General features: G+C 53.5%; 5 protein-coding genes across 8 annotated transcripts; 1 reads left to right on the top strand and 4 right to left on the bottom strand.

Annotated features, from left to right (window-relative positions):
* The first annotated feature begins 6,933 nt into the window (after window positions 1-6,933).
* Window positions 6,934-13,881, top strand: PLP1 (proteolipid protein 1). 2 transcript variants are annotated; one of them, XM_066333954.1, is made up of 7 exons: window positions 6,934-7,071; window positions 9,241-9,427; window positions 9,849-10,005; window positions 10,890-11,058; window positions 11,271-11,344; window positions 11,448-11,513; window positions 11,895-13,881. In XM_066333954.1, the coding sequence occupies exons 1-7, from the start codon at window positions 7,068-7,070 to the stop codon at window positions 11,964-11,966; spliced, it is 729 nt and encodes a 242-aa protein (XP_066190051.1). In that variant the 5' UTR covers window positions 6,934-7,067; the 3' UTR covers window positions 11,967-13,881. The 2 variants fall into 2 exon arrangements, with proteins under 2 accessions (XP_066190051.1, XP_066190050.1); XM_066333953.1 differs by having other exon boundaries at window positions 9,849-10,110.
* A 3,944-nt stretch (window positions 13,882-17,825) lies between these two features.
* On the bottom strand, window positions 17,826-31,342 carry RAB9B (RAB9B, member RAS oncogene family). Of its 2 annotated transcripts, XM_066333956.1 has the most exons (3): window positions 23,534-23,563; window positions 21,993-22,045; window positions 17,826-21,116 (listed from the first exon to the last, which is right to left on the bottom strand). In XM_066333956.1, exon 3 carries the CDS (start codon window positions 21,079-21,081, stop codon window positions 20,476-20,478), a length of 606 nt encoding a protein of 201 aa, XP_066190053.1. In that variant the 5' UTR covers window positions 21,082-21,116; window positions 21,993-22,045; window positions 23,534-23,563; the 3' UTR covers window positions 17,826-20,475. The 2 variants fall into 2 exon arrangements, with proteins under 2 accessions (XP_066190053.1, XP_066190054.1); XM_066333957.1 differs by lacking the exons at window positions 21,993-22,045; window positions 23,534-23,563 and adding an exon at window positions 30,684-31,342.
* A 2,002-nt stretch (window positions 31,343-33,344) lies between these two features.
* On the bottom strand, window positions 33,345-34,846 carry LOC136370510 (thymosin beta-15A homolog). Its single transcript, XM_066333952.1, has 3 exons — window positions 34,678-34,846; window positions 34,255-34,359; window positions 33,345-33,846 (listed from the first exon to the last, which is right to left on the bottom strand). Exons 2-3 carry the CDS (start codon window positions 34,352-34,354, stop codon window positions 33,809-33,811), a joined length of 138 nt encoding a protein of 45 aa, XP_066190049.1. The 5' UTR covers window positions 34,355-34,359; window positions 34,678-34,846; the 3' UTR covers window positions 33,345-33,808.
* Window positions 34,847-39,057: 4,211 nt separating this feature from the next.
* Window positions 39,058-50,632, bottom strand: PRPS1 (phosphoribosyl pyrophosphate synthetase 1). Of its 2 annotated transcripts, XR_010745195.1 has the most exons (8): window positions 50,343-50,632; window positions 47,977-48,160; window positions 47,524-47,622; window positions 45,809-45,933; window positions 43,941-44,114; window positions 43,050-43,209; window positions 41,936-42,050; window positions 39,058-41,157 (listed from the first exon to the last, which is right to left on the bottom strand). XR_010745195.1 is itself a non-coding variant. In XM_066333951.1 (7 exons), the coding sequence occupies exons 1-7, from the start codon at window positions 50,462-50,464 to the stop codon at window positions 41,065-41,067; spliced, it is 957 nt and encodes a 318-aa protein (XP_066190048.1). In that variant the 5' UTR covers window positions 50,465-50,632; the 3' UTR covers window positions 39,058-41,064. The 2 variants fall into 2 exon arrangements, 1 of the variants encoding a protein (XP_066190048.1); XM_066333951.1 differs by lacking the exon at window positions 41,936-42,050.
* Window positions 50,633-59,924: 9,292 nt separating this feature from the next.
* FRMPD3 (FERM and PDZ domain containing 3) lies at window positions 59,925-86,179 on the bottom strand. The gene is made up of 12 exons (XM_066333950.1): window positions 86,134-86,179; window positions 84,952-85,056; window positions 83,808-83,915; window positions 83,201-83,332; window positions 82,548-82,667; window positions 82,291-82,427; window positions 81,412-81,535; window positions 80,711-80,800; window positions 78,878-79,057; window positions 69,000-69,144; window positions 64,175-64,996; window positions 59,925-63,395 (listed from the first exon to the last, which is right to left on the bottom strand). The coding sequence occupies exons 3-12, from the start codon at window positions 83,910-83,912 to the stop codon at window positions 60,526-60,528; spliced, it is 4,725 nt and encodes a 1,574-aa protein (XP_066190047.1). The 5' UTR covers window positions 83,913-83,915; window positions 84,952-85,056; window positions 86,134-86,179; the 3' UTR covers window positions 59,925-60,525.
* Window positions 86,180-139,229: the final 53,050 nt, after the last annotated feature.

The following is a 139,229-nucleotide window of genomic DNA, read 5'->3' as shown; positions in this document are numbered from 1 at the left end:
TTCTCCTTTGTCTGTCCGTGGGCTGCAGACCCTGTGTCTCCTGCTCTGCTCTGGGTGGACTCTGCGGGTTGTGTTTGCAGATAGAACAAGCAAGGAGGGAACTGCAGACAGAGGGAAGGCTGGAGCAGTGGCACTGCCTGATCCTGTGACCTTGGCAAGCCAGCGGGATGAACAGGGAGATTTAATTTAGATAAGTGTCAAGCAAGGCTCTTGGGGACAGCAGCAAAGCCTGGCACACATTCCAAAACCCTCAGAGGACACCTCGCTTCCCCAGGGTGCTGGCCGGACCCCTGCTCTGGTTGTCTCCAGCATTTCCAATGGCTCTGGAGAAAATCTACTGGGCTTTGACACTGCAAGACCCCTCAGCCCTCACCCACTGCAGCTCTTTGCCCAGCCTGGGCATGGGAGGGGAGGAGCTGCTGTGCCAAAGCAATGCCTCAGCAAGTGCTGGGCTAAGGGGAGGCAGTGGGGAGTGAGGACAGGGTTAACGTGGTCCCCCAGTCTCCTCCTCACTTGGGGTACCCCGCTCTGTGCATCCTTGGCCGTGGTTGCCATGGTGATGCACACCTCTCCCTGCAGCAGGAGCACTGGGGTTTGGTGAGCTCTGTTCACTGTTCTGCCTTCCACAGCTCTCCTGCCCTCAGCCCCAGCGGTCTCCAAGCAGGAAGGCAGAAGAGATCAGCAGCAGCAGATCGTGGGATCAGGCTGGGTTAATTCCCTGTAGGCTGCCTGCCCCCACCTCATTGGATAGGACTGGGTTTATCTTGTCTTCAACTAGAGACCCCTGTGAGGAACAAGTTTGGAAAATGGAACATGACACATCAGATGGCAAGTGCAAGGAAGAAGGAATAAGAAATCAGCTCCTGTGCCTCCTGCCCTGTGCCTCTGCTGCTCCCCTCCACCTCAGCACGGCCTCTGTGTTGGAGGTGGAGGATTTATTCAGATGCAAATCCTCCCACTGCTGCCCAGATAAAATAGGAGCAGGTCAGGCAGCCGGTTCCAGGGGGAATATTGGCTGTGGGAGTCAGTGTGTGGAGCTGCCACGGTGGCACCTGCATCCCACACAGCTGGCACATGTCACTGTGCCAGAGAAGCCCTGGCTGGGAGGAGACGGTGTGCTGAGTGCCACTCAGGTGCTGTTGGTCATGTGGCTGCAGAGGATGGTGCCATGAGGAGCTGACTGTGATCCTGAGTTCATCCCCACCCCATCCTCTGCCTCCCACTGCTGTGGGCTCTGTGCTGTCTGTTCTGGGCTCCCTGCTGCAAGTGGCATCTTGGCAAAGCGTCTCCTCTGTCTCCATGTCACCACCTTGCCACCTCCAGGGGCTGATTCCCCCCGTGCAGTTGCTGGTGTGGGAGGGCTGCACGGGGACATCACCTCAGGAAAAGTAATGTCTGGAGCCACAAACCCACGGTCCCCAGAACCTGTGTGGTGTCCATGGGCTGCTCCATGGAGGAGGGTTTTATGGCTGCTGTCCCCAGTGCACTCTCTGAGAGCTGCCTGTGCCTGCAGCCCTGGGGAGAGGCAGTGGGTGCCAGGGGAGGAATGTCTGCACCTCTCACACCCACCTCCTGGGTGTGCTCTCCAGGAAACACCACAGCATGGTCTCTGTGGCTCAGGCACAAGGAGCTGTGACAGTAATGCCGCCCTGGGGGCTGTCACTGCTGTCCTTTTGCTGTCCAGCCCAGCCATCACCTCCCGGTGCCCACTTGCTCATCCTTCAGGAGAGCCCTGCTGCAGCTGGGCATCCTGCCAGCCTGAGGAGAGGGCTCAGAGTGGCTGGGTCAGACCCTGTCTCCTGGCGTGGGTGGGACAGACACATCTCCCTGGGCTCTAGAGGGAAGTACAGGGACAGCCTCTCTCTCTGTGCACGAATCCAAGACTGAACACTGCAGGCACAACCTCCACTGCTCAAGGGCTGTTCTGACTGACCCAGGACCTCCCTCAGCATCTCTGGCCTTCCTCTGGGCTCCAGGAAGGTGTGGGACAAGTTAACACCTCCTTGGTTGTTCGGAAGCACATGAATTCACCTGAGCCTTTTCCAATGGGTCCCCTGGGCAGCAAGAAATAAATGGGGACACCCCAGAACTGAGCCTGGTGCTGGCATTGCCTCCCTCTAGGGACCCCACTGCAGCTTCACAGAGCAATCCTGGGCTGTGTTTGCTGTTCTCATACACCATCCCCTCCAAGGAGCCAGGATGACATTTGTCTTTCCCTTCCAGGATTTTCTGAAAAGTAAATGAGAACAGTTCAAGAATATGACCCCACAAAGGGCAGAGTGAGAGAGTAATGAACAGCCTGGAAAACATCAGAGTGAGGCATCTGTTTACCCTCCAGTAGAAAGAAAATCAAGGAGAAAAGCAGTGGATGTGGAAGGCAAATCTGCTGGAAAAGGAGCCAGGGGAAAAGAAATCACCTTCTCCACAAACCTGGTGGACTCACTGAACTGAGTGAGAAGGTTTGTGGGAATTTCTTTTGAAATTAAAAACCAGAACTAAGAAAGCTGTACCGCTGTATCATCCCCAGTTTCTGCAGTAAATAACAGGGCTGTTTGGTGGGTAAGAGGAGCAGTGAGCAGCCAGGAAGGCTTCCAGCGTCCTCCCATCAGCTGGGCCCTGGATAAGGACAGTGCCTGTGTCATTGCTGGCACCTCTTGGGTGCACCCTGGGTTCTGCTGCCAGCAGCTGCCTGAGCCTTTGGTCCCCCAGGCACAAACACAGGCTGAACACCTGCACTCACCTGGGTGACACAGCCTGTGAAGGACGTGGGGACAGCAGTGAGGCTTCTGCATGTGTCACCTCTGGGATGGCAGGCCCCCTGCCCCGAGCACGGCTGGGGAGATGACAGTCCCTGCTGTCCCCCAGCAGTGACCCCAGGCACCGGCTGGACAAGATCTTCCAAATTAAAAACTTGATAGGTTTAAAAAAATCAGGCGTCTGCAGAGGGAAACATCAGCAAGAGACACCAAAACAGAAGGGCAGACATCTGCTCAGCTTCTCTGAAGGGTGACTGCGTGGGAGGTGAGCTCATCCCTGCTGGCCAGCATCTCCTGGCCGCCTCTGTGGTCCCAGACAAAGTCTGGACAAACAGGAGATGAGTGCTGGTGCCAGGTGGGAGGGCTCTGTCCCCGGGTTATCCAGCAGGGCTTTGCTGCACTGCCTGAAACCCTGTTTGCTGGGGAGGGTCCTGAGAGCCCCAGAGCATCCCTGGGGGGCTCAAGGTGCAGCGTCCCACAGTCGAGACTGGCACCCTTTGCCCAGCCCTTGCTGAGCCTCAGAAAGCTTTGAGCCTCTCCTCTCCTGAGCAGCCCCTGCCCTTCCTCTGTCATCCTGCAACACTGCCCTGTCTGTCTGTCCTTCAGCATGCCTCCCCTGTCCTCGAGAGCCTCTATCAGCTTCTTCTTTTTTTTTTTTTTTTTTTTTTTTTTTTTTTTTTTAATTTAATTTTTATTAGCACATTTTGCAGCCTTGCAGCAACCCGGGAATACAAATAGGACAGTGAGGACAGCCAGGCTCGGGGCTGGCTCCAGAGGGAGTCCTTGGCATCCCGAGAGGAGCAGCTGGACAGATGCTGCTGGAGCCACCAAAGCCTGCCCACAGTCACTGTCTCCTCTTGCTTTGGTTTCCCACCTGGGAAAACAGGAGATTTTGCACGGCAGGAAAATCCTTTGCCTGGCCGGGGCAGTTTCACCCTGCTGGTGGGTGAAGTGGGGCAGGGTGGGACGAGTGAAGAGGAGAGTGAAAATCAGCAGCAGATGACAAGAAATTCATCCTGACCGGAGAAGGGAGTGGCTAAAAATAGCAGCAAGGCTCTCAGCTGTGACAAGACACGCTGGGATTTCTCCTGCTGACAGATGTATAATGGATAAGGGCGCTGCATGTGCCACTGCTGGTGCCTCTGGGGTGTACCCAGGGCTGTGCCTGATTTTGGGGAGCAGAGTGATGGGGCTGGCTGTGTTTTGCAGGGTCAGCACACACTGATTTTGGCCACTGTGCAGCTTTGAAAACCCAGCCCCGCGCCCAGGGGAGTGAGGAAAATGAAGAGTGCAGCCCCTGTAAGGCTGTAAGCAAAGAAATCAATTAGCAGGGAATACAAATCCTCCCTGAAACTGCAGGAAAACCCCTTCTCCCAGCTGGCCTGGCTGCTGCCTCCTGCCTCACCCCAGGGAGGGCTGCCTGCATGCCCAGCGTGTGCTGGGAGTGTGTAGGACCAGCAGGAGTCTGTCCTGTGCCATCAGAGTGATGGGACAAGTGTGACAGCCTGTGCTGATGGTGGGTGAGGTGGCTGCACACAGGGACAGGGAGGACAGGGAGGACTCTGCTCCACATGCTCCTGCTCGCTTTTCCATCTCACTTCTAAAGTAGTGGAGTGGCATGAACCAGTGGTGCCTGTGTGGCTGTCCCTCTGCCACTGATGTCCTCCTGTGCTTGTCCTCCCAGCCCCAGTCTTGCATTCCCCATGGCCCAGGGGAAAGTCTGAGCTGCAGCTGTGAAGAGAAAACCCCACAAAAATTCCAGAGAGTGCTTTCCACGTGGGGAGCGTGTTTAGAGAGATGTGTGTGTGTGCCCATCCAAATACTTCATTTTGGTGCAGCCCTTTGCAACATCTCAGTGCAGACTGTGGGTGGTAGGGGAAGGAAAATCCCCTCCAAGCCTTGCTATGCTCCCCTTCCTATCAGCCCCTCACAAAGGGCAAAGGGTGGCTCTGTTAATGAAGGCTCGAGGCTAAACCCTTCATTTCCCCAGGGGGCAGGGGCAGTTTTGGATGTAATTTGTCACTTGCCCAAGGGTCAGAACAAATTGCAAGGTGATCCATATTGATTTATAAGCGTGTTTATTTTTACCAGCCTGGCGTGTTCCCCTCCTGGCTGGCAAGCAGGGATGAGTCCTCCCTTCCCCACCTGAGAGGCAGCAGTGTTTTCTCTGGCAGGGATGAGCCGACAAGAGAGCTTTGATGTGGGCTGGCAGGCTCCCTGCAGCTCCCCCGGGGCCTCATCCAGGCAGGGGCTGAGCTGCAGGGTTGCTCTGAGCATGCAGAAGTGTTGGGTTTGCAGCAAGAAGCTCTCACAAACTGAAATGCAAAAAGGAGAGGGATGCAATGAAGGTTTTTCAACATCCCCACAGCCACAGGTGCCCCGGGGTTTCTGCCCCCGTGGGCTGCCCACTCAGCTGCTTGGGGCAGGGTACCCTCCGTGCTGCCACAGGAAAGGCAACTCCAAACATTTTCCTGCATATTTTCGTCTCCTTCAAGCCTTAGAAATCCAAGATTCCTCCAAGGGGGGGATTTCTCCCTTTTGCCTGCCTTGCAGCCCTGCTCTGGAGCATCCTTGGAGCACTGCCAGAAGGTGGTGGGCTGGTCACTAATGACAGGGCCACAGGGGGTTTCCATCCCATCCACCTGCTGACAGAAAGTGCCCAACAGCCAAGAATTTTAAGCCACTTTGTGCAGAAATCCCAGTCCCTCTCAGTTGCTCACTTTGTGCCCAATGAGGTAAAACTCTCACTTCCCTTCAGGGTGCTCAGAAATGGTAGAGTCAGCAAGCCTGGAATTTCTGTGGGAACAAAAAAAGGGACCGATATGGTTTTGCCCCATGTCATACTTTATTCTTTTCCTGTTATGTTGCATTTTATGCGTTTTATTTATGGTGGAATTTTTATGTAATACTTTTTCCTCCCAGTGGCTGGGGGTCCCTCTGGGCTTCCCTGGGATGCAGGCAGGGCTCTGCTGGTTTCCAGTGGCTGGAGGGGATCTGGTTATTTCCAAAGGGTTGTTGCAAGTCTGTCACCTTCCCATGGTGATTTTGAGGAGATCGGGACCAGGTGACATCACTGCCAGGCCAACTGGGTGCCACCTTGGGAGGTAAGGGACACAGTGTTGTTGTCCCCTCCCATTCTACACCTGGCTGAGGTCACCAGGTGGCCCCTCTGCCTTCCTGCCAGTGGGAAACTGAGGCAGGGAGCAACGCTGTGGGGCCAAGAGCTGTGCCCCACTGATGTGGGGTGCAGTTGGTCCCCACAAAGCCCTGGCAGCATTTGCACAGATGCCAAGTGGTGTTCCCCCCCACCCCACCTGCGGGCAAGCCGAGGGGTGGATTTTGAGTTGGTGGGGAAGGAGGAGGGTCCCCACAGGGTGGCCCACCCTGGTCCTAGCCTGCCACAGCCCACAGAGTCCCCAGCTCAGCAGTGTCTCCAAGCCCAGGGACAGCCAGGCCCTGCCACCTCGCTGCCTGGCACAAAGTGGGGCATTGAGGGACACAGCGAGGCTTTGTCCACCCTGTGCCTGCCAGGAAAGGGGCCGGTTGCCCTCTGCAGGCTCCCTTGGCCCTGTGCTGCCTCCACAGCTGCAGGGGGCCTGGGACACCCATGGGATGTGGGGCACCCATGGGATATGGGGCACCCAAGGCACCAGGCTGCACCTGCTACAGCCCTGAGGCCGTGGGGACCCGCGAGTGTCCCCCCCAGAATGCAATGCCATCACCCCGTGGGGGTCATGGGGCTGGGGAGAGTGGCTGCAAGGTGCCCATCAAAAGGGGGAAAGCCTCCAGTTTGGAACCCCCAAAGCTGAAAGCAGGTCCCTGGGATGGGGAGCCCCTCTTCCCTGCTGCCAGATGCCAGAATCAGGGAGGTGACATGGGGACACCACTGCTGTCCCACAGGACCAAGACTCCCACCCTGCCTCAGCTTGGACCAGCCTGGTGGGGCTGGGGGATGTCCCCAGAGCCACCAATGAGGGGGGACAAGCCCTTCCCCTGCCCCTAGGCTGATGTCTCACTTGTGCAAAAGCCTTTTCCCCCAGGAGCACTGAGTGGGGCCATGGGGCAGTGCTGCCCAGGCCCTGACACCCAGGAGCTGGCAGCCAAGGGGTGCTGGGGGGGCCGGGGGAGGGCGGGCCCGCTCCCTTTAAGGGGGGTGGCTGTCACTCAGAGAGCCCTTTTCTTTGCTGGAGAGCCGGCCGGGCACCCAGAGGGGGAGATCCAGGGCGTGGGACCGCCTGGCAGGGGAGGGCTCCACACGCAGCACCGAAGCAGCAGAGCGGGCGCTCGGGGCGCTTGACCAAGTCCAGCACCATGGGTGAGTATGAGGGCAGGGTGGGGGCCACCTGTGGAGCTGTTGCTGGTCCTTGTCCCACCTGGGGATCTTATCCCAGAGCAGAGCCCGCTGAAACTTTCCCCTGGCACTGGTGAGGTCCTGGTGACCCCGGTGTGCCCATGCTGGCACATGGCGAGGGGGACGTTTTCCTTCCCAAGGCAGTTTTCTGTCCCCGTGTGCTGTCTGTGGGGGCAGATGGCATCCCCACAGCCTGTCCCAACCGAGCCCTCTCCACATGGACTGGAGAGATGAGAGCTCCTGGCAGCCCCAGGTCCAGGCAGGGCACTGAGCCTGTCACAGCTCATGCCTTGGGAAAACAGAGCCACACCTTGTGCCTCAGTTTCCCTACTGATAACAGCAGAACCGTATCAGTACACTCACCAGTGTACCCCTGGGGTACTGGGGCTGCTCTGTTCCTGGGGGTGCCTCGTGCTGCTGGCCCCCTGCCTCCTCCTCCTGTCTGCAGCACGTTGTTTGGTGCTGGCAGCAGCGGAGCCTGGGTACAAGGCTCAGGATTGTGTGGCACAAGGACTCTTTCTCCCCTCCTCTCCGCTCCCTAGGCTTCCCCTGCAGCTTCCCAAAGCAGAGGAGCTGTGGCAGGGAGCCTGTCAGGCCCTGCTGCATCCCAGGACTTGCAGTAATCCCCTGGGAATGGAGCTGTTCACTGCCCCAGAGCGGGCACATCTGTGCCATCTCCCAGGTGGCCAAAAATAAAGCCAGGAAAAGCAGGTTTGGTCCCCGTGGGTCCCGGCGAGGTTGGGAGCAGCGCTGGCCAGGATGAACCAGGCCCCCCCTGGATCTGCTGCGTCCAAGGCAAACAACAGGGAGGGGTCCCAGCACTCCCCTATAGCGCTGCCTTTGTTCCCTGTTTGCTCTTGGCATGGGGCAGCCACTGGGGTGGCAGTGCCAGGACAATTCCCCATTGTCCTCGGTGCCACTGCGCAACCTTGCTCCCAGCGGGGAGGGGAGAACTGGCCAGGACCCCATGGCTTTCTTGTCCTCTTGGGGAGGAGATAAAGCACTGTGGGATTTGTGGAGGGAGCGTGGGTTTGGTGTGGGTGCATTTTTGGCATTCAAGGCAGAAATTCTATGCCCAGATGGGATGTGCCCAGGCAGCCACTGTGCCCTGGGCAGTGGGGTGCCAGAACCCCTGTCTTGGGGGCAGGCAGCAGCTTCCCTGTGTGCAGGTGTCACACAGCCAGGGCAGCAGCTTGTCACAGCTGAGCTGGAGCCAAATGCTGGTGGGTGCAAACTCACCTGGCTGGCTGCCCCCAAAGCAGGCAGGAGAGCAGCTGGCTGGGCACCTCCAAAGCCAGGCCACTGGGAAACTGAGCCAACACTCCTGCATGTTAGAGCCCTGACGTGCAGAAGGAGCAGGTGCCCATGGCCTCACTGCTGAAAAAAATCCAGCATTTCGGCACTGCAAGCAACACTCTGCTGCGTGTCCTTGCTTTCCCTGCCCACACACAGGTCCTGGAGGACTAAACCTATTACACAAGTGCTGTCATTTGTGGAACTAACACGGCTCCTTCCTACAAGCACATCTGCCTACATAAAGGGGCGGCTGCTGCCTGAGCTGCCTGAGGGGTGCCAGGCAAGGCACGAATGCCCAGGGTGCCACCTGGAAGTCCAGAGTGCTGCCTTCTGCAGCGCTGGCCCAAGCAGGGCCACCTTGCTAGATCTTCTCTGGGGTTTGTCTCTGTGGAGGTGCTGGGTTCCCCTCCATCCCCGATGGCAAAATAAAACTGCAGGCAGCCGGCGTGGCTGCAGCTAGGCTGTGGTGGCAGTGGGGAGCCCATTAGCAGCTCGTTTGCCAGGTCCCACTGGCATTACGCTACATCACGCTCTATTTCCATCTGTTTGTCACGGGTCAGCACGGCTGGCTCACCTCAGCTCCTCACAGCCCCCGTGCCCCACACTGCCACCATCCCTGGGCACCCTTGGGTGGGCTTCTGAGCTGCTCAGAGAGCTCTCAGGGGAGCTGCTGGGTTTGGCTCTACAGCACTGCAATGGGTCATTTCTGGGGTTTTCCTTTATCCTGTTTCCCTCCTCCTGCCAGGAACTTTTCTCCTACTGCACTCCTGCTGCTGAGCTGCCCCAAGCAATCCTTGTGCTGGCAGTCCTGTCCCACCTCACCTCTTTTCTCCATAGGTTTACTCGAGTGCTGTGCCAGATGTCTCATTGGGGCACCCTTTGCTTCCTTGGTTGCCACTGGCCTGTGCTTCTTTGGGGTAGCGCTGTTTTGTGGCTGTGGGCACGAAGCCCTCACAGGCACCGAGCAGCTCATTGAGACCTACTTCTCCAAAAACTACCAGGACTATGAGTTTCTCATCGATGTGTAAGTACCCTGCTTGCACTGGGGCCCCTCGCAGCTTTGTCCTGCTCTGTGCTGAAGCGTCTGGCTGGGCTGGCCAGGGCCAGGCTCTCACCCAGGCACCAGGGACACCCCAAGGTGCCTTTGCCCATGGCTCTATGGCAGGTCCAAGCGGCCACTTGTTTTCATTTCACACCGGTTTTTATCTGACCCTTGCCAGGTGTCTTGGGTAGAGCTGGACCTCTGCACTGGGTAGGTATGGAGGATGTGGGGGAGTCAGGGCAGCCTTGCTCACCACGCCTTTGTCCCAGCTTGCTCTGGACGTGGATTCTCACTGTTTTGGTCCCCTCGGGGCAGTGTGGGGAGGAAAAGGGCACGCATGGGGCTGAGCTCTCCAGCACCGCCCCGGCACCTGAGCGCCCCTGCCCGCTCCTCTCCCCCACAGCATCCACGGCTTTCAGTACTTCATCTATGGCACAGCTGCCTTCTTCTTCCTCTATGGAGCCCTGCTGTTGGCCGAAGGCTTCTACACCACCGGCGCCGTCCGGCAAATCTTTGGGGACTACAGGACCACCATCTGCGGCAAGGGCCTCAGCGCAACGGTAACTGGGGGCCCGAAAGGGAGGGGAGCGCGAGGCCCCCAGCGAGCTCACTCGTGGCAGCGGGTGTGTCATTGTTTGGGAAAGTGGCTAGGACATCCTGACAAGGTGATCTTAACCGGGGTTTGGCAACCCCTTCGCGCGCCCCAGCGGGTTCACCACGCTCAGTTCGGCCAAAGGGCAGGAGGCTGCGGCCGTCCGGGTTTTGGGATTATTCCAAAGGGAAGCACAGCCCTGCTGTCCTCCCCCAGGCCCTGCTGGGGACCAAAGTAGCCCGAATGGTTTGATAAAATGCTTCATGTTTAAACATAGCCGGGGAGAATCAGAGCATCCCTGCGGTGCTGGCAGCCCAAAGCTCTATGGTACCCCTGGGGTCGTCCACTCCTCTGGGCTTGGGAACCACGACAAAGTGCTGGCAAAGGGATCCTGTGGCCTGGAGGAGCAGAGGGGCACGGCTGTGGTTCCCTCGGGGGCTGGCTGGGGTGGCACCATGGAGGGAGGGCAGGAGAGCCACGTTGATATTACAAGGCAGCTTTTCCAGCTGCCCTCCCACAGAGACCAAACCCTGCTTGGCCGTGGCCACGGTTACTCCCCTCCTAAACGTGGCAGCCATCCTGCTGCTGCTGGTCACCCCCATACACACACTGCCAGGCTGAATGTGGGACTGGCACTGGTCCTGTGAACTGCAGGAGCCCCCAGCTTGGGCTGCTGTCCTGTGCTGCCTGCCTGGGGACACACTGGGTCTGGCAGAGCTGGGTGCAGGCAGCGTCGCAGTCCCCCACCCTGCCCCACGCCCTCCCCTGCCTGGGGAACCTCGCGCTCCCCTGTCTGTGTCCTTGACCACTTGGTAACCACGGCCCTGCCCGGGTTTGTCCTGCCCCTTGCAGTTTGTGGGCATTACCTATGTCCTGACCATCATCTGGCTCCTGGTGTTCGCCTGCTCCGCCGTGCCTGTCTACATCTATTTTAACACTTGGACCACCTGCCAGTCCATTGGCAACCCCACGAAGACCTCAGCCAGCATTGGCACCCTGTGTGCAGATGCCAGGATGTACGGTGAGTGCTGGATTCACCCCCCAGGAGCCACAGCTCGGGTCAGTGGAGAGGGGATGGAGGGCAGGGCCCAGGCATGTTGGGTGGGATAAAGCAGGGCAGGTGCTGAAGGGTCCTGAGATGCTGGGGGTTGTGTGATGGGTGGCTGCAGGCAGCTGAGCAAGGAAGTCAGCTGTCAGCCATGCCTCGCTCACCTGGCTCCCACATCTCCGCAGGTGTCCTGCCCTGGAATGCTTTCCCTGGCAAAGTGTGTGGCTCCAACCTGCTCTCCATCTGCAAGACCAGTGAGGTGAGTAACTCCTGCCACCTCGTGTGTGCCCCTCAGTGGGACACCTTGGCCTCCCCAGACAGCACATGGGACCCCGTGAGCTCACTCTTCTTTTCCCTTACAGTTCCAGATGACTTTCCACCTCTTCATCGCAGCCTTCGTGGGGGCAGCTGCCACGCTGGTCTCACTGGTGAGTCAGTGCTCCCCCTGCCCGGCCGTTCTTCTCCGCCTGGCAAAGATGTGGGGGAAAAGGACAGCGAAGGTGGTGGGCATGGATGGGACAGAGCCTGTGCTCGTGTCATTTTCTGGCACGTAAGTGCAGATGGTGAATCCAGGCCGTAAGGTAGAGGTGGCTGCAGGAGGGGATCTGGAGAGGCTTTAGGAGACTGCCAGGGAGAGGTCCTGCTGCCAATACACTGAGTGTCCTGCCTTTCCCCAGTTCTCCTCTTGCTTTACACCAGCGATGTGACACTGCGGGGTCCCGACGGGGCCGTGGGGCTCTGCAGGGCACTGCTCTGTTGGGGTGTGGGGCTGGGGGCTGCCCCCTCACTCACTCTTTTCCTACCCACAGGTCACCTTCATCATTGCCGCCACCTACAACTTCGCAGTCCTCAGGCTGATGGGCCGAGGCACCAAGTTCTAGCCCCAGTGGCGGAGCCCAGCCAGACCAAACGCCCTTCTTTTGTCTAACCCCGAGGCTTTAACACTGCAGCCACCTGACACCAGGTCTCCTGCGTTAACTCTGCCTTCGCTGATGACTCCCCTCCTCTTCCTCCCTCGCATCCATTGTGCTGAGCGTGACCAGGAAGGAGAGCTTCCCACCAATGGACGCCTCTTCATGCACTTTTCTCTTGTTGCTCATCCGTAACCGGTTCGCTCTAGAGTCAAGCCCGTCAAAACCAGCCAGAGAAGAGGAGGGACTTATTCCAGTGTCCCAGTGTTGCCTAGGGATGAGCAAAGGCCTTCGAGCTCCTGGGAGGAAGAAATCCATGTAGGTTGCTCCATGAGTAGCAGAAGGCTGCCTAGAGAGAAAAGGAAGTTGGCACAGTCCTGGTACCATTGCTAGAGACTCTCCTGGAGCTGTCTGCTGTCACCACCCATGGATGGAGAATAAGAGAAGGATTTTTTTTCCCTTAGCAGAGAAAGATGAGTTTAACCTAAATCACCTGCTGCAGCCACGGCAAAGGGAGTTCAGTGCAAGGATCTTCCCAGTGTGGAGAAGAGAGTGCTGATCCCAATGCTGATAAAGCCCTAACCCAGCTGCCCTTATTAAAGCCTAAAGGAGTTTGGTGTCTCTGTATACAAGGGGAACTCTTGGCTTTACCCTCCAGGCAGCAGAGAGGCAGCAAATAGGGTCGGCTGAGGAGGGGACACCTCTGCAGCAAGCCCTGGGAGCGTAAAGCCAGAGCCATCCCTCCGTAGGCAGGGGATAACCCTCGGGACCGCGTGCCTTGCCTGCCCTGCCAGTGCCCTTCACAATGGTGCTCTTCTCTGGGGTGACGTCTGCTTCTCTAACCTCTGCTGTGCCAGAGAGCCCGGCTCGCTTCTCCCCCTTATCAAGTGTAACTGCCCCTCCTTCTGTCCCCCACGTCCACTCACTTTCTTTTTTCCTGCAAGTCAGGACAGCTGTCTTGTTCCTGTCAGGGTGGGAGGGACTGGCAGCATCTTGAAACCCATGGAGGAATTGGGGAGGGAAGGAAAGGTGGCAGTTTGGAGGTGGCAGGGTGCAAACACAGCCTGTCTCTGCAATTCAGATCCTTTCTGGTGCCAGTTTATTTCCCACGGAGAGGGGTAGGGGGGTGAGGGGTTGGGTGGAGACCTCTCCTCCATGACTGTTCTCCAGTTGGAGGAAAGCCCTCTGGCTGGGTAGCATGGGTCCAGCCAGACCTGAAGAAGTGCTGTTTCCAGTGCTCCCTGACAACTGGTGATTTGTTTTGCTCTCCCTGCCTCTCTCCTGAATGCTAATCTTTGTGTTTATTTATTGGAGAAACTACTTTCAGTGGCAGACTGTAGCTCCATCTTGCATGGATTTCTTTTTTCTTTTTCATGTCTGTATTATTGTTATATATATTTTTAAGTGCTGGTTTCAGCAGGGGCAAGGATAAGGAAGCAGATCTGCTGAGCAGCGCATTTGAAGGATCCTTGCCACGGGGAATGCTGAAATAGGTTGGCCAGGCTACCAACGCACACGGGATGGGGAGGGGGGAGATGCCAGGAGGGGTGGCAGGGTGGGGAGAAACCAGTCAAGATCTGGAAATTCACATCAATGCTATCTCTCTTGGGGGTTTGCTGGGGGTGTTTTTTAAATCCATTTAACAAAAAATAACCAGGTCCTCCTTCCCACCCTTGTCCCCAGACCCTACACACGCACACACATACACACACACACACAACCAAAAAGAGTTAATCAACTGAAAGTGTTTCCCTCGTTTCTGATCTAGAATTTCAACTTGTTAACCAGCAATAAAAAGGAGCAAGTTTTTAGAGACTTATCTTACAAGATGTATTTTATAAAAATTAAAGAAAATACATTAAAATTAAGAACATTCTGAACAAGATATACATCTGCCTGTCCATTTGTTGTGCTGGCTTTTCCACCTCCCACCCTCGACAAGAAAAAAAAAAAAAAAAAAAAAAAGGAGAGGCTCTCCAGGGAAAGGGAGGCTGCAGAGGAGAAGGTCTCAGAGGAGCAGCACTTGCTGACCCATGTGTGGGCCAGCAGCCCCTGCAGGGCTCTGCCCACTCCAGCCACGAGGTTCATAACTCTGACTTCAAAATCATTGTTCCCAGCTGGGGAGGGGCCTTAAAACCTCTTATTTCTCCTCCAGCCACCCTGAGGAAAGCTGGGGTCTTGTAGCAGCTGCTTGCTTGTGTTTGGTGGTTCTGCTGCCCTTTAACACTCGGCCCACGTGCTGACAGCCTCTGCTGTGTCTAGTCATGTAGCACAACAAAACCACAACAAAACCAACAGGACAGCTCAAGCCAAGATGGCTTGGCACTAAGGCAGCATTCGTGGGATGAACATGTCCAGAGCCATGCAAAGTGGGCGATTCTCTCACTTGCAGAGAGCCCTGTGTGGAACAGGATGATCTTGTTCAGGCACATGGGCACACTGGACTGTCACAGAGCCCTCCATGTCCTGTCTGTGGACCCGTGGTGCCATTTGCTGCAGGATAGTTAATGGTGTGCGTGGTGATGGTATGTGGGAAGGCATCAGCTGCTGCCTTTCTGCCCCAGAAACCCTGAGGTGCATCTTTCCCCAGCAGCTGCTCAAAAATTATTGATTCAAATGTTGTTTCTCTCAGGAATCTCCCCAGGAGCTGTGCTCAGGGGCCTCCAGGGAGTGAGGCCATAGAAAGATGCTCCCAGCCCCATAAATCTGTCCAAAAATGCAGATTTCAGGCACAGCCACATGCCCAGGAGCAGCAGGGTGGGACCTTCATTACTCCTCCTAAACGGGACTCTAGCCCAAATCCCACTTCCCCCTCTCTTCCCTGGCTCCCTCTGAACAGGCAGCAAAGCTGCCCATGCAGCCTGGCCAGGGGAGGTTTAGCTCCTGCACTGCTGCTGCCCCAGCTCAATGGCACAGCTCGGCCTTGCCCTGGCTGACAAACCCATGGGGCTGCAGCCAGCATCAATGGGGCCCTTTGTTCCTGCGTTCCCAGATGCCATCATCCTCCTCTCCCCATGCTGAAAGGGTCCTGTGTGTGCACAATCAGCCGCTGGGCAGGAGCGAGCTGGGGAACAAAACACCATCTCTTTCCCCTGGCAGAGACCGGTGCCCCCCCGGGCGGGGTGAGGGCTGGGGACAGCGAGTGCGAGGTGGTGTGTGAGAGCAGCCAGCAAGGCCAGGGTGCCGGGCAAGTCCGAGGGCCAAAGGACACGTGTAGCCTCATCAGGTGTGCCCTCGGCCATGCCCCGCTGTCACCCCACCTGGGGACATGGGACCGGCCCTCTCAGCTCCTTTCCTGGGCGCTCAGCGCCCTCCAGCAACTGGCTGAGAAAAGACAGGGAATAAGGTCTGCATCATCCCAAACTCCATCTCTGTAAACTGGCCCATCAGGAAAGCTCCAAGCAGCAACCCAGTGCAATCACCTGTTTTCCCTTATCTAGCGGCTAAAATGTGGCTTTACTTGGCTCCCAAAAAGGCTGGACCAGAGAAAGGGACCCTGGAGCAAGTCCCATGGGTTGGCTTGCTGGCAAGAAGACAAGGTGACTCCCATCCCTCCATCCTGTGCCCTGCCGCCCCGGGAGACGGCCCTGTGTGCTTTGGGGAGAGGAAAAGAGAGGGCAGGGGATGGTGGCACCCAGGGGGTATTGGTCATGGCCACGGGTCCCCAGCCTTGGGCTCAGGCAGCCCCAAGGGCGAAGGGCCGCCGGGCTGATGCTGCTCCCGGCCGCCGGCGCATCCCCGGTCCTCCGGGAGCGCATCCCCGGTCCTCCGGGAGCGCATCCCCGGTCCTCCGGGAGCGCATCCCCGGTCCTCCGGGAGCGCATCCCCGGTCCTCCGGGAGCGCATCCCCGGTCCTGCAGCTCCTCCCCGCGGCCGTCGGATGCAGCGCCGGCTCCTCGGGCAGCGAGGCAAGCGGAGGCAAGCGCAGAATCACAGATGGCCTGGGTTCAAAGGGACCTTAACAATCGTCCAGTTCTGACTGCCTGCCATGGGCAGGGATAACTTCGACTAGATCAGGTTGCTCAGAGCTCCATTCTGTCTGGACTTGAACATTTCCAGTGATGGGGCAGCCACAGATTCTCCAAGCAACCTGTTCCAGGAGTCCTGGTACCTTGTGTGACCATGAGCATCAGCCCCCAAAGGACCCCAGGAAGTCACGAGGAAAGAGCTGCTGCACCAGCCAAGCACAAGCACTAGGGCCAAGGGGTATCTCTGTCACTGCCCGATTGCTTTTGCATGAGAAATCACATCGGGAGGTAATCCACTGTTTCACAGATTAGCCCAATCTCCCTGCCGAGGGACTCTGACTCACCTGTGGCCTTCAGAGACCCACTGACAGAGCTGCCATCACCTCCCACCCGGGCAGTGCAGAGTGCTCCTTAGTCCAGAGAACACACCAGTGCCCCAGTGTCAGAGCTGTCCTCAAGCCCCTGTTTGAAACTGGAGCTTGGAGAAGGGTTCAGAGGCTCCTAAAGGGGCATTTCTAACTATTTATTCATTCTGCTTCATCTCAAATTCACACAAGAGTATGCTGCATCCAGAGATCCCATTAATCTTCTCACAGTTTATTGCCTTGAGGAGCAGCCCCAGAGCTGAGGAGGAGCCTGGGGAACACTCCTGGTCACCCAGAGAGCAGCCCCAGGGCACCTGCAGCCACTGGTGCTCCTCAGAGTGGTTCTTGAGGAGAATCCAGTTTGCTCAGCCCACCACCAAGCAGTTGCATGGCTTTACAGGGGCACTACCTGTCCCAGAGCAGCAGAATCCTCAGAGGGCCATGGGAGAGAAACATGAATGGAATAAGGATGCTCCTCACCCCTCCTCCTCTCCAAACACACTGGGATATGCTACAGCATCTGTTCCACACAGAAGCAGTTCATTGCTTCCCTTTGGAAAAAACATTCCCTGCCCTCCAGGGATCCATCTCTCCCCAACCCATGACAAAATCTACTGAGTCCTCTGCCACAGCTTACAGTGGGAAAGTGGGGAATGGCCTCACTACAGCTCCTGTCTCTGCCTGCATGCACTTCCATACAAACACCTCACACCAGGAGAGTCAGCAGTTTCTGGTGCTTTGAGACAGATCCTTCCTGATGTGAGGCAGCCTCACCCAAATCTTGCAATGCTTCCAGGCTGAAGCCACCTCCCACCAGCGTTGGGAGCCTGTGTTTTCAGCTGCCTTTTGAAATGGCTGAAGTAAGATGTTGGAGGACCCCAGATACTCCAGCCTACATTTAAAATGCACAGTTTCCAAGGACTTTGAACCCTACACTGCCTCCTGGAACCATGGATAGTGCAAGAAGACCTGGGAGGAAAAATAAACTAAAGGATTCTGCCAAAAGAAACAGCAGGCACAGGCTCTGCACACACAGAGAAAGTCTCCCAAAATAAGCACCCTCCTGGCAGGACAGCGAAAGAGAACAGTCCCCATATGCTGATTTCCTTCTCAGCATCCCATGGAAATCATGCCTGGTTAAAACCCCCTGAAGGCCAAGGAACCAGTTCCAAGATCACCGCAAGATGTCATAGGAAAGTACCGGACTTGCTGCTGAGAGCCCAGGCCCAGAATTTAAGATGTAGTGACAGAAGGAACTCATGTGGAATCTTTCTGTTCTGAAACTGTTTTCTGATTCTCTTGAAAAGGCAAAACTGGTCACTGGGTTCAGCTCTTGAGTTCTGATCCTTTAGCTCCTTGTCCAGGCAGGAACACGAAGGAATATCCCTCTGATCCCTTAGTGACTTCTTCTGCCAGGTGCTGTAACTAACCAGTCCTCAGAAGAACAAAAGGTGACTTGAACATTGATAAATCAAGAAGGCAGCCACTTCCCAAACTCACTTGAATACATCCATGTTTTATTTGCTTAAATAAAGGTAGAATCTTGGTTTTACAATTCCAGTTCTGTAGCAATAGCAACAACCGCAGCAGCACGAGTGAACACAGGGGAAGGGATGGCTGTTGGCACTGAACTTGCAACAGAATTCAAAATCTCGTTCCTTTGGGAATTGTGCGTTTCGTTTAAAATAAATTAAACAATTGAAATATATTATACTCTACCTTTAAAAAAAAACCACGTAAGCCTAATATAATAGGGGAGGTTTTAATATAAAACAAGTCAATGATCCAATGCCTGCTAGAAATAAAAGGTGCTGTGTAACACGTGCACAATGAGGCTCTTGAGCTTTAGCTACCAGCATTGACATGCACAGGGTGCTGCAAACAGCTGCACATGTGCCTCCTGCACTGGGGCATGCTGAATCTCTGCCCTCTTCCATAGGAGGTGCCAGTCCTCACACAGACCCCAGGAGATCCATGGGGCAGTGGCAGTTTCATGTGCAGGGAGCTCCCTCAGCAGCCCCCTGGCAGGGCCAGCCAGCACATGGGGGCTTGAGTCTGTTCTGACCCTGAGCCCCTCTGCAAACCAGCTCCAGGGAATGAGGCTGTTCAGGGATGGAAACTGCAACCACAGGTCACAGAGCTTGGGATCTTGAAGGAAATATCAAGCAGTGCTAATGAAGAAAAAGCTAGAGGCCTCAGGAGGTCAGACACAGTTAAATAAACAGTAACAATAACATCCTGTAAAAATCTCTTTCACCTACAGAGGCAGAACCTTCTCCTAAAGGGACATGTTTTTCCAGAGACTGCAAGAGCTGCCTCGGTAGCATTCACTTCCCATGAATACAATTGCTCAGGCCTGTTAGGAATTGGATCCCCCTAAAGCATTAATACTCCAGTCCCTTCCACACATGGTTGCCTTGCAGATTAGAGCAAGATCCCCCTGGGTTACCCATAGGAATAGGGGAATGCTCACACTCTGCATGCTCAGAGACTGTGCCATGATGGGGACAAGCTGCCAGCACAGGGCAGAGACTGCCCTGCTCTAAAGCACAGTTTAAGGGAGGGTTGCTTGATTTGAGCTACAAAATTTACCATCCAGCAGCTGATCACAGTGGGAATCACAGCCAGCAGCCAGAGGATACGTGCTCAGGGCAGGCTCCTACGTGCCTGTGGGCAGTCACAGCTTTGGCCAAATGCTTGCATGGGAGGTTACAGGGCACAAGGTTTGAAAGGCAAAGACAGCAGTCAGCAAGCTCATCTCTGCTACACGGCCAGCCTGGGACTAACACCTAGCAGAGGGCAGGAGATGGGAGCAAAGCCTGGCATCCCTTCCAGAAGGTTCCTTGGTCCCCTCATGCTCATTTTTCAGCCACCTTGAACAGATGAAGTGGTGCAGCTTTCTCCCCACTGGACTGAACACAGCAGTCAGTTAACCAAGCAGACACTTGACCAGTCTGTCATAGGAATTACAGATAAAACATCCTGGATTTCCCACGAGGGATCAAGGGCCAGGATGATGGTGTGAGCTAACTGTGCCCAGCAGCACTGTGCCTGACACAACAGGGGAATGGCCCCATGCTGCAGCATTCAGATGGGAACATCCATGCTACAGCAACTGAAGGCATGGATTGCCAGCCAGAGAGGCACAGTGGTCACTGGTGCCAGACAGTGAGTGGGTTTAACAGCTGACCATGCATGAGTCCCCCAGCCACCTGCACACCCAGGAGGCAGCCCACCTGCCATCTGGTCTGCTAGAGCACATCACCTGAACACAGTGATTACTTGTGACAGAAACCAGCTGAAGTGTCACACTCCAGATCTCCTGAGCAGCCCTTTGAGATGACCCAGCAAGCATCCACATCAGTGTTTTTCACCCAGGGCTTCAGGCTGAGCTTCCATAAGAGACAAGGAAACATGATTAAACAACAAGTAGACAGTCTCTCCAAAAAAAATAACACTCACACAAGACAAAGTAAGAGGTGAGGAAAAACAGCCAGAAATAGGCAGCTATGAAGTAACAATGTTGTCACATTCAAACACAAGCCCAACTCTCCTTCATATGTTGCTTCAGGTCAGAGCTCTAACAATCCTCATCACAATTCAGCCTCAGGACATAATGCACTTATCCCAAACAACAGACACACACCCCAGCCACTCCAGTATTTGGCTTTCTCACAGTTACATGGGCCAGAGTCTTTACGACAGGTTTTGTTCATTATGCTGAGCGGGATTTCCTTTGGCAGTATGGTCATGAGTGGGTCTAATATTTTTTTTTAGTTCAGGACTAAAATACTTCAGTGTCTAGGATGCTCTCAGCTTTGCTCTGCAGGCGGTTCTTGGTACAGAACAAATACCTGTTGTCTTTAGGGAATTTAAAGGACTTTACCTCAGCCCTTTAAACCTGCTAAAACAGGCAGAGATGGAAGCAAGACTACACTCACATGCTCTGTTAGCAGCTCCCTCCTGCAGATACATGCTCTGTGCCTGAAAACTCCAGGCAGGATTCAGATGGTGAGGCTGCAGCTCCCCAGTGAGCAAACCACCTCTTGTCCTTGTGACCACTCTCCTCAGAGTGCCACAGGGCTGCTCAGGTGTGTTCCAATCCAGCTGCTGGCTCCAGCACCGCTCCCAAAGCAGCAGCCACTCTCAACAACAGGAAGAGCCTGATTTGGAGCTGGAGTTCAGGTCAATGGTGTGGCCCAGCATGCAGTGCTCCAGCTGCTCCTCCACTGCCAGCACCTGTCGCACAGCTTCCTCAAAGGCCACCGTTACATTGGTGTCATCCTTGGCACTAGTCTCCAGGTACGGATAGTTACCATTTTCCATGCACCAGGCCCGGGCCTCCTCTGTGCTCACCTGTCTCTCCAGTTTGTCTATCTTGTTGCCCAGGACTACAAACGGGAAGTGTTCAGGGTCCTTCACATCAGCATAATAGATAAACTCCTTCTGCCAGTTACTGAGGTTCTCAAAGCTCTGCCGGTCATCCACGCTGAAGGTCAGCAGGCAGCAGTCTGCTCCCCGGTAAAAGGGCGTCCGCAGGCTCTTGAACCTCTCCTGTCCTGCAGTGTCCCAAATCTGGAGGGTCACAAAACGCCCGTCCACCTCCAGGTCCCGGTTCAGGAACTCCACCCCGATTGTGTGGAACGCCTGAGAGTCAAACTTGTTGGTGACGTACCGATTCATCAGGGAGCTCTTCCCAACTCCACCATCTCCGAGGAGAATGACCTTTAGGAGCAAGGACTTCCCACTCATTGCAGCAGGACCGAGGGGCAGGGTACCCAGGCAATCTGCGGGGTTCAGAAAGAGTACAAAACAGCCACATGACTTGTGGGCTCTGCATAAAGACACACAGAGAACAGAATATAGTATTTGCATCCCCATTTCGGAAGTTTGGTATAAAGGAGGTGATGTCTCTTTTTAGAGAGATCTTATTATCCTAATCTTTCTTATTAGAGAGCTTAGAGCTGGGAACTGGACAAACTTTCAGGCACTCAAGTCCTCCATCAGGTCCAAAATGAATGCAGCACATGACTCCTTTAAGTGTGAATCCTTTAAGTGAAAAGTAAAAACAACTGTTGTGACTTTAGCGTCAATTACACTACTTTTGCTGAAAACTCTGTATCAGAAAGCTTGTCCAGTGTTTCCAAACACATCATCACTACATAAAAAAAATCTCTCCGGGCCTGCATCCTGTGAGGCTGTCACAGAAACAGCAAAATCACCAGGGGTGGCCATCACCAGGCCGTCCTTTCCACATTACCATCACCAGCTAAACAATTTCTTCTCTCTGACTCGCTCTAGTGGAAGGATGTAATAGACATGCAGGTCCAACACCAGTACAAGTAATTTGTCAAGCCAGTTCTTAATCACCCTGAGGATGCTGACTCACCTTGCCAGCAGAGCTGCGCGTGATCTCCATGGCTGGGAAGGGGTTTCCCAGGCACAGGGAACCAGCTGCTGTTTGCTGGCAATGCCTGTCACAGCACAGGTTTGCTCGGGCTCAGCTGCAAGTTCACATTGCAACAACCCAGACACCACAGGTTCCTTAGTCAGCACCCTCAAGGCCAAGTGCCAATGCATCCCCTCCCCTGCCAGGGACACCCTGCAGGCTAAGGTAAAGGGCTGCCATGGAAAGAGAGGTTTGTTTGGCTGTTGTACTGTACCTGCTCCGTCTCCAGGGCTGTCCAGGGAACACCCTCCTCCAGTGTAACAGTCACTAAAAAACAAATATCAGTTATCAAGGTTATCAGAGCTGCCTTCGTTGTCTTTCAGTTTGTGATGCTGATCGAGGCTGGAAGGACAACGGCAGAGCTCAAGGAACTTGCACATGTTGTACTGATGGCTGGAGTAAAACAGCAAGAACAAAGCACTGAGGAGTTTCCCTTGCCCTGAGTGAAATGGAGCAGAGCCCATTTCTGGCCAGGGCAGAGCCAGTACAATGTGCATGTTCTTAGCTGAACCCCAGGTAAGAATACAATAAACTGAAGAAGCTCTGACATGAGAGCACAGGCTGTGCACCCTGTGTCTCCCCTCAATCCAGCGGATGATAACTGTGATCTGCTTGTCTTGCCTACTCACACACGCTGGAAGGTGATTTGAGGATTGCACCTGAATCTACTAACCAGGAAAGTGAGCCAGCTGGTAACTGCCTGGTATGAAAAGACATGGAGCTTGCTTACACCTGCTACCAACATTCCTGGGAAGGGTGGAGATGAGTAGTGCTGCTTAGCAATGACATCTCCAACCCATTGAAGCACAAGTGTGTGGTACTACTTAGATCAGCACTCCCACTCCTTCCAGGCCAAGCCCTGCTTTCTGCCTTAACCTCGGGGGGTCCTGTTCAACCTTGATTCTGCTCTTTTTTGCAGCCCTTTCAAACAGTGCTTACCACAAAGCCAAAAGCAGGAACTTCTGCTTTAAGTGAGTTTCTGCACTTTCTGCACAAAAGGCTCACAAATTTCACTTCCCTGCACAGAAGCACCTCAAACCAAGCACAGCTGTGCTAACCTGATGGGCTATTTGAGGAGCAGTGTGTGCAGTTCCAGTAGTTCTAAAGCAAAGACCAAAATGCAAATGTCAGAAGATACAAACAGGAACTGCAGCACAGGTCCCCACGACCCAAGGCTTTGGGGAAGTCCTGCCCCGTGAGCAGGTGCGCTGTTAAATACCCTTGTTCCTTTCCCAAACCCTCCTGAGGGATGTTTAAAACAGACACTGTCACCAAAGCCCCTCTTAGCACAGGCCATCAACCCCGAGCAGAGTTTCTGCCTTAGAAATGCTCTCTTAGCAAGTGACTCGTTTTAAAAATGGCTAATAGGTTATGTCGGGCTGCTCCAGAGCCTGCAGCCGTGACACAGCCTTGACATCGCTGGCCCCGTTGCGAGCTATTCTGGAGGCTGAACCCCACTGCAGCAGGGCCGACCCGCTCTCACAGGGCACCAGCACCTGTGTGGTGGTGCGGGGTGGGCGGTGCAGGGTGGGCACGCCGGGCCCGACTCCCCCCTGCTCCCCAGGCCCCAGCTCGGCGGAGGCGAGACCCTCCGGCGGGTCCCATCCCGCCCCACGGGAGGTGCCCGTAGCCGAGGAGCGGCACCCGCGAGGGGACCCGTGGCCATGACCAGGGGCCGGGGTGAAGGAGCGGCTCTCCAGCCCCCCCCTCCGCGGGTGCCCAGGCCGGGGGCGGCGGCGCCGGGCCCGCCCTTACCTCGCCCTCACCGCCCTCACCGCCCTCCGGCCGCCGCCGCCGCCGCCCGGCCCGCGGGGCGCAGGTGCCGCTCAGCCCCGCGCCTGCGCCGCGCACGCGCCTCCCGCCGGCAGCCGGGCCCCGCCCCCTGCCGGCAGGCCCCGCCCCCTGCCGGCAGGCCCCGCCCCCGGCAGGCAGCCCCCGCCCCCCGCAGACAGGCCCCGCCCCCTGCAGGCCCCGCCCCGCAGCCCCTCACGGTCGCAGCCCCTCACGGCCGCAGCCCCTCACGGTCATAGCTCTTCGCCGTCCCGCATGTCCGCCCTGTGCCTCCTCAGCCCCCTCATGGTCCCATCGCCTCTCCTCTCACCGTCCCGCATGTCCGCCCTGTGCGTCCTCAGTCTACCGCCAGTACCCTCACGGTCCCGCATGTGCCCCTTGTGCATGTTTAACCATCTCACGGTCCCCCCGCCTCTCCCTTCATGGTGCCCCCGCCTCTCCCCTCACGGTCCCGCATGTCCGCCCTGTGCCTCCTCAGCCCCCTCTCACTCTCCCCTCACAGCCCTATCTGTGCCCCCTTGCTGCCCGCCCTGTGACTCCTCGATATCCCGACCCCTCAGTGTCCCGCTGTGTCCCGAAGCCCTTCTCTGCTCGCCCTGGCACTCCCCAAACATGTCACACATGTCACCCCGCAGCCCCTCACAGTATCCCCCGGCACTCCCCTCACAGTCCCCTCTGTCACTCTACTCATGGTCCCTGTATGTCCCCTGCCTCCGCAGCCCCCTTAACGCCAGTCCCTGTCACTCCCCGATCTCCTGTCTCCTCATAGTCGCACATGTCGCACCGCAGCCCCTCACCGCCCTTCCCTGTCATTCCTCTCACTGTCCTCCCTGTGCCCCCTCACTGCCTGCCCCTGTCACTCCTCTCATAGTCTCCCTGTCCCCACTTTGTCACTTCAGTGACAGCTGCCCGAAGACGCCCCCACCCTCACAATCGCCCACGGGACCAGGAGCGAGAATGTCTTCTAGGAGGTTTCTGGGGAAAAGCAGCTAATATAAACATTACAGAGAGTTGAAGGGGAAAATTTTAGCAAGATCACGCCAGCCTTGCCCAGATGGTGAGAGCAGAGACCAGATGCCCCAAGTGGCTGCAGCGGGGTTTTGGGGAGCAACAGCCACTTGTGTGTTCCCTTGTGGTTGGCATCATCAACTATTCTTCCTACTAGTGCCTGGTGCTCGCCAGGATACACCTTTGAAACTTGGGGACACGTCTCACTGAGGCTGCAACATGCCTTGGACACCTTCTCCAAGGAGGGAAAAGCAGGGACCCCTGGTACGGATATCTGGGGCTTTGGCCATCTGGATCCTCCATCAGCTCCAGGGCTGAGCGGGTACCACAAAAGTGCATCAATTCCCTTCTCCCCCCGGGAAAGCATGAGATGGGAGGAGGATTTAAATTAAGCCTGGGATTATATTAATACTGGCCTCAGTGATCTGTCAGAAGAGATAGGGAACAAGGGAAGCCTAGTGGGCTGAGGAGGGGGTGGGCAGCACAAGAGCCCAAGGTCGAAGCTGTTGGCAGTAGGAGACCAGGGCAGCCCAGGGAAAATGTGGGAGCTCCAGGGTGCATTTGGGGCACCACTGTACACAGCAGCACCAGGGCAGAAGTGCAGGATGCTGCTTGTATCAGCAGCAGACGCAGCCTGCACCACCCACTGGGAGATCCATGTCCAGATTCCCATGCCAGCTCTGTCAGGACTATACATTGCTGGAGTGAACCTCTGAGCAGGGAATATTTGCCCCTGCCAAGTTCCCTTTGCCTGGCAGCCATTCAATCCTGTTATTTGCCAGTATTTATTGATGAGGGATCTGATTTAGCATGTAAGGGGTGAGCCCCGATCCTAAACAAGAAAGAGCCACCACGACAAATCCTGCCAAGGCACAGAGGCATGGTGCTCTGCTGCAGCACTGTGCTATCCTCTGCCTTCCTGCACCACCCCTGTCAGGCCTGGCAGACACCTAATCCTCAGGGGATGCTGCCTGCAGGGTTTAGGGAGGACAGCATGTCCCTGCAGCTCAGCCAAAGACGCCGCATAGCCAGTGACCCCAGCTGACCGTGCTGGTGCTCGAGGGGCCTCTGCGTACTCCAGGGTAATCCATGGGTGCTGGCAGCTGGTGGAGTCGCTTGCCCACCTGAGCAGGGATGTACCTGGTCTGGTTTGGTTCCCAGTGGCTGTACAGTCTGGTTGTCCTGCTGAGCTGGACAACCACCTATTTGACATCTGTGGTGGACACCAGTTACCCACCGAGCTGCTCTAGCACTCCCTTCCTCAGCAGAATAGGGCAAGGAGAAAGTAAGATGGAAAAGAACTTGTGGGTCAAGATAAAGGCAGATCAATAAAACCAAAGCAAAATCTGCATGCAGAAGCTAAGGAAAGCAAAGAATTTATTCTCTACTTCCCATCAGCAGGTGATGTCCAGCTGCTTTCTGGGAAGTAGGGTTTAAGCACTCATAGTGGTTGTTCTGAAAGATGGTTGCCTTCTTATGGCTCTACAGCAATTATATCAGCAGCCTCTTGGGATCTCCTCCTCTAAACAGCTCTCTTCCCTCTCATGTCTCATACATGGGCTTTCTGATTAAAGCTGGGTTCACCATCCCACTGCTTGTTTCCTCCCCTGTTCAGGCAAGAAGAAATAGAGTACACCACATGCATCTGGGGCTCACTCTCGCTCTGACCAGGGCAGGAGGGGACTAACTTATTGGGGTGCCCTTGACAGCCAAGACACTGGCTTATAGGGTGAGGGGGAACAGATATTTCATCAAAGTTCTGGAAGCCAAGAAGGTGGTTTTCTTCACAGCTGGTCTTTTCATATCTGGACAATACATTGCTGCCAAGCTGCCAGAATGACACTGGGACACTCTGGATCACCTTCCTCCACACAGCCTGTGTACAGAACACCCTCTGGATCGTTGGAGACACCACCATTGTCTAGATCACTGTAGATGACCTCCAGCACCACTTAATTCTCTCAGGTGCTGGATGCCTTTACCTGTGCTAGTCCACTTTCCTGAGTAGTTCAAGATACCCTGAACAGATATCTTGCCCTCACACTTGAGAGGAGCTGCCTGCAGAAACTGCAAATTGCTGTGACAAACCCCCAGTTATTAATTAGTAGTTTTAAACAGCCCATGTAAGGGTGAGCAGGGACCTCATGAGCCTGCCCAATAAAGCCACCCACATCCGTCCTGGGTAAGGAGAGGGAGATGTATTCCCTGATCTTCTCCACAAGGCAGCTCCCCCAGCAGTGCAAGGCCATCAGTACCAGGGCAAAGCACAGAGCCATGGTTTGTACTAACATGTTCCCAAAGCCCAGCAAAGTAAAGAGATAAGAAATGCAGTCAACAAACACTGTGACCCAACAGGAGCTGCCTACTTTAGTAACTACTATGGCTAAAGCACACTTAGCACAAGTTAAGGAATGGGCTTATCTGGGCATGACCTTGTGCTGCTGGGAACCCGCTGAGAGTAGCACTGCCCTGGCCCCATGAGCAGGGTGGGACCTTGCCTGTGGGTCCTGGCACCAGGGGGATTTGTCTGGAGATGGGGACGTGGCCCAGGAGCCATCTGCTGGGTGAGCAGTACCAGTGCTGTGGAGGCTGCACTGGGGCAGGGACTCTGCAGGGCACAGGGCTCCTTCAGTGTGAGAGGTTCTACTCCCCTGGCTCAGCTGCATCCCTGCCCAGAGAGGCTACATCACATGTGCAGCTGCTTGGCTCTCACTGCCAGCCCTGGGAGTTAGGGTGAACAACAGGAAGCTGGTGCCAAGGTGAGGACCTCTGATCCAGCTTCGACCCCCTGCCAGCCTGTGGTCACACAATGCTGCCAGCTCATGCCCCGATTAATTCATCACACGTCCCGTGCTGCAGCTGGGGCTTGGGCCTCTTCCTTTGTTCCAGCACCGGTGCATGGCTCTGCAGCTGCTTCTCCAAGGCATGTGCCCAGCAGCAGCTCCAGCCCGTGGCATCTGCTCTGAAACACTTTCCAGCACAGGAATCCTCTGAGCAGTCCTACCACCCCTAGCCTTGGCCACCCCAATTTGCCCTGAGCCTACATCTCTGAACAGGTTGCCAGGTACCCCATCATCTATTTCCTTCCCCAGGAAGGAGCTCCATAGGTGGAGCAAAGCTGGGGAAGACCCTGTGGTTCATCCCCCTCTACTCCACACAGCCCAACTTGCCCTAAAGAAGTGACCTGTGCTGTTTTTGTGAGCTGGTCTAAGGCAGCAGGGAGGGGGACATGCCTGGGCTGCAGAGCTGCCTCCCAGACACAACACTGCAGGCAGGGGCTTGTCCCAGCTTCAGTGCAACCACAGGCGTGGCAGTGACTGAGCCACACACCACTGCACTCACCTCCCTGCCCATCCCCAGCTCTTCCCCAGAACCCCTTGGCTGGGTTTAGGGACATAATAAATGACAAGGTGGCAGAGCAGGTAGCACCATAGGAGGCAGCACCAGACATTGTTCTACCCTGATGTAGGTGCACAGACAGGATGCGCCTTCGGGAGACAGCACAAAGCATCTGTTGCAACATGTTTGTCTGATGCCCATGGCTCCAGAGCTGGTTCCTGTAAAACCACAGGGGAATCAGGCACTGTCTCAGAGCCAGGCAGAAGGGAGTTCAGCCTGTGCTGCCATGGACTCTGCTGTGGGACCCACAGGAAAGGCACATGGCAGCAGGGGCAGAGGAAGAGGACAGGGGGCCACATGGTATCCTGGCTGTCACCTGGCAAAGAAAGTATCTGGACAGAGGGACGGAGAGAAGCTGCTCCTACTGTGGCTCTGGATGTGCCTCTGCCCTGCATGAAGGTAATTCTGGAGGGAGTGGCAAAGGATCATATTCCCAAGCTGACCCCCCAGTTTGTACCCTGCACTCCAGCCACTGCTCATACCCTGCACCATGCTGTGCCCAGCCTGGCTCCAAGTTCCCCGTGGGCAGCAGGAGATTCCCATACAGGTTCATCCAGGTAGGTTTGGGTCTGTGATGCCACAAGACGTCACCAGCACTGGCAGTGGGACACACAGGTTTGGGGACAGCAGTGTCCCAGGAGAGGACAGTGATCTCTGCCCTTTTCAGACGGAGTGAGGTGACGTTTTCTTACCCACCGTGGAAAGGCTTTGATTTTGATTTTCCACCCCTCACATCATGAAGGTGCATGAGCAATCTCAGGTACCCCTGGCAAACTCCTGACCGCTGTGCCATGACTTAGGCATTGGGTGCATCCCTGCTGCCAACACTGCCACGCGTTTGAGCCTCCACCTTATCTTCCCCTCCACTTCCTGGGATGTCATACCCCAGCTGTTGCCTGTGGAGAGGAATAAATCATGGAGAGGAGGCTCTGCATTGGGAACAGGGGAACAAAATGGCTTTTCATGCCATAATCCTTTGTAATAAAACACCAGAAGCAAGAAAGATGATAAACAATGTCTCCTGTGTGAGCCAGCTGCTTCCTAAAATAAAGCGCTCCTCTGCTCCGTCAGCTGCCCCGGCTCGGGTGCAAGTGCGGGCGCTCCGCAGACACCGGAGCCGCGTTCCCGCAAGGGGCATATGTGCCGCAGCTCCGGGCACGGCCCCTCAGGCCCGCGGGAATCTGCAGAATGCAGCCGGGGGTGCCAGAAGTGAGCGCTGAGTTCCGCTGTCAGCAGCGGGCTGGGAGCTCCCCGAGAGCTCGGCATCCCCGGCGGGGGCCAGCAGCGTGTGCCGCCCGGCCGAGGCACGCAGCCAGGCTGCTGCCACCCGCGCCTCGGGCCGGCCACAGCCCCGGCAAATGCAGGGGCGCTCCGTGCGTGCCTTCCCGGCTTTGTTTAGAGCCAGGTGCTGGCCGGAGCCTGGTCCCGAGCAGGAAGCTCTGCGTGCTCCCGGTTCATCGCTACTCATGCTGAGCACTCCTTGGCAAGGGATGAGTAAGCTCCTGCTGGTAAACCTGCCCTCCAGGGCATGATTTCAAGAGCAGGAATAATTTTTGCATTGCTGGAGAAAGTGTTGGGTTGTGCTGAGTGTGTGCAGCTCACAGGCCGGTTTCCCAGCACAGATGTCCAAGGGTTTATGTCTTTGTGGGTGCAAAGGGACAATAGCTTCCCTCCCCATGGCCATGGGTGTTCTTCAGCACAGTGCTCCTCCCCACCAGGAGGAGATGGGGATAGCTTGTCTGTCCATCCTTCCCATGTCACCAAGTGGCCCCATCACACACAACTCCCACACACCATGGTGGCCTACTATAAGCTCCCTTGCAAAAGGGCTGTGGTCATTAGCCCACACAACACTTTCATTTTCCCACTCTTGCTTCTTCTCTTCTGCCTTTCTCTTTTACAGCCACGTGCTTTGCTCTTTAACTATCCCCACGTACAGGTCCCCCCAAATACTCCCGGCAGAGGTTTCCCCTGGCAGCTCATGCTTGCTGCCCCTTGCTTCCCCTCTCAACCTGAGCCACCGTGGGTGGTTTGAGCTCTGTGCTTAGCAATGTGTCTGTGCAGGCAGCAGAGTCCTGGCAGGAAAAGGCCAACCCAAGTGACACAGAGGTGGTGACATGTTTTCCTCAGGGATGCAGGGAACAGGGAGGTGAGGATGGGCAGGATACACTCACTGGGGAGCTGCAGCATTCACCTGTCTGTGCAGCCTGGCTTCACCTTATTCTGTTTGCTCTGAGATTTGGCTCTCAGGTGCCAAATACACACCTGCAAAAGGCTTGCTTGCTTCATCCGCAGTTCAGGTTGAGGCTGGGAATTTCCTGGCATTCAGGAGCTGCCTTAGGCCTTGACCACTGACACCTCTTGGCTCTCACCACTTTCTGCTGCATTCCTGGGGCCTGGAGTGGCAAAGAGAAAACCCCGGCTTCCAGAGTGCAAAAGCCTCCCTTGCCCTGGGTGAGTTGTGCCACAAACCAGCGTGGTGCTGTGGGACATGAGGAAGGTGCCACAGACTGGCAAGGAGCCATGGGGCACAGGGGAGTCCAGTACAGGGCCATGCACAGGCTGACTCAGTCACCTCCTGCCAGAGATGGGGTTACGATCCTCCACATGTGTGTTGGGCCAAATCCTCTCCTGTGTGAGTCAGAGGGGATGGAGCAGTGGCAGGGGCAGACACACATCCCAGCCACAAGCCCTGATCTGAATTCACCTCATGCTGCTGATCACCAGGTATTTGCCCAAGTTCCTCCTGATGGTGACTCAGCCTTCTCCTCCCTCCTCTGCAGTGAGGCCACGGCTCACCATCTCATTGAGCATGGGAGGAAACCACCCAGAAGCAGCAGGACGGGCCCTGGATGGGAGAGGCATGGATTATATTCTCCTGGCATTGCCAAGAGGGGCTGACATGAGTAACTCACCTGCTGCCCAGTGAGAGAAGGGTCACAGAGCCCTGCCAGGAAGGCCCAGCTCCTGGGATGGCATCTTCTGTGCATGGCTGCCTGCTGGGGCAGTTCATGCTGCTCAAGCCACCACATTTCTAGGGGACATCAGTGTGGCAGGTGTCCTGGCCTCCCATACCCCTGGCAGCTGTGGGCCCATGTTTGCCAGAGTGAAAAGGTGAAGCTCTGGGATAGAGAGGGAAAGTGCTGACGTGAAAGGCTTTTTGGTAATGGTTCTCCCCTTACTGGCTCACACTCTGCTGGCAACAAGGACATTTTGGATACTGGTTAGTAAAATAGGTAACTCTTTACCCTCAGCCTTGAGGATAGGGCATTTATTTAGGTGTGCAGATAGAGCACTTAGACAATGTGTTCTGGTACTTCCTTTTGGCAGGGATGTGCTTGGGAAAAGTGCCTAGGCTGCCCTCATTTTAGGTGAACACAGGACACTGACCATAAGACACATGGAGATGTGTTTGCTGGGGAGCTGCTCCCAGCTCCAACTGATGTCCCTGGGTCTGGGCTGGGACTGCAAGCCCCTGGGGTAGTTTCCTTGGGGCACAGACCTGGCTGTGCTAGCACTTAACCCATGTCTAAATCTCTATTGCTACATGCCCAGATTGGCTGCAGTGAAAAAGCAACCCAAACCCAGATGCATCAACCCTTCTATGGCTCTGCAGAATGCATGGGGGTCCCTATGGGCTGCTTCCACAGGCTCTGGGTTAATGCTGGAGCATCGCCAGCTTCTGGCACCAGCCACCCTTCCTCATAGAGCAACCCACAGCCCTGGCCCTGGCTGGCAAACCAGCTGGCTTTATAGGACTGGGGTGCCCAGCCCATCCGGCGGACTCTGCTGCCTGTGTGCACAGCACAGGGTGAGGGGGAAGTTATTGTAAGCACAGCAGCACCAGGGAGGGGACACTCCTGCTGTGGCCTTGCAGATGTCCATGTGACTCAGGGAGAGATAAGTACCCCGGTGCTTTACCCTGGTGCTTTTCCAGGCCTGCAGAGGGGCCCGTTGCAGAATGTAGCAGAGAGAGGCAGCGGGGCGGTGTCAGGAGCAGCCAAGGTGCTCTGGGCAGCCACTGACACCTCCCTGCCCCCAAAAACAGCACTGAGGAGGGGAGATCAGCACTGCCGCTTTGTGTTTCCTTCCCAAAAGCTTCACTTGGTTCGACTCAGCCTCTGGCTCTCAGGATGAGGAAAGGGTTCAGGCTGGCTTTATCCACCTGTCCCTGCTCTATGAGAAAACCACTCCTGAGCAGGGACACATTGCCACCCTGACAAACCACCCTGGCTGTTGGCACTGGGAAAAGATTCCCACCTCCAGGATAGGGTTCTGTCCTGGGGACATCAGGGTGCTGAAGGAGCACAGCCACCCTGGCATGTGCTTCCCAGTGCTCAGCCCAACATAGCAGCAGCCCCAGCTGGGCCTCTGCATTGCTGCCCACTGCCATCACCCCATGGAAAACCCCATCCGCTGCCCTGACAGCGCACAAACACCAAACTCTTACCTGCAGCTTTTTCAGTTCTGCTTTTTAAGGGGTGGAGGCAGTGGCAACCACACAGGCAGTGTTATTTGCAGTCCTTGGCAGGCAGCGTGGGTGGAGGCACGAGGCAGATAGGCACCATGTCCAGACAGGAGCAACAGCCCCGTGTATGTCCCCAGATGACCAGGCTCCTTAGGAACACTGACCAAAACTTAGCTGGCCACTTTTGGTTAGTCTGCCTCCACCTCCTCTATAAGTGGCCTGGTGTGTCCAGTGACCCCACAGGCCAGGTGGAGGACCCGCACTGTGCAGGTGGCCAGCTGCAGGACCTGGGAATCTCCACTTCTGCAAGGCAGGGCTGGGATCAGCCCAGAGAGTACCAAGGGATTTACTGCATTTAAACCCATCCTTACAGGGCTGCAAAAACCACCTTCAGTGAAGGGTAGGGGTGGAGGTTGGCTCAAGGGGAACAAAAGGGCAGTGCCATGCAGCAATGGGAGAACTGCGCTCCAAGAACTGAGTGGGCAGAGCTGGCCTGGTCACACCAGCAGGACCCGGGCCAGCACCTCCAGCCAAGCTGACAAGGCAGCAGCCCAGCTGCACAAGGTTTTAGGCAGGGGACACCAAGTTTTCCAAGGCAGGAGGCTCAGCCTTCACATGGGCAGCAAGACTGAGGTTAGCTTCTGCTTTTAGATGCACCAAGAAACCACAGTGGTGGTGGAGCACAGTGGCCATGATCATGCCAGAAATGCTTCCAGTTCTCCCCCAGGAACTGATCCCCAAGTGAGCACACCAAGCTGGATTCACCCTGCAGGGAACCATCCCACATCACCCTCTCAGCAACCAGCACTGCTGCTGCACCAGGCAGAGACCTCCCCACCCTCCAGGGCAAGCCAAGCTACACCCAGAACCTTTATCAGGGAAGAAGCCACGAGCCATAGGTAGATCATTACAATTTTTTATTTTATAATAAACTTCTCATTTTTCCCCCAAGGAAGACAAAAAACTGTGAGTGAGGCTACAGAACACTGTCAGTGAAGAATATGCAAGACAGACCCAGGCTGGAGGTGAGGCCAGAAAGGTTCCCCACTCCCCCAGGCAGAAGGGGTCCATGCCCAGAAGCCACTGTGGCCCTTGCTCATCTCCCCACTGCATTAGAGCTAGATCAGTGCTGTCACAGGAGGCAGCTGAGCAGCAGAGACATGGCATCGAGTCAGGCTACTGATGGACTGAGAGGACCACGCTTTGTCCCCCCACCTGCCAAAGCTGCCAGCAAAGTGGGACAGTGTGTTAGGTGATACAGCTGTTTTCTATACATGTACGTGATGTAAATTTAAAAAAACCCACATGATTCATTTCAAAGCAAAATAATTAAGTAGTTGCTCTTCCTGCCAGGCGATCTCTCTCTAGGAAGATTTCACACATTCCTTCTCCTGCTCAATAGCTGCAAGAGAATAGAGGCTCATTAATCTCTAGTGATTTTTTTTTTTTTTTTTTTTTGTGGAAGCACAAACTGGAGTAGATTTCAGAGGATTCACTCAGGCCCTGGTGGCCAATTTCGTGGCTTTATCCCAAGCGGGGCGGTTTAACAGGCTAGAAGACGACATGCCACACGTGTGCACGGTAGCAAGTCGGACACCTGTCCGCAGGAAAGCGATGCCCTGAGGGACCAATTTGATTCAACAGCCCTCTCCGAGTGCCCATGCCCGCTGCCCCGGGCTCAACACACCTCTGCCCGTGGCTTTCCCCGGGCCAGAGCCCCGCCGCCTCAAACCGCCCCTCGGCCCCGGCGGTGAGACCGGCCCCCGAAGGCACTGCCTCCTGCCCCGACAGCCCCCGGCCCCGCACTCACTCTCCTTGGAGGGCAGCGTGTTCTTCTCCTCCGTGTTGGTTTTCTTCAGCTTCTTTTTGTCGAATTTCTCCACCTCCGAGAGGTCTGGTTTGTCGCACATTTTGCCTGCGAGACCCCGGCCGCAGTGAGCCGAGGGATGGGGACGGGGAGACAAAGGCGGCCCGGCCCCCCCCGGCCCCCGCCGCGGACAATAGCGCAGGGCGGGGCGCGCCGCCGCCCCGGGCACCGCGCCGCTCCCCGGGCCCGGGCAGCCGTGCGGAGCGGCGCCCCGGTGCCCGCACAGGCCGGGGGAACCCTCCCCGCAGCAGGCAGCCACGTCCCCCCGGGACCCGCCGCGCCCGCAGCCCCCGCCCCGGGGCGCCCCGGCGAGTCCCTCCTCGCTGCAGCGCTATCCGGGGCCCCCCTCGGCGGCGCAGCCCGTACCTGCGGCGCTGTACGGTGCGACGTGCGGTGGATGTGGCGTGCGGTTGCTGCCGGTACCGATAGCGATCCCGCTCCTTGCGCGTCCAGGTGAGTCTGGAGCGCGCGGCGCGCGGGGCGGAGCCTTTTATACCCCGGCCGCCGCCCAGCCCGCGCGCCCATTGGCTGCCCGCCCGCCGGGAAGCGCGCGGCCCGCCAGGGGGCGGCCGTTCCCGCCGTGCCGCGCGACGGGGGCGCGAGCGGGGCCGAGCCTGAGGGAGGGGGACGGGGGAGAGGGAGACGGCGAGTGAGGCGTCACCGGGACGGGGACACGGGCCACACACCGCCTCACAGCACACAGCACACAGCCCCTCACACACAGCTCATGCTGCCCCCACAGTACGGGCGTGGTTCTCGCTGCCACTCCGGTGCGCACACGCTGCTGGGTGCCCGGTGTGAGGGGCAGCAGGCTGGTCGCTATGAGACCAGATGGCTCCAAAGTCACTGTCCCGGCCTCAACCCACCAGAAGGAGGTGACCCACAGCAAGGAGGCAGCTTTGGTCTGTGTGTGCACCCAGGGATGCTCCCACTGCTGAAGCAGAACTTGAATAAAGCAAGCCTTGGGCTAAAGCCTGTACCCTCTTCTCACACCTGTGAGAGATGCTTGGCCACTGCTCAGCTCATCCATTGCCTTTGGCCACAGCACTTCCCGGAGAGATCCGCTAAAGAAGCAGCATGGGCGGACGAGAAGCTGACCACACTCACAGGCTCGTGCTTGGCTGCAGCAAGCCTGGGGAGCAGCCCCAACTGTGCAGATGGGCTGGTGTGCAAGTGGAATAAACACCTTTGGTAGGAAAAAGCCAAGGGGAAGTGCAGGCAGCCTGTCTGATCCCAGCAGGAAGGATAGTGGCAGTCTAAGGGAACACTTGCATGCTGGCCACCAGGATAGAGAGGGGCTAGAGGGCCAGGAGGGTCCTGTAGGTGCTGAAGGAAATGAGGGGAAGGAGAGGAGGCAAAAAGAAAAGCATCCTGACTGCAGCTGAGGCTTGCCAAAACCCTTCTGCAGAAATCTTGGTGCCATGGTGAACAGGAACCTGTTATAGAGCACCAAGGGGTAGCAGCTTGTGCTGCAACAGCTCTCACCTCCTCCTGGCCTGCCAGCCTCTGGGTTTTGCTCAGGGCTTACTGGAGATTTTGCAGAGAAAATCTCCAGCAATCCGGAGGGAACACTTGCTTTGTGTTCTTTAGCAAGACGACTGCCGTCTTGGCAGGAGGGACTGGTGCTATCCAGCGACAGCAGGTCACGGCCGGAGGTGGCCCTTTGCCACGAGCCCTGAGGCACCTTCTTGCTCCAGGCAGAATATGGACTCTGAATTCAAGAAACACCAAGAGTTGGCAAATGCTGAAAAGACAAAGGCCAAGATCTAAGGCCAGGCTGCTCCTCCGAGAGGAATCTGGATGGCAAACAGCCTCCCATTCCTGTGCCTGGGGGAGGAAGGGAGGGAGAGGCTGCAGGCAAAGCTCCAGGCCAGGCTGCTCCCAGAGCAGCTCTGATTTGGCCCCAGCAGGGCCATGTTTGGACAGTGCCACAGAGCCAGGAGCTGCAAAAGCCCAGGCACGGCTGCCTTCACGAGCATCCTTCAAACCCACCCAGCAGAGCCTGCATCACACAGCCCAGCCTCAGCGAGAAAAGGCTCGTCTTCCCTGCACAGCCAGGGAGAACTAAAACATCCATTCGGTTTCAAAATGAACACAGGAAATCCTTTTTGCCTTCATGCAAATAGCCAGACAAGTGTTTTACCATGTGTTTACTCTCTGGCTGTGCTCACCTTCCCCTCAGCTTCCCCCTTTGCTTGCCTGTTCTCCACATGCTTCTCCTTTGTGGATGCTGCAGTCTGACGTAGCTTTTGTCCCTGGCAGGCAGCGAGTGCGAAAGAACCTGATCCCCACCCTGCCTGTGCACATCTCCTCGCCAGCACCAGCTGCACCCAAAAACCTGCTCACCATCCTCCCAGCCCTTCAGCAGACCAGCTGCACCCGCCACTGGCAAGGCTCAGCCCCTGGGCAATGTGTTGCATCTCCTGATGCTGCAGCACTTTGTAACCCCCGGGTCTTTGTCTAGGCACAAAGCCACCACGGCGGCCACGCAGGCAGGGGAAAGGGAGCTCCCCCTTCCTCAAGCCACACAGGCACCACTACACTCGTACAAACCACGGCCAGAGCAGCTTTAAAGCCAACCCTGTGCACTGCCAGCAGGGGAGAGGTGGGGCTGCTGCTGGGGAGCTGCTAAAACCCATCTTGCACAAAGAACAAGAAAGGAGCTTATATCCCAGCAAGAGCTTTTCCCCCTGACAAATTAGCAAAGCCTCCCGTAACTGCTGCACAACCAGCTTCTTTTTTACGTCTTTTGGCATTTCTGCTTTCAATAATTTATAACCAAAGAAATGAGACATCAGTAGATAGGGAGAAAGCAAAAACAGCCCTGACCTGAAATAGCACAGACTGATTGCCAGCCATTTTAGATGGGTTTTAAATCTCACACAGAACAAGGCTGCCGAGGCTGATACAGCCTCCCCAATAGCCATTTCCAGGAATGCCTTATTCTCCTGTACAGGAAGGAGGCAGGAAGTTTTCTCTGATCAGAAGTCTTTCTCAGCCTCCTGATCCATCTGCCTGCAGGGCACCACCATGACAGCTGCCAGGCTGAGCCTCTCCACAGGGTGACAGCACTTTCTCCCGTTTTCACCCCAGCCTCCTGCCACAACCCTTTACATCCATCAGGCCAGGAGCAGAGAGCCCTGGGAAGGCAGCAGCATACTGGGGCTGTTGTCTTACAGGAGGGCTCATCCCTCCCCTGGATGTTGCTGCAGTTTACAGAAGGGCTTCGTAACACCATTTTCCCCTTGCCCAACAGCACAAGACAAGGTGCTGCTTTCTTTAGATCACAGAAACACCGACTCCAGGAGACCTCCTTACATCAGTAAGGCAGGAGGGAGGTGCCAGCAAATTACTTTGGGATGTGTCTCATGCTTTCGACAGCAGACACATCCTGCTACCTGCAAGGTTTACCTGGTAAACTCAGCTCCCACCCTGTGCATTAGTTTCAGGCACCCAGGCAGGTGAGTGGGGCTGATACAGGACTAGTGATTGATGTGTTCCTTGTTCCTGTGAATTAACAGCAGGCAGCAGACAGGCACGAGATGGCTGACCAGCACCAATACCAGCATCCTGCAGCCACACTCCAGCTGTGCCTGGGGCAGAGGGAGCTGCTGGAGCTCTATCCTGCTCCTCCAGACCTCCAATTGCAGGAGCACAGCAAATGACTCGGTTGATATTTTCTCCTGAGTAATAACTTTTTTTGTACAGTAGTAACTCAGGTAGCTGTGAGGAAAGCCTAAGACACCCCACAGCTCACCTTCAGACTTTGGTGAAGTCTCCATCCCTTCTGATCTGAAGGTTTCAAAGCAGAGTAACTGTACTTAGGTATGAGAACTGTCCCAAGGAGGTATCTCCCATCCTTTTTAAGACCTACAATGTCACACAGCATAAGTCTGTGCCCTCTCCCAACTCAAAACCCTGGTTTTATTAAAATAACTACAAAAACATTATATACTCACTAATAGTAATGGTCTCTTGTTTATAAATGGCTGTAAAGCTATTTTTTAAATCAAAGGAAGGTGAAATCTGCTACATAATCCTGACAAGACCCACAGCACGCATCCTGCTACTTTGGCAGATAAAAAACGACCCATTTTTTCACTTAGTCACTGGTCAGTACTGCAAGACATTTTAACAGATGGATGACAATTGTGATCCTCAGCAAATGTCTGCCTGAGGTTGTGGTCACGTTCAGTCTAGGCCTGGAAATCTGTCTATAATGTCAAGGACCTTTCTCTAGATCTGCCACCTCATCTTTTGATTTCATTTATACTTTCTCATCTGCAACACACAATGAGAAAGGATCAGGGTTTAGAACAAGTGCTCCTCAGGACATAATCCTGTCTCTGATCATCTGCTTTGTGTGAGACACTTACAAAGTTCTTCATTTGTACTTGTTAAAATATTCAAGCTTTCCCCACCCGAACATTATGCGAACAAATCTGCTCAGATATAATTGAACACTAGTAGAGAAGCTGCACTACCACCTCTAACAATTTAGTCCAGGAAATCAAACATGGACAAAAGCAATTGCTTAGTGCTTGGTCCCACGCTTTTCCTTCCATGCAATGTGAGCAAAGCCAAGCTGAACCTCACAGCTAGTCACTTGCACGAGGGTTAAACCAGATGACCTTCCAAAGTCCCTTCTAAATAAAAATTCCTCATGATCTGCCCTTAAAATGACCCAACTCAGAAGATTCATGTCACTTAAAGATATTTAGAAACACATACAGGCAGAGGCCATGGTTTTTAAATAAAAGTTTAATTCCTTCATCAGGTCTTAATTTTAAACACAAATGCTGCTGAAAATCCTCCCAGCACTGCTCTGATGTCCTGGCTTTTGGCTCTCAGAGCAGCAGCAGGATGGCAGCAGGGGCTCCCATACAGGAGGTGGGATCACAGACTCTCAGGAGAGCTCAGTGCAGGATGCAAAGCAAAGAAGCAAGAGATGCACAGTTTCCAGACAAACACCAATTCTTATACAAAAAGAAAAGTTCTACACTAATGGAAGTGTTAACGTTGCCACAGGACAGGAGTTCAGGAAGGGAGAGAAGTCTTCAGTAAAAGGCACAACTAAGTAAGTACTTCCCTAGATTTTAACCACATCTTTCAGTGAGTTCCACTTATACCCCAGCCCCCAGCCTCTCAAAGCCATGCTGGTTACTCCAGAAAGTAATTTCAAGTTCCTTCTTTTCCCTTTTTCCCTTCCTCCAGCTAAAACACAAATAAAAGAGGAGTGCTTATTAAAAAAAAAAAAAAAAAAACCAACCAAAAAACCAAAAACCAAAACAAAACCAGAATAAAACAGTTTGGTCTATAAACCGTAAGAGTTCAAGAGAGACTTAGCAGTTTACCTTACGATTGTCTGGTACATTTTCTGAGTATTCAAGTTTCAGATGGTACTTATTACATCCAAGAGCCTCAGCCAGCTCTAGTTTTGGTATTTTTCTTTCAGGCACTTTGTGGCCTGTCAGGTTGGTGTTCAATCTGTAGTTTTCCCAGTATTATTTATCACCAGTCTCTTCAACCCATTGCCATAAACACTCCTGAAAAGCATCAGACCCACTTCAAGGGTCCCTTCAAGTTTTGTTGTCCTGCAACCTGCAGTGCTCCTTGGCTTAAGGTGTTTTCCACAAGCAACGCTTTCAAGGAAAGGCAGACAATGAGCAGGACAATGTGTCAGTAACTTCCAGGATAACAGGACTGTAACAGGCAATGAATTAGAGGCTGAGCCAGCTGGACACAAAGCTGTTGTGTTTCAGGTCACCCCAGCGTCTGAGCAGGCACTTGCTAGATGCAACAACCCTCCTGCTGTTGAATAAAGAGGCTCTGTTTACTACTGTACTGGTAAAAAAAAGGGTCAGGGGGTTGCACAGCAGGTCAAGGTGCAGCTGCAGTGCATGACAGCAGTCCTCTAGTTAGCTAGCAAGGCTAACAGGAAGCTGTGAAATTGAAAAGCTGGTTTTAGCCTGCACTAGAAATCAAAGCACGCAACCACCACAAGTTCTCTGTGTCAGAGTTTTCCGAAAAGAACACTTGTCCAAGATGCACCTTCTCTACTAAGCTAACACAGCACTGCACAGACTCTGCTCTCACCCTCACTTTGCTGTGTAGCACACTGAAGGGCATTTAATTTCATCAACAATTAAGAGGAATTCAAGTTTGCAAGCTACACTGATCTCCTTTCCTGGGAGGAAGCTGCAGCAGAACCAAATCCTAGGTTGGTTCAGGGCTTCACCAAGGGTCAAGCTTGGCCAAGACACAAGCCTTCCCCATCACTCTCCAAGGGCTCTGTCAGGTACAGAGTGGTAAGACAGCCAGCAGTCTCTTGGGCTCTTGCTGTAGATGCAGATCAACATGTCCTAGGGAGCTCTACTTCCCAAACAATTTAGGGTGCACATGCCAGATCATCTAACCCTGCCCACAGACAAACCCTCTCCCTCCCCCCCTCAAAATAATTGTGGCAATTAGCCATGTGTCAGTCCTGCTCTCCACAGACCTGCAGAATTGGGTCAGTGCTACTGATCAGCTCCATGCACAGGAGTGCTGGTGGAGTTGGTTGTTACAGAGATGGGCTTTCCCCCTCCAGCCTCCCAGTGTCAGGAACAGAGCCAGTAAGCCTGACTTCAGCAGGAGCTGTGGAGAACTGCACTGGAACAAGCAGAGTCTTCTACTGAACTTTACAACAAGCTGAACAACTTTTGGTTTAAAAAAAAAAAAAAAAGCCATACAAGCAGCAGCTGACATCTGTTGTTATAAAGGGACATGGCTGAATAGGTAGGAAACAGATTCCCCATTATGAGTCCTCCTGATGGCCTCCGCAAGGATCATTGAGATGTCAATCACCTGGAAGGGAAAAAAGTTGCATCAGCACCACTGAAAAAAAGGCATCAAGCCTGAAAGAACGGCTGGAAAGTCAGGGAGAACCTAAAGAATAAACTCATCACCCACATTTATAACATGCCAGATGCAGACAAATTACTTCTACACAAGATTAGGATTAATTACATATAAGCCTGAAGAGACCCAACAAATAGCACTACAAATGTTCTAGTTGGTCTGTCAGTTAGTCTACTGTCACCTTGCTTTGCTCAGAGCCCCTAGGCTCAGTCTGTTCACCGCAGGACTCTCTTATTCACTTTGTGCAGAGAAGTTTGAGCAGTCTAAATCAAGATGAAATCACTTCCCCTGAGCCAAGAGGTTTTACCACTGCTGCCAGCAGTCTGAGAGATGAAGCTGCTGTGCTGCAGCTCAACTCCCAGGCGTTGTACTGGCTCCATCTGGTGGGGTCACACAGGTACCAGGAGGAAAAGTCGAGTCTCAACCAAATCTCAGCTCTGAATCCCCACAGCTAAAGCATTTCAATATGTGTAGTCTAGTAAGAATCACCATATTCATGGTGTGTTGAAGAAACCAAGTGAAAGCCATATTTAATATTTTTTATCTTCTAGATAGCTTAACTCTGAAGGAGAAAAAAAACCCCAACAAGCTGCAGAGTAAAGCCTGAGACTTGTGACAAATCCTTTAGCTCTGTTTTCCTCAGCATCAGACATCAGTGTGTAAATGTGAGGTATTAAGAGTCTCAAAAACTGCTCCACTGCAATCTTTGGCTACAGCTACTTACACAGAGGTTGCCAGTTTATCATTTTGCCTACACCAGCTGCAGTGTGGAGCCTGGAAACAAGGTGAAGCACCAGAAATGTTTTAGATGTTGCAGGAGTATCATCCAGAAGTTAGCGCTGAAAGAATTGCAACGCAACGTCAGCTTGCAATCAGCTTATAACATATTTGCAAAAGCAGCTTAAAACTGACTGCAGCTTCAGCCTTCAGCAGTTCAGTTTCCTTTTCATCAGCAGCACAGCAGTGGGGGAGCTTCTACTCACACCACAGTATTGGTTGAGTGTGAGTTGTGCCAGAACTTCTCCAAATGCCTGTGTCCTAGATACTGGTGTTGTGAAGCCATGGCCTGTCTGGAATTAAATCTGGAAAAGGACCTCAGGGACAAGAAGAATGTTTTCCTTTTGTTATTGATGTATTTGGAAAAACCTAAGAATAATGTGGGCCTGTTACTAAAGTGAAGGGGGACCCTGGTGACAGAGGATGCAGAGAAGGCAGTTAGTGAGCAACCTGATCACCTTCTATGAGGAAGCAACTACCTGGATGGGTGAGGGGAGAGCAGTGGATATTCTCAACTGCAGCAAGGCTTCTCATAAAATCCTCACAGGCAAACTCAAGAAGTGTACACTGGATGAGTGATTGAGAAGTGGCTGAACAGCAGATTCTGGGAATCATTATCAGCTTTTAGTTTTCATATGGATGGCAAAGGCTGGGCATGAAGTGACAACACAACAAAGCTGTCAGCACCAACATCAGAAGATCTTGTCTACCTCTGTTTCAGCACTGCACATCATCAGCACATCCCTCCTCCAAAGGGCACACATCCAACTACTTGCCTACATCGTGGCCCCATTAAATCAGACACCTGATCTAGGTAAAAAAAACCCTGAAGAAAAGATCTTTTAAGGAACTGTTTGAGATGAGCTGGGACAGAAGCTGCTTTCTATCACTTTAACACGTCTGTTACCCCACAATGATAGGGCCAAGAGAACTAGGCAACATTGATGTCAGTACCAACAGATCCACTGTCAGCACTACACAGTATTGTGGGGTTTTCACCCCCAACAGGTGGAACAGACAAGGCTACCACCCCCCAGGAGTAACAGAAAATAGATGCTCACCTGGATTTTAGGGCACTGCTTCATCTTGTCCTCCTGGGGTATTGTGTTTGTGACTACAACTGCCTCAAAACAGGCATTGTTGATCCGGGAAATTGCTGGCCCAGAAAAGATCCCATGAGTTAAGATGGCATAAACTTTGGTGGCTCCAGCTGACACAAGCCTGGAAGGGGGGAGTAAAGGAAAAGGCTGAGTAATTCTCAGCAAGTATTAAGCTGACATTAGTGCAGGGCACATGGTAATCATGACAGGAGACAGCACCATGTGCTTGGGAACAGGCTACCTTTGATTCCCCCTCTCTATTGACTTGGGGAAACAAATGTACAAGTACCATGGAATCCACCACAGGCAAAGCACACACTGAAAAAGCCCCTTTGTTTTTAGCTCTGGAATATTTGGAACAGATCATACAAATCACCTTCTGTAATTTTTGCTTACACAAGGTAGCACATATTTAATACTGCGTTAATACTTTAATACTCTATTTAACACAGCATGAAATACTGTACTAATATTTAATACTGTATTTAACAGTTAACCATCTTGCATATGTTGGTGTTTCTAGTGCAAAAGGCATGAATGATACCAAATTTGAAAAGCTTATTTCTAATACAAAATCAGCTGATGGACTAGACAACACTTAGCTCTACTTGGCATGGTGAGTGATAGTACATTTTTAATTCAGGGAAGAAAAAAAAGGACACTATGGTCATCTATCTATTTCCACTGTGAGAACTTAAACTGGGTTTTTTCCTTATTTTGTATAACGTGAATAACCAAGAAACTCCACGAGCCGTGTGAAACTCGTCATGCAAATAATCTGCTTAACCCATTACACAGCGCTCAGCCAGAGCAGGCTCCTGGGTTAGGGAGGCAGCAGGCAGCCCCACTCACTTGTCTGCAGCGTGGCAGATGGTGCCACAGGTGTCTGCCATGTCATCGACCAGGATGGCCACTCTGTCCTTGACGTCCCCCACCAGCACCATGCGGTCCACCTCGTTGGCCTTCTTGCGCTCCTTGTGGATGAGGGCAAAGTCTACGTTCAACCGGTCTGCAATGGAGGTCACTCTGAGGAGAGAGCAGGCCCCAAACAGCTCTTTACTCCCCACAGCAGCTCCAACCAAAGCTCTTTCGGTATCAAGCACGCTGCACTAAGAGGAGCTGTCACCACTTCTGCTACTGCTCCCAAGCAATTAATAGAGGGCACTCTTACTTTCCCTTCAAGCAGCTAAACTGCAACCTCTGATCTAGTCTCTCTCAGTGACAGCAAATAGATCTCATCTTTCATCATGACCACGGTAAACTAATTTGCATTTAAGCTGAAAACAAACCTCAACCAGCAAGGTCAGCAAACTTGAAGAGATCCAAACACTTGGAAAGTTGTCATCTTTGTAACACTACACTGGAAAGGCTTAAGTTGTGCTGTGACAGAGCTTTACTGTCACTCCTGTAAGTCCTCAATCATCATGCACACAAGCACTGGCACAGATTGTGGCAGGATTACACATGCAGGAAATTCGAATCCACCACCTCACACTTATTTCCATTAAAGTGACTGCAGAACAACCTTACTAGAGGGATCTTAACTTTATATACTGATGAAGAGTAAACAGTTTAAAAGCATTAAGTGTGGAAGGAGTAAAACACACATGCCCCCAAGACATTCTGCACTTGAGGTAGGTAGACTCAGCCCCACTAGATCTGACTTATCATCCTGGCTGTTCTACACAGGACTATTACACTAAACTGAAGTATTTGGCTTTGCATATCTCCATAAAATACTGCACCAACCAAGATCGACACATTTCAGTATAAGAGGCTTTTGAGCAGATTTTTTCATGAGTCAGATTATATCTGGCTGGTTTGGCACCTCATCTACCGTGTTATGCAACAAGCTACAGAAATAGCTGAATATATAGAAGGTCTTGCCCAATCCATGGACCACAGCAGAGCTACAGGAGACATCAGTGACCAGTGTCAGTGTCTCTTGGCTGTTTGTAACACCTCACTTAAAATATTCTGAGGCACAGGAATCAGATCAGTACATACCAACATTTTGGTGTGACAGCCCTGGATTAAAGAATACATCTGTGTCCCCCTTACTGCTCACATGTTGCCCTCAGACAGAAGCATCAAGGAACATCCTAGTTTCTCCTAAAAAGCACCTGAGAACATTCTGAGCTGCCCACAAACTGGCATGTTTGTCTGCAGGGAGATGGGAGATTGTCAGGCTATCAAAATAGAAATGTGCTATGGCATATGCTGCTGCTTTTTGGAAAGGAACCATCTATCTTCCTTGTTCTCAGGGAGAATGAAGAATGGCAGCAGACTAAAATCACAGCTAGATATTCAGATCCAGGGTAATAAAGTAAGAAAATGCCTCAACAGACTAAGTAATTCTGCAAAGAAAGCAGTCTGGATAAAAATGTATCATTAATCATCAGCAGTAAGGTTGCCTTGGCATAGGCATGTAAGCTACACTATTTCCTCTTTCAATTGGCATAAAAATTGCTTTAGTTCAAGGGATGTAGCTGTTCTGCAATTCCTACCTATGCAGCTGTGATTCTAGAAGCTATTTAATCCTCCATGTAGCCCATGAGACCTTCTAAACATTCCCCAGGAAGAATATCTGACCACTCTTCACCAGCTGTCTCAGACTGTCTGAGAGAAGGCAGACTGACAGAAGAAACATGTTTTAAAAACAGGGTCACACTGAAGTAAACACAGAAGCAATATCTCAAGCTACCTGTCTGACAGCTCACCTCTTGGCTCCACCAGCATCTGGTGAAACAATGGTGCAGTTCTTCCACTCTGGAATATTCTCTTTGATCCATTTCAGTACAGCAGGCTCGGCATATAAATTATCAACAGGGATATCAAAAAAACCCTGCAAGGAAGACAACAGGAACAGATGCAGCTCAAAGTCCCATTCCAGAAACAGCTGTAAGAAGCCTTCTATATCATCAGGCATGCAGTCATCACCTTTCCACAGCTTTCAGCTTTCTTTTTTACTCCCCTTCATGTAAGGGCAGTAGTCTTTGGGATACACAAAACAGTAATGTAAGAAGTCTTCAGAACTAGAAATAGTTCAGCAGCACAAATAACACTTTACATCTAACACCTCCACAAAATGAAACTAGTTCTGTCCTGAGGGCTGCAGAAAGCCTGCAGCAAATGCACTCATTTCCAGAGCAGCTGGCTGCCTGTTTACAGTCTTTAAAGCTCATTACCCAAACTGTTCACATCTACAAAACAGGGCTTGAGTAACATCTGTCTTTAATGCAGCTGCTTCTGTAACTTTACAGTGACCCTGCAGACTTCTCCAAATCTCACAGGTCACTAAAAGGCAGAAGTCAACCCTGGAGTAACAGGCAGGAGAGTGAGGGGCAGGTACTCCTGAGGAATGCTTCAAGGCCCAGGGTAACAGACCCTTCTCACCATCATTCCTTCTGCTCTCAGCAACACAGCGGCTACAAGAACCAGCCAGATGCTGAAAGCACAGATGCACAAATTGTCCCATTAAATCTCATCACTGCTGCTGGTGAAAGGTTAGTCCTATGGCACACACAAATTCCAAGCCCTTAAGGAAGAGAGGGACCCCCTTGGGCTCAGTTATTTCATGCTCTTTCTGAGACCCTTCTCAGCTGTGCCTCCACAGATTTTTTGCATCTGAGACAGTATTTCTGGGTGTGTGAATGACTGCACTTAAAACTATTGAAACAGCCATCCCATTTCTTCACCAGGCAGTAGCTACCTTACCCTTTGCAGCCATACAAAGACATCCTTCCCTCTGCCACACCCCTCTCACTGAGTTAGTTTTTTGGTCTTGAGTACTTGCCCAAGGTGGAGAGAAACAAAATCAAATTGAGCTTGCAGCCCCACCTCCCCCTGGCAAATTTTCTTACACAGCCCAGGTCGAGACTTTAGCTGCCCTATGAGGTATTTTGTTCATAAGCCAACAAGGCCTATGAATGATTTTCAATTCACAACCAGCTTGGGAGAGAACCAAGGCCAGCTTGTGTGGGAGGGTGGCACTGAATGGATACAAGTGAGACTGCCCATCTTCCCAGAGGCAAGCTATGAGATCACTGTCCTGGTCAACTTAACCCACAAATGCAGCTGTGCCAGGACACCTGAGGGCAGAACTAACTGCTCACTTCTCCAAGACAACACACTAAGCATCAGAAAGCTCTGCCCAGAATTTAAGGACACTCCATTCCACATATTCCTCCAAGGTCTAGTGAAGAATAAACAGTGTTGTTGTGTGGCAACAAACCTGTAGTGATCATTTACTAGATCATTTACAAAAGACCCAGTATACTCAGTCTGATGAAAAACAACTATACTTTCATTTACAAGTTAATTTGTTACCCACCTCCCCATCCAGTCCGAAATTTCCAAGTCTTGATCACTGCAGTATCTCAAAAAAGCAGATGACTGCAAAGCAGACTGGAACTTTTCTGATTTTTGCTCCTACCTGAATCTGAGATGCATGCAGGTCCATGGTGATTATATGATCTGCACCTGCCACAGACAGCATGTTTGCAACCAACTTGGCAGAGATTGGAGCTCGACTCTGGCATAGGAAAAAAAAAAGACAGTATAAGACAAGTTCAACTCCCTCCCCAAGATGTCAGCCTTCTGCTTCCAGGCAGTGATTCACAAGCAGTTACTAAAAGGAGCACTCATTAACATTGCATCTTTTCATCAGCTAGTGATTAGACTTTAGAATATTTTCAAGCAGAACTAGATCTTTATAAAAAGATCATTTTGCAGTCCAATGTCTTGAAGTTTAACAAAATGAAGAGACGTTGGATATTCAGAGGAGGCGACAAAACTTCATTTAAATCCTCTCCAGGATTTAAGGAAAATCAGGACTTTCAAGGTGTGCATTCAACTTCCCTGCAGAAACCTTTACCACGTCCCTTACCTTGTCCTTTTTATCCTGCCGGGCATAAGGGAAGCAGGGGATGACAGCTGTGACTCTGCTGGCTGAGGCAATTTTGCAGGCATTTATCATGATGAGGAGTTCCATCAGATTGTCATTGATTTCCCCACAGCCACTCTGCACAATGTAGACGTCCTCCCCACGAACACTCTCGCCTATTTCCACGCTGGAAACGGATGAGAAGAGAGTTGTAGCCAAACACAAATTAAAGCACAGCCATTACCTGTGCCTGCAGAGCAACCACAGCACTGCATTGCCAAGTGTCCGTGGGTGACAATGCCATATCACCAAGGCTGTTGAGCAGGAACACTGCTGTTTATTTGCTCAGTGGCTATTTTACAGCGTTCACTGATCAGATTTAATGGTCCAGCCAGTAAGGCTAAAAGCACTCAGCTTGCACTCTTCATCTCAACACAAGCTGAGCATGTAAACACCCCAGAGCAAGCCTTGCTCCCCTGGAATCACAAGCACAGCCACCTCTAAAAGCAGCAGTGTACAAAGGAGCAAGGACCATGGCCCAGCAGACAGAGTGGGGTCAAACTGCTACCAAAGCAACACCACAGCCAGTTACCAGACTGAGAGTCATAACAGTGGCTCCTGCAGAGAAGCACTCCAGCGTTTCCCTCTGGAAAGGCTTTTGGGGTTAATTTCCTCCTGGATGCAGTGCATGCTAATCCCTGCTGATGAAGGGCCTGAATACAAGCCAAAGGTCCTGTTTGCCAGCAGCAAAATGCCAGCTCCACTGCATTGATGGAGTCACCTGCACCAGAACGAGTGGGAAAGAAACCACTTCACTTACAGAGCCCCTCAGGGTAGAGTCCTAATTCTAATATTTCCTTCCCTGACCTTTCTGATATCTTCTTCAAACTTTTTCTGCTGACTGTTATCTATTTATAGCCTTACTGCTCAATATCCATCAGCGAGCTGCTGTCATCTTTACTGCCTACTGACTTAGAGGATGCATCCATCTCCCGAGGAGAGTTTCAGTCAGTGAGAACTCTCTGCTGGGGAAGTGTCTAATTATCAGCAGTAAGCACACGGGTGTCATCTCCACTATTAGGGTGATTTAAGATATTTATGGCACAAAAAAAGCCTATGAATTATTCTGTTGAAACAGTCTTACTCTTTTGGGGAAGCACCTGCTGTCAGTTTATTGGGGTAAATCAGATGTCTTTTTTTAAGTCTTCAAGTCCCATTGCCTGCTGCCATAGGAACCTGCTGGCCAGCCAACTAGATGGGCAAGAGCAGTTAATAATGAACAATGAGAACAGTGCAAGAGCTGTAAATCAAACAGAACTTTTTTTAACTCCTCCACAACTCTTTGTACTACCCTCTGACGTTTTACAATCAATATCCATGGCAAGAGAAACATAATATTGTACGTCACATGTACATCCTGGATTGCCGTGGGAAAAAAAATACTGTTTCCAGAAGGAGTGGGTTGGAGCAATTAAGTTTCTTCGTATTATACTCTGCGGTGTATACATGGTTAGTGTATTCTCTAAAGCAAGCTTAAGGAGCTCTGAACAACTTTAAACCTCCCTTTTAGCTTTATGTAGGATGGCAGCAAGATTTTTAAAGCACAGATACAGAAAACAAGGCGAATGTTAGGTTTCAAAGCTTGAGGGAAACAGACTGCACAACTGCAAGCGCACCGTGGGATGTACGGAGGTGTGAGCCTCTTTTCTTTCCTTAAGAATTCTATCAATACTTTCTAAGACTCTGAAGCTCCTCAGAGAAGTTTAAAGGTACCAGCTACATGCTAAATACATAATTATCATGCCTCAAGTCATCAGAGTTTAGATTTAAGCATGAAAGAGCCTAATCAGCGTAGGCGTAACTCCGAGACTTGCCGTCCCATCAACTCGCGGATTTGGGGTGGAGGGGGCAAGGTACGGGGGGCGAATTCCACCGCTTCAACACTCGCCACAGCGGCCAGGTCACACAAATCCTCCAAGCTGAAGAGCTCCACGCGGCCCTGGGCTCGAAGCCCCCAGTGCGGCGGTGGAAGCCCGTGTGGGGCCGGCGCCGTGAGGCGGGGGCCGCTGCAGGCACGGCCCGGGCCGCACATGGCTCCCGGGGCGCACCGCGGCCGGCCTCACCCCGCACCGAGACCCTGCTCTGCGCGGGGGGACGAGCGCGATGCACCCGAGGGCTTCGGGGCAGCAGGGGCTGGGCGGGAGCGCTCCGAGGATGTCCCCGAGTACGACTTGGCAGCCCGGGCCCGACCGCGCGGCCCCCGAACTACAACCCCCATCACCCCCCAGGCGGAGGCCGCGCGACGCCCAGCGCCGCAGCGCCGAGAGGCCTGCCGGGAGCTGTAGTGCGGCCGCCCCGCCCCGCCTCACCATGTCTCCTGGTTGCTGAACTTCTTGGTGACCACCTTGCCCAGCTCCAGGCCCAGGCGGTCGGCGATCTTCTGGGACAGGTCCTGGTGCGAGCTCCCGCTGAAGATCTTGATGTTGGGCATGGCGGCGGCTGCGGCGGCGGCGCCCTTTTTATCCTCCTCGTCGTCGCTCCGCCACGCAGCGGCCGCGGCTGCCACGCGGGGACCCGCCCGCCTCCTGCGAGGACGCGGCACGTTGGGTGCAGGTCACACCAGTCGCCTCTACGCCGCCATCTTACCCCTTCCCGCCTGCCGAGCCAAGACTTTATAACCTCTCCGCGCCGAGAACACGCCTCCCCTCGTTTCCTATTGGCTATGAGCCTCAGGGGGCGGGATCCTGCGCGCCCGTGCTGCCTTAATAGGCGCGGCATGGGGCGTTTCCTTCCCCTCGAGGGCACGGAGATATGAGCGCGGCCCCCTGTGAGGGGCGGGGCGGAAGGCAGGAGGCGGTCTGCGATTGGTCGCTGTGTGGCGGCCTGGGCTGCGATAGGCCAGAGCGGCGGCGGCCGGAGCGCGCGGCCGGCCCTGCCCCACGTGGCCGCGGCGGTGCAGCCGCCCCCCGGCGGCCATGATGGCGGCCCCCGCGCTGTGAGGGAACGGGGGTGGGCGATGGCCCCGGGGCCGCCTCACGGCGCCGCGCCCGCGCCCCCCGCCCGCCTCCCACCGCCGCACCCACCGCCCGCGGGGCCCCGCGGTCCGCGCTGTCCTTACCGCAGCATGCCGGCGTGCCCGCGCCCCTGCGTCCGTCCCCCGCCGCCTGCGCGGCGCTGCGCTGAGCTGGCGTCACCCCGCGGCCCGCGCGTGAGGCGGTACCGGGTGACAGCGGGTGACAGCGGGTGGCAGCGGGCCCCTGCGGCACCGCCGAGAGTGCCCGCATTGCCCAAAGGGCTGCTTTGGTTTCCGATCAGGGCTGGAAGCCGCGGCGGCGATCTTTGAACAGGATGGTTAATTCCTGAGGGGGGTTTTACGTTTGTAGCCGGGATTTTGTACCTAATTCCATATCAAATTATGTACTGGTACATATATATATATATATATATAAATATATATGTGTGTATTATCTGTCTTACATAAATTATATATGTAACCTAACTAATAGACTAATACCAAATCAGTCTTCTGTGAATTACCAGTTTGTCTGTGACTGCATTATGCACATTAATTCATCTTTAGCGAAATTAAACATTGTGCTTAAGAGTTTTTAACCTTTAAAGCTGGATTGTTAAACTTTAAACCTGGATAGCATTGAATCATAGAATATCCTGGGTTGGGAGAGAACCACAAAGTCCCTGCACAGGAATCCCAGCGAGGTGATTTTTATAGTGCTTTATTCTCGTTGTAAATTCGTGATCCAGAAGTTGTTACTAGGGCAATATAGTCCTGTCCTCTTTCTAAGACTTAATTATTTCCAATTACCATTCACTACTTCGAAGGAAATGACACTCAAGTTTTAGCTTGTATATATTATTTATAGACCCCTCCAAAATAAAAGGTCCTATGGTTCATCGCAGAAATTTGATAATTCCTCATATTTCTGTGTTTCTGTCGGACACACAACAACCAGCAAGTCCAGGGTAATGATGACACCAAAGCAGTGACTCTTCACTCCCTGGCTGTGCTTGTTATTTTGTTATTTTCCCCACAAAGTGAAGGAGGAAGATTGACACACATATATAAATATATCTAAAAAAACCCCCCACAGACAGCTTCTTCAGAATTTTCATGCAATTGTGTAATTCCTGCTCATGTTACCTGAATTTCTGAGAGACAATAAACTTCTGCAGTGAATTTGACATTGATTCGCTTCAAGTCCTTGAGAATTCAACTAGAAGAAATCATCCACAGTCAAGGGGGGGGCTGGCCACGTTTTCTTTATTTTCTTAAAACTCTCTTGGCCCCAAATGTGCTGCCGTTATCCCCAAAGACCCAAAAATTAATGACTACAGAACTGTATTTTGAGGAGGTTTTCTGTAACACTTTGTATAGTGTCATTAAATCTGGAATTCATCTGCATTAAAATAGATATCGATTCCCATGCTTTGCATTGATGGAACTGGAATATTAATATTGGTAATTTTGATTATTTTCTGGTGTAGCTGTAGCAATTTTGAGATGCTGTAACAGACAACAAATCCAGAGAATGGGAAAGGAAGACTACAGCCCTTTGCTTCTAATTTGTTGCTAATCACTTCTCATCTTAACGATCATCTTAAACAAAATTAATCTTAGCAGGGAAGAAAATTTCACTGGTGAGTAGCTACTTGATGGTTCAAGTGATGGGATTTGTGGATACTGCCCAAATTTCCAGCAGACACATTCTTGTCCCAAACCCACATCACTGCAGCCATTCACTGCTGACTCCTGGCCTTTGGTCTGGGGCACAACTTGGTTTTGAATTATTTGCTTCATCTTGTTTTAAATTCTATTTTTTTTCTCCCCTGTTCTTGAATACAGAATGAGAGTTTTCTGTGCCCCGACATCCCAGGCTCCTCCCAGTTTATTTGTCAACTAGGCGCTGGGAACCTGAGGCTAAAGGCAGCAGAGGGTGTAATTAAACATGCAAATTATGTCTCTCATTGATGAGCCCTGCCTGAGCTTCCTTCCACAGGACTTTGGAAGTAGCTTTCTTATCAGGTTCCTCCTGGCATCACAGAGATGCGATTTGGAGGAGAGAAAAAAAAAAATCACTAATCCTGAAACCAGGAACTGGTAATAACCTGTTATGTGTAAAATCAAAGATATTTTTTCTCTCTTTCTGAGCTGGCGGCCAGGTGTGTTTTCACACCCACCTTCTTCCCTCAGTATTTCCCTCCACCGAGCCTTTGTAGATTCGCCAGCGCTTTGTTCCCGAGGACAAAAGTCCACCTCCACTAACGACTCACAAAGCTCTTGGAACAGGATAACCTCGGGGATTTGCTTAAGGAGAAGCTCTTAATGCACCAAAGTCTAAGTTAAACAAAGCCAAATACTCGCTCAGGAGGTTCCTCAGCCACAGCTTGTCTCCATTTTGCTTTGCCATGCAAGGACGAGGAGAAGCAGCTTTGAAGAGTGAGAGGTTTATCTGGTTCTTGGGATGAAAGGAGAGACCGTGTGGTTGCATCCTTTGAAAAACAAACTCGCACTGGCTTGGGAGTCAGGTTTTCTGTCAGAGGATGCTCAGGGAAGTGATCACAGTGTGTGAAAGTGCATTGGAGTGTCTCAGTTCTTGTGTGGATGCCCTTATTCAGAATTAAAGCCCCTCACTGCAGCTGGCTTCATTCTGAAAGCAAAATATAATAAATTGAATTATTTACTTTCAGTCTAAAGGATTTTATTTAATTTTCCTGTGGTTTACAGTATGGACAAGCACAAGCAGAAAGGACAAGCTCGTAGCCTGAGGTGCTGTGTTCCATCAAGTTCTGTAATTGTGAATTAAATTACCGTCCAACTAAAGAACCTCAAAACATACAAACAGCCAAAAAATCCTTTTTACGTACCTGATTTTCAAGGAGGTGCAATTAATCAGAAAAATACCTTTGTGTGTCACAAGCTGAGAATGAATTTTCCAGGAAGTTTTAAGCAGCACATTAACAGCATCAAATTTCACGGCGATGTCAATCAAGACAAGTATCTCTCGTCCCCCTCTTGGCACTTTCCTACATACAATTGCCACTCAATTACCACCAGCCACTAATCAAGAGCACATTTTCATGCAAAAAGCCTGTAGCTGAGGATTGTTATTTCCTTCTGTTGCCTTGTGACTTCACTGCCTCACAGCCGGTTCTGTTAATGAATGGCACTTGATGGAAATAACACCAGGCTCTGCCCTTTTGCCTTGGTGGCTGAAAGCAGAAAAAAAAAAAAAAAAAAAAAAAACAAAACTGGAGGTCAAAAAAAGGAAAGGTAGAGTCAGGGTGGGAGCATGGATAGGAAAGTAGAGGCTGAGAAAAAAAAATAATGCCAAAAAGGTTAGAAGGCTGAAAAGTAGAGGCCAAAAAGGGGAGGGAGGCTGAAAGCTGATGCCAAAAAGGGGTGAGAGATTGATATGAGGGCAGAAGGAGCCGAGAGGGGGAAGTTTAGGAATGGTGCTCACCTTTAGAACTGTAATTATTACCAGAGTTACACAGGACATCGCTGGACCACACCACCAGGGAAAAGCACACCATTTGTCAGGAAAAGGCAAATTTCTGGGAAATAAATGATATTGCCTAGTCTCTACTGGAGCCAATACAGACTTAGATTTTTTTTTTCTGTTCTTTTTAAATCCTGACTGGTTCCCTTCGTGTTCCTGATGCTTCCACTCAGCGTCTTTACTGTGCCTTTCTAAGGAGCCCAGGTAAAAGTATGAGGAATGAGTTGTCTTGCCTTAGGAAGAGGTGAATATTCATAAGATTTAGGGCTATTTCCAAGGTGCTTTTCGAAAGTGGGATTTAGTAAAGCATTTTAAAGTGTCCTGACCTAAAAGTGTATGTTCCCAGCCCTTTCATCTTCTCACCAGCCCTTGCCATGAGCAACGAACCTCAGAGGGGCAGCACTGGAATTTCTGCCACTTTGGGCACGGTGTGTTTGCTTTTTAATAACTTCAATAGTCCAGCTGCAGAAAACCCTCTCCATTTATTCTGTATGTGGGGGACAGGAGCAAGGGGCACCATCTCAGCTGGCCTAGGACGTTGTGCAGCAGCTGCAGTGGGATGAGGTGTCTGCTCATGCCCTGACATGGAATTACAATAAAAAAACCCAAAAAACTTTTGAAAATTTTCCTATCGAGTCTACAGATTGTTTTTGTGTGTGTTATGTTTGGGTGGTGTAAATAGGCTGAGATTGCTGTGTGCCCTGGTAGACTTCTCCCATGTCCACAGAAAGCCATGGGGTGTTCTGCCCATCCCCACTGTCACTGCCCACGTGAGGAATTTGGTCGGATATTTCACACAGGAACCCAGACACTGTGCTTTAAATGAGGATAACATTTAGACATTACTCACTTCTATTTGCCTGTCAGCCCCCTTGGGCATGACGAAAGCAGCAGTGGGTCCCAGCTATTCAGCTCGCTCTGCTGTTGTATCTGGGGCTCCTGCAAGTCCTGTGTAGTGTTGCCAAGACCTTGGAGAGGATGGAAATCCCGACAGGAGAATTCGACTGCCCTGTCATGGGGATTAGAGTTCAAAGTGCTCTCCACCACGGCGCCCAGTTGTTGTCTCCAGTTGACAATGACCAGCAAAGTCCACGGAGACACAAAACCTGTCTTGGGACTGCTGCTTGAAGCCTGCTGATTTTCCAGCCCCTGCCTTTGACACTTTAACCCCTGAGAGCCAGGTAGTGAGGTGTAACCTCTCAGACTGTTCACACAACTGAACAGATAAAGCAAAAGCTGCACAAGCAAGCAAAGCTAAACAGGGAAATTATCCACTGCCCCCCATGGCAGGCAGATGTTCCAGGAAGGCAAGGCTCCATCACATGTAACAATGACTTGGAAACACAAATTCAAATGTCTTCCTTTCCTCCTTCTCCCCCAGCTTTGTGTGCTGAGGGTGATGCCACATGGTCTGGGATATCCCTGTGGTCAGCTGGGATCAGCTGTCCTGGCTGTGTGTCCTTGTGCCCCTCAATACAGGAAAATTGGTTAATCACACAGTATTTTACCTTGCTTTGACTTCCTGGGGTACAGTGGCTTTGAGGTGAAGAACTGTTGGTGCTAAATGAGAATCGGGCAGTCTGCAGGGAGATAAACTAAATAGGCAGTGAAATGGGAACTAAATTTCAGGGAAAAGCCCACTTTTAATTCTCTGTGCTGTGTTACTGAGATGCATTTTTTTTTTTTTAAGTAGCTGTGATTCAGAACCATTAACAAGAACGTTTTATCTGGATAATTTCCTCTGAGAGTATTTACAAGTCCCCAGCAAGTGCAGGGACCTCACCTAAAGAGACGAGTACAGCAACATCACCCTCTGGGGTATGAACCAGTCCAGCTGCTCTGCTCACACAGGGACATTTGGCTGCTCCTGGATAATATCCCTGTACATAACAACATTCTGATGGTGTGCTTCTTGCCCTCTAGATGGTACTAAGCACCGAGTCTGAAATCATGGATTAAAACCTGCCTGCTGTCACTAACATTTTCAGGCTCTGGGGGTTGTTAGAAAACCTCTTGGCTTTTCCGTGGTTTTGATCCATATCCAGCTTTATAAATAGGTGGGTTTTGTCCCATTCAGTGTCATCGTTAGTTCAGCAGGGGAAATGGTGTGATGCAGATTAAAATAACGAGCCTGGAGGCACAGAGAACGTGTGTGAGTCTCAAGTGCTGCTGCCTTTGCTTTAGACAACACATTCAACCCCCGTACAGAGAATGACCCAGTTCCTATAGGGTTTGTTTTTGTGTTGGATCCTTATTAGACTTGGCTTTTATAATTCCTGGAGGCTTTGGGGTGTATAGAGGGAACACACATCAACGCCTTCCTCCCTGATAAACGGAGAGCAGTTCATGGTGCCAGGCAAAAATGTGTACATCAAAACGTGTACGGCTACCATCTGCAGCTAGGAAATTGTTTGCCTGGCTTAGAATCCTCCCCAGGTCCGGCATCCTGCTTTGCAGGGCTTTGCCCTGCAGACACACCAGAGCAGTCCCACAGGGCAGCAGAGCCATCAGGCCACTGATGGCAGGTCCACACTGTCACCTCTTCCCAGGCAGGGGAAAGGCTTGGGTGAAAACACAGGCAGGAGCTGGTCTGGGGGTGCTCACCTTGGCTCACCTGAAAGGGATCAGGCAGGGGTTTGTTAAACCACCCCTTTCTCCCCAGGTTTAGGGCAGGAGGGTGTCCCAGCACAGCCACAGTGCCCAGTGCCAGCGCTGAAGGGGTGACTGCTGCTGTCTTCCCCTTCTGGGGGAGAATTAAACCAAAGCAGCCATTAAAAAACCAAACGTGACCTTGGCAAGCCAAACAATTTCAAACCTGTCTGTGAACCTTGCATTTCTACAGCAACAAAAATAAGTTTTGCTTACAAACACTGTCTTGTACATCTAAGAATAGCCACATTTCTACAAAGTTCTTAAAAAAAGACACAAATGCTGGTTTGGATATTAAGATTAATATATTTAATCTTTCTTGTTTGTAAAACAAGACATAAATTTGTGTATAGATATAACTTATATATTTTTTTATTTATATATACTATATACAGACAATAAAAAAATTTTCCTCTGTATTAGACTGAGAGATTTATGGAGGAATGATATAGGCATAACGGGGAGCTTTGAAGAAACTCAGAGTTTCATATTAGGTAATTCCCAGGGAAAAGGAAAACACGTCTCCCTGTCAGCCTTCAGCGCTGTAACAGGCCTTGCCCACCATGGACTGAAGTCCAAATTGGCTCTTCCACTGGATATTTGCTACATGGTTCTTGAAATCAGGAGGCTGTCCCCACAGCAGGATCCTCTGTGCCTTGCTGACAGCCACTGCCCCAGTCTGGGACAGCCCTGGGCCAGGGGGAGGTTATTGCACTCCAAGGATGCTCAGGTTAAAAGCACATTTGTGCATTTCCATAGCTCCTATGGAAGAACAAGACATTTCAAATGTGCATATTTATCAAAAATAATCGAGTTGGGAAGCGACTGCTCGCTGCACAGAGATCCCTGATCGTCCCCAGGGGCTGGGGCGAGCTGGCTGGGTTGGACAAGTGCCCTCAGTCCTGTGAGGCCAATGCTGTGACCTCCTGCCCAGCCAAAGGGGTGTGACAGGGACAGGACATGGACTGCACTGGGTGGCACGGTGAGGGCAATGCATGTGCGACCTTGCATTCCTCTCCTTGCTCTGTTTTGGAGGGTAGGTGGCTGCAGGGAAACACCAGTTAAGGCTGTCTCACTGATTATTTCTATTACTAGACTGGGAGGAGGAGGAGGGGAACCTTGGGGTGGGAAGGAACACAGCTAGGAATCATTTTACCATTCACCTAGAAGTGAAAACAAAAACTCCCAGAACAATAAAAAACCAAAACAACCCAACTCCAAGTACATAACCACCTCACAGAAATAAATAATGTTTCTTGTGGCAGTCAGCCTGGTGAAGACAGAAAAAGAACCCCAACAGCTTGGCAAGGAGGACAGCCACTGCCTGGCTCCTCTCTGATGGTCACAGTGAAAAGAAATAGGAGAGGGTTTGGGCTGAGCCTTGAGGGCATAAACCTAACCCCTGGAGAATGGTGTGAAAGTGGTCTCCCCTCAGCTGCAAGGCCACCTTCTGGCTTGCAGTGGTCAAAGATCAATCAATCTGGGCTCCTTGCAGGGTCTCTAGCATGGATTCAGCCATCCAGAAGAGGAACACAGAATTGTTTTGGTTGGAAAAGACCACTAAGATTATTGAGTCAAACCATTCATCCAGCATTGCCAAGGGCACCACTAAACCATGTCCCCAAATGCCACAACTAAATGTCTTTTAAACAGCTCCAGGGATGGTGACTCCACCATTTCCCTAGGCAGCCTGTTCCAAAACCTGACTACCATCAGTGAGCAAATTTTTCTGACATCCAATCTAAATCTTCCCCAGCAAAACTTGGAGCCCTTTCTTCTCATCCTGTCATTTGCTACGTGGGGGAAGAGACCAATCCCCACCTGGCTGCTCCCTCCAAGGATTTGTGCAGAGCCAGAAGGTCCCCCCTGAGCCTCCTTTCCTCCTGAGCCCCCTTGGCTGCTCCTCATCTGACTTGTGCCCCAGACCCTTCCCCAGCTCCATTCCCTTTTCTGGATAAGCTCCAGCCCCTCAGTGTCCCTCTTGTCATGAGGGGCCCAGAGCTGGACACAGGATTTGGGGAGTGGCCTCCCAGTGCCCAGTCAGGGGGATGTCACTGTCCTGGTCCTGCTGGCCACCCCATGGCTGGGACAGGCCAGGTGCCCTTGGCCTCCTGCCCACCTGGGCACACCTGGCTCATGTTGAGCTGCTGTTGCCCAGCACCCCAAGGGCCTTTCCCACCAGGCACTTTCCAGCCCCTCTGCCCCAGCCTGGAGCTGCAGGGGGTTGTGACCCAAGGGCAGGATGTGGGTGACCCTCACACCATTGGCCTCAGCCCATGGACCCAGATCCCTGTGCAGAGCCTTCCTGCCCTCCAGCACAACACTCCCACCCAAACTGGTGCCATCTGAGGATCCCCTCGAAAGGTACTGAACAGGACAGGCCCCAGCACCGAGCCCTGGGGAACACCACTGGTGATGGCCCCAGCTGCATTTAACTCCATTCCCCACCCCTCTCTGGGGCCTCTCCATCCATCCAGTTTCTCCAGGAGAATGCTGAAGAACACAGTGTCAACGGCTTTACTAAAATCTAGGCAGACAACATCCACAGCCTTCCCTTCACCCAGAGTCACTTTGTCACAGAAGGAGACCAGGCTGCTCAAGCAGCACCTGCCTTTGCCCTGTGCTGGCTGGGCCTGATCCCCTTGTCCTGCATCTGCCATGTGATGGCACTCAGGATCATCTGCTCCATGACCTTCTTGGCACCGAGGTCGGGCTGGCAGGCCTGTAGTTCCCTGGATCCTCCCCATTTGTAGGCATTAAGCCTTTGCCTTTGGCACTGGGGCCTAAACCATGAGAGCAGAGCGCAGTAGGGTGCCCTAGCTCCGTCCCAGGATTATGGCAACCTGCCCATGCTAGGACTACTTCCCAAGCCCTAGCACAGCAGGAGGAACTTGCACCCCAGAGATCCCTTCTGCTGCTATTTATGTTGTGTTTGTGGGCCAGGAAGATCCTGGAGGCAGAAGAGTTGTTTACGTGGCAAGACACTGGTTTGGCTCCAGACTGCCCAAGTGAAGCCAGATCTCAGCTCAGCTCCTGAAAGCTCACTGGCTCACTACTAACTGTGACAAAGGTCTTTGCCAGGCCCAGAACCCCATGGAACCAAACTGGTGTGAAGATGGGGTGCCTGTACCTCCCAAATACTGTCACCAACAAGCCAGCGTGGCAGAACAAGCAGAGAAGCCGCTTGAGCCCCTGTACCAGCTGATTGCACAGGGCACAAATTCCCCCTGCAAACCCACCACCAACACAACCATCCATCCTGCAGAGATCAGAGTGTCTTGGCTATCGCAACCCCCGGGCCTGCAGACATGGCATCCTCACCAGACCTGTGAGATTTGAGTGCACGGCCTGGCTCACACTGGCTTGTTGGTCTTCACAGCTGGCTTTACTTATTGATCAACGTCTTCAGGGAGCGCGTGAGAGTGCTCATGACCGTGGCGACCGTGGCTGACTGGCGGGCGAGCTGCTCCACGGTCTGCTGGTGGCTCAGCATTCTGGCCGTGGACTCCTCAGCGGCCTTCAGGAGGAAGGTGTAGTTCCTCACCACCTCCTCCACCTTGCTCAGCAGCTCTTGGCGCTGGGACTCGGAGCGCACGACGTACACCAGCCTCACGAAAGTCTCGATGAGGCTGCTTAGCACCTGGAAGCTGCTCGTGATGGCGGAGAGCATGTGGCTGGGACTCTTGTCCACGGCGGCCACGCGGCGGCAGGACGCCCGGAACTCCTTGAACTTGAGAGCCAGCTCCTGCTTGTACTCAGCCAGCTGGGAGATGTAGGGTTTGCAGTCCCGGACCTCAGGGCTCAGCACGCACTGCCTCAGGATGGTCAGGAGCTCGTTGGTGTCCAGCTGCACCTGCAGAAAGCCATTGGGGAAGCTGTAGGCATGGCCTCGAAGGGTGTTGATTTTTGCCAAGCTGCCCTCAAAACTGGAGGTCCTTAAATCTATTTCCTGGGTCTGGCTCTCACTGGGACTGCTGCAGGCTGTTGCGTCTAGGACCTGAAGAGTCCTGCTCATGACTGGGACCATCTGATTGTCCAGCTTCATTCCCGGGAGGATCTGCATGGGGATGGAATAGGACAGCTCATCCTTCTCGCTCCCATCATCTGCAACATCGCATTTTCTGTAGTAGAAGCAGTACCGGATGGAGCAGCACTTCTCATCCTCCATGTCTTCATCCCGCAGCTCAGCAGGACTTGGATACATCTCCTCCTGGACAGAGAACACTGCTGAACCCTTCTGGTTCTTTTTGTCCTGTGCTATCTGGACGTAGGAGGGGTCAGCCACTCCAGAGGCTTCCTGAATTTTGCTCTTCAGAGCAGGACAGAGGATGCTGGGCTCAGGCTCTTTTTGGGGGCCTTTCTGCTTGGTTGTGTAGATGTTCTGGCAGACGTCAGAGGACAAGGATGTCCTATCAGTCTTATCTATTTCACTGACACTGTAGCGACGCAAGAGCTTCCTGTAATGGGGTGCACCCATGCACTCCCCTCGGGAGGTGCAGGTATTCAAGCAGGACATGCCGTTCTCTGGATCTGACCGGTTGTCTCTGGACTCTAAGCTTGTAGATCGTATCCGTTTGCCTTTGGAAGGGCTGCTCGTGCTTGTCAGCCTGATGGCTTCTACCTGCTTCTGGTCATCTGCAACTTTATCCCTGCCTCGCCTCTCAAGTTCTGGGACCACCAGCTGATTGGGGGGTGGCCTCATTCCCCTGCAAATCCGTTTGCAGTCGCAGCTACGTCTTTGCTCCCTGGACATCCCTGGGACTTTTTGCACAGGACTGCTCCTCAGCTGGCAGCTGCAGCGCCCAGGGGCAGGTGGGTGCAGATACTCGTGTGGTGGGAGGTCACCTTTGCTCTTTGGCTTGAGCAGCTCTTCAAGGAATTCCAGCTCATACTGCTTCACCTTCTGCAGCTGGGCCTGCCGCTCGTCCGTCTCCTTCTTCAGCCGGGTGGGAAACGTTGCAGAGAACAGGTTCCTAAGCCTGAAGGGAGCTTTTGGGGCTTTGGGTTTAGCTGGGACATCAGCATCTTGCTGGGTTACCTCCAAGACTTTTTCTACTTTTTTGGAAGGCACAGTGCTAACCTGCAGGCTCTCGGATCTGGGCATCAGCTGGATTGGCCCTTTGGCTTCCTCACTGGTGCTCCTAAAAGTGCTCCCAGGTGATGGAGAGTGCACATTGCTGCTCTCAGCTTTTAAGATTTTGGCCAAGCTTTCCTGTAGTGTTTTCTGTCCTTGGTTTGAAGGAGCTGTGTGTTTCTGCAAGACGAGGCTTGTGGCTTCCCCACCTGCCTTCTGACCTGTCTCTCCGCTTACAGCTTTTCCTGGAGCATCTCTACTCACTTTTTGCTGGTAGCTTTTAGAGGCAAAAGTCTTACTGGGCATCACTTCCTCGCCTGCTGAGGTGAGGTGGAAAGCTTCAGCCTGACTGCCAGGAGCTTCCTTAGGACTTGGAGAAACTTCACAGTGCTGCTGCGGAGAGAGTTGCTGCTGCTGCTGCTGCTGACAGTTGCATAATGTCTCTGCAGTTTGTGGACCTCCTTTAAGTGCCAAAGGCTTGCTGCTGGCTGGTGCACAGCTGCTGGTACCATTCATGTTCTGGTCTTCTTTTAAGGCTGATACCACTTGGGGAGCTGAGGCTTTTGCATTTGCCACCTGCTGCAGAGCAGCTGAAACGATGGCTGGAGTTACACTGCTTTTTTGGTCCAGGAGGAGCTTGGAGCTCGGCTGCACCTCTTTGGGCATCTTCTCTTGTAGATCCTGTGCCTGCTCCCTGCTCGGGGCTGCTGTGGCATGCAGAGATACCTCAAAGGCAGCTTTTGTGTGACCTGCACCTTTGCACTCAGAGCTTGGCACTGAAGCCCCCTTGCTCTGCTCACTCAGCTGCGGGCTCAGCCCTGGTTGGGCAACTGAGGTGCAGCTTCTCTCCCCGTGCTGCTGCTCCTGCTTGCTCTTGCAGTTGGTAAGGCTGGGATTTTGGGTAGAGAAGGCTGGCTTCAGTGAAGGGCTCGGGTCCTGGTGGCTCAGGGGGAAGGGTGAGGTGAGGACAGCCTGGGCAGCACAGCTCTGGATTCGGAAAGGCAAGTCCTTCCTGGCCAAGAGGTTTTCTTTGTTGATGTGTTGGGTGAGGAAGTAGGCTGCGTTCTGATGCTGCTTCATAGCAGAGACCATCTCCGAGACATCTGTCAGCTCTGAGGAGTTTGTTTCGTGGCCAGAGTCCAAGGATGACTCAGGAGTGATGGCAGCCAGGACAATAAGACCTGAGGAGGGACACAAAGAAAACCCCACAACAACCCTCACACCACAGTGCTGTGTGGAGGAGAGGGGAACTCCTTGTGGCAGGAGGGTCCCAGGAATGCAGGGCACATTGGAGAAACTTCTGTGACTTCTCACAACTAAGAGTTAAGGCTTGTAAGGGAGATCAATTGTCAGCATTGAGCTCGCTTGATAGCTCAATTCAGCAAGAGCTTCTGGCCCAGGAAAAGATCCTGTGAAACCTTCCATTGTTGGTGGTGCAGAGCTATAGGGATGTGTCTGGCACAAGAAGGAAAACTGGGCAACAGGTACTCTGCCATAGCGAGTAGGGCAACCAAGGTGGGAAGAGGGACAAAGGACTGTGCTGCCAGCAGGTTGGTCCCAGAGTCACCCACCTGGCAGCAGGTTTGCCTTGTGAAGGGCTCACACACTGCAAAACCTGGCTGGGAACCTGCAAAGGCCAAAGGTCTCAGCTGAGTGGGGTGACAGTGGGGAGGAACTCATGCTCACAGCACTGGTTTGTTAGAGACTCGGCCCACAGTGGCATGTGGCAGACATGGGATAACCAAGAGACTCCTTCAGCCAGAGTCAGGGAGAGGAGTCCCACCTCAGAAATCTTCTGAGCAGCAACTTGGCTGCTCCTGCTACAGCCTGCTGCCACAACTTAGTTTTTACTAGAAGCTGCTTCACAGTCACTTATAGGATGGGAGGAGACTAAAGGGAAGGACGTACAGTAGGAAAGAAAGGCTATAGGGAAGAAAGGGAGTCACAGCCACTAAAATACCTGCTGTCTGCTGTGGTGGGGGATGTGGACAATCCTCTGAAGCAGCCAGGGCTTCCAGTGCCTGCAGGGTGGACACCAGGGCATCGTCCAGCTCTTGGGCGTGGTCTCGGACCGTCCGTGGCTGCACGTTGTCAATCAGAGTGACCGGGATCTCGTCGTAGAGGATGCCACAGAGGTGCCTGCCCTGCTCCTGGCTCTGGGCAGCTGCCCGGCGCTTGGGATCATCCTCATCGGAACTGTTGTCTCGGAAACCAGGAGGGGGAGCAGCGATGGCAGGGAGCAGGGACGTTGTCTCGTCTTCTTCCTCGTCGTTCCCGGGAGGAGGGAGCGACATCAAGTCCACCATGTTGTCACGGGTGCTGCCAGGCTTGCCCCCCGTGCCCGGGGCCAGCCTGCCCTTGATCTTGGCTTGGCAGGACTCGCAGTACAGGTGGGAGGCGTCGCTGCGCAGGTGCGTGTCGATGGTGTGTGCCCTGGCCCTGCTCGCGTGCCTGTCCTGCTCAAGGCCATCCGGGTCATACTCCTTGGCTGCCCCGTTGTAGCCTTGGCCAGAGCTTTTGGAAGTAGGGTCAGATTTGGTCCTGGGACGAGTTTCCTCAAAAAAAATCAGGTTTTCATTGATATCCGTCCCGCTCTCTCTCTCTTTCCTCTGCTCTCGCATGTGCAGGTAGCAGAAGCGGACGAGCTCCGAGTCCGAAGCCCTGGTGGCAGAAGGCCCGGCTGCTCCGGTGACAGTGGCAGAGCCACCCACCAGCCCATTCTCTTTCTTTGCCACGTGCCCTGCCGTGGCAGGCCGGTGGAAGTTGTGTGCGTTGATGTAATCTAAACCAAAACCACAACAGGGACATTAGCAGCGGCGCCCGGATGAAGGGGAAACAGCGTGGGGAAGCTCCTGCTCACCCTGGAGAAGCATCTTGGTGCTCTCCACCCTCCTGCCCTCAGCACATTGCACTGCACGTGGGACACCCACCTCCCCTGCAGAGCAGTCAGGCCACCTGACTGGTCCTTTGGCAAACCTGTCTGCCAACAATGAGGGTAGAAGAAATGTCCTGCACCACAGAAGGAGCTGGAAAGGACATTTAAAGGACATCTGGCCCCCCTTCAACTAGATCAGGTTGCTCAGAGCCATGTCCAATATTCAAGGAAACGTTGAATGTTTCCAGGGGTGGGAACTTGTGCCTACACCTCACCACCCTCATCATAAAACCCTTCCTCCTTGTATGTAATCTGAATCTACCCTCTTTCAATTTAAAACCACTGCCCCTTGTCCTATAGCTACAAGCCTTATTAAAAAGCCTCCCTGAAGCCTAATCTTCTCAAGACTAAAACCTCCAACTCTCTCACCTAGGAGAGGTGCTCCAGCCCTCTGATTATCTTCATGGCCTCCTTTGGACTCGCTCCAACAGGTCCATAGGTTCATCCCCCATCCTGGATTGATACTGGAGGTTGCCCTGCCCCAGGTGCAGCACCTTGTACTTGGCCTTGTTGAAGCTCATGGGATTCCCACGGGCTACTGCCTGAGCTTGTCCAGATCCCTCTGGATGTCACTCTGTCCCTCAGGCATTTCAGCTGAAGATGATACAGCTTGGTATCATCTGCAAACTTGCTGAGGGTGCTCTCAATCCACTGTGTCCTTAATGAAGACATGAAACAGTCCTGGTCCCACTACAGGCCCCTGAACTTGATCCCTTTGCTGTGGGCAGAGCTGGACAGAGCCAGAGGAGGGCTGGCCAGCACAGCTGACACTGACACATGGATGTGGGTGCTGCATCCCAGATCCATCAGCAGTATCCAGAGCGCAGCAGGAGCAGCCTAGCTGCTCCAAGGACCTCCAGCCTCAGCCTGCTACAGCTCACACGTTATATGGCAAGAAAGAATTGTTGCCATTTTTGGGTAATGTTGGCCACACCAAGCAGTGTTTGTCAGGAGACTACTAAAAGTGGAGTAATATTGCCTTTTGGGGAGACATCCACTGTAGTTTGGCTGTGTCCAGTGACAGACACTGCCTCAGCCCCTTGTCCCTTGCTGCCCGTGTTATTTCTCTAATAACAGCTATTGGATCAGGCTGGCTACAACAGAGCCCGTTGCTCTTGCTGTTAAGCATCTCCCAGTGACAGCCTCCCCTTGTTCCCTTGTGCAGGGAAAGTGGCTGGAACACTGCTTGAATTTCTGGCCAGCGGTCCCTCCCTCAGGAGGGGCAGATGTCTGCATTGCAGGTTGGACTGTGCAGCTGTGCTGAGAGCGGCTGCCAGGGGATGCAGGTTCTGTCTTACCCAGGATAAATTCAATCAAATAAATCCTAATTAAATTCATTAGCTCAACAAATTGGACAATTTGTCTCCCCAAACACATGTTTGTATTATACTGTTCATCACCTGCAATGCTAAAATCCCAATAAAAACAAAATCTTTTTCATGCCTGGCCACGGCAGCACTCAGGAGTGGCAGCTGTGTGAGGGAGCACAAGGGGGACGTGTGGGCTGGAGCAGGGTGGCAAAGGCTGAGGCAGAGGCTTGCTGGCTGCCCACGCCAAGCCAAGGCCTGCTGCTGAATGGGGCCAAACCCCTAAAATCCAAAATTTGCCTGCTGCATGCTCAGGAAGGAGAAGACTTCCTGCCAAGGAGCTGAGAGAGCAACTAAGGGCACAGAGCTGCTTGGCTGATGATGGCTGATGGTGAGAGTGGGGACAAGAAGGGACAGGGAGGTGAATCACCTGTGTAGCTGCAGTGTGGCACAAGGGAGGGCAAGGCTGTGGCACATGGCTCCGCAGGGAAATGTGGAGAGCTGGATCCAACTGACAGCATCCAGACAGCGTGTGCATTTCTAAAAATGTCTGCTGTTCAGCAGGAGGCTCTAATGGGCCTCAGGGAAGATGGATGTGCTCCTCTTCTAGGTAAAAAACATGGGCCAAGGCTTGATTTTACATTTAAGATTCTGGCACAGTCTGCCTGCAGCCTGGGAAGTCTGGGCTAACTTAATTCATCCCAGTGGGGCTTTCTCCTGCAAGGATGTGCTAATGATCAGCACTCGATGCTCCCTGTGATCCGCCCAGCTCTGACAGCTCAGCCTGCAGCGCTGTGGAGACCAGAACTGTGAGCAGACTCTTTCCCCAATTCACTCTAAATTCACTCCTTCTGAAGGGTGCCTGAGTGACTGAGTGCACTGGTCTATAAGGAAACTGCTCCACTCCACTGGTCACAGAGGTTTTCACTGCACCCAGGAGGACAGGGCAGGCCATCCAGAGAGGGACTGGCACAGATCCATCACTGTCCTACCCACACTCTGACTCTCACACTCAGTCCCACCCCTGCAGACTCACACTGTTTTCTTAAGACTGTCCAGAACAGGGCAAAATCTACAACGCTTTTTGGCAGAGGTTTGGACCATGGCCCTGAAGCAAAATCTCAGGAAAAAATTCTGGCTATTGTCACAGTAGCTAGAGTGTGGAAAAACACCACTTGCACCCGCTGAGACATCCCCTGAGAGGCCAGGAACCGTGGGTGCTGCCAGCCCCCTTCCAAGCCCTTGGGTATGGGATGCTCTCCACTTCTCTGACTCCCCACAACCACGTGCCCCCTGTGTCCCTGTGTCCCATGTCAGGGTGGCATAAGCCAGGCAAGGACCACTCTGATGACAGTGAAACCAGTTCAGTTGCAGATGCCCTCTGCTCGCAGCAAAATGTGATTAAATACATTTCCACAGGGCAACCAGGGCAGAGCACAGTGACAGCTGTCAGTCAGAGGCACTGGGGATGAAAGGAGAGGAAAGTGCTTATACTTACACCAAAATCACCTGCCAGGCCTTTTCTGGATTCACTGAGGTTGCTGCAGATGCTTTCCTGATCCCTCTTGTGAGTGTGTCCTCCCACATGCGCCAAATCCACGTTCAGGTGCCTTCCTCAAAGGCACCAAGTGCTTTCCCAAGGACCCTGTGAGCTCTCTGCACTCCTCCCACCTCCCCAAGCCAGGCCCATCCTGAGAAGGGAGTTTTGACACTGGCAGCTAAACTGAGGATTTGTCACAGCTCTCTGGAGCTGCAGTGTCACTTGGGAGATCTGGGAGTGACTTTCCAGAGGCATCTGGGTTGGTATTTTGCCCATCTCAAGCCATATTTTATATTTCCCTGTACAAAACATACTGGATGTGAACACCTGCATGCATGGAACAGCAGCATGTATTTAATGGTTGGTTGTTTAAAATCACTCTTGAGAATCACTGCTCTTTTCAGAGGTGACTCACACCTGCAATCCATCCTCAAGGGACAGCATTGATGCCTGTTGGGACAGAAGCTCCTGCTGTGACCAGACCAGCCTTCTGCTCCCTGAAAAGCTGGGACAGGAAAGTTTCTTTCCTGATTTAGGAAATCAGCAGAGCAGCCACGCTCTGCCCGTGAGGCTCAGAGCCCCAGGCTGGAGGCAGCAGTGCCCAGAGGCAGCAGGAATGCCATCTCCTGAGCTCACACACTCAGCTGGGTCTCTGGAGCAGGGTGCCAGCCAGGGAATGTGTGCTGCACCCCTGCATGGACTGTTCTCTGAGGGCCCAGCTTGTGGCTGGCAGATTTACAGGAGCTCCTGGAGCTGCCACAACTCATGGTGAGTGTTTAGGGCCAGAGCTGATAGCACAGGTCATTTTGGCAGACCCCAAATGAGCGCCTGTCCCCCCTGCTCCGTGCTCTCTGGCTAAAGAGGAGTCTGCTGGTTCTCCAGGTGGATGGGAGCAGAGGGGAGGTGTCAGAGAAAGCCTTCACCTTTTGATGCTGCAGAGCACTGAGGGAAGGGAGGGAGGCTGGGGAAGGGGCTGGCACAGAAAGCAGAGGCTGAAACGTACCTGCCTTGATAATCTGAGGTGGGGGAGGCTGGCTGGGGGCCCTGGACAGGATCATCTTCTTGGAGTCCACCAGGAGACGGCAGTAGCCTGCGATGAGGCAGGCGAAGTTGGTGGCCTCAGGCCACTCCATCAGCAACACCAGCGGCTGGAAGGCAAGAGAGGCAAAGCACATGAGGGCCATGGGCTCAGCTGATAGGGACCAGAGCTCCACAGGGGCTATGCTGGGCCCTGCACTGGTGGAACTGGTGCTCCCAGCATGAAAAGCCAGCCAGGTGCACTGCCTTGCTCCAGCTCACCCAACAAATGGCTGGGCACAGTCTGCCTGCAGCTGTGGTTCCTGCTGGCTGACTCCCCCAAGGATGAGGGACCCACAACAACATCTTCTGATCCTTTGTCTCCATGTGCCCACCTGCAGGCACCTGTTCAAGCATCATTAACTTGGGAGGAGTGCAGGGAGTTTGTGGAGTCTCCAGCTGCAAGAAGCCCTCTTTGACTGCAGGCACTGTGTCTCCCTCCCATAAATTAAAACAGCTTCCAGCAAGATGCCAAAGGGCCCAAACCCCATTACAGGATCCCCCAGCTACCACTCTGAGACTGTGGATCTTATTTAAACCTAACCCTTTGGAAAATCAAATTTGTGCTTGGGAGCAGATGGCGCCTTCCCTTTTAGGAGAGCATTTATTTGCATGCTAAAATAGATCTTTGCTTTACAGAGAAATCAAGCTCAGACATGATCTCTGTGACACATATAACCTCACAGCACAATCTAGCAGCAGACAGTGCAACTCCCAGTTTCTAGACTGTCCCAAGGAGAAGATTAGCTGGCCCAGGGAAGCTGCTGGGGTGGGAATCACTCTTACCCACCCAGTGAGGTGCTGTGCACTGCTGGGGCCAGGCTGGGCAGAGCAGCCTGTGTCAGCACAGCTCCCTTGAGAGGTCTGTGCTCCCTCTGAGCCCCCAGCACTGCTCAAGACAGACCCGTGAGATGGAAAAATTTGACAAGTGCCTTCAATAGTTATGGCAAAGGCAGCTCCTGCCCTCACCTACCCCTTGCACAAAGCACCTCTACCCAAAGGACCTTTTTACCCAGGTACAGGGGATATCTGAGTCAACTGGGGGATGCTGAACTGCTGTCTCAGGCTGCCTGTCCTGCCATGCTCAGCCTCTTACACACTGAGAACCCTCCAGGACTCAGAAGAACTCAATTACCACATTCAGGGAACACCGAGGCTATTTTAAAAAACACTCAAGCCTACACAGTGTGAAAAGCATTAAAGCTATTTTGGTTTTCTGGTTTTATAACCACAAGAGGTTCCTGGTACCCACTGGCCAGTTTTGTGCTCTGCCTAATATTTGCTGCTGTAAGCCACCAAGCCAATTCTGGCAAGGGAAGGCCCACCTTAGGCCAGAGTGTCATGTTCTGGGCTATAAAGTGCAACAAACTTGAGTGTGAAGCCATCAGCCCTGGGCAGAGCTGCATGTGATCCCCAAGCCATGCCAGCCCCTGATTTCTCCCAGGATAAAGAAGGTCCTTCTTTGGCTGCTGTGCAGGGAGATAAAGGAAAAGAAATAACTTGATGTGGTAGAGAAGTAGCCTGACAAGTGAAGGTCTTCTGCTGAGAGGCTCTGCCCCTGCTTGACAAGGCTCTTCCTGAATCTTGGAAAATAAACCTGAGATAACACAGATCAAAAGGGAAGTATCAAACCAGAGGGAGAGGAGTGAGGAGATTCTCAACATAGCTCAAAGGAGGCAGGCATGCAGTGGTGAGGGGGTGACACCTCTCAGCCCAGCTCCAGTCTTGACATAAGTGATGCAAGGAAAACCATGTGCTCTGTTATGAAGCATCCTTAAAACAAGGGGCTTCTACACAGGGCTAAGCCCTCCTGGGTTTTTCAAGCCATCTGTTGAATGAGGACGTATTTGTGCATTTTCCCTGCTTTGTTCTGCAGGGTTTGGAGTGTCAGCAGCAAGGGAGGGAGCAAATCCCAGTGGGAGGGAGGCAATGGCTGAAAAACCTCCACTGCTGGGAGAGTGAGCCAAGAGGCCAAGCTGGGCTGAGAATCCCTTTTCCAAAGGAAAATCGGGATAGTTTCCACCATGTGTGAATCCCACCAAGGCAGAGTGACACAGGGTTGTGAACCTTCACTGCCTCCCTGTCAGTGCTCACCATGGGCACTGATCCCCCCAGGGCAGCCCTAGCTGGGAACCAGCATCTCCAAGACCCATTTCTGTCTCTGCTCAGCTACCTCTGCCTCAGGATGCTCCCACCCATCCAGAAATGGGACTGTAGGTTTTTGCTGGCAGGAGGCAGCCCCTGGATCAGTCCTCCTGAAGGGCAACAGGACTGAGACACAACAGCCTTGACTGATGTTTCTCAGCTGCAGATGAAACTCCAGGGTGCTGAGAGCTCCCTACCAGGTCTGTGAGCAAGTCCAGCCTCCAGAATGGCTTCCAGCAATAAATGCATGGCATGCTGGGGTTAACTGTGGCACTCTGAAAAGTAGGAATCTTAAACCTGATTAACATTACAGCTTAGAAAAGATTACTCTGATATACTGACAGGGAAGTTGTGTGAGAGTTCTTCAATTGCCAAGTGTTTAAATATTGTTATTAGGGATTAAATCACTTCAGGTGCAGCTTGGAGCCATCCAAAATTGGTATTTTCTTGTGAATGTGTGATCTCCCCATGGCCTGGGAGCCCACAGTGCCATGGGTCTGTGTCCTGCTCATGGATTATGAGCTTTTTACAAAGACACTGGCTGTGAGCAGAGCTGCTGCAGTCAGGCTGTGCATCTCCCTCAGCCTTGGTGGCTTCTCTGCTGCTCACTAACAGAGTTCTGGCAAAGGATCTGAGCCTTTCCCACATGGGGCTACAAGACTGAGTCTGTCTCTTCCACTCCACTGGGTAGTTTAGCTGAGATTGCAGCAGCTCAGCTGCCTTTGAGATGTCCACCCTGCTGCCACATCCGCCTGAAAGTGGCCAGCAGAACTGAAAGTGATTTATGGGGTCAAGAGGCAAAGAGACAACATGACTGCAGCAGCCCTCTTCCGTTGGGAAATGATCCCACAAAGAGGAGGGATGAATGGAGGTGTTATTTTTAGGCATTGGCAGCCTTGCTCACCGTGTTCTGTGTGGGCCAGGCTAACGAGGTGCTGAGGAGACAGCCAGGCACGGGAGAGCTGAGCAAATATTGACTTTGTGAGCAGGTGCAAGAAACATTTCCAACTCATGGTGCTGAGGGGTTTAGATGGCAAATTCAGGGCAGCTTTGCTGGGAGCTGCTCTAAATAAGAACAACCCTGAAGAACTGCGGTCTGTGTTTTGGGTTTCCTTGTGACGCCCATGGCTTCTGGCAAATGAGATTCACCTCCTTTCCCTCAGAAACATCCTGCAAGAGGCAGTCAGGGCTCAAACCTGAGGTGAGGACTGGCCTGGTGGCCACGGGGCTGGGGTTTATTTTATATCCCTTTGTTTTATCCCTGTATATCTCCCTTCGGTTTTTACAACTTGCTGCTCCATCTCAACCAAACCTGACAAAAAGGCAGCAGCCTGGAAGAGCATTGAATCTTTCTAAGTTTTCTAAACCCAGTGGTGCAGTGGGGCAGAGACTTCTGTGAGCAGGGCAGGGATGATGCAGCAGGGGCAAAAGCTGTGCTGTGCTGAGCCCTGCTCCCTGCCCTGGCAGAAGGTGCAGAACCCTCTTTCCCAGCAGCTAATCAGGAGATGATGTTGATCACTGATGGGGAACAAGTTATCAGCCTGGATAACCCCTGGCTGTCCTCCCACCACCAGCCTCTGGCCTGTCTCACACCCACCAGCCCCATCCTCTTCCTCATTCTTGCTGCTGCAGCTCCTCAGTGGCCCCCAGGGCTCTGCTTCCTTGAGAGGGCAAAGCAAAAATGCCTGTCTGTGTTTTGTCAGGACAGCAGCACCTTTGGAATGAAAACTCCAAGTTTTACAGGGATTTACAGAACTTACTGGGATAATCATACTGCTCTAAAAACTGGCCAAACATCAGATTCCCAGTGGGATGCCCAGGCAAAGGCACCTGTAATGTGCCAACGTGTAAAGAAGCAAATTTTCACAAAGATGCTCGTCCTACATCTAAATGTGTAATACCAGCCTGAGATTATTGATGGTTTGATCTTTCATGCATAATGGTTTCCTAGATTTTCTAGGCCTCATGAGAAAAAGACACTTTTTTATTCAAAATTTCCTGCTTGGCATCCAGTCTCTCTGTGAAGTAAAACAAAATACATTTATACCAGATAGAAGAAATTACTTTCGCATTAGCTTATTAATGATAAAGTGATTTTTCTATTATTCCTTGCTTTTAAGTAAGATCTCAGTGTCCTTCTGGTGGGTATTTTCTCACTCAGACAAAGGTCTGTAGGAAATTTTCTGGCCAGGGTTATGCTAGGTGATTTTAACAGTCCTCATACTGAAATTAATTTATGACCCCATCTATTCATACTATGACATCTAAGATTATATGCATTTCCTTTTACTCTCCCCCCTTTATCATGTACTTTGGGTCTTACCCTGCTTCCTTTAATGCAGTGCAGCAGAAAGACGGGAGATGAATTTACATAATTTACGTTCCTTGGTTTACTTGAGGTGCACTGCCAAGTTTTTATTTAATAATACAGGCACCTGGGCCTAACGAGGCAGCAGTCAATTTTTCACTTCTACACTGACCTTTCCTTCTCTCCCCTTAAGCATTATTAACTCAGCTCTATCAATACCAGGCTGCTTGTGACTAGGACCATTATTTCCTACTTCTTGATCAATAAGGGCGCTGCCTTGGTGAGACTGCAGGTGCCTCCTTCCTTACAGGGCTGCATTTTTCGGTTGGGTTGGGGGTGTGAGGGTTTTTTAATTTTTTTTTTTATTTTTTTTTTTTTTAATGAACAAATCAAATTTGGCTTTGCAGGCTTGGAAATTTATCCTCTCCTCATGTTGTCTGCCTCTCATGTTTCTGAGTGGCTCCTGTCCTGGGTGCCTGCAGGCAGTGCTCTGGAGCTGGGAAGTGCTTAGTTTTGCATCCCAGTGCTTTGCTTTACATCCCATTCCTTGACATCCTTTACATGGGATGCTTTACATCCCATTCCCTTGCTTCACACTCCACTGCAAGCAGGAATCTGTGTCTGCCCATCCCACCCAGGTACCAGCCAAAGGAAATCCGAGTCTCTCCCTCTCTCTCAGGAGATGAGGTTTTCAGAACGGTTCAATGCAACTAAAGGTTAACTCGGTGTCAGGAGCCAGAGCTGCGTGCCCATCATCACTCCAAAGCCTCGCTCTTCCTGCAGGAGAAATCTCAGGGGCTTCCATCAGAGCTGAGAGCAATGTCAGCCTCCCCTGCCCTGGTGACTTTGATGGGGCTCCCCACTGTTTTCAGGCTGGAATTTGGCAAACAGCCATGGGGCAGCAGCCTCAGCACCACAGCACAGCCCTGCCCCGATCAGCTCAGGGGGGCACATCCATCACCTGGGGGAGGAAGGGGCTCCTTCCATGGGGAAAGGAGAGTGCTGAACCCCAGCTGTGCATCCAGCTGTTATTTTTTTTTTTCCATGGCAGGCTGAGAGCACACCCTGGCACACCAGCAGCAGGACGCAGATTCCAGGCACAGCAGCAGCAGCAGCCAGGGACCTTTCTGAGTTATTTTCTCTTTTGTTTTCCTCTCTCAAGTGTTGATCTCGGCTTAAGCGCCGGCTAGCTGCAGGCCCTGCTGGGACACCCAAGTCAATTATCCTGATGCCTTTGATGGAATTGCACCCGGCCAGAGGCCAGCACCGAGGGCTCCTGTCCCCAGAGCCTGGCACGGGGACAGGGCACAGCCCGGGACAGCTCCTCTGCTCAGCTGCCCAGGCTTGTCCAGCCTCAGGTGATCCTGCTGTCCCCCAAGTGCTCTTCTCTCATTGGCATTCAGAGCACTTCAGCAGCTTTTGTCCCAATGTCAAGAGTGTTAATAACAGAAGGGCCAGCTGTGCCCAGCTGTGTGAGTCACGAAGGAGAAATGCTCCCTTGGAAAAGGCATTTCAGTAAGAACAAACCCTCAGAGCCTGGGGGGAGCAGTCACCTCCCTGTGCCCATCCAGGCTGCCGGGCTTGTCCAGGTGCCAGGCAGGAGATGCTGACATTGGCCTTCCTGGGACACTGGGAGGTAGAGGAGGACTTTGCAGGGCTGCCCCAGGGAGGAAGGGAGATGCATGACTGAAAGCTCGATCCTGAGCTGGCTCAGAAGCTTTGGTCACTCTTAAATGCTGCTCCCAGCAGCAGGGGGAAGCCCCTGGGAATTGCAGAGCCCCCTAACCTGGCAAGCTGCACTTAATGCATAAAGATCACCTTGTGCCACCTCCCTGTTCCCAGCAAATATACGAGCTGCAGAATCAGTGCAAACACAGAGCTCCAGAATCAGTCCCCAGACATGAGGAGGAAGAACAGAGAAGCAACAGCCCCAGCAGAAAGGAGGCTTTGTCAGGTGAGAATGAGCTCTGGGACCTACAAAATGACCACTGGCACCACTGCACTGCACTCGCAGTGCAGCTGGGGAGGTGTGGTCCTGCCCCCAGCCTCAGGCTGGCAACTTCCTCAGCATTCCCAAGCAAAACTCAGTCCCTCCATGACTGTTGAAACAAAACCTGCTCCTGTCCTCCCTGCAGCTCTCACAGACCTTGCAGGGAACAAATATCCTCACAACCAGTGGCAGAAGCCTGGAGGTTTTTGTTCTTCGGTCCTGAGGTTGTGCAGTTCCTCTCTGAGGGGTTCAGCATTTGCCCCTCTCTTGCCACAGTGGCAAAAAGCTAAAGAAGGCAAAGCAGAGGTACCAGCCCTGGGTTTGTATCCCAAATGGGCTGTTTTAATCAGAAATTGAAGGCCAGGATGGAAAAGCTCCAAAACAAACCAATTAACTACCTAGTGAATAATTCATAAGACGAACAGTATTTCTTTTCTGCTCGAAATAAATGCAAATGGTTTATGATGTCCTCAAGCTTGTTTGTTACCTGAAACTCTCCCCCAGCTCCTTCCTGGCAGATGAGCCTGGGCTGTGGTTGCAGGTCAGCAGCAGATAAGGATGTCTGGACTGTGCTGGCTGGTTTGGTCAGGGTGTTCAGACCTCCCAGCTGAGGGCTGCTCCATGACCTGACCATTTTTTTTAAACTCATCATTTTAACTACACTTAGAAATTCAAGATGGACTTTCTGCACAAAACCCTAAACCATCATTGACCATCTGTGTTTCCACAGTAACTCAGCGAGCACCTCCTACAGATTCAGGCTGGGAGCTGCCCCAGCACCAGCAGCAGTGCCAGGCATCAGGGGGAAATAGCCCAGGGGGACATCCCCTCCTACACTGCAATCCACGGAGCTCTGACAGGCTCCAGCGGTGACACAGATTTGACAGGTCCCCAGAGCAGTCAGGACACTACTTTGAGCCCTCTAATGGTTTGCAACTCATGGCAGAAACTGATTGATTTGCAACCTAGGGCTTTAGCCAGTGGCACGTTCAGTGCAACAGAATAATTGCAGAGAGCAGATCAGCACTGTGTTGTAATGATCTTTTTGCCTGCTTTTCTTAGCCTGCCTCATCCATCGCTGTCGTGCGTAGGATTAGCATATGCCTCATTTTGGAGCAGACATCCTGGCTTTAAAACCCAGCCCTTTGGATAATGGCTAAATGAAGACAGATAACAGCAGCCCCTGCCCTGGCACGGTGCTGTTGAGCCTGCTGAGATCCATAAATGGGGTGCTTGCTCCACTCCAGGCAGGCAAGAGGGGCTTTTGGTGGCCAGAGGCAGCTGCCTGGAATTTCTCATGGAGATAAAGCCATCGTGCATGCAGATGTGCTCACAGCAAGTGTGTGAGCTGGCTTCCTCCACTGAGCTGGCTTTTCTCCAGCCTTTGTGGGGCTGGATAGCAGGGTCACAGGAGAAAGTCTGCTCCTGCAGCAGCAAAGGGCTGGTGGAGGTACAGAGTGGATTTCTGCAGAAGGGAATGGCTTTGGGATTAGCACTGCAGGATCTGTGGACAAGCTGTGTGGGAATTGCCACTTAATTCAGAGCAGATGGATGCCAGCATCACCTAAGCCTCCAGAGAATCTGTCCCTCCTGTGGCCAGTCTGTGCTGGGGGGAGCAGTGTGTCCTCTTCCACACCAGGGAGAGGACAGCAGCACCCCAAGAGCTCAGTGCCATGGAGCTAGGTGACAATGGGGACAGCCATGCTCAGGGCACTCACAGTGAGCCACGAGCAGTAACAGGGGCATGACCACCCTATTATTAATGCATTAATATGGTGATTTTATACACACAAATCCCAGGGGCATGGGCAGCAGGAGGAACCTGCAGGGTTACTCGTGGTGCAGGCACAATCCCCTGGTTATTCCTGCTCTCTGAGGAGTAAATTGGATTCTTGCACAGCCCAGGCAGCTGGATGGGCTGGGCAAGGAGGGTTCCACCTGCCCAGGCTGCAGCAGGGGAGGGTGAGGGCTTGGAAGGGTTAGGACAGGCACAGCAGGACTTTAAGGCTTTAAGTGCACAACTGACCTCTGTGGGACGCAGAAGAGGGAATGTTAAAAATGTTACAGTTGACCAAATACCCTCTGAATTAGGAATGCAAAAAAAAAAGGCTTTGTCGATGAGGCTGTGGAGGGGAGAGCTGAAGCAGAGGGATGAGGATTAACACAGCTCTGGCAGAGGTTGCTGGGGTATTACTGCAGGTTTGCAGAGCTGCTGGACCAGGCACAGCAGCAGCAGGAAAACAGACTTGGAGGAATTAATGAGCCAAGTGGGAGAAAGTGCCAAAATCCAGCAGGACAGGAGGCAGCAGGAGAATCCTAAACAAATCCACCATGATTACATCTGTGAGACTCCGACTGACACAGTGCAAAGAAAGGACTGCAGGGAGGGCTGAGGCTTTGAGACCTTGCAGGAGATGGAACACAGAGACAGCTGAGCAAAGCAGCTCAGCTTCATCAGCCTGGGGGGAAAGAGGGATGAATGCAGGGGCAGGAAAGCTGACCCACAGCCAAAGGCTCCGAGGGGCTCATGCAAATACACCTGTGGGGCACCTCCCTGCCCCACAGAGTCCTGGCCCCACTGGCTCTGCTAAGTACTGCTCCTGACTAATCAACTCCAAACTTAATCCTAACTCTGTCCTGTTGAATTCGAAGTGGGAGGAGAGGAGGAGAGGAGGCTTGGCTTTTATCTGTGAGATCTCTGCCTCTCAGCTGTCCTTCCCCAAGGGGCAGGGAGAGCTGGGTGCAGGGAGGCAGTGACACCGAGGATGCCCTGGAGACACAGCAGCTATCTGCCTTGGAGTCTGTCAGGGACATGTCCCAGCTTGTTAAAAACCTGAGCAAAGGCCAAGGGAAGATCTCCTTAGGATCACACTCAGCCTGACACCTCTTTCCCATCATTTCCACTTCATTCAACAATCCTGCCTGGCTTGACAAGTTCCACAAGTGCTACTAATGCATGAAATCTCCCAGCCCCTTCCATTAGCTGCACCCAGCACAGGTATGGCCATGCACTGCCCCTTTCCAGCCGTGAGCAGAGGTGAGGTCTTGCTACCTGTCTGACCTGTGTCACCCCCATCTGCCTGAGGACCCTGCTTGGACCATTAGGTAGGTGTTTGGGTCATGGCCAGAATGCCACCGTGCTTGCCCTGTGACCCTGGGTCATGGCCAAAAGGCCACCATAGTCATGGCCATGCCTGCCCTGTGGCCCTCAGCAGCAATCCCTGCTTGTGAAAGGGCTTTTGGAGTCTCTAGGAATCCCCAGGTGGACTGTCCAGCACACAGTTGTGACGTGAATCCCTCCAAAGGCTGGCCCCAAACCCCCAAGCTCATCTCCAGCCCTCCCTGGCACCCACGTGCCTACCTTGGCATCCAGGATGCTCGTCTCCACCCGGGCCACCCCCTGGTTCTCCCTGAACAGCTGGATCTTGCTGACCTTGCTGAACTCTGACAGCACCGTGGTGAGGTTGGTCTTCAGGTCAATGACGTGGCTGATGCCATGCCGGGGTCCCACCAGCAGGGTGGTGGCTGGCTGCTTCTCGTCCTGGTGGTACAGGGACACGGGGAGAGAGAGAGGGGTCAACAAACACACCCCAGTGTCATTGTAGGACATGACAGAAAGGTGGAAGACTCCAAATATTTCAGAAGGCAAAGAGCATAGAAGAAGCTTTATTTGTTTAATTCTTACTAGCTTTTATAAGGTGTTCTGATACAGACTTAACAAGGTTGGGGAATAGGAATGACACCTCTCTAATGCCATTGGTTAAACCAGAGAAACAGCAAAACACCACCTGGAGAAAGGTTGTTTTGGGAAAGGACAGTTGTTTGCCAAGATTGTTTTGAGAAGAAACTTCAGAATTTTTTCCTTGGGAAAAAGTTAGCAGCTGCCAGCAGGCTAAAATCTCTCAGCCCCAGAAATACCAGGCCCACACCCCAGGGTGGTACAGGCTGCACCGGCTCTCTCCATGGAGCCAAGCCTCAGTGCTGGCAGCTTGGGCAGGTCCAGGATGGTTCTTACAGAGCTGTAGGTAAGGCTGGTGCCAATCAACCTGCCTCTCTGAGGCCCTTTGCAGAGCTGGGAGGGGTGTGCAGGATGCCAAGGCTGTTTAAAAGTAAAGCTCTGAACTGACTGTCCACATGAAATATTCAGGCTCATTGGTACCACTACACTGAAGTAAGTGTGTTACAAATCTGTCTGATCTCCACTGTCTCTAAGAGAAGGAAGCAAAAGAGGGAGTGAATGTATTTCAAAAGAGAAGAAAGACCAAAGCCTTGACTGGAAATTGGGATGTTTTTCGCTCTGGTCTAAAAGGATGCTTCAAGGCAGGTATGGAGGGGAAGAGGAGCTGGGCAGACCATTGCAGAAGATAATAAGGGAATACTTTTTACCACTTCAGCACAGTTCAACACACAGGCTGGCTCAGAGGCATTGCTTTGGTGTCAGAAATTAAAAAAAATGCTGTCTACTCAGACAGTGTCAGGAGCAGGCTCTGGCTGCTCTGCCATGGCACCAACTGATTTCCTGCAGGCAGCCCTTTGAGCTGTGAGGTGAGGGGCAGAGCAGACCAAAGGCTGCCAGAGATGGAACCCAGTAGGTAAAGCACAGGAAGCCAGGGAAGTGCTGAGACCACGGGTGGGGGTAAAGGGAAGGATGGCAGAGAGGGGACACCTACATGGGGACCTCTGGGTGGCAGGTGGGGTGAGAGGGATGAAGGGGTGAGCCAGGCAGTGGGGAGCCTTTGTGGGAGGCTTTTCTCCTGCTGAGGGGGTTTGGGTGAGCAGTGGAGACAAAGGATGGCTGTGGCAGTGGTCAGGCTGGAGCATCTGTGACAACCCAGTCAGGGCTGTGTGGGCAAGCAGGGGACACAGTGGCCTTGGCCAGGAGCTGCCCTCCTCCAGGATGGATGGCAGGATGTGCCAGGGCACGACGGAGCTACAAACACATGCCTGAAACTACTCCAACCTCACTGAGCAGCTCATCTTGCTGGCAAGAACAGAGCAGATCCTGACCCTGCAGACCTGAAAATCTGACCCACTGACAGCAGAGGCTTCAAAGGCTTTTCTGGGTGGGCTTGGAGCTCAGCAGGGCAGGGCAGGAGACTGAGGGAAGTGATTTCTGTGAGGCCACACGTCCCCTGGCTCCCCCCCAGCACACAGCCAGGAGCAGGCACCCCCAGCCCAGCCTGGATTACCGTACCAGTCCCACCGTGTTGAAGAGAACCCCAGCAAAGGTGGGCAGCTCGTTCAGAATCCTCAGGTACTGCAGCTTTGCCTGGGCTGTGGAGACCTGCCAAAACACACCACACGGGTGATCACCATGAGCACATGAGGGGGAAGAGATGCAGGAGGCTGGGGCAGACGTGGGGGCTCTTGAGTAGGGGTACACAGCAAGTTGTCAGGCATGGGCTGGGCTGGCAGTGAGGCTGAGCTGTGGGTGAGGGGGGTCCCCACTCCTCTGCCATCCTGGGCAGCTCTTGGGAGGTATCTCAGAGCAGAGGCACAGCCAGGAAGGAGCCTCAGTGCTTGATGTGTAACCCCCCTGAGATGTACAACCCTCTGTCCCTGGGGAGCTGTGAAGGCTGCAGGGACCATGGCAGTGGCTCAGCAGCTGCCTTCAGAGCTTTGCAAGCCCAAAAGCAGATATAACAATGAACTGATGTGTGCCACTTCAGCCAGGCTTCAGCTGATCTCAGCCCTGATCCTCACTGCACTCCCTGCAATCCAGATCAGCTCTTGAAAGCAGATTCAGGAGAGAGAGTGGCTACCTGGCTGTCTGGGATTTATCTCCCATCCCAGGGGATTTAATAACAAGAGTCCCCGAGAAGCTGGGGACAACAGGCTGGGGTGGATGGCAGGTTCCCACCCCACCAGCCCTGAACAGAGACTGGTTGGGCTTACCTTGGTGCCGCCAGGCTGGTGCTGGTGGGCTTTGAGCTGCTGCGAGAGAGATTTCCGGAGGCTCTTCTCTTTGATGAGCTGCAGGAGCGAGGGGGGCAGGAAGGGCTCCAGGCCCCACTCCTTCCTGCGGGGAGGGAAACCTGCATGAGCTGCCAGGTCAGAGACACTGCTAGGGGGCAGAGAGGGACTGAAAACTGTCCCAGAGCATCCTCTGCCGTCAGAGGGAGCTGGAGCCACACCAGCACGTCCTTGATGCCCTTAGCTCAGGTCCCCAAAGGGATGGGACCCCAGGCTACCATCATCAGGCTGGGGAACAGCAGTGCCACGCTCTGCAGCAGACCCCAGCTCCCACTCACCTTCATGTAAGCTTAGGGGATGCAGGGCAAATTCCCAAACCTCCTTTGGGGTCCTCTGGGGATGACCCCTCCCTCCTTCCTCCCTGTGCTGACTGGGCAAGGCCAGCCTGCACAGATGGGCTGGGCACGGGTTTAGGTCTCCCAGGAGCCACAGGAGGGCTGAGCCAGTGCTGCACAGCTTGGTGACAGGCTGAGATTACACAGCCACATCTCCCTGCCTTGGATGCAGGTGGAAAATCCACCAGGTCCCTATGGAAATGATCCTGGGCACATGGGAAATGTCCCCAGCCCTGGCTGCTGCATGCAGGTGGATATCAGTGTGAGAGGGTCTTACACAGCCCCGTGGTGGGACATGGGGCTGGCTGTCACTGCCGCCAAGCCCCTGAGCCACCACCCAGCTCAGGGGGGACTCTCAGAGCATCTCACGCTCTGCACCCCAAAACGTCGCTGTGACACAGGGACACAGGGAAGGGACAACAAAGGAGGGCTGTGTGGATGCCTGGGGACAGGGAGGAGGACTCACTCCACGTTCTTGAGGGAGACCTTCTGGCTGGGGCGGGTGGCTGAGACAGTGATGTAGATGTGGAGGGCAGCCAGCCCCAGCAGCATCTCCGGCTTGGGGTCTGTGCCAAAGCGCTCTCTGATCACATCGTTGCGGCTCTGCAGGAGGGAGAAGAGGTGTCCTGAGACAGCCACAGGGACAGGCCACTGCCACCTGAGGGGTGCCACCACAGGGCACAGCCTGGGCAGACATGTGGGCCACCAGCTGCCAGGTCCTACCTGGATGTACAGGTACTCGAAAGCTGCAGGGTCCCGGCGCAGCAGCTCCACGGGGTCCTTGGGGAAGAAGCTCACACGGAAGAGACATCTCATGCCATGGTAGTGTGTTCTTTGCACAACCTGCGGCAGGAGCAGAGGGGAGCAGTGAGCCCAGGAACCATGGGCTGCAGGGCATGAGTTGCCCTCTCTCCTCTTCTGGTGTGATATTTGATTTCTCTCCTCCACGCACCACCTTTCATCCCAGCCCCATCCCAGCCTTTTTGGTGTGTGACAGCTTTCCCTGGTTCTGTAGGGTTTATGCCACTCAGGTTAATGTGTGCTCCACAATCCCCATTTTATCCCTGGTTCTGAGCAGCACCAGCTTATTGGCTCTCCCAGACAAGGATGCTCACGAGTGCTGTCTGCAGCTGCCCAGGCTGAAGGACAGAGCAGCTCCATGGTGCTGTCAGTGTGGGATGGATAAAACCCTGCCTGTCTCCCTCTTTGGCCACCCTTTTCACCTCTGAGCCTGCAGGACCACGCCAGAGGCAAGGAGAGGCCGTGCCACCTCACAGCACAATCCCAGCCAGGCCCCACACTGAGGGAAGAAAAGGCTCTCTGTGCCCAGCCCCTCACCTCGGCCATCCCAGCACCCTCCACACCCAGCAGCTTACGTGGGCCAGTGGCTGCTTGTCCTGGAGCAGCAGGAAGCGGTGGCTCTGCTCCGGGCTGGAATACTCCAGCACCAGGGCAAAGTGCTCGATGTGTCTCAGCGACAGGCGGTCCTGCAATGTCACCATCACGTCCTGCAAATGCCACAGACAGCCCTGGGTGTGAGGCACCAGCTCCTTCCTCAGGGGGAGCTGGGACTTCACTGAGAGCCCACTCTTCTCTGGCAACTGGGGCTGTGCCAGGATGAGGCTCAGAGGGTCCACAGGATGCAGAGGGAGGTGACCAGCAGCCAGAGCCCCAGCAGCTGGGGTAACACCGTGGTGGTGCTGAGGGAGCTGGCCCTGGGCAGGGGGACTGGCAGAACACCCACCCTGGCTGGAGGATGCAGGGAGAGAAGTGAGGAGAGAGGCAGCAAAGGCCCATCCCTGCCAGCTGCAGAGCGTGCTGCCTGGGGAGGCAGACAGCCCATCCATCACACCAGAGCAGCTCACAGCCAGCCCAGCACTGCTGTGCTGTTCGTGCATGGGAAACAGGAGAGGAAAAATGGATTGGGCAGGTGGGAGGAGAGCAGTGTCACGGTGCTGGGGTGGGGGGATAGGAGGGGCTCACCTTCACAGTGGTTCGGCCATCGAACGTGAAGGATTTGATCTGCCCGTTCTCCAGGAAAACCTTCAGCACGTTGGGAATGAGCAGAAGAGCTTCTTTCTTCAACATGTCCTGGCATGTGGGGCCGGCAAAGGGGGAGGAGAGGAGTGAGGGGGGCACGGAGAGACAGAGGGAGGGTGGGGAGAGAGAGAGAGAGAGTGTCAGTGATGGAGCGCTCGTGGCATCCTCTGCTGCTCTAGGCTTTTGTGCTAAGAGGCACATTTCCCCTGAAAACCCGGCATTCTGGTGAGCCATCAAGAAGCACAGAGCTGAGGCAAATCAGAGCTGCCTGACAGATTCAGCTCCCAGCAGCTGCAGTGGGAACAGAGCATCTTACTCTGTCCAGCACATCCCAGGGCCCGTGCCTGGCAGCCTGTCCCCTCCCCACTGGTGTCCCAGAGGAGAGGTATGGCTGGGGTGGCTCAGAGCTGATCCCCCTTTCCTGACCCTTACCCCAAGCCTATCCTCTCAACCCTCTGCAGGAAGTTGGGAGAAGGCTGATTTTATTTGGTGAGAAGCATTTCAATCAGATAATTACCTAATTGATTCTGCTTAAAAATAGAATGTGCTAGAAGCACTTTACAGGTTTTTTTTTTTTTTTTTTTTTTTTTTTTTTTTTTTTTTTTTTTTAGTTTTGTTTTGTTGTTCATAAAACCCTTCAGTGATTAAGAGATAAAAGCACTGGGCTGGAACTCTTCAGCTTCCACAGCCATTCAGCAGTGCCCTGGTCACCCTGCCCCACATACAGGCACTCCAAAGCTTTTGGGATCAGGCTGGAAGCCACAGATCTTCCTTAGGGCAGGCGTTGGCATTGCTTGGATGCCTCCCTTGGGTGCTCAGGGGGATGCAGTTGAACCAGGTTTCTAAGGCCAGGTTTTGGGGCTCCTTCAGAGGGACAGGGGACGACCACAGAAAATCCCCCCAGAAGTGACCCAACACACTGAGTGTGCCCAAAGGCATCTGTCCTGTGTTGCTCCCCAGGCCAGACAGCTGCCATCACCTGCAGAGCCCAAATCAGGGATGAGGAGCCCTGTGGCCCCCAACCACCTCACAGCCCTGGGGACACCTCAAGGGGCTGAAGCCCAGGGGAAGGCAGGGCAGGACTTACTGGGTCTGTCTCGCCGACTGTCACCTGCTCTGAAAATCGGACTTTGGCCGGGTTGGACCTTAGCTTCGCCTTCTTGGCTGCGCTGATGAAAGCAGATTTGGGAGACTGGAAAGAGAGCACTGGGTAAATCCCCTGCCTGCCCTTGGAGGCAGACACGGGGCCCAGAGGAAACCTCCCTGGAGCCAGTGTGATGACAAGGAGCGGGCAGCAAACCATGAAATGGGGAGGGCAGAAAGCAAACCCCCTTGGCTGTGGTCACACAGCACTGCAGGCAGGGCCAGAATGATGAGCAGCAGCCCCTGAAGTCACATCAGCAGCATCAGTGTGGCAGGGAGGCTGCACCCCACTGAGCACCCGTGCTTGGCACCCCTTGTGCAGGCTGAGCTCCAGCAGACATCAGCCAGCTCTTGCTTGGAGCTGCTGGCACCAGCTGGATGAGACAGATGAACCCTTTGGATGTGGGTTTGCAGCCCCAGGGAGATGGCAGGACCCCGGGCATCCCTACAGGATGTTGTGGTGGCAGTCCCCGCACATCCTCCAGCACAGAGACAGTCGTGCCACAGAGCTGTGTGTGTCTGATGGTGCCAGCACCAGCTGAGCCGCCTGTCCTGGCTGGCGGCCATCCCAGGGCAGGAGGAAAAAAGCTTTTTTGGAGTGTGGCACACGCCCCCGCTGCTGACAGAGCAGCACGGGGTGGGGGCATCTCCTTCCCGGAGAGGAGGGGAGCACAGAGGAGCTCTCACACTTCTCTCCTTCCCCAACATCAAAGATCCGGTGAAGCACAGACGGTGCCTCTGGCGGCAGCAGCATCTCCAGCCTTCCTGCAGCATTCCCACCTCCCCAGGGGCTCCAGAGCCAGCAGCGACCCCTCCCTGCCACCCCTGGCACGATGGGCTACTCCATCAGACACACGATAGCCTCAGCAAACTGTATGGCTTTGGGAATATTCTTCCTCCCTCTCTCCCGGTGACAAGGACAGGGACATGGCTGCACACCCACTGACCCCAAAGGGCCCTGGCAGCCCGCAGAAGAGCCTCGGGGTGGTGGGACATGGGTCCAAGGAATAAGCTGAGCTGCCTGAGTGGTCTCCCAGGGTCTGCAGGGACCCCACCGTGGTCTCCAAAAGGGCTTTTCAACCCTGTCCTGGCACCCCTGGAGCTGCCACGGCCCTGCCAGTCTCACCTGGTGGGTGTGCAGGACCGTGAGGATGATGAAGTCCTCGGCCTTCCTGCGACAGAAAGGAGAAATGAAGATGGATGGGACCTTGTGGTGATGGACCTCAACATGGGCAACTGAGAGCACATCCCACCCTTCCCAGCCCAGTGGTGGCCGGGATCTTTGTGGCTCCTTGAGGTGCTTGACAACGTGGCTGTGGGCACTTTGCCACTTCTTGGCCAGCTGGGAAGGGCTGTGGCACTTGCTCCAAGGCACTCCCCCTGCTCAGGCTGAGAATTCCCCATCCCAGCAGTGACCACTGGGGACGTGGGTGTGCGCTGACACCCCAAGGCTTTGGTGTGGGCACATCAGCCTGGCATGAGCCCCTCCAAATGTTGTCCTCACCTGACAAGCTCGATGAATCTCTCTCTGGGGGCTTCACTCACATCCTCATCGTTGATGGCCAAGATCTGGTCTCCTGGCAGGAGTTTATCCTCAGAGGGGCCGCCTGCCAGGAGAGAGGGTCAGGGCCAACCCAGGCATCCCGAGCTGCGGGGTGGAGGGGAAGCAGGAGGGTCCCAAGCATCCCCAAAGCGTTTGCCCACCTATGGTGGCTGTGGAGGACACCCTGCAGGCCCACCAGAGGGGACAGGAGAGGACAACAGGAGCCCAGGGAGGGGTGTCCCAGCAGGGGGAAGCGTCGCTGTGTTTCCTGGCACGCTGCAGGTGTCCAGGACCACCCCACACCCTCCCTACCTGCTGCCACCGAGCGCACCACCACCGGCCTCTCGCTGCCAGCCACAAAGCCGAATCCGTAGAGGGGGTGGCGCTGGACCGTCACCTGTCGGAGCGTGTCCGAAGGCAGCTGCCCACATTCCATATCATCGCCACCGCGCTCCTCCGGCATCACATGGCTGCGCTGCAAGCACACGGACACGCTGTAAGGCACCCCGCCACACCCGGCCCTGTGGAGGACAGCCCCGCTCCACCTGCAGCGCTCCCAGCACTGTCCCGGGGACTGGGATTGTCCCAGCCCCTTCCTGGGACAGTCACAGTCCTCCCGTGCAGAGCGGTGCTGCTCAGTGCCTGTCCCTGCTGCAGCACCAGCGGCTCAGGCATGGGGACGTTCCTGGAGATGCCACACAAGGGTAAATCACACCCAGCACCTCACTGTCCCACCCCTGTCCCAGCACTGCACTCGCTGGTGGTGTGGCTCTGGCCATTCCCTGAGGGTCAGGGGACACAGGCCCTGGCACAGCCAGAGAGTTCTCTCGGCCATTCTGCAGAGCTTAAAGAGCAAACTCAAGGGTTGGCTTATTTGTGTTGTGTAACACGGCTCAGCAGTATCACAGATAAGTGAAAACAACTTTAGCCAGTCTAAAAACTGGGATTAAGGCAGGCTCAGCTGTGCTGCTACAGCCAAACCTCCACCAGCAGCCCAGGGACTCCTTGGAGTGGAGACAAGCAGAAGATGGGAAGCTCCAGCCCAGGGCAAGGTCGTGTCAAAGCTGCCCTTGGCACCCAGAGCAATGCCAGCCACGGCTGCAGGCTGTGAGCCTGCTTTGGGGGAGCAATCCCAGCACCACGGGATGGCCACGGAGCACAGCACAGATGGCAACGTGCACAGCCCAGCCAGAAAAACAAAGCGGTGAACGTGCTGTTGTTTCTGTGCTGCTCATTGCTTGTTCCTGTCCAGACTATTTAGTCTATTTAAAAGAGATCCTTCCTGGCCTTTTGACAACACACTGATTGTCCCATCTCTTATCAGTTTAGGATTTGATGCATCATCCATCTAATACTGTCTGTCTGCATTTCTGACACCCCCCATCCGCTCCCAGTGCTGCCTTTGGCACTGGCTGCAGAGCCAAGAGGGACAGCACGTGGGGCTGGAGGGGACAGGAGCTCCTGGCAGCTCCCCACCAGCTCCCCTCCCCAGAGCTTGGGGCTTGAGGACATCACTGCCACCAAAGACAGCCTTGTGCCGAACCTGATCCCCAGGTTACCACCCCAAATCCCCTAAGGAAGGATTCCGTGTCTGCTATGGGAGCCAGGAGAGCTCGCAGCACCAGGTGAGTGTGCCCAGGCTCAGGGGTACAGCGCTGGCCATGGGCGAGCTGTGCTCTGTGATGGTGGGATGTCACCAGGGCCAGGTGACCCATTCCCTGCGCCCAGCTCGATGTGTGCCCGCGGCTGGAGAAGAAAACAGCGAGGTCTGAAGGAGCAGCAGGGTCTGGGCAGCTCCCTGAGCACGGGGAGTGCCGCACCCATCCCTGCTCCATCACCAGGAGAGTGCAGCTGCAGGGACCAGGCGGGACCATCTCCCCAGCGACTGTCACCGCACCGCCTCATTAGCCGCTCTGCTACTCCCATGAGCATTTGAAAGAACAACAGTATACAACCGCAACAAAAAGAATCACGCGATCCAAAGCAATTTTTTTTTTTTCTTCTCAAACAAACGTTATCCAGGCCCATTGTGCGCGGCTGAAAAAGGCGGCTGAATGCAGCACTGCGTCTCCACAGCGCCTGGCACGGCCGGGGAGAATGCCAGAGACGGGAGGTGGCTGCCACAAGGCAGCAGTCACCGAGCTGCTGGCTTCCCAGGGGACACTCCTGCTTTCATCGGAGCCCTGCTGCCCACAGCAATGCCAGCGCCCCCAGGCACAAACCCCCGCGGCAGAGGAACACGAGGAGGATGAGCAGCAGCAGGACTCGGAGCACTGGGATGCTTCGGAGGATGTGGCTGAGCTCAGTGCCATCGGGAAACAGAGGCAGCGGTTTGCTCGCCAAGTCACAGAGCAAAAGGGATGGCGAGTCCCAGACCAGAGCTGCCCAGTTGTGTCCCCAGATTTGTCCTGCTGTGTGCAATGAGGGCGGCGGTGTCACCCTCACTCCTGGCCACGGAACCCGCGGCTGAGCCACAGGCGGTGACCGCCCGGGGACCGGGGACAGCAGCATCTCCCGCAGCCCAAATTACCATCAGAATTGGTCAGTCGGGAAATCTTTGCAGCTTTAACAGACAAAAGGGAGAGAACGCACACCTCACTTCAGCCACAACCAGCCTGCCATCCAGCGTCAAAGGGAAGAGGGGAATAAAGAGGTGGATACTGACAATAAAAACTCCTTTACCGGCCTCTTAAGCTGCTCCTCTCCTGATAAGACTTGGATGCTGCAGAAGCATTACCAGGAAATTGAATAAAAGAGGACGAGCGTCCTCCTAAGCAGGACTTATCCCCTCCTGGAGTAGCAGTAATGTGCTCAGCAGCAGGTACAACATGCCTTCTCCAGGCTGTGCCTCTGAACGTCCTTCCTGCGGCAGCTTTCCCAGTCTCCCAGCTCTCCCATGGGCTTGGGGATTAACGTGTGCTCACCCTGGACCAGAGTGAGAGGTCAGAGAAAACCAGCAGCAGCAGTGGGTAAGGTGGATCTCTCCCTAAGAGTGGTAATTGGCTGCACCCCAGGAGCCATCGCTTGCCTGGAACCTGAGATTTTTATGTTTCTTCTTTAAATTTCTGGGCAGGGAGCTGTGCTGGGCTGCAAAGCTCATGGCCTCGCTCTTGCAGCAGGGAGCTGAGGATGTGAAACAATTTCTGGAGCTCAGCAGCTCTGGTGCCATCAGCAACACCCAAATCCAGCCTCAGCCTGGGGACACACTGCTGGGGGGACACCTGCCACCACCTTGGGGGGCACAGACCAGCACTGACTCCATCCCACTGCAGGGCTGTTTATGCCCATGTCACCACCCTGCCTGTGTCCTTCCCTGCCTGCTGCCCACCCTCAGCCCAAGAACCTGCTCTGCATCCCTTGTGTCCTCGGAGACCACCACGGCACAATGCCACCAAGGCACAAAGTCACTGGAAACCAGCTCAGCACAAAGTAAAAGGATTTATCAGGAGAAGCCCCTCTGTGCCCAGCAGGAGCCCACCACAGATGTACCCCTGTGGCAGCACCTGGCTCTTCACAGTGTCTCGACTGATGTGGCATGAAGATATCCCACTGCTGAGGCTGGGACACTCATCTGCTGTGCTCAGAGCTGACACTGATCTGGTCACACTCTGCCACCCAAAGCAGGAGAGAGAGACATCAGCTCGGTCCATTCACTGCCCATCACGATGCACCCACAGCCAAGGGATGTGCCTTCAGCTCCTGAGCACCTTCAGACCTCCCTGCCACAGAGCAGGGCTGAACACAGAGCCCTCATCCCCCCCCAAGAGATAAAGGCAGAACAGGAGTTACTTCAAAAGCTGACGCATACATTTTTAATTTCCTACCGCAATAAATCTCTGCTCCCTCTGAGGACTGATTTTCTGCCTTTGCTCTTAATGCTGACTGGCCATCTGCCACCAAAACAAACCAGTACCACCTGCCTGGGAGGAGCGATGGTTTCCATCGACCCAGGACACTCACATAATTTCCAACCTCCTTTAAACAAGTGGCACCAGGTGAAAACACTTTGTGCAGGTGGCTCACAGGATGGGGAGTGGGTATGGGAAGGTCCTGTCCCTTCTGCAGAGGGGCAGTTTGCAGGGGTGAATGCCAGCTCTCCTCCCCTTCCTCTGCTGCTGTGAACAACCCAAGAACAAACAGAGCCCGTGGAGTCCTGCCTCTCCTACTGCAAAGCCATGCCTGGCTCCTCCATCTGCCAGGCTGCAGTTGGGGAACGGCTTGTGAGGCATGTGGGATCCTGAGCACGTGTGGCAGCGGCAGGAAACGCCAGGGAATGGGCCAAGAAGTGTTTTTATGGGGAACATATGGCAGCTCCAGCCTCACACCCCCTGGGGCTGCCAAGGGCTCGTGGGGACCAACAGTGGGGACAAAAGCAGAGCAGGTAGAGCTGGCTGTGGGAATCCACCACGATCTCTGCTCCATCAGCCCTGCATCTGCACCCAGTGGGCACCTTGGGAGATGCCATTTGGCCCACGTTGAGGTGTCAGACACCCCCAGCACGGGCAGACAGATGCTGTCCTTCCAGAGCACTGAGGAGCTGCTGGGTCACACAGAGCTGGACAACCTGCCCCTGCTTTGGCAGGGCTGAACAGCTGACTGAAGTGAGGAGAGCTGGGCTGAGGGGTGCCAGCCCGGCTGGAACCAGCACTGAGGGCAGCACAATAATGCTGGGTGAATAACAGGTGAAGTCCTTTATGCACCCAGCCTGGAGAATGCAGCCTGCATACGGCTCTGCCACACAGCCCAGACTTTACCCCCTGTGCTCCAGCTTGGATTTGCTGTCAGTATTGGGAAGCAATATTGGGAAGCAGTTTAAAACCAGCAGAGCTCCTCTAAGGGGTTAGCTCTGCTGCTGGCTCTGTCCTGAGCTGGCAGGCGAGCCGGGTACGCTGCTGGTACAAAGGTGGGGTGCCAGATGGCACCAGTTTGAGGGCACAGATACTCCTGGCTTTCAGTGCAGGGACAAGCAGGCAGCGAGCAGTGTCCAGCAGAGCTGCTGGAGAAGCTCATGAGCAGCCAAAGGCAGCTGTAAATAACGAAGCAGCAGCCGCAGCCTGGCTCCGGGCAGCAGCTGCAGCTTTCTGCTGCCCAGCCTGCAGCTTTTGAAATGGTCCTGGCATCTCACCTAGAGATAGACACAGGCAAAAGGGGCTCCCAGGAGGGTTGGGGGATAGCTGGAAATCCTAGGATCTGTTATATCCTGGGGGTGGCAGAGATGGACTTATTGCCCCCTGGCAAGGAGTGGAGCCAGCTCAACAAGGTGCTGGGGGGACGAGAGGGGCCCCAAAATTCTCAAAGTAATGATGCCAATTACAAAAAAAATAGAGTATCAGCATGGGTAGCAAAGACCCTGTGTGTCACCACAACCTGCAGCCATGCTGTCCTGGTTTAAAACCTCAAAAAAGCCTAGGGACCAGAAACACATGAAAGCCTCCACCCAGAGAGACATTATGAATTCAAGAAACATGCCTACTGACTGCTTTATCCCAACACAGAGCAAGTACAACCAAAATGCAATCAGTAGAGGTTTTTTCCACTTTCTCGAGCCCCACACTGAGCACCAAAAAAAGTATTTGTCCTGGTTTAGGGCAAATTTGGGAAGAAACCTCCAAAGGGGTCTCTCTAGAAAGCAGATTCAAGCAGCCCCTTCCCCAACTGGTTCAGAAAAATATTTCCTTGGAGAAAAGTGGAAAAAACTGTTTATTTAACAAGCAAAAATATTCACAAGCATAAAAATGGAATAATATTTAACAAGAAAACCTCTCTCAGTTCTGAAATGATGGCAAATTCAGAAAGTCCTTGCTGTGAGGTGGAGCTTGGCTCATTCAGTCTGTTATCTGTTCTTCCTGTGCTGGAAAACGCCACGTCCTGGGTCCTGGTGGGCCACAGGTGTGAGCTCCCAGTGTTTTCTGAGTTTTCAGTCCAGAGCAGGCTGATCAGTTCCAAGAAAAAAAAAAGCCACAGTCTGGGGAACTTCTTTGCCTCATCTAGTTAAAAACGTAGCTAAAAGGAAAGGAGAGCTCTCTCCTGCTGTCCACTGCACACAGCACGGGCTGTGAAGGATGTGGAGGAGCAAGTGCAGTTTCTGAAAACCAACTCCACACTTCTCCTCTCCCCCTTTGCTCTTGAAACTAGTCCTAAAGGTGTAGAACTTAATATCCAGCATAAACAGAACAGCCCACTGGGGATACAAGCATCATAAATTCACCCTAGGACACATGCTCAGGTCACCAGAAAAAGCAGCTTCTGCACAGGGAGAGGCTGTAAGACACAACCAGATGCAGCATTGAGCATCTGAAGCTCAGCCTGTACTGCACTTTCCACAGGCAAACCTGCACAGACATTGCCTTCCCCAGCTAAGACTTGGGATCTCCAGGTTAGAAAGGAGAAGGGCCATGATGGTCCCTGAAAACAGCCTGACACTGGGCAGGGAGCTGGCACTGCTGTGGAAGGAGGTTTGGCACACGGAAAAAGCAGCATTTTGCCACACAGAAACCAATTAATCCCAGGATGCTGGGGAGGCTGGAAATTCAACTGGGTTTGAAAAACAATTTCCACCTCCTAAAGCCAGAGGCCTCCACAGTTCCCATGCTGTAGCTTGTCAGATGCTGGGAGAATTTACAGCAAGGGTTGTGTGCTCAGTGTGCAGCAGCAAGAGGACCTGAGGCCACCTTGGTGGCACAGTGCACCTGAACGGGCTGCCCCAGGTGCACAGGAGTGTGGCACAGGTGGGACCCCAGCTGCATGTGCCACTGGATGCCTTCAGGAGGCCCTCAGGTTCTAGGACAAGCACTCAGCACCTGCAGGAGGGAAGGATGCTGAGGGTGACATGATGACAACCTCCAGGTTGCTCACTCACATGGCCTGGCCATGCCTGCACAAATTTGGGACAGGCTGGGGTGCTGTGGAGCCTGTCTAAACTCCCCTGAAAGACACTGGGCTCCATCATTTGTGCAAGTTTCCACCATGTTACAAACACCATTCTCCTCCAAATTGTTTTATGCTATTACAAACACCATCCTCCTCCACCAAATTGTTCGAACCAGGAGCTCCCACTCAGGTAAAAAAAAAAAATTCTCCTCCAATCATCCCTATGATTTTTGGCTGTTTAAGGGATTTTTGTTCTCCCCAGCTGGAGAAGAGGATCGAAGCAAAATCCTTTAGCAGCAGGGCCAGGTCCAGAAGGCTGGTGCTCACCCAGCAGCAGGTAGAGGAGCACGGGGCTGCTGGTAAAATTGAGCAGAGCTGGAGAGCCTGGGCTAGAGAAGAGGGACTTCAGAAAAGTAGGGCTTCCCTTGCAGGGCTCTAACCAACCCGCCTGCAGTGAGAGAGGGGTGTGAAGAGGAAAGTCTGGCTCCTCCCTAGTGCATTGAGAACATGCCCTGAGCAGGGGCTGCAAAGCCACACCATAGGGCAACTCTTTTTAGGGTGTCTTTCTTTACATTTGGGGACGCTCAAGCAGCTGGGCACTAATCTAAGGCCTGGGAGAAACTGGTTTCCAGCCCCTCCTCTGCCACCATCTGCTGTGGTGACCATGGGCATGTTACCTTGGTCCTGTCCTCTGTGGTGCTCCACTGGTGCCAGCAGGCAGGACACCCCCTTGCCCAGCCAGGCAAGACTCAGAGGGATTTTTGTCTTTGTGAGGACTAGAGAAATACAATAAACAGACAGCCAACACTGGGATAAAAATGAGATGAACACATAAGAGGATTAATCAGAGATAAGGGGCAATAGAATAAAATTTGCAGCATTTTTCTCCCTTATTTGTGTGATGCTCAGCTGTGTGACGGGGGCTTGGAGTGATACCAGTTCTCCACCACAGCCTGGCCACTCTCTGGCTGCCTGTTACTGCTGCAGTTCTAACTCAGGAGACCTCTGTGTCTTATTAACTTTGCTTTCTGGTGGTGCTGAAGGCAAACCCCCTTGGCCCCGTGGGGAGGAGGGGGAATTACACCAGCCCCAGGTGCTCCTGCACCTCTCATACAGGCAGCTTGAACCCAAACTGAACCTTTCCTGCAAGAGCCCCCAGGGGCACCCAGCATGTCCCCAGAGCCTCGTGCTCCTCAGGGACAGGGTCTGGCTGCTGTTCCAGCAGTTCCTCTCCAGCAGCAGGAGAATGGCTCCCCCCACACCTGCGTGGGCACCAGGCACCCGAGGCCCACCTTGTTCCAGCAGGTTTGCAGGAGGAGAAATTTATGGCTGCATATAAAGTTCAGGGGGGAGTTAAATAAGGCGGGAGATTTACACATCCTTTACATTCCATTAGCGAGCAGGCACAGCCTGCATCCCCTCCCAGGCATCAGTGAGCAAGATTCAGGGAGGTTGTCAGCCCTCCTCTCCCAAAGCTGGCAAGAGAGGCTTGAAAATCCAATCAAGCCCTTTCCTCTGGGCCTTCAGGAATCCCAGGACTTTCAGTGTGGATTTACAGGGAGCAATTTCCTCAGTGGATGACTTGGGCTCCTATCTCCACCCGGCACAGAGCAGGGCAGGGAAGGGACCTGGGGGAAGGAATGACAGAGGAGGCAGGAGAGCAGGAGAGATATCACCATCCCCAGCCCAGACTGCTGCGTGACAGCCCCTGGGTGCAGAGGGAGCCTGAGCTGCCCTCAAAGCTCACCCAGCAACCCACAGCCCATCCAGGGTGAGAGCTCACCTTGACACGGAGGTGTCAAACATTTCTGACAGTACAACATTGGTGAGAGGGTCCCCTCAAGCTGGGACAGAGCTGGCCCACCAGCTCACCTGTGTGGCAGCAGGGAGTGTCCCAACAAGCCCCCAATGCTGTCACCAGCCTTGACAAGATCTACATTGGAACCTGCTTATGGGAGGTGACAAACAGCCTCACAGAGTCCCCCTCCACCCCTGCATTTTCTAGGATCCCTCTCCCTGCTCCGGGGCTTAGTAAAGCTCTTGTGCTGATGCAAGATAAAGGAAAAAAAATTAAAAAGAGAAAATGCACAGGAGCAGAGGAGCCTTTGCGTGTGACGCTTCCAGCCTGGGGCTCCTGGCCTTTATATTCCTTTATACCCCTTTATAATCTCTTCATAATCAGCTCCCAGCTCTGCTGCCTGTGCCAGGGTGCCCCTGGGGGTGCAGGGCGAGGAGAGCACTCTGCAAACTGCAGAGTCTGTGTGTGCTCATAGTGCAGTGTGTTTTCCAGGTAGATATATTTAGAGGCACACCTGCCCACGTGGGCTCTGTTTTCAACACGTGGGTGTACAAACGTTACACGGAAGAAGCAGCAGCAGCCTCGGGAGGCAGCAACTGTTCGTGTACAGCCCTGAGACTCCTCACCACGAGGTGTTCACCTGGGGAAATGCTGCAGGAATAGAACAACAGAACGGCCTGGGTTGGAAGGGACCTCAAAACTCATCCAGTTCCAGCCCCTTGCCACTAGCTGCAGCACCTTCACCAGACCAGGCTGCTCAGAGCTCCATCTAAGCTGGCCTTGAACACCTCCATGGATGGGGCAGCCACACCAGGGCCTCCTCACAGGGAAGAATGATTTCCTAATATATAATCTAAATTTACTCTCAGTTTGCAAGAGACACGGGGACACAGAGCTGCTCCCGGCACAGCATGACCTGACTTGCATCCCCGAGGTCCGTGTGGGATGCACACACGTGGTCTCCCACAGGACAGCACAGGATGCAGTGTCCCCAGGGGAAAGCCCAAAGGGACAACTCCACAGGTCCCCCACTGGCACACAGCCCCCTGCTCTGTCAGGCCTCTCAGGCAGCACCTGAGCTCAGGTGACAGAAGGGACAGCCAGCACAGCCCTTTGGGGTACCAGATGGGACCAGAGCACCAGCAAGAGCAAGGTGCCCGTGCCCCACGTGCTGTGTTGGTGCCCAGGGCTTTGCTCTGCCCACATCCCTGCCCTGTGGGGCTGCAGCACTGCGCTCACCACGGTGCTTTTGAAAGCGCCCCTAAATGACGAGACACGCCCCAATGGATTTCTAAACAAGGCCAAATAATTTACAAATCTTGGTGCCACAATATTGTGCCAGCTCAGGCTGGTGCTGGTAGCAGAGTGACCACTGGTCATGTCCTGTGTGCACTCCCAGGAGACGCTGCAGAAGACAAAGCAGTGCTGGCTGCACACCCAGTGTCATCGCAGCAGCCCTCAGCGCTCCTGCTGCATGGGGATCTGATGATTTTCTGGGTTCCTGCTGTAGTAATGAGCTTAATCAGCCCATGCAAATCAGTTTCCATTTGAAACCAGCCTTATCTAATGGAACCCACTCAGGATTTGCCTCCTGGAGTTTTCACACAGATCGATCTTCCCTGTTGCAGGTGTGGAAGGCAACTGGGGCAGGGAATGGTTTCCCCTCTCCCAGCACTGGACTGCAGCTTGGAGCTCAGTGGCAATTTCTCAGCTTCATTTCTCACATTCTCATTGTTTCCAGAAACAAAGGGAATTAGGCTCTGAAAAGCCCTCTCTAGCAACAGATTATGGCCTTAGATCACTGCAGCCATTCAGAGGAGCATTTGGATAAAGGAATTTACACAATTTGGCCCTTGGTGTCAGCGGGTACAGCAGGAGAGCCCCTCCACCACGGCCTATTTTGAATAAGCAAATCAACCACGCACAGGGAGATTCATTTTGTAAAGTGCAAGTGGAAAAAGCAATGCCAGTTCCCATCCGTTCCTGGCTGACATTTTATTGAACAGGTTATTCATTTGCCCCAGTGTCCTCAGCAGCAGCAACAGCCACTTGTTCAACCTCTCATAACTCACTGCCAGCTCCTTTCCCAGGTGCCTCCTCCTCCTCCCAGAGGTAATTAGCAATTATGAAGGTGTTACACAGCAACCCACCCCATGCTGTTGGATGCCACAGCCCCAGGGCTGGCTCCAGGAGCCCGTGGAGAGCACCACGTTCTCCAGAACCAAATGATCCCCCGAACAGACCCCAAACCTCATCCCTCAGGTTTGATCCTTCCAGGGATGCAGAAGCCTGAGTCCTCTTCAAACCTTTGGGACAGGGGCTCTCTGAATTCCTGAGAGAGCCTGGGCTGAAGCTCAGACTGACCCATCTGACTGCTCAATGCTGCACAGACCTTCCCCAGCTCCGTGGACCCCGGGCCAGGGGTTTGGGTGCTGGACCCCAAAAGGTGTGCACAAAGCCACCAGTGAGTGAAACCCCTGGGGGCACACACAGGTCTGCCCCGAGCGCCTGCCCACACCCAGGACCCCTTTGCTGCCCATCCTACTTCATTTCTGTTCATCTCCAGAGCCCTGCTGTGGTGCTCTGGCTGAGCCACCAGGCTGCACTCGGTGTCTCAGCCCCAGCCAGGGCAGAGACAGAGAGCAGGTCTCAGAGACTGTGCTCACCATGCAGACGAGGCTCAGGCAGGACAGATGCTAAGCCTAAATGAGCCTAAATGAGCTTTGCCAAGGGGGAGAAGCCCTCTGGCAGAAGGTAAAGGAGGATGTCTGCAAGGGTGTCTCAGTCCTGCAGAGAAGGGGACAGGGCTGCAAAGAGCTGCCTCTGGAAAGGGAGAATAGGGTTGGAGCAGCCAGCTGCTCTGGGAAACCACAACCAGCATGGCTCTCCTCACCAACTGCACTGCACTCCTCTCTTTTTATTTTAAATTTTTTTTTCTTCCTCTCCTTTTCTCCAATTTATCTTTTTGACACGTTCAATGATGCTTCTGCAGACTGAAAACAATAGAGACAGAGTTTCAGCCAAGGCAATTTCAGAGCTGATTCAAAGCAAAAATAACCTAGACACAGAGCAGCTGAGCAGAGACAGCTCAGTGAAGGGGGACAGAGTAGTGCAGGTGTCCCTCTCTGCAGCTCCCACTGCCTGGCTGGCAGACAGGACAGCAAGTCCCACTCAGGAGCTGTGTGTCTCCATCTCCTGTTGGCTGCCACCCCTTTCTGGCCCTGGTGGCATCATTTCCCCCCTCCCAGGGATGCAAATCCCCACCTCAGTGCAAAGGCAACCCTGGCAGCTGCAGCTGAGTGAGTACCTGCTTGCCCAGCACTGGCTCCGTGCTTTGCATAGCAAGCACCAGTGCTTGCTGTCCTGACCTTACAGCCCTGCAGAGCTTCCAGGTAGAGATTTTAATTTTTTTTTTTTTTCCCTACAAGTGCTACTTTACTGGTAGCTGAAGGAGGTGGGAGGGACGGACAGACAGACACACAGTTGGGGAGAGAGGGAGGATGAGCTCATCCTGCCAAGTGAATATTGCAACTGGACTCGTAACAAGGAACAAGACACAATCCTCAGCATGACTCAGCCTGGAAACACATGCTGCTTCCCAGTCCCACTGCCAGGACTGGAACGTCCCCACTGCTCACCCCACAAGGAAGCAGCCCATGGCTCCCACCTCAGCACTCACCCCAAAAGCATTTCACAGCCAGGACAGGTAAAGCCAGGCAGCTCCTGGTACCTGGACAGGCTGATCATGCCAAAAGCAACCACGTAGAACAGGGGCTGATGCTGTACAGGACAAGCTCTGAGTGGCTGACATGCTGCTTGGTGTCTCACAGACCTCCTGAAAGCAGCTGTCAGAGCCTGTCTGGTTCCAGCTCCCTGCCTCCCCAGACACACCGGTAATTCTCTCCCCCGTGCGTGTGCCACACTTGTTTCTCTCTGAGAGAGAAAGGGTTTCAGCACTGTGAGCCTCAACGCTCTCCAAGAAACCCAAAAGCAGCAGGCAGGGCAGTGCAATGGGAGGTCAGGATCACAAACATCCCCCAGGGCTGGTCCATGGGGGCACCAGCATTCCTGCCAGGGGCCAGTGGTCCGTACAGGGCACTGTTCACATCTTGGGTGAAGTTCAGTGGGCTGGGAAAGGCAGCATTGTGTCTCTTTGCTCCTGCATTTTACTTGTGAAATGCCACATCCAGCCCCAGGTTTAACTGTGGGGCTGGGCAGGAGCCTCAGGATTCTTCTCTGGGCCCCACATGAGCATCCCCCAGGGGTCAGGGGCTACCCCAATCCCAAAGAGCCTGTGCCATGCCCTTGGCTCTCCAGCTAAGGCACTGTGGCAGCCACAGCTTGCTTGGGTGGGTGTGAAACCCCTCACTGGGGCTGGCAGGTAACGCTCTGCTCATGCCAGAATCTTCTCAGGGAGGTGCTCAGCATCACCTCCTTAGATTAAGGGGATGTTAGACTTCCCCTCCTCTCTGCCCTCACCCCAGCTGGCTCCATCTCCCTGAAGGATACATCCCGGTGCCAAGTGACATGGGCCTGATCATCTGAGGACATGCAAATAAATCCAGAGAGCCCTTCTCCCTCCTCACACCGGGGGAGAGCATTCCCCTCGCTGCCGGTTTACAGCGAACACCGTGGTGTGGCAGCCAGAGTGACAGCTCTGGAGATGACACGGCAGCTCTGCCTGTCCCGGGAGGACGTGTCAAACTGTCACACAGCATTAGCTGCAACACATTTCCTGCACAACACCCTGCAACCCGCCCTGCCACGGGGCTGTGGCACCCCTGCTATGGCACAGGCATGTGGGAGCGCTGCCTCCTCTCCATCACCTCTCTGGGCAGTCCCCACTTTGGGGGCTTTGGTCACCTGGCCTCTTGCATATCTCCTCCTGCAGCAGGACACTCATGGCGTGCTGCCACGGGCTTTGCAGACCATGGCAGGCTGATGGGATCAGGCTGGAACAAGCACCTGGCTGCCACTCAAGGCCCAGGAGCTGGGACAGGCACGGAGGGAAGGATGGAGATGGAGGTACCGTGTTACAGCCCCAGCCCACCTCACACCCACCCTGCCACAGCCCTGCAGGAGCTCCCTGGTGCTGGTATGGAGAGCTTGGTATGGGGCCAGACATCTCCTCATGTCCTGTGGGACACAGCGCTGCTCCCCATCACCATCCCCTCCCTTGCCTTGTGCTACCAGCCCTGGGCTGTGCCCTCGAGCTGCTGGAGAGTGAAGCACAGATCTGCCTACAGCACCACTATGTTGCCTTCACCAAGAGACACTGAAGCAAATCAATTTTGGGCAGGTTGAACCCTCTGCAGGGCACTGGTAGAACCTCAGAGAAGCCTCAGAGGAGAGGTGGCCCAGTTAGCACAGCAGCAGCAGCTCTCTCATCCACCCTGCCTGTTCACAGCCCCACACTCACATCCTGAGAGCATCGCAGAGCCAGGACTGACACCGCTCCTCATCTGCCCGTGGTCCCCACAGCTGTCACCTTGGCACTTCTGGAGAATGACAATTCACAGCCTCTGGTGGCAGTCAGATGACTTTGTTCCAAGTCACCAGAAGCAGCAGAGAGAGCTGAACTTGGCCTCAGAGCTGGCTGCCCCTTCCTCCGCCGGCTCAGATCGATGCTCTGAGGAGTGCCTGTCTCTGGGCAGCTGTGAGGCCAGGGTTAAGCTGCTTGGGCACCAGCTGTGTTGTAAATAACACTAGAGGCAGCTGCAGTTCCTGTAAGATCAGGCCAGCAAGGCCTCTACCTTACACTCTTACACCAAGAGCTCCAAAACCACCTCCCAAGGGTGTGGACAAGGAGCCACCAGCCCTCGTTGCCTCCACGTCAAGTTCCAGGCACAGCTTCCCCCATTTCCTACTTCACTGTTCAGATTAAAACCCTTCTGTTAGCCTATAAAAAAGGTAATCAAAACGATCACAACATCAATCAAATGCTCTCAGCAGATGAGCCAGTTGGTCCTTCATTCCTCCTGGCTGCCAGCAGCTCGTTGTCGTGGGTAGACAGGAGCTGCAAACTCCATCCTGGGGCCAGGGTGGACATCCACTCATCTGGGAAACCTGGGGGCTTGCAGGGAAGGATTTCAGCTCCCACCTTGGGATGCTCTGGACCCTCTCAGCACTCAGCTTGCTGGCAGGGAGCTGCACGGGTGCTGCAGGCTGAGCTCATGGACTCCCCCTGCTCAACCACAAAACCAATTATCCTCGTGGCAATTAAAAGGGAAGAGAGACAAAACCCTCCGACCAGGAGCATCTGCAAATCCTGACGCCAGTGCCAGTGGCAGAGGAAGGAGGAGCAGATCTCCCAGAGCCATGGCTCTGTGCCAGCATGGGCACATACTGGGGATGGATCACCCAGCAGCATTTTGGTAATGACAGGTGGCACCACAAATCTGCAGGACAGAGATGAGATGCTCCCAAATCTCTGGGCACCTTTTTACCCCATCAGCCCTGCTGCTGCAGAGTGGTCAGGATATGTTGGGGGCTACAGGCAATACAAAGCTCAGGGTCTAGGGGCAGTTTCCAAATAATGCCTGGGTCCTCTGAGGCAGAAACACGGTGTTGGTGATGGAGATGTGCTTCCCACTCCCCTCAGATCTGTGCCTGGGGGCAGCACTTACACCCTGTGCAGGATGGGGAGATCAGGGACGTGCTGCTCCTTCGTGGACAGGCAGGAGCAGGACTCTGCAGCCAGATCACACAGGGACTGAGAGACCCACAGCTGTTAGAGGTAGCCTTTGCTCTTCATGACAAGCAGGTGATCCTGGAAAAGCAGCTGGAGCTTGGGTAACAAAGTGTCACCCCATCAGCAGAGGGGCCTGCAGGAGCTGTGCTGAGCACACCTGACGTTCAAGCCATTCCCACAAAGTCCCTCTGTTGAACAGGAGCCAGGTGAATGAGCAAGTGATGAGACACTGTCAGCTCAAACTTCCCCACGTGCCGCTGGCTGGGTGCCAGCACGATTCCTCCTGACCACACGCCTCAGCCCTGCTTTATTGGTGCTGTAAAACCCACACACGCCAGCATCCCTGCTGACACCTCGTTTGCAGCAATACTGCCAGGGGCAGGTAAACACAGGCAACTCGTTAGTATCAGCATCAGCAGAGAGGATCTAACTCGGATTTTATCCTGACAGGTAGTAAGGGAAGATGCTCCCTTAAAAAGATCTCCTCTGAAGAGCTGGAACAAAGCAAACTCCAGCATCTCCCTCTTACAGAGCCAAGGGATGGGAGCTGAGACTGGAGCATCCAGCTTCTCTCCCACAGCCTTTCTTCCTTCCTGGAGGAACTCACAGCTCTGGAAAGGCCTCCACTCCCTGGGGAATGCTCTCTTCCCTCCCCCAGCTCAGGCCTGGTTCCCCTCTGGAAGCTGAGGATTCTGACTGACGACAGCACCTTTTTAAAGGAAAAATAAAAATCCCAAATCAGCCTTTTACTGCTGTTACACATCAGCGGGGCACACAGTGATTGTACAGACTCCTGTGTGAACCCCCACAGCTCCCAAGGTCTCTTCCCTGTGTCCTCACCCCAGGCAGTCCCAGGTATCTCCTGCCTTCTCAGAAATGTCTCTCTCATCAGCAGGGTTACAGCAGGAACAGACCTAAGGCTCCTCTGCTCAAGTTCTCTGTACAGACAGTGAAAAGAGGGGTCTCGTGAGAGTTGCTCAAAGGTGATGCTGCAGCAGCCAGAAGAATCACCAGCTGCTCCATGCACAGAATAAAATTCCCATTAAAGGGGAAAAAGGAGCAAAGCACAAAAACCAACAGAACACTGAAGGGCTTCACAGCATCCTCTGCCTCACCAGAAGCAAGGATCTTTGCAAATGCTCTGTGACACTGAGACCTCAAGCCTGGGAGATGCTCCAGTGCAGCCTCCCCCTTTTCCCACCACCCACCCTGCTCAGGAGATGGCCTGGGGGGGCTGCAGTGAGAAACCTCCACGGGGTTTGGGGGGTCTGGGGAGGCTCTGAGGCAAAGTGGTGAGTGCAAAGCAGTTTGAGCCCTTCCCTACCCCTGGAAGGAATCAAAGAGGGTCTGCAGGGTGTGGGGCAAAGAGTGCTGGCATGTCCCAGCATCCCAGGCTGGATTGTCTGGGAAGAGGGCATGGACTCCATCATATCCAAACACACAGCCAGCCCCAGACCGCTTCTGTGGGGAGAAGGACCAGGAGAGGAGTCACAAGGGGCTGTTAATTGAGCATTCTGCTAATGGGAAAGGGAATCAAGGGCTTCCCAGAGGCCAGCACTGGGACCTGGATTTAGCAGCATTGTTTCCTTGGGGATTGCAAAGACAGTGTAAATTCCCAGAGGATTAAACTTGAAGAAGATATCCAACTCTCAGGGAGAGAGGAGAGGCCAGCACTATAGGAAGGATGGTAATTACAGAATTACCTGCCAGCCTTTTAGGACGATGAATGACATGAAATTTTATCTAGATAAATAGAGACGTAATACAGCTGCGGAAACAGTCAGTGCTGAGGCAGGAGCAGCCTCTGCTCTCTGGCTGATGGCAGCACAGAAGCAGGGCTCAGAGGATGGAGCAGACGAGAGAGGAGCTGGGTTTGAACGGCAGAGCCACCCCGGGAAGGATCCTGGCACAGGGCACCGGGGACTGATGGCGAGGATGAAGCAGGGACGGCTCGGTGAGCACTGAGATCAGTGCTGCAAGGAGCCTCAGCCCTGCTTAGCAGTCAGGTCAGGCAGCACCAACGCTGGAACAGGACACGCAGTTTTCCCTCTGACAGTCAGCGAGCACAGCGATGGTTTCACCTTCGCACCACGGTCTGGGCTGGTCCCTGCACTGCCGCCTGTCCCAGAGCCACAGACACCCCGGGCCCTGTGGACAGCACACCTGGGCTGTGCCAGAGCAAGGCAGAAGTGTCGGAGAGCAGGAGAGGAGGAATGGCAGCAAACCTGCTGGGCGGGTTGTGTCGGGGTCGCGGGTACCCCATTCCAGCCACGGGGAGACATCTCCCGGGCTCCTTGGAAACGCCGCCGAGTGGGAGCCGCCGCTCCGGAGTGAGTCACGCAGCCGAGGGTGGCTCGCTGCCACGCCAGGCGCTGGCTACCGCTCGTCCCCCGAGAGCCGCAGTGACAGTGACACCAGGGCCAGGGTGTCCCCGGGGAGAGGCGTCTGCTGCAGCTGGATGGACGGTCCTCAGCTCCCACCCTGCTCCGCTGGGCTGTTAAAGCACTGCAAAGCCGCTCCCAAAAGCTGATTTTCCAGTGCCATGGCATCAGGGAGAGAGGGAGCGGCTCTGGGGAGATCCTACAGAGATGGGGACCCTGTGTCCCGCTGCACTGAGGGTTCTCCTCCCTCCCAGAGCTGAGACTACGGATCTAAGGGGAAACTGAGGCACGGGGAGGAAGGGACTTGCAGCAGATCACTGATGGTGCAGAAACACAGAGGCAAAAGGTTCTTCTGTTCCTGCTCATCCTGGGGGAAGCATCCCCCAAAGCACAGGGCAGCAGCCCAGCCATTCCCCTTTGGAAAACACCTCCCTGCCTGGCCTCAAAGATAGCATGAGCTCCTCAAAACCCGATGGGATGATAAGCACCTCTTCTGAAAGGGAGCAATTACCACAAAATACTGATTATGCAAATACCTTGGTTACCAAAATGATGTTCTCTGAATTCTGAGTAGGAAAGAAAAGAGCCGTGGAGAAAATTTGTTTAGCCAAGAGCTGCATCGCATCTATTTAAAGTGCTGAGAGGTGGAGAGGGACCTCCCTGGGCAAAGAGGCTTTAGGAGGCCACCACAGCCTGGTGACCATCACATCAGGGACAGAGATGGTGCCTGGCATTTCCCTTTCCTCCCAAAACACTTCAGCAACCTTATATCACTCCCCTTGCAAGGATGAGGAAACTGAGGCACAGAAGCAGAAGGCACTTGACCAAGGAGACCCAGAGTGCAGAGGAGAGGCTGAGGTGCTGCCAGGAACAGAGCAGGGTGTCCCACTGCTTCCCAGGGCTCCACACCTGCTGCACTGTGGTGGGACAGAGCTGGCTTTGTGTGGAGAGAGGTGACAACAGAGAATGGCACTGGGGGAAAAACTCCTCTGTAGAGCACTCAGAATGGGTTGGGACAGCAGCAGCCACAAGGCTGGTTAGAGCAGGGCTCAAAGGGAACCTGTGAGTCTCAATTCAACAGGCAGGGACTGTCCTGCCACAGCACATCACGGGCTGGGATGGGGACAGTGGGCAGCTCCCCAGGCCTGGCATCACTGGCTGGAGAGGAGCAGGGCTCAGTGTGCCCCACTGCACAGCCCTGGCTGTGCTCTGCTGCTCTGGGCTTCTCCCAGCCTCACCCACTGCCACAATGGGTCAGTCTGCAGCCCCAAGGCCTTGGCTGCACTGCACAGCTGGTGCCACAGCCAGGGGTGAGGCTCTCAGCCCCACTGCTGAGAGCATGGCAGGCCACAGTGTGGAGCCATCCTCGGTGGCACCAGGGGACCCTGACAGCCATTTCAGCTTTGCAAGCGAGGCAGCTCTGGAGGGATCAATCCCTGACTTGCAAAGATGGAGAGTAACACACACGGGACCTGTGTGGGCCATCAGGTGGCACAGCAGAGGTGGCACCATTTCACCTTTTCCTCAGTGCAAGGTGCGACTAAAAGCGACAGGTGACATGAAACTGCTCTGCCACAACCATCCAGCTTCCCTGTGAGGGACCAGCGGCTTCTCAACCATGCTGCTGGAGCCACCAGACCCTCACACGGGTCTGAGCTGCCAGCACACCTTTCTTGCTTTCAGCACCTCACCTGCCACTCTCCGTGGCACAGGGAGGAAGGACAACTCATGGTGCAGTAAATGCCAGCAGAGCCAGCCATGAGATGCTGTTTCCTGTCCTCATGGAGCACAGAAGCCATAAGTCAGTGGGAATGCTCTTTGCACTGATGCCAGGCAGATTTATGAGAGCACAGGCACTGCTGTGCTGGTCCCAGCAGCTCCTGCTGTGGCAGGAGCCAGTCCCCAGTGTGAGTGTCACTGTTGGTCACCCACGCAGCACCTTATCCACTATTCCAGGGCAGGTGGGGACACCTATTTTGCCAAGTTGCCCTGCTGGAGCACCGGAGGGGATGCTGGGCTGCAGCAGACACACAGCCCATCTGCTGCTGACGGCCTGGCTGGCCCAGCACCTGGGATCCTGTGCTGCAAGGCAGCCCCCAGTCCTGCAGGGTGACCTTGTCCTCCCTCCTCTTGTCACAGCCCCTCTTTGGGCACCTTCCCAGCTCAGCCTCTTTGCAAACAGCCTTGTGCAGCTCTGGCACACATGGGGAGTACCACATGTAATGCCCTGCTGTAGATGGCCACCCTGGGGGCTCTGGCAGCGGGTAAGAGCTCAGCACAACACAGATAAGCTGCCAAGTCACCCATTTTCCATTTCCAGGGTGAAATGCCTGTCCGAGGAGCAGGACTTTGCCCATTTGGACCCTGACAAGCGTTGCCTCTTGAAATCCATCTCTGGATTTGAGTGTCCCAAGGATACATCCAGCAGTTTATTCCCATGCACAGGGAGAGATGGAGCTCACCCCCAGATAACCCCCTGGCTGCCCAGGCAGGTTTTCTCTCCCACAGAAAGCTGTTTATGGCCTCTGTACTCCTGCAAGGTCAGTAATTGCTCACAACGATGGATGTGTTGGATTTGGTTTTGATCAGCCAAAAACCAATTCCTGCCTATCTCCCTTGCCTTCCTGAGCTCACACTACCTCAGAAGAGGCAGAAAGTTAAATTCACAGACAAGGTAAGAAAAGCCAGATGCCTCCTGCTTGCAGAGCCACAGCAAACAACACAGGCACTTCACAGCTCCCCTGTGACACCAGTAACCCCAGTGCTGCCAGCACAGCTCCTGTCTTCTCTCAATTAGCTCTAACTCTCTTACTCCTTCCCAAAATCAAGTCTCCTGTGCTCTGCTGGGGGCAAGGGGCTGGCTGGAGGTGCCAGTTCACCCAGCAGGACTAACCTCAGTTTCTACCCACTCCACATGGAACAAGCCTGGCCTCCACTGCTACACCCTGCTGGGGACCAAGTGACCAGGTGGCAGTGCCTGCTCTCTCCTCCTTCCCGTTCAGCACCTCACAGGCTGCTCCACCTCCTTCCTGACCCTGCAAAATTCCAGCCCTGCTGCTGTGACAACCCCTGTGTCAGCCCGAGGAGCTGCCAAACCCTTGGAACCTTTACACGGGCAGGGAGGGTGGCAGATCCACTCCCAGCATGGCTGGTGCTGTGACAGCAGGACACAGCTCCTGCACGGCTCCACACCAGAGACTGCTTATGGAGGACTGTGCAGATCTGTCAGGTGGCACTGGAGCTCCAGTGGGCTTGTTCCCAGCTCTGTCATACCCCAGATGCTCACTCTGCCAAAGGAAGGGCTCAGCTTTGGGCATCAGAGCTCCAATCCTGCTGAGCCCTGCCATGGTGTCTGTCCTCCCTTGGGCTGCTGTTTCTGAGAGTTCAGGAACTCCATCAGGAGCACTGCTGGCCTTCCCCACTGACATCAGCTGGCCACAGGGAAGTGTCCTGGCATTCCTTTCCATGCTGATGGGGATGAAGGCTCAGATCCTGCTTGCCTTTTCCTATGACCAGAGTTTTCTGCACCTCAACCCCTCAGCTGCCCACACACCACCCCAGGCCAACAAGTTCCAGCCTGTATTTCCACTGCCCTCAGGACAAACAGCTCAGGCATCCAGGCAGTGAGATCCCCCTCTGTGGTATCAGAACTTTTCCAGGCACCATCATGGTCCTCTGGAGATGTTTAGGGATTTTTGCAGCCGGTCCACTTAGGGACACTCACCACTTACATGATAAGAAGCCACTAGATCCCTCCCAGACCCTGCCCAGGGTATTTCTGCCCCTGGGATGGAAGAAGCTTGCATGGAGCTGAAGAGCAATCAGCCACAGCAGAAACCACTCCAAGCCTTCCCCAGAGAGACTTGGGTCCAACCCCAGCAGCTGGGAGGAGGGATGTGACAGCCAGGGTGGATGTGACACTGATGGCAGCTCCTGCTCCATGTCCCACCAGCACCACATCAGCCCCCCAGGGCTCTGTGCAGCAGCAGGAGGAGCATTTCCAGCTTGTACTTGTCAAGGAATGGAAGGGAAAACCTCCAGACCACTCCATGTGTAGGGACAGATTGCTCCAAGTGCCTGTGGACACTGCCATCCCACTGATCTCTCCACCTGAGGGCAGTGCTGGCTGGTAGCTCCCAGTACTGACCAGTTCATGTGGGCAAGCCCCCATTACAGCCCAGTGGGTGCAAGCAGCAACAAAGACTGTTGGGAAGGGGATGGATGCTCAAAGGTGGCTGCTGACCACGGTGGAAGTGGGCACAAGATTCAAGGGAGCACTGAAATATTGGAAATAAAGAGAGGCAGAGCAAGGAAATATGACCTGGAAGAAGCAGTTAAGCCTCCAGAGAGGAAATGCATGGCAGAACATGGATGGAGGCTGGATATCTGCACAGGGAACCAGACCCACCTGATCCAGCCAGTGCCCTTCTCCCACGTGTCCCCAGATGAGCAGAGCACTCACCACAGGCTGTGACACAGCTGAGCAGTGCTGGGGAACAGAGCTGCTCAGAGCAGGTGCCAAAGCTGGATGGAGGCCCCAAACACAAGCTCTTTGGGGCAGGGACTACACCTTTGGCCTCCTCTCCACCTGCCCCAGCACCCAGCTGAAGAGCTGGCAGGACAGCAATGCCCTGCATCCCATGGGATGGGGGAACCAGAGCTGTGGCCATGCCAGGCCTCTCCAGCACTTGTGGCACGACTGATGGCAGGAGGATATTGGTGACACCACACCAGCTGCCCTTCCCACATCTCCTTCAGTGCTGCTTCTTTCCCTAACTCCAATTAATATTACAAACCTCCATCAGGAGTCTTTTCAGACTGGCAGCCTCCGAGTTGCTTGGAAACTGTTTGCTGCAGCCACTGACAGCTGCTGCCAGGAGGGCTCAATGCCAGCCCTTCCACTTCCCAGGGCTGCCACCAAGGAACCTGGTGGAACAACCATGCTCCATTCCCTGGCGTGTGCCAGGAGCTGGAGGAAGCAGGGATGAGCTGGGAGCAGCTTTGACACACACCAGGGATGAGAGAGCCCGGAAAGGCTCGAGGGCTGCGAGGTTTGGTTTAGGACTTGGAGATCCCAAGGCTCCAAGCTAAGGCTTCAAAACGTTCCCAGCCCGAGGGTGAGGGAGAGTTTCCAGAAAAACATTAGTGGAAAAATGTGCTCAGCCTTCACAAGATTTATTTGGCCAAATCTGGACGTTGAGTTCAATCCTAAAGAAGTGAGAAAGAGGGTTTTGCTTTATGGACAAAGAATTGGAGTGGGCTTAATAGTGAAGTCACTGAGACCTCCATAATACTCTATGAATAATCAGGTATCTCTTCCAATTTACAGCACACCATAAAGTGCTGCTACAGTTTTGGAGACAGTATGTTTTTTATACTACAGCAATGACAAAAAGCATATTTTACTGCAGGAATGATGTATATAAGTATATTTATCCATCGGCCAGAATTCTGTGGTATACTCTCCTCTCTAATGGCTGTACAAACATCCATCATCCATCCCAGATTTACACCCAGATTTTCCATACTTCGCTTCGAAATTTGCATAATATGTGAAAATTTCTATATAAAATGGAGAAGAGCACGGAGCTGCTCCTGCCAAGGCAGCCGCTGGAATTCAGCACTTCCCCGTCTCACACCACTCGTGTTTCCCCACAGTGACAGTGCTCTGGATTCTGGAGCTGCCTTGGGGATCCCACCTTTTAGCTCAGCACTCCCAGGGAGAAGAAAAGCTGAAGGGGAGGTGGATGAGGACCCCAGGGCCAGCTCAGTGCAGGAATCCTCAAGAAGGGATTGAGGAAGAAACATGAGGAGAGCAGGTTCTGCCAGTGCTGGTGAAAGGCATCTCCAACCCCATCCCACCTGACAGCTTCCTCCATCGCCCCAGTGAAGCACTGCCTTTTCTTCTTGAAAAAAATATATTGTGGAATTAGAAGTCTGATTGATATGAATATGTAACAACGCTGCTTTATTAATAGCAGCTGCATTATCAGTTTGCTCCCTGCTATTGGCAGGAGATCTGGGACAATATGTGGCTTGAAAACTAAAGAGAAATGCAACCCGCAAAGGAAGCAGCTGCGAGATAATTCCGTTCCTTTTCCCGTGGAGCTGGCCGGGGTGACACGGATGCATCACGTCTCTCTTCTTGCCTGGTCACAGGAGCAGGCACTGGGATGGCTTCACAGTGTGTATGGTCCTCAACACACACACACACAGAGACACTGCCATCTGCAAGAGGATTTGCATTCAGTGCCCCCCAGCACAGGCAGGAGACACCCCTCCAAGGCAGGGACTGCCACGGCCAGCTTTAACCTCTGCAAATTGAGGTCATTTGGTGCAGAGCGTCATGCAAATCTCCCTGGCACGGGTAATAAACTCCCTTCGCAGTTTGCTTTCCTTACTCCCCCCATCACCACCCTGGAGGCTTAAATGAAAACAAGATTACAAAGGAGATTGGATTGGACATATATCTGGTGTGCTATTTTAGCTGTAAATTATGCCAGCTTCATAAAACCCCAACTGTTCTTTCCTGAGATCCCTGCATAGATTGGCTGGCTAAGATCAAGCAACCGGCGCTCGCTGCGGGCAGGCATTGTCTAGAAAAACGCTGAGAGGGTCCAAACAGGAGCAAGATCTTAGACTGCTACGTATCCACACACATTTATAATGCATGGAAACACAGGCATGACACCCAAGAACTTCCCGTGCCCGCTGATCAGCTAAACAGTGACACACACAGAGGTCCTACAAGCCCCTACCCGCCGGGTTTGATGACCCTACGGATCATCTGAGCTGCTTCAGCTGCCTGTGATAACGCTGCTGACACTTTCCTCAGCCTTAGCTAACCCCAGGAGAGAGCAGAGCATCAGGCAGCCCGGTCCAAAGCTGGATGCCAGGTAAGGGACATGGGGCCGTGCTCTGTCACAGGGTGAATGTGAGTTAGCACATGTGGTGAGGTGAGCAAGGCTGGCTGCTGTGGCAGCCTCAGGGCTCCCAGCCCAGAGCAAGGCTCTGCAGCACCAACGCAAAACTGCCACAGCCCCAACTTTGCTACAGCAAACCCAGCAGGAGGTTTTGCAATTCTTCTCACGAGCATCGCTGCACCTTGGCTGTGCTCCACGACCCTGGAGGACAGAGCAGCCAGGGCTCCCAGCACACTGAGCTGCTCCAGGTGCTGCACAAAAGGATGGACACAGCTCTCATCACACTCAGCTCTAGCTCCCAGCTCTCTCCTGTGCTCCCTCACACGAGGGGCTGGCTCCATGCTATGAAGGCACGTGCAGTGCAGGTGCCTTGGCAAGCAGGGCCTCGAGCAGCAAACCACAACCTGCCAGCACTCTGCCACCTCAGAGGGATAAGGACCACTCTGAGCCCAGAGGGAATGAAGCCAGTGAAGCCCCACAGCCCATGGGAACCCTCTTTACCACCTGGAGGGAGACAGCTCGAGAGCAGCAGCACACTTTGCCTTTCCTGAGCAGCCACGGCAGCGAGCTGCCTTCCCTGCCACACTGCCATGGCTCCGTCTGCTCAGAGCTCAGCCAGGGGACACCACACTCCTCTCACAGCCTGTACTGCCAGCCCAGAGCTGGACACAAGGCAATGCCCTCCCTGGCTGGGCAGGTCCAGCCTGTCTCAGCCTTCCTCCTCTCCAACCAGTCCCTCTGGGTGATGCTACAGCAGACTGAATCCTGCACATCTATCCCACATGGAGAATCCCTGCGGGGTCAGTGACCTTTGAGGAGACCACACAGTCTGTGGGCGGACATCTGCGCATCTTCTCCAAAGGCAGAGTCCAGAAGCCTCCCTGCAAACAGAGGCAAAGCCAGCTGGCAGAGATCCTGCACCACAACGTCATGTGTTAGGGAGAAAGGGACACATGTTCAAGAGTGGTCAAGGCAGCACAATAATGCTGGTCAAATGTGAAAAGCCCATAACCAAAGGCCCTGAGATGCCTCACCTTGCTCTCCAATGAGAGCTGCATCTGCCTCACATGGACTCACACGTGTGTTTCCACCTGCAACAAACCATCCCTGCACGTTCCTCTGTGCCATTCACCACCAGGAGCTGGCACAGGACCTGCCTGCCTGTGTATGTGTCTATTGATACAAAACCAGGCTTCCTGGGCAATCAATAATGCTATTTAAGAGATAAGTCTTGCTATTGACTGGCTGTTGAGCCCCGCTCCTGCTTAATTTGAAAGAGAGGGACAATGACGAGGGAGCTCAGAAGTGTTCCCAACGTCACCAGGCATCCATGTGCATGCTGAGGCTGTGCAGGCAGGGATGGAGGGGTCAGGGATGGAGGTATGGTGAGGCAGAAGCACAGTGATTTTTCCCCAGTGGAGGATCTGTGCACTCTTAGGGAGGAAAGGCCCATCTGTGAATGTGTGTGAGCACTGCCAGTGCCGAGCAGAAATTTAAACTGGGCATGGTGTTCCCTCAGTGCAGCAGGTTTGAGGCTCCTCTACCACCCCACACCCAGCCATGGTGTTCTGATCATCACTTCAAGTGGCATGAAAGAGCTTCTTGACTGCCAGGTCCTCAAAGGCAGCTCCTGGCCATTATTTTGTGTGTCCTGGCTGTAGAAGTCTCTGCTCTGGTTCCCGTAGTGCCTCCCTCAGCCCTCTCCTGGCTCTCCATTTTCAGGGAACACAACTCCCACCGTAACAGGTGAGGAAAGAACACGAGTGGAGCTCACTCAGCCTCACAGAAAGCTGTGAAGCAGCTTCTCTTCTCTTCCCTGTGCAGGACAGCCAGCCAGAAGGACTAATATCCAGCCAGACCAGAGATTTCCAGGCCTCCAAGAAGTGGGGAGCTGAACATAACCCTAGAAGGAGCCACAGAAGAAGAAAGGCTCTGTTTTAGGTGGATCAAGTGGAAAAAATTATGTCTTTCTACAAGCCAGAGGCATCTCCCAGCTCACAGTGCCCAAGGCCACAGTATAGATGAGCTGTATGACTTGATGGTGTCATTTTTCCTTCCATGTTCCTGAGTGCTGCTCCCTGGCTGATGTGGATCCATGTCTCTGTCTCTGTCCCCTCTGTCAAGGCTGGAGCAGCTCAACACCACGGGTGCTGTGGATGGGGAGGAGCACACCCAACACAGCCCTGCTCTGGCAGGGAGCAAAAGGCCCCATTTTATCAGCTCATCTCCCTCCTCCCCTTGCAGCTCTGAAACACCCATCAGGGATGTCCTGGGAGAGGAAGGTGGCACCAGAAAGCATCTCAGCCCTGGGAGATTTGGGCTGTTCCCTGCCCCACGGCAGGAGAGATGGGAGAGGCTTTGATAATGGGAGGAACCATTCTGTGGAAGACCCTGAGATGATGAGAGCCTTGTTCCAGCCAGGCTAGAGACTCCTCAAGGCAGCACCCAACTTGACCTTTATCTAAACACTTTTTTCACGACTAAACCTGAGCCTGAGTGCTGGAGCTGGCAAAGGACACAGAAGTCATGGGCATGAATCAGGAGAGAGGCTTGCTACTGATTTCAGTGGGAGGGAAGAAGGACCAGTGCTAAGGCAAAGCTGAGGACTTGAGGCTTTGTCCTTAAGTGTCAGAATGCACCCACCAAGCAAACAACAAAAGCATCTTCTTGCTACCCTGGGGCTGGGATTGGAGGCAAAATCCCAGCTCTGCAGATCCACGGGCAAGTGCCAGAGCTCTGCTCAGCCCCAGCGTGGCAGGCCAGCTCCCAGGAGCTCAGGTGGTTAACAGGAAGGTGGCTGGTGGAAACAGCATCTTCTCTCCTGACTTCTTCCCACTCAGGGACTTTTCCTGTGCTAGACAGGGCTTTTCAGTTCAGTTCAAAGCTCAGACTGGCTTGGTCTGAGGCAGAAATGAGCTCCAAGGCTCGCTACAACCTCACTGTGGTTAACTGTAAGCATGTGGCTGCCCTCCTGCCTCAGGAAGATTGAGGCCAACAGGTTCCTGTCCACCCTAATACATGTTTGTAGCACCTCTCCCCTTCCCCAGCCTTACCTGCAGCATTGCACCTCCTGGTTTACAGAGAGGGACCAGGCCTGAGCCCACTTTGGCTGCACTGAAGTGCTTCCCACAGCTGCCGTGGTGCAAAGAGGATGTGGGTTTGCATCTGCTCCACGAGTCCATCCTTAAAAACAGATCCCAATTCCCCTGAGCTGATCAAACTTCCTGGGCAGCCAAGTGACCCCCAGGGCAGCAGCTCTGACCCCCAGGGACAGCCCTGGGGACTTCACACCAGGACAAGCCACAGCAGCTGGGGCTACTGCAGGGACAGCACTTGGTGCCAGCAGTGCTGAAGCCCTGGAAGGGGCAGAGAAGCTCCAGCTGTGGGATGCTGCTGGCTCAGTGCTGTCCATGGTGGAGCACGGCAGCACCCAGTGTCCCCCTCTTGGGCTGGTCCTGCAGCAAGGCTGAAGTTGTGGCTCCCAAAGCCCAGCTGCAGCACCCTGGCTGTTGCCATGCCAATCAAATGGGCAGCTGGCACCTTGAACTGTCATACCAGCAGAGCAGCCACACTACCAACTCATGCCAGGCTGTCCCAGGGGGCTGATTTCCCCCCAGGCTCCTGCAGCAGCAGCACAGAGCCTGAGGAGCTCAGCTGCTCCCAGCACCGAGCACTCCTCAGTGCAGACAGCCCCACTCCCACCACCCCACAGCCCTGCACTGTCACAGCACAGCTCCGGCCACACACGAGCAAAGGCTGGTCCCCACTGTCCTGATGGCTGCAAGGTGACAGCCACACTGCAAGGAGACAGCAGCATGGCAGCAAATGCACGAGAAAGTTCAGCCTCATGGGAGTCCTCAGGCAGCAGCCAGAGAATGGAAGGCTGCAGGCTCAGCCACAGGCTGGTGCTCTAAGGCACAGGGACAGGGCACTGCCTGAGCAGGAAATGACCACAGGAGATGCTGGAGCCAAAAAACCTCCAGCTTGTTATGAAAACCCCCGGGATGCTGTATGGTTTGCTGCTCAGGTGCAGCATGAACTCCTCACTGCAGGACAACATGGATGCCAGCAGCTCATGGATGGGTAAGGAGCACTGCTGAAGCCAGGGAGCACCCTGCCAGGGTCTGTGCCCAGCAGAGAGGCAGTGCCAGCCCTGCCCTGCACTCAGCACTTGCCTCCTCCCAAAGATGGGTCACAGGCTCAGCTTCCCTTGGGCCTGGCCCAGAACCTCGAGGCGGTCTCATGCCAGCAGAGGTTCTCAGGCACAAGAACACACATCCCAGCCTGCCCTGGTGCAAACCTGCTTTCCTCTGCTTCATCTTTCCTTTGTGGACGTGGGGAAACTGAGGCACTGGAAGGCTGAAGGTGACACACAGCCCACTGGCTGTCATCAGAGAACAGAAAGGTGAGAATTTTTTCAAACTGCACTTCCTCAAAAGCAAGCCACGTCTCTCTACCAGTTTTGCTGCCGACAAGGAGGAAAACTCATCCCATCCAAATTGCTCTAAAATAGGAAAATGAGGAAAAAAACCCAAACAAGCCTCAAGCCAGAAGCCAAGTGCATTTGTCTCTGTTCTTTCAGCTCAATCAGCCACACTTGATGATGGCAACTGCCATGAAACCAGACTAATAGCAAGAACACTGTCACCCAGGAGCACGCCAAGGTGACCTGAGGGGGAAGCGGTGGAGCTCCGTGCCCCGAGCCCCACTTTCTCTGCTCAGGCCTCCCTGCCCGGGGCCCCGCGATGGGCAAAGCCATCTGAGGTCGGTGCGGGGCTCAGCTGCACCGATCCGATCCACATCACGAGAGCTCCTCCAGGCAGGTTCCTCCCGGCGCGTCCCTTCCGCGGCTGCACCGCGCCAGGGCAGCGCCAGGGACACGGGGCAGGACCGGGGCACCCATCACCACCCCGCCACCAGCAGAAGGCCACGGGCATATCTCCGGCTGACCCTGCGGGCTGAGGACGAGACAGAGCTCTGCTTCAGCTGCTCCGCGCCAGCGATGGCTCCTGGGCACGCCGCTCCCGGGGGACGCGGGCATCCCTTGTGCCACGCCGCGGGAGCAGCGGAGCGCTGGGACGCCAGGAGGTGCCGGGGAGGAGGCGACAGCTGCTCGGCTGTGGCAGTCCCCTCGGTCCCGCCGGAGCATCATCCCGGAGCATCATCCCGGAGCATCATCCCGGAGCATCATCCCGGAGCATCATCCCGGGGCATCTGGCGAACTCCCCGCGCATCACCGACGTGTGTCCCGGGCACCGCCGGCCCCGGGCAAGGGCTCACCTGTGCTCCGCCGCCGCAGCTCCCTCAGGAAGCCCCGCGGGCGAGGCGGCGGGCGGCCAGGGGCAGGGCAGGGCTCCCGCAGCCCGCCGCCGCCGCCGCCCCCATGGCCCGCCGCGCTCAGCGCTCGGACGGGGCCCGCCGCCTCCGCTGCTGCCGCTGCTGCTGCCGCCGCTGCCGCTGCCGCCCCGCAGCGCCCGCCCCCGCCATGCCGGCCCGGCCCGCCGCTCCCGTGCCCGCGGCGAGCGCGGCTCTGCGGGCCCGGGGCGGGCGGCGGCCGGCGGGGCGGGGCGGGCCGCGGGGCGGGAGGAGGCGGGCGGACCCCCCCCCGGCCCGGCCGGGGGCTGCGGAGCCTTTCCCCCCCATCGCCCGGGAGCGCCGGGCATCGCCCCGCCGTGTGTCTGCCCTCGGTGGGTAGCGGAGGTTCGGGAGTCGGGCGGCGGTGGGAGCATCTCCCGCATCGCCCGTAGCGGCATGGCTCCGGGTGTCTCCCGCCGGGGGTCCCCGCTCCAGCCCCGCGCCGCTGGAGCCGGGCGGGCACCGCAAAGCCCCGCATCTCCCGCGCCTCTTCCCGGCAGCCGGGTGCCTTCCCCACCCTGCCCCGGCTCCTTCCCCAGGGTTTCGGGCCGCCACCGGCCTGCCCTGCGAGCCTCTCTGCCTGTGGCACTTCTCTTTGGATGCCGCTTGCCATGTTGTCATCGGATCGCTAAACATCACGAAACCCTTCTGGCAGTGCTTCATTAGCTTTTTTGTTAATTACCTTCGGACATTATATATGATGTGCGGACACTGTCACCCTGCTCTTCGTCCCCTTTTTCCAAAGGCACGGGGTTGTCTGCCTGCCCGTCCATAGGTAACTCCATGGTAACCACCCTCCCAGTCTTGGCGGGGAAAAAAAAATCAACAAAACCTCTCAAGGAAACTACATTATCAATGCATGAAAGGAGGCTTGTGTGCGTTTCTTACAAATAGATTGAGAAGCAAGGGCTGGGAGGTGGGTTACCATGGAATTGCGGAATTCAAGTGCACTATTAGCTGGCTAACATACTCAAGAAAGAATAATAGATTTGCAAGCCACGAATTCCTCCTTTGAAAACACGCCTGACTTCCATCATATGACTTTCCACATCTTCCCATTCTATTCTTTATCAGAGCTCCAAGCAACTCATTTGCTCTGCACAGAAGTTGGGCTTGGATGTAGTTTCCTGGCTGTAAGCTTTGACAGAAGCTGCAGTCACAATTGCTGCCTCCTGTCTCCATGATCTCAGTGCTCATCCCAGGAGCAGGGCACCCGGCAGTCCTGGCAATCCCTTGCTCTCTATCTCATCAGTATTTCCCAAAAGCATTTTCTGACATTTCAGTTTAGGAGAGTTCGTTAGATTTATCTGCTATAGAAAGGGGCAGAGTGCGTGAATTTTCCAACATTGTCCATGGCAGATCATGATGTAAAGGGATTAATTTTGGTTTTATGTGATGCCCTAATGTCAGAGCTTTTTGCAGCCACCGAAACACAAGAATCCAGCAGAGCACTGACTGCCTTTCTTCTAATGACCTGGCATTGTCTTCATTACATGTTCTTATGCTTTTAGCATGTCACACCCTAAAACTTGTCTCACTCCAAATTTATATCCTCTCCTGTTTTCCCTGTTTGATACAGCATGCACCTTTTCAGGTTGTCTGTTGACATCTATTTGCCTCGTTTATGTAACTGTTTTAAAAAACCTGTTTGTATTTTTTGACCCTTTACAGATACAGCTATGAACTTCCAAAGAATGTTTCCAGAATGAAGGTGGAGAAGATTACAGCAAAGCTCAAATGCTTTTCCAGCTTTCAATATCAGAATTTATTCCACAAAATAAAACGCCCCTCTCTGTGCATGCCTGTACATGAAGACAGCCCCCACAAAACATAACCTGTTCCTTGCAGAGTTTGAGGATTTGTTTGTTTGTGCCCAATTGCTTACATACACCTGTCAGATTTTCTTTCTTTATCTTTGGATGCTGGTATAAAGCCGGCTTAAAGGCAGGAGGCAAGTGCCTCTGAGCAGCAGCATCATCTGTGAGAGTTCTACTCTTTCAGCTACGTTTTTGGCAAAGTTTCCTTATTTTTTTCATAGCTTATTTGCCAGACGACTGTTCTGCAGTTGGTGTTGGGTGAGAGTTGGGAAGCAGTGGGAAACTGCAACATGAACAACTTGCTCCCTATCCTGCGCACTTCCCGCGAGGGAAACACAGATTTACTTCTCTTCCCTGGGCACCTGAATCGTTCCTTTGTGGTTATATGTTGCCCTCTTCAAATGTTTTAAGACTCCCCCTCTCTACAGTTAATTCAGAGACCGTCCTCTGGCATCTCCCAGTCTGACAATGCCATCAGCCTCCTGTGGGTGCTGTGGCCTTGCCCTGCCCTTTGCTGCATGGATATGGGACAAAGACTGCTGGCTTTGCACTGCAGCACTTCCCACTCTTCCCTGCTGCTGCTCCGTGCTGGATTAGCCCCTTGGGATTCAGCTGCTTTATTGCATCCCCACCAGGGACTTCTGCTGTCCTGTGAGGACAAGGTGAGAGTTTCACTGCAGCACTGGGAGAGCCTCAGATGAGAGTCTGCTGCGGCTTTTGATAGTCAGGAAGAACACCAGAATGGAGGTGAGACCAAGGCAACAAAACTACACCACAGAGCTCATGGAAAGCAAGAAACAAACTTCCACGGGGCTCTTGTTCCCTGAAGAAATGAGCAGTCATGGCTGCCCCAGTGCTGGAGGCTCTGGTAAAGGAAGATGACACCAGCATGTGGCAAAAGTATCGTGGAGCCAACCAATATGCACAGGCACTGATCAAACCAGTGAGGCTGTAAGAACACCTGCCCTGGTACCACAACCCTCACTGCCCCAGCAGCAGCACCCAGGGGCAGCAGATGAATAGAGAAGATAGGGAGCATGGGTGTCACACTGGTGTAAGGGGGACAGATGAGAAAGGGATCTGTGCATACCTGGGTCTGCTTTCTTCCACAAGAAAAGCTGAACAGACCCCTCCCAGTCTGTCCCTCACTCCAAGTCAGAGGAGTAGGAGAAATCACGACTACCTGCTGCCTGCTTGGCAGTTGTCATGAAACAAGGCTGGCAGCTGCCAAGCCAGATCCCTGTTGCCTGCTCAGAGCTGCACTGTCACAGGGCAGGACTCTTTCACACACCTCAGACCCAGCCCGACCTGCCCCAAGGCTGAAGAGTCCTCAGACTCCAAATTGTATGAGGAGCTTCTTCCTCAGGGCAGAAATGAGATGCCAGAACCTCTCAGTTGGATTTGGGGACCAACATTCAACCCCAACAGTGTCAGGACCTGCAGCAGGGGGGAAACTCACATCTACTCCCAGCTCAGAGTGAAAGTCAACATCTTGTTGGGGTGGTGGTTCAGAGTTCCTCCTGCTGGGTGTTGAGAGAGGGCTGTTGTCGAGTACACATCCCATTAAGTCAAGGAAAATAATAATAATAAAAAAAAAGCTTGCAAAGCCCAGTGGGGTGGGAGGCAAACAGCTCTATCAATGCTCGAGAGGGAGCAGTTTGTATAATCAACAGGCTCACCAGTTGGGAGGAGAGCAGCAGCACGAGGGAACAGAGCTGGGAGCAATGGGAAACCATTGCCTTTTCCAAAGGGTTCAGCACCAGCGGGCAGGACAGGCTGCCACCTGCAATTCTTTCAGTGGACATCACAGAATATCCTGAGCTGGAAGGGACCCATGAGAACCATGGAAATCCACCTTGACAGGCGCCAAGGAAGACCATTCCCCTGAGATTTGTCTCCTACTGCAGACCAGATTCTTTTTCTCCACTGTGGAGAGCAAGAAAAAGTGTTTCCATCTTCCACTCAGTTGCTGATTTTCAGGAAACCTGTTGGATATCATCTTTGGGAATCTCAGATTTAAACAGATACTGGGTTTCACCCCAAAGCTGAGGGCAGGCTGGGGGTTGGCAAGCATGCACCAAGAGAAGTCAGGCTGAGAGTATGAGCCCCCAAATCCAGGAACACCCAAAGCCATGGGGCAGAGTAACTGCACTCCTGGGGCTCCAAGCCCAGCCCCTGCAGGGATGCAGCACCCAGGGAACAGCTACCCTGGAACTCCTGTGGGTGCTGACCCACCCAGAGGTCCCAGCAGGATGAGGCTGGGTGCAGGAGAGGTGATGGATGCTGGTTGTGTGTTCTGGCTGCAGCAGCAGAGAAGTGCCAGGGCTGGCTGGGGAAACAAAAGCTCTCCAGAGAGAGAGTAGATGTGTCCATCTGCACAGAGCTGCTGGAGCTGCCAGTCATCTCACCCAGCCCCTTCCAAAAGCCAGCAGCAATGGGGAGAGGTGCTGGGAAGCCAAATGCCTTTGCTAATTGGACCTGTTACTGTGTTTTAGTGTGTTGTGGTTGTTTTGTTCTTTTTTTTTTTTTTGTGGTTTCCCTTCCAGGCTGTGGTGGGAGCCTGGGGTTAGAATCACAAAATAGTTTGTGTTGGAAGAGACCTTAGAAATCATCTTGTTCCAACCTGTGCCAGGGCTTCACCACCCTCACACTGGAGAGTTTCTTCCTAATGTCCAACCTAACCCTGCCTTCTTTCAGCTTAAGGCCTTTACTCCTTGTCCAGTCACTTCAGGCCCTTGCCCAAAGTCCTTCTCTAGCTCTCTTGGAGTCCTTTTGGGCATTGGAAGGGGCTCTAGGGTCTCCTTGGAGCCTTCCCTTCTCCAGGCTGGATACCCCATCTCCATCAGTCTGTCCTCACAGGATTATCTGGGCCCTGCTCTAAGCCATGCTGGGATGCAAGACCTGCAGGGCAGTGAGTTAAATAACCTTAAAGAGCAAATTCTTTCGCCCATCCCATTTCCCATGCCACTGACAACATTCAGGGAATGAAGGTCATTTCTCCAGCAGAGCTTGCTTCAGGTCAGGTGCTTCCTTGGCCCAGGACGAGCACTGACCTCTGTCACTGATGCTTGGATTTTCTGGTGCTACTAAAAGCAGCTACAGGGGTTTCTCCCTTCCTCACTCCTCCTGCTCTCTCTCCCAGCTGTTCAACTAGTGGTAAAACAGAAGCTGCTAGATCTTGAAGAGAGAATAAATAGCTTCAATTCAGCCACGGAAAGGAGATGGAGGCATTTGCTAGAGAGCATCTGACAGCTTGGGCAGAGCAGGCAGAGCTGGCTCTGGAGGAGCTGTGGTAATTAGGATCTGTGTTTGCACTCACTCTTTCATTCAGCACCAGAGGTTGCCATATGGAGAGCAGCCCTGTCACTCCAACATCACAGGGCCCTGCAGCTCACACCCATCTCCCAGGCTGCTGCTGCCCCAGCACCTCCACACGGCTGCCTCTTGGGAGCACCGTGGCAGCTCTGCCCTTGCCTGCTGCAGCCTGGCACATCCCCAGGGCACCCCTGGGACTCGGCTGTGCTACCCCTGCCCCCTGCACTGCCTCAGGTGTGACAGGAGCGAAGCTGGAGCTGCGTTACCACAGCCCCACCTGCTCCTCCAGCAGGATTGATTCATTCCCCTTCTCCTGCACCCTGGCACTGGCAGTGAAATCACACCTTCTGCTCCACACCCCCGCATCCCTTACTGTCTCCTGGACAAACTCCACTGCCTGGTGTTATTTTTAGCTCCTGGGAACTCTGATCTTTTTCTTAATGGGACACGTGTACTATGGAACGTGCAGATCCCTCCAGCTGCAGGCTGGCCTGAGGAGCTGCCAGGCTGTCACCCACCTTTCCAGGCATGGGGACAGTGGGACCCATCCCAGCCAGCACCCCTGGCAGGGACCAGGATGGCATTGCTTTGCCCCCATGGCTCCCTTTACACAGGGTTAGAGCCCCAGCTGTGTCTCCACACTCCTGGCCGTGTCCAACGTGTTCCCACTGTCACGGGATCAAGAGGGATGGAGCTACTCTGGTCCCTCCTGGAGGCTGGGGAGGCCACGTTTAGCAGGGAGGTGGTGCAGGGACACTGCTTTGGGGTATCAGAAACCCCTTAAGGCACGGCCAGGCTGAGGTGCAACCCCAGCCCAGGTCAGCTGAGGGCCAGGACCAGCCTGCTTTTCCATAATGCTGATTAACATCAGCAGCCATCAGGCTCCTGCAGCACCAGGAGCAGCTCCTCTTTTCCTCCTCGGGGTAAATCAGGGATACAGGGAGGGTTTGGGTTTCTCTGGGTGCTGCTGGAGTGCTCCAAAGTGCCTGAGAACAGAGCACCTCCCTGGGAGTCTCTGGATGTGAGCTGTGCCAGTGGCGAGGGGGGGAAGAAAGGAATACACAAATCAACCTATTTTTGAAGTACCTAAATTAGGAGGTGGGAGTCTAATTTTAGGCACCTGGTGTTGCCCTTCAGAGCGATGAGTTAAGGACTGCAAGTCCTTCAGCGAGCATTGCCCCTCTCCTCATGCTGCCTGTGTGTCTGGGGCAGGCTCCTGCTGAGATCAGCCCGGCCCTTTGCAGGGGCACTGGAGCTGCTCAGACACGCTGTCATGGACCAGGGACCCCATAAACCCTAAATAAGGACTTTACAGCCTGGTTTGCAGCTGAGCCTGCCTGTGACTCAGCAGCAGGGGAGACCAAGGGCTATAACCACTCGGTGCTGACAGCACATTCTGTCTGAGCTTCTCTCTGGGGCTGAGACATCTCCAGCTGAGCTGCACCATGGTGCTGCTGCAGCAGAGCCAGGCACACCTCGTTAATGCTAATGAATTAAGTATCCCAACACCCAGAGAGGAGAGGAGAGGAAAGCTGCTGCTGTGCTGGGAATGAAACCAGCACGCAGAGATACTGAAGTGAGGAAGGGAGATAGCAGGAGTGGGCATCTCCAGCACCCTCTGCATCCCAGCCAGGGATAGCTGCAGCTCTGGCTCCATGCCCCTTGTGGCAGGTCAGACCCTTCCCGTGTTTTATGTTCCTCCACAATGCCCTGGAAGCACGTTTGCTGCCCATAACCCAGCAAAATGCCAGACCTCCTGCAGCTGAGTCCTTCACCTTGTCCTGTCCCACAGGACATCCCCAGGGACACCTGTGGCTACCTCAGCACCTCGAGCAGCACCAGGAGCTTGATATCATCTCTGGCAAGACAGAAAGATAAATGGGGACAGCTGGCACATTGCTGTGTGACTGTTGCCCCTCGGAGGACACCTCCTCTGCAGCTCTGCCAGCCTGCTGCTCTCCTTCAAGACTTTCCAATCACTGTAATAGAGTGAAACCTTATTTACTGCCCTCATCTGGCTTCCTATCGTGGCCACGGGCACACAGCAGGCGTCCTTCCCTCTGAACTAACAAGAGCCTTAATGGCTCCTCTGCCGCAGCACAAATCAACCCCAAATAAATGTGGGCTCTGGGGGAAGGCTGGAAGTGGGGTCAGGAGCAGAGCTGGGGAAAGGGGAGGCAGGAATGCTGAGAGGTCTGGCTGGTACACAGATCAGCCTGTTTTTTGAAGTACCACGAGTGAGGATCTGGCCCCTCTGCATGGGGCAGGGAGCTGGGCAAGGTGGCCACAGGGCTGAAGGGCTGGGATGTGACGGTATGTGCATCCATGTGTTAAATGGTGCAGCTGGGAAGGAAGGGCAGCTGGCAGACAGCAGCAGGGAGTGGGAGATGGGGACACTGCCCTGTGCTGAGCATGCACAAACTCATCACACTGGTCATCACTGGCCAGTGCTTTGGGGAAGGCTTGGGCACAGCACTGTGTCCAGGCTCTTGGGAAGCCTCGGGATGAGGCTGTGTCTCAAGGACATGCTGGGACAGAGTGGCTCTCTGTGGCTGGGAATGCTGACTGGGCAGGACCTCACCACCAGGCAGATGCCAGGAGGGTGGGAAATATGACAGGCAGCCCCCAGGACTTTCTCCAAAAATGGGACTCATCTAAGCCTCCTTATTCCAGGAGATGTGGATGGAGCTGCAGCAGAGGCAAAGCTGGGAAGTCCCACTCTCCCATCCGTGCTCTGGTCCCATGTGGGGCCACGCTGATGAGATGGAAGAGTGGAGGTGCCAAGAGGCCCCTGTGTGTCCCCACAGCAGGATGGGGACACATCCCACTGGAGCTGCCTGCTGGGGCAGAAACACTGAGTCTTGCAAGCGCATCTCGAGGCTGCTGATTTCCTCTGAGGATCTTCTTGGACCAAACCTCTAGAGCGTTAGAAATGCAAGAACATTTCCCTAATCAGCAGCTCCATCAGCACAGGGGACGCCAGCTCCCCGTCAGTTCTGTTTGACGCAGTCTCTCTCTTGCCCTGCACTAACCAAGGCTCCACCGAGAGTTTCACCAGGAGAGAAACTGCCCCAGCAGCAGTCAGGGTAGAAATATCCGTGCACAGAAACACTGATGCCCCCTTCAGAAGCAGCACCTCTGGCTCGGCTGTTTTGGCACGGGACAAAACCTCTCCAGAGAGGATTAGCAGATGGTTGTTCAGAAGGCAGAGACACTCCGCATTCAACCCCCAAGGAGGAGACCCCCAGCCCAATCCTGTGTGTCCCTGCTGGGATTATTGATTTGCCCAGGCTCATCCTGCAGATTCGGGAGCCATCTCCGCGGGTTGCCATGGTGATGTGAAGCTCTGCCACCTCCCTTCTCTGTCCCTGTGCTGGGACAAGACGGTGCCCAGGCAGCACATCTCCATTGGGACAGGTTTGGGTCTCGTTGTTCCTCCTGGGACACGTCTGGGGTGCATCCCTCACCCTCTGTTCCACCAGGCAGGGCTCAGTGCTGGCCGTGCTGGAGCTGGGGTGGAGAGGGAGGCAGATGCTGGGGTGAGCCGTGTGCTTTCCCTCCATTTCACTTGTTTCCTTTCTTTGCTTTTCTCCTTTCTTGCCCTTCCCAGGCCCATGGCTGGACCAGCTCTTCTCCCATCAGTGCTGGCAGGAGGAGAGTGGGGTTTGCAGAGCTGTTAAGGGGCCTGGGAAGATAAAATGCTCTGATGCACCAGAGACCGATTTCTTCCTCCAGCCAGCTACCAGGGATGGCTTCCTCCAGGATTCCCCCTCCTCGTGTGCTCCAAACCACAGATACCTTCTGGCCAGCTGTGATCAGAGGAGTGGAGCCCAGCCTCTGCCTTTCCCGGGTGTTCTAGAGGGTGTCTGAGATGTGCAGCTACCCCGGGAGGGCTGTCCCGATGCCACAGGGCTGGAGACGCCCTGGCAAAGCAGGGAGTGCAGAGCCGAGGAGCCCCTCCAGGTTGGGGACAACACGGACAACACCCAGCCCGAGGTGCCATCCTCCTCCTCCTCCTCTCCCCGGGCTGCAGGAGCGCGGTGCATCCTCTTCCCCGGGGAGGGGACACTGCTCCCAGGAGCAGGGATGAATTATTCAGCAGCAGTCACTCCTCCCTTGCTCCGCATGAGTCGCGCTCCACACGTGTGAACTGCCGCCAGGGATGTCATCGGGGGAGATGGGAAAAGGACATGGAGCCGATGCGGATCGCTCCTGTAAGAGCAGAGGATGCTGCCAGGGCAGGTCTGCTCACACTTGCTGCCCAGCCTGGTGTCACCGTAGGAGGTGTGTGTGCAAGAAGCTGGGATGTCACCAGTGCCACCAGGGAGCCCTCCTGCTCAGGGTTGCCTCGATTTTGCCTTTCCCCAGACTCAGCCTTTTCCCCATCTGGCCTGTGCTGCCCTGCTTGGGCTGAACCATAAGCTCAGTGGACCTGTGTCTGCTCCATGTCTTCTCATCCCTGGACTTCTCTGCTCCCTGCCCTGCCCTGAAAATCCCTTTGAGACCCCATAACCAAGGCCCTGTGTAAGTGACCAACGTGCCATCACCCTGCAGATGCCCTACTGCAAAATAGGGCAAAAAAAGTTTTGGGCACTGCAGCACACTCCCAGGCTGTGTGAGAAATGCTTTCACAGTGGTTGAAGATTCCATGCAAACTAGTCACTTAAGGCCAAGGGCTCTTGTAACAAAATAAAAAAAAAAAAAAAAAGAAAAGCTTTTCTGAAAGCAAGAGCTGATTCATACCGACAGAGATGGCCATCTATTTAGGAAAGCTTAAAACCTCAGAAACCACCACTTCTGCTGCATCTCGCAGGGCTATGAGCTGTGCTGTAACCTGTCCCTTCAGTGAAAATCAAACATTTACAGCAGTCTCCCTAGTCTTGGTGTCTAAACAGCCATAAATACACATGCAGAGAAAGTCTGGTGGTGAAAGCACACACGATTCAGCCAGGGCTTGACACAGAGTCAGCAGGGAGGGGAGCAGGAGCCAGAAGCATCCTGCTCTTGGACAGGGAGCAACCAAATCCTCCCCAAGCAAACCAGAGTCTGCCCATGGCCTTCTTTACTTTAATCTACATTGCAATGAATTAAACATGTTTTAATATCAAAAATGAAAGATCAAGGATGAGCAGCAATAACTGCTCCACGCTCATTTTCTGTATGAGGCCGGTGTGTACCCAGGGTGAGAGTGATAATTGGAGTCATGCAGTGATTTATTTGGAGGGAGGAACCGAAGACATTCAGATATTGGCATTCTCAGTCTTGGCACGTGTTTATGCCCCAGTTCCCTGCCTGCATGATAAATCCCTCCATGGTGGAGGGGCTGGGGGTGGGAGAGCTGGAGGCAGCAGGACTGTGGGTCTGGGGTGTGCAGGGACCCTCGAGTCTTGGGTGCTCTCTGCCAGTGTGGATCCCAGGGCACCCAACGGGCTGAAAGGTTGTGCTGGTGTCAGTGTGGCCTTTGCCTGTCCCAGGAGGATTTTAGCTGTGCTCCCAAGGGCAGGGGGGGTTTAACCCCAGCCTGGAAAGCCTCTCCACTGAGGCTGGCTCTGGCAGGAGAGGCTGTAGATCTGAGACAAGGGGTCATTAGTGTTTTGGGGTTTTCACCTTTCTGCCCCTTGCTCAGGCACTTTCAGTGCAGGAACCCCCACCCTGGGCTGAGGATGTCACTGTCCCCAGCATCATCCCCAGGAGAGGAGCATTTTCCTGGGCCATCTCCCAGGCTGTGGCTCCAGCACAGCAGGGCCAGCAGTGGGCACCTGCATTTCAGGCGTGGATGTGGTGAGGAAGCCATGGTTACACACGGATATTTCTATTCTCAGCAGTCATTTTTGGAGTTGCTTTTAACTTTGTCCTGTCTTTTCACCTTTTTGGATTAGAGGTAGCTTTTATTTTTTTTTTCCCAGTGTGGCTGTGAATTTTGTGGGCACTTTGAAGGGAAAATGAGGCTGCAGGCTTTGCTCCCCAGCCATTCCAGCCCAGCAGCAGTGAGCTTATGGGGTGGGATAGGTGTTCCTTGGGTGCTGGGAGAGGCTTTTTCTGCTGAAAACCTGAAGATTTCCCAGCAGCTGGGCGAGGCTGTGGGCTTAAAAACATACAGAGGGTGAGGAGACCTTCAGCTGGGCTTGCAAATATCTGGAGGCTTTGTGCCCATGATTCCACAGCTTAGGGGCTGCCCCGTCCCTGGGGAGGCAGAAACTGCCTGTGAAAGGCTTTGTAGATGCCACTGAAATTTCTCCAGTCGGCACAATCCCCACTGGAAATTTACCCTTGCACTTAGAGGCTTCGAAGACTTTCTCTTTTTCTTTACCCCAATAAATAACCCATGGACACTGGGGCTCAGTGGATCGCAAGCAGAAGCCGTTGCCCTGAAGGAGGAGGAGGATTTTGCCTTCTCTTAACACAGGAAAAGGGGGAACTCAGTGGCTACTCAAAGGCTGTAAAAACCCCCATTCAATCTACTTTATTAATGCCTCGGGCTGTGCAGACTGTCACTGCCTCAAGGGGATCAGACTTCTGATGGCCCAGTCCCACCAGCACAAAACGCTGCTGGTTCTGATTGTCTCAGAATATTTGTTTGTTCTGCCAGGCCTCAGCCTCCAAAATCACTGGACTGCACAAGGAATTGAAGTTTTAATGTATTCTTCGAGGATTAAATTTCAAGATCTCATAAACACCCACTGAGGCTTGGGGATACGCACCTAGAAGCAGAGGATGAGAATCCAAGAGCTGGTATTTAAAAGTGAATTAATCTGGGATTTCGAGTCAATCCTGCTATATTTAAAAGCCTCATTCTTGAGGGAACAGTGCCACAAAAGTACTCTGTCCTCAGTGTTGGTGCTGGCACTCGGTGTGACACCCTTGGGGGGGACAAGTGCTGGTGTCCCACTACCAGCAGCAAGGACACAACTGCTCCAAGCACCAGAGAGTCCAAATCTTCCCAGGGGATGGGGGCTACAGCTTCCCCTGCCCTGACAATGAAGGATAATAACTTGGAACAATTCCTGCCCAGGGCAAATCGCTTCAAAAGTTCCTGGGGAAAAGCACAATTTGGACAAAATGTTCCCAAGTCTCCTAAAGACCCCATAGGTGTAAGGCAGAACAACCCATCCTCCTGAGCCTTGCTGCTGGAGCACCTGAAGCTGGATGGTGTCAGGTCCTAAATTAAATCCAGGAGGTTTTTTTTCCCCCTTGCTTGAAACAGTAAAAGAAAGTTTTCATCCATAATGGGGGTGCAGAGAAGCCTTGCCTTTTGGGCAGTCCCTCCAGAGGTCCCTGTGAGGATGTCCTGGCTGCTGCTCAGAGCAGGGAGATGTTTTTCCTGCCCTCAGAGGATGGAGCTGGGAGAAACCTCCCATGGCTGTCCAGTGGAAAAGACTGACTGGGCTTCTTCTAGATTTTAAAATCCTCCTGGATTCCCGTGACTCCAGCAGCTGGGGCTTACTCCAGCCACTGGATATCACAAGACTGATGTTTCCCATGCTGGCGAAGGTGGACATAGTTCTTAAATATCCTGCCATTCAACCCCAGTCTCCTTCAGCTTGTTGTGGTGGATCCAGGGCACTTGGCACTGCTAGGAGCCCAAAGGACAGCCTGCAGCAGCATGGAGAAAGAAGAGGAATACCTATTTTTAGCCACAGAGCATTTGGGGTTTTTTCTCTTTTGCAGAGATGGGCTGAAAGCACTGAGAACAGTCTATGGCATTGAACTCCTCATCTAGCACCTGAAGTGCTTGCCATCAAAATAGAAACTTCCCTGATGTTGGGGGTTAGTTCTTGGTACTGTTTTTGTTATCAATGCCGTAGTTGGTTTTGTTTGTTTGTTTGCTTTGTTATACATACTAGTAAAGAACTGCTATTTCTATTTCCAAAATCTTTTGCCTAAAAGCTTTTAACTGAAAAAAATGTAATCGGAAAAAGGGTGGAGGTTTACATTTTCCATTCCAAGGGAAGCTCCAGCTTTGCCTGGCAGATACCTGTCTTCCCAAACCAAGACAGCTGAGATCTGAAGGAAATGGATGGGATTGGGTCTGTCTGTCCAGCACAGAGCAGCTGAAGCCCTGGGCTGAGCAGAGCTGGCTGGGGATGGCAGGGAAGAGGCTGGGCTGCTGCACTTGGAGCACCTGCCACATTTGGCTGGGAGCATCCCTCTGTGCCTGTTGACACACTAAAATAAATAGAGATGCCTTTTGATGTTGCCTTTGAATTGCTGCTCTCTCTTCCTTCTTGTCCCTGGGGTATTTTATTGGACTTCATAATAAAGCTGGAGGGGGGGTAGAAGGGGGAAAGTTCTTTGAGTTTATTGTAAATGAGCAGAATTTTATCATCCCTCTCCTTCCATTTTAGATTTACCATGTAATCTTATTTACAAGCTGAATACCAGCTGCTGGAGTAATCAGTAGGTGATCAACAACCAAGAGAGGCTCTTTGAGCTGCAACCATTTTGAGTCGATCTGTTCCCTTGCATGCAGGTATGGAAGCTGTTTTTTGGGAGGAAAGGAGCTGCTGGGAGAGCACAGTGTGGTCTCCTCTGTGCAGATTGAACCAAGGCTCTGACAAGCCCCTGTTCTCCTCCTGTGAGCCACCAGCTTGGCCACGAACTGAACCCTCAGCACAAGCCATGGTTTGGGGTGTGGGATGCAGTCCAACCTTCCCCAGGGGACATCCCCTTCAAGGCAGGCTTCAAGTAGGGCAGGGGGACCACAGCCACCACCTCTCCTCCTGCCCAGCCCAGTGTGAGCCAGGAGCAATGCTCCCAAAACACAGAGATGTGTTTCTGCCTGAGGAGGCAGGAGCAGCCAGGAGATGCACGGGAGGTTTGGGCTGGTGTGCTGGGGAACACAGCAGCCTCTGTCTGCTGCTGTTTAGTACAAATGCCCTCCCTGGGATTGTTAATCTTATAATTTCTTACTGCCTTTTGCATTCAGCTTTGTCTTTCATTTACCTGAAGATGCTGGCAACCCCAGTGCACTTTTAATTCAAAATAAAGAAATACATCCGAGTTTTAAGAAGGGAGGACAGAGAGAGGGCTTGTCATCTCTTTGTTACTCTGTAGTCCACACTTGCCAAAAATCAAGAGTTAAATTCAGATGTAACCTCGTGTGTGACCACCCTGAGCAGGGGGACCAGGACATGGATACTTGTCCAAGCTGCCTGCCCACTGCCTCCCCCCTCACAGCTCCCACACGGGCTGGGAAAGTGCCTGCTGAGCCCCAGCCTGTTGCTGCCTCCCTCTCCTCTTGCTGCCTCCTCCTTACTCAGCAGCAGCATCTCCCCCAGCCCATCCATCACCCGGGATTAGCCATTAGTACAGCGGGGCTGCAGCTCCATGGGCTGTGTTAGCATTCCAGCCACCACAATGAATGGCCTGACATCCAAACCCTTTCGGATCACGGGGAACAAGCCAATCAATTATTTCACTCCCCTGCCTGCTGCCAGCACCCGGGCTGGAGCATGCTCTGATCCCTTAATGGCATTTTGAAACACCGTCAAGAGAATGGTGCATTTCATTTCACTCTGTGCATGGCCGCTGCCAGGAGGGTGTTATAAATCCCTTGGTGGGACAGGCTGTCCGCTGATGCTGCCTGACTGTCCCTGCACCCTCTTCTTTCTTCCTCCCAGGGATGCACAACCCAACAACCCCCACAGCCACCTCCTGCCACTGCAGGTAGTCCAGCAGGCAGAGGAAAAGAGAGGACATTTGTGCAAAAAGGGAAAAAATAGCCTTAATTGGAGTGCCCTGTCTCTCAATTCACCTAAAGCCATCAAGTTCCCAGCAGCAGCAGCATTTCTTGCTCAGTTCCCTTCTCTCATGTACAAATATAGCACAATAATTAGATGAGGGCTCTTTGCCCTCTCGTTGGCATCTCGTCCTGTGTGCAGCAGGGTCAGACATCCAGCAGGGCATTTGGTGCTGGGCAGAGCATCCTCTGGGCACAGCCCCAAACATTCCTCCTCCTGGGGAACGGGGGGACACTCCCCAGTCCCTCCCCAGCTCCAAGGAGACACCACACAGCTGGGCTTGGCAGTGGGCAAGTGTCCTGGCTGCTGGATGTGGAACAAAAGGATCTGATGGTGTCACATCTTGTTTAAAGCACGGTGTCCTCCAGTTTCCCCAGACAGTTGTCCCAAAGCCGTGATCAGAGGGGTGGGATGAGTGGGAAGGACAATTTCCCTGCCCACTGCCCCAGTTTCTGCAGTGCTGGTGGTGCCAGTGCTTGCTGAAGGAACTTCTTGCAGCAGTTTCTGTTCCTGGGGCTGCGTGTAAAGGGAAACAACAGTCTGGGGGATGCTGAGGCTGCTCCCAGTTCCCTTCAGCTTGCATTAAATCCAAGTTATTTCAGGACAAGCAATCCCATCTCCTGGTTTATGACACTCATGTTCAGAAGTCTCGAGCCCTTTGGGATCCAGAGCAGACACTTTGTCCCCTCACTGAGCTCTCCTCCCGCCTCCTTATGAAAGAGAAGCAGAGCTCATCTCACACAGTCAGGGGACTCTCAGCTGCTCTCTCCTCTGTGTGGTGACTGTGTGAGCTTCAATGACTTTGTAGATGCTTAGAGGACTTTTTCCCTCTGTAATGGTGATCAAAGTGCAGGAATTGCCAAAACTGAGCTCAACATCAAGGCAAGCAATATAGGGCCTGATATCCTCCTGGACATCACATCCCAACTCAGCTGTAGCAGCAGGGCTGGAGAGAGCATCCCAATCCTCCTGTGAGCAGCAGGATTGCAGGGTTTGTCTCTGTGCAGGTGTGGAGAAGCAGCCTGAATGGAAGGCACCAGCTAAATATAAATTCTGATTTAAAAGATAAGTGATGGTAAGTGGTTTCATTGTTTGGGAGCAAGGACCTCCAAACCATTCACTGGAAAAGACTCAACCAGCCTCAGCAGAGCCAGTAATTAAAGGTAACTGCAGCCCAAAGCAGTTACAGCACAAATAAAGCAAGGAATGAAGATTGCACTCCTGTGGTGAGCTGACCTTGGTTGAATGCCAGGTGCCCACCAAGCTGCTCTATCCCTCCCCTCCTCAGCAGGAGAGGGGATGGGATGGGGTGGGAGGAGAAAATAAGATTAAAACAACACTCATGGGTCAAAAGGAAGGCAATTGAATAAAGCAAAAGGCTCACACCAGCACCAGCTGAACAACACAGAGGCCTCCTAAAGATCTGTGTGCCCACAGAGGTCATCCCCTGCTTATCCCCTGCCGTGGCAGGGCACTGTCCAGCTGCCACCTGTCTGGCTACTGGCACCCCCAAGGGTAGGGTGGTCCCCAGCCCCTCCATAGAGAGGGAGAGCCACAATCTTAACTCATGCTCAGCCTTATCAGCCCCTGGAGTGGGCTGCAATATTTGAATGAGGTGAACAAAGGGATTTAAGAGGCAGCAGGAGGCTTCTTGAAGAGGATGAAAGGAATGTACAGCAATGGAGAGAAGAGACAGCAGAGGGAAGGGAGAAGGGAGAAGGGAGAAGGGACAAGGGACAAGGGACAAGGGACAAGGGACAAGGGACAAGGGAGAGGTCTGGCTCAGTGATCCAGCTAGGCACTCACAGCTCAGGGGATGCTGTACACGTGTTCCATGTGCCAGGGTCCCAAGGCCTGACACAAGCAGGGCACATCCACCTGAACTCCTTTCAAAGCTGATTTCCCACCCTGTCCACTGGTCAGGAGTCCACACAGGTGCTGAGGTACTTCAGTGAGGATGGCTGTCCCTTGAAACTCCTTCAGAACATCCAGTGCCCTTTATTTGAAAGGCAGCTTTGCCATAGGGGGTGTTTCTGGTGCAGGCCAAGGAAAACCTCCTGGGTTGCAGCAGATACAAATCCCCAAGCATGTGGGACATCAGGTCTCACAAAACTGAGCTCTCCAGACCTCTGCCACCCTCTTCTGCAGAAGGTTGCAGCATTAAGCCAGGCAAACTCAGGTTTTAGCACCTCTCCTGTGGAGGCAGGCTGAGAAAATTTGGATTGTTCAGCCTGGAGAACCTCTTCAATCTGGAGAATACCCTTCCAGTATCTAAAGGAGCTCCAATAGAGCTGGAGAGGAACTTTTAGCAAGTGCATTGAGTGATTGGAAAGGGGGAATGGCTTTAAACTGACAGAGGGCAGGTTTAGATTAGACATGAGGAAAAAATGGTTTACGATGAGGATGAGGCCCAGGGAAGCTGTGGCTGCTCCATCCCTGGAAATGTTCAAGGCCAGGTTGGATGGGGCTTGGAGGAACCTGGGATAGTAGAAGGTGTCCTTGCCCATGGCAGGGGGGGGAAGGAGGTGGCCTTTAAGATCCCTTCCAACCCAAACCATTCTGTAATTTAATGCACTACCCTCAAGCCTCCTTGAGCCTGTGGGACTTTGCAACCCAGTTCCCTGTGTTCTCAGCCATGGTTTGCCTCCTCTCCCTTCTCTGCACTAAAGCTGTGCCCTGACATCAGCAAAACTAAGTACCTGTCCAGGAGAGGAAAGCAAGATTGATTTGCCTCCAAATGCTGCCAAATGCATAAAGCCAACACACTGGGAAAAATAAGGCAGGCAATTTCATCCTAGTTGCCTTCAGCAACAATGACATTAGGTGTTATTTGATACAAGAGAAGAGCCAATATTTCCGGACTGAAGGGCAGTTATTTAAACCTGTACATTTAGAGAGGTCTGGAAGCTGTTTAGAACAAAATCTGGGAACAACTTCTGACTCGGGATTGTGTGGGCCCAATGCTCTTCTTGGTGGCTTCACTCTAGTCCAGACTTTGCATTTAAAAAAAAAAAAAAAACAACTTGGGGCAAAATTTCCAAAAGCAATGTTATCCTGATTCTTCTCCACCATCCATAACCATCAGCTGGATCAGCACTAAAAGTCAAGTGCCAAAAGTTTTTGCCAACCCTGTATTTCCAGCTAGGAGCACAGGAAGAACCCTGCTCACCTCACTGGGCACAAGCTCTGGAGCCCAACCTAATAATGTAAATGTCAGTGCCTGAACCTGCATCCAGCCTTTGTCTCTGGCACAAGAATGCATCGCCAGGGCTGTGAAATATTAAATGAGGCGTTAGAGTAGAAAGAACAAAATTACAAATCCAGAGGCTGCTTTCCAACGCCCCCTGGGCTTGGCTCTGGCTGCCTGTGACGTAAACAGGGATGGATTTATGGCAAAGCCACTCCAGCAGGGCCACCAGAGCTGGCAGGGGACAGGGGGTGGCTCCTGCACATCCACACCCCTCAGACCCAGGCAGGGCTGCTGCTGCACTGTCCCTAATGCCAGGGTCCTGGTGATACTCAGGATCCCCCCCAGCTCCCTCTTGTTTTAAACAGGAGGCTGTCAGGATTCAGAGCTCCCCACAGAGCCTGGGGCAGAGCAGGGGAATGGAGGAAGGCTTCTCAGGGCCAGGATACTGCTTTTCCCATAAATCCACTCCATTTTGCCACGGGAATAGCCGGGGAGCCTCAGCAGGAGGCTGCCAGAGGTGCCTGTGAGAAACCCCAGCCAGTGCCTTGGTACCTCTGCTGGTACTGAAACGACTTTGCAAAACTGAGCTGCAAAGACCTGAGATCTGCCAGATGGGAAATAGAGACATCCCAGAGAGCAGACAGGGAAACAGGGCAGGCACAGAGGGGAGAGATGCTGAGACACTGCAGGCATGGAGAATCCGATTCCTTGCTTAGCTGGAAAACGCAGGGCTTTGATGATAATGCTGATGGGGTGCTGTCTCTCAAAGTGGGATGATGCTGCAGGTTGGAGATGCAGAAAGGCACACATGGGCATGGAGAGGAAAGGACTGACAGAGCCCCGGGTGTATTACTGGGGAATGTAGGAACTAACACAGCAAAGAACCTGGGAAGTTCAAACCACCAGTGCCACACAATGGGCTGAGTGCATCCTGAGCAGCAAACAGAGCTCTGCAGCAGGGAGATGTGGCACCCAGGGCACTGGGAGCAGCCCTGAGGATCACTCAGCCCCTAGGCTTTTTAGGAGCTATTTTCACCATTCTCTGCAGTCATTCTGCAGGATGTTTAGCCATCACTGTGCCTCAGAGGGGCTCATCCTTTTCTTCTGGCATAACCTCTCCATTTGTTTGAGGGTGAATTCAAAGTCGTGAATCACACATCCATCAGGAGGGCAGGACTCCTGGCACATCCATGTCGAGTATTCCAGCCTCAAACAGCTCACCAGGAGGGTCTGATGGAGGGGCAGTGTTCAGTGGCACCCTGGAAAGAAAACCACCTCTCCTTCAGAAGGGGAGGGATGTTTGCAAAGTGGGACTGAGAAATGACAGCCACAGCAGGTCCTGCCACTTTCAAACTCCACCACATCAGCCAGGATCAACGTGCCAATATCTCTATACTTTAATGAGGAACATGACAGATTAAGCTCACGTCTGAAAAAAAAATATTTAAAGCCCAGCTGTGTGTACCACCTAATCCCCTTACATCTGTGATTAACCATGATCCCTTGATACTGCTGGTCACTGGGGCAGAGCATTGCGCCTGAAGCTGCCACAAAATTGCCATTTCACACCCTGATTGACCTCTACTTCCTCTCCTGTATGAAACCAAAAATAAAACCTTCCTCAATGAAACCAATGCAGTAAGACCATGCAGCACAGGGGAGTGTGAGGGAGGGGAGTGGTGGGGCAAAGAGACAAAAGGATGGATCCTCTGGGATCACCAAGGATTGAGGGAGCACTGTCCCAGCAACCTGAACCCCACAGGGTTCCATAAGGGTTCCCATGAAGGAATAGTCCCTCTGATACATGGCACAAGCTAGAGCACATCAGAGATGTCCCCACCTCAGAGATCCTTGCTTTGCTCCCTGCTGTGTTTTAGAAGAGTGACACCTGCAAACCTCAGGAACTTCTGCTCCCAGACCTTTAAGGGCAACAAGTTTAAAGAAGTGAAGGATTTCCAAAGCACAGCACACACATCAAGCACAAAGCCCAGGGCTGCTGCAGAACAGAGGCACCACAGCCTGAGCTCTGCTCACAGAAGAGACTGTGGGTGAAAAGTTTCTGAGATAGGCAGGGCTATTTCCAGTGCACCTGTCACAGCTCAAAACTGGTGCTGCAGGACTTACATCAACCAGGGCAGCTCATGTGGTTGAAAGGAGGGAAAGACTTGAGTACCCTTTTTAATAATAGCATACACCAGAAGTCAAGGGCTCTGGATGATGTTAGAAGTGAGAAAAACCCAGTGATGGGTTGGATTAGATGATCTCCAGAGGTCACTTCCTACCCTAATAATTCTGTGACTTGGTGATAGTGGCAGAATATTGGGATAGGAATCAGAAATAAATTCCAAGTAGTTTTTTTCTGTTTGCCCAGGTGAATTTAGCACAAGAACTGGAGAACTTCCCAGTGCAGCCCCATCTCAGCCCCTCTGTGTGACTGTGAGCAGCCCTTATCCATTGTCTCACTGACTATACATTGTCCCTATTACATGTTCATGTTGTGCAACTGCTCCTTTTGATTTCTGCCAGGCATCTTTTAGGACTGATTCCTTCACTTACAAAACCCTCACAAGTATTTTTGTCACTAACTCTTCACACAAAATTATTTCAAACAATCCCTGCTCTCTGCTTACAAGTATTGTGCTTTGACTGGAGAAAAGAAGGTCCCTGCAGCCTTGACACGTCTCCTTGAACTTGAGAGCACCATTTCTGAACAGTCCCAGACTTTCCTCAGCCTAACTAGGTCCTAGTGAGTAAAACCAGCCCTTCCCTCTGTGGCCAGATGCTGCATTGTGATGCTAGAGAGAAAGCAAACAGCTTAGACTGTACCGACAAAAGTCCTAATGGAATAATTAAACTCAAATAATTCAATTAACACAGCAATTGAGTAATTGCATTTGGAGCATGGCCGTAATTGAGCAATATTTGTATTGTCCCAGCCATGAGGATAGGCATAGTCGCCTTTCAGCAGGCAGGAGGAGACAGATGGTGCTAATAAAGGGCAGAAGATGGATGTGAGGTCACCAGATTAAGTGCGCTTCCTTTTTTTGGCTGGAGAAGGAAGTCAAACCACTGTGATCTCGTCGCCTTTAAAAGCCTAAGTAACAGAAATAGAAGAGACTGCGAGATTGCAGGAGTCTGCTTTCCCATTAATTACTTTTTATTGAAAGCTCCCAGCCCGCTTGGCATTGCATCAGCAAGAGGGCAGCCGTGTCCCTGCCCACAGAGCCCCTTATCTTAATCGAGTTCAGACAGCAGCAGCAAGTGGTGAGCTGAGACCTGGGGAGGGATGTCTGCTTCCCTTGGCAACCTGAGCCAGCCTGCAGAGCGTCAGGCCAGGAGTCAGCAGGCGAGATCTCAGTGAGATAAAGCAGAGACGGGAAAACAAACAGGCGGCTTTGGGCTGCCTCGCTTGTGTAGCTGCATCCTGAGATTCCACAGGACAGGGAGCAGGGAGGGGGCTCAGGGCCAGTGAAGAGGGCAGGTGAATTAAATCCACCCATGGGACCCCCACTTGCACTGCCCAGTTCTGAGGAGTGTCCAAAGTGGCTGCTCCACTATCCACTAACTTTTCCTTCCCTGAAAAGCAGAAGCACTATTGCAGCAAATGAAAAAGCCACTGCCTCCATTTACCTGGGAGTGCAGGGGCTTCAGGTGCTGTATGTGGATCCTTCCTTTGGGGCATTTGGGCTTTCAAGGATCAGCCTCCAGCCCAACACTAGCTGTAGCTCACAGCTCACCAATATTTGGAGATGAGGTCTTCCCTGGGAACTCAACTTTATCCTGTAGCCTGAGGTGCTGAGAATGGAAAAGTTGCCAGCTTGGTTAACCCCTTCCAGTCTTAAAAGTCACTGCAGGCATGATGTCTGTCTTCTCTAGCTGCTCTGAGCTGGGCTCTTGGCAGCTCTGTTACAGTACCACAAATCTGCCTCTCTCTTCCTTCCCCAGAGCAATTGCAGCTCTGTTTTTTTTTTTTTTTTTTTTTTTTTATTTCCAACTCCCAGAGCTTTCTAAGCAATTTAAACTTGTTTGGCAGATTTTATTTTTTTTAAGAACGAGGCAGCTGATGCTGGTATGATGTTTGCAGCTCCTCTCCCCTCCCACTCTCAGCAACATCTGAGCTTGGTGGTTAATTACTATGAGACCTCTCTGCCTCTGTCAGTGTGAGCTGGAATGATGGGTTTACACCATGCATGTCAACAAGCATCTCAATGGAAAATAAACCCACTGATGCTCCCACTGTTGGGGAAACGAGTGTGCTGATTCAGGCATCTCAGTCCATGTGGATGACAGGCACATCCTGCTCTGCAACAGAGCTCTGATCACCGAGGGCCACGTTAGATCCTCCTGTGTGCCCTGCAGGACAGATCCAGAGACAACAGGCTTTGGTAACTCAGCTCCTTGCTCTCGTTTGAGACAGGTTGTTCATACCTGCAAAATTGACTCTGTTAAACTCTTCCCAGGCAGGAAAAGCACAGGCCACTCTCCATGTGGGAGAGGGCTGATAACAGCCCCAGCTTCTCTTACAGTGCCTCAGGAGGACACTTGGCCACGGGCACCTCCATTCCCACACTGCCACTTGCATTTGCAGCAAGAGGAAAC

Source organism: Sylvia atricapilla, chromosome 21, assembly GCF_009819655.1.
Source record: "Sylvia atricapilla isolate bSylAtr1 chromosome 21, bSylAtr1.pri, whole genome shotgun sequence".
Classification (NCBI taxonomy): Eukaryota; Metazoa; Chordata; class Aves; order Passeriformes; family Sylviidae; genus Sylvia; species Sylvia atricapilla.
The sequence above is the reverse complement of the archived record's forward strand: the minus strand, read 5'-3'. Positions and strand labels throughout refer to the sequence as shown.

What these genes read in the sequence shown, in the direction of transcription:
- LOC136370510 (XM_066333952.1), bottom strand. Translation starts at nt 34,354, where the DNA reads ATGTGCGACAAACCAGACCTCTCGGAGGTGGAGAAATTCGACAAAAAG. An exon ending in CACGCTGCCCTCCAAGGAGA is followed by an intron (nt 33,847 to 34,254) that starts GTGAGTGCGGGG and finishes ATTCTCTTGCAG; the next exon opens with CTATTGAGCAGGAGAAGGAA.
- FRMPD3 (XM_066333950.1), bottom strand. Translation starts at nt 83,912, where the DNA reads ATGTTGAAGAAAGAAGCTCTTCTGCTCATTCCCAACGTGCTGAAGGTT. An exon ending in TCTTCAACACGGTGGGACTG is followed by an intron (nt 79,058 to 80,710) that starts GTACGGTAATCC and finishes CTGTACCACCAG; the next exon opens with GACGAGAAGCAGCCAGCCAC. An exon ending in CGAGCATCCTGGATGCCAAG is followed by an intron (nt 69,145 to 78,877) that starts GTAGGCACGTGG and finishes CTTGCCTTCCAG; the next exon opens with CCGCTGGTGTTGCTGATGGA.
- PLP1 (XM_066333953.1), top strand. An exon ending in GGCTAGGACATCCTGACAAG is followed by an intron (nt 10,111 to 10,889) that starts GTGATCTTAACC and finishes TGCCCCTTGCAG; the next exon opens with TTTGTGGGCATTACCTATGT. An exon ending in CTGCCACGCTGGTCTCACTG is followed by an intron (nt 11,514 to 11,894) that starts GTGAGTCAGTGC and finishes TCCTACCCACAG; the next exon opens with GTCACCTTCATCATTGCCGC.
- RAB9B (XM_066333957.1), bottom strand. Translation starts at nt 21,081, where the DNA reads ATGAGTGGGAAGTCCTTGCTCCTAAAGGTCATTCTCCTCGGAGATGGT.
- PRPS1 (XM_066333951.1), bottom strand. Translation starts at nt 50,464, where the DNA reads ATGCCCAACATCAAGATCTTCAGCGGGAGCTCGCACCAGGACCTGTCC. An exon ending in TGCATGCATCTCAGATTCAG is followed by an intron (nt 45,934 to 47,523) that starts GTAGGAGCAAAA and finishes TCTTCCTTGCAG; the next exon opens with GGTTTTTTTGATATCCCTGT. An exon ending in ATCTGCCACGCTGCAGACAA is followed by an intron (nt 43,210 to 43,940) that starts GTGAGTGGGGCT and finishes CCCCCCTTCCAG; the next exon opens with GCTTGTGTCAGCTGGAGCCA.